General features: G+C 49.1%; 1 protein-coding gene across 3 annotated transcripts; it reads right to left on the bottom strand.

The window, feature by feature from the left end:
- Positions 1–9,179: 9,179 nt before the first annotated feature.
- On the bottom strand, positions 9,180–79,126 carry PLEKHG2 (pleckstrin homology and RhoGEF domain containing G2). 3 transcript variants are annotated; one of them, XM_028741848.2, is made up of 19 exons: positions 79,034–79,126; positions 78,411–78,563; positions 55,592–55,665; positions 54,445–54,872; positions 46,357–46,457; positions 39,748–39,814; positions 36,604–36,650; positions 35,028–35,178; positions 33,432–33,563; positions 30,815–30,997; positions 27,745–27,837; positions 26,808–26,894; positions 24,342–24,375; positions 23,327–23,428; positions 23,059–23,160; positions 21,773–21,789; positions 20,166–20,429; positions 17,242–18,667; positions 9,180–12,249 (listed from the first exon to the last, which is right to left on the bottom strand). In XM_028741848.2, exons 3-19 carry the CDS (start codon positions 55,638–55,640, stop codon positions 10,196–10,198), a joined length of 5,337 nt encoding a protein of 1,778 aa, XP_028597681.2. In that variant the 5' UTR covers positions 55,641–55,665; positions 78,411–78,563; positions 79,034–79,126; the 3' UTR covers positions 9,180–10,195. The 3 variants fall into 3 exon arrangements, with proteins under 3 accessions (XP_028597681.2, XP_077788536.1, XP_077788537.1); XM_077932410.1 differs by lacking the exon at positions 79,034–79,126 and having other exon boundaries at positions 78,411–78,916; XM_077932411.1 differs by lacking the exon at positions 79,034–79,126 and having other exon boundaries at positions 9,181–12,249; positions 54,445–54,869; positions 78,411–78,915.
- Positions 79,127–113,718: the final 34,592 nt, after the last annotated feature.

Genomic DNA, 113,718 nt, shown 5'->3' with positions numbered 1-113,718 from the left:
TGCAAAAGGATTCCGGGTGCTTTTGGCTATTGTGTGTGTGTGTGTGTGTGTGTGTGTGTGTGGTGGATCAGGAAAGGAGGGGCTGCAATGGAGATCATGTTCCATGCTCAGCCAAGCACAATGTTCTGGCTTCTGTCGAATTATCAAAATGCTCTCCAAGTTTGCAGCGTCATTTAATACGGAGCGGGGGGAACCTCCACCCTCTTTGACCAGCACTTTGATAAACGACTGCAAGCTCTCTCAGGCCTGATCTCTTTCCCCAATGGAGCAATTCGTGGAATCATGTTTCCCATCCGGCCAGCCCTTTTGCACAAATCTGAGCAGGAAACACTCAGAATGAGAAAGGGAATTTTGGCAGGATGGTCATTTTTCAAATGCTGCCTTCTTACCCAGCCATGGCACGCTGACCTTGAACCACCTTGCCAGGCCCTGCTGAAGGGGGAGTGAAGTTCAGTTTTTAAAGAGCCTTTTTGGGGGGTGGGGGAGGAGACACATGTGAGCGATTTGTGACAAATTCAAATTTTGCTTATGTTGGAGAGCGGTGTTTGTGCGCGGACACGGAGCACTTTGGGTTTTCTGTAACTTACTGTATTTTCCTGTGTATAAGACGCCCCCATGTATAAGATGCCCCCTCTTTTTGGGGACTCCAAATTGAGAAAATGGGGGGATATTGTCCAGACTTCTTGAGCTTTTTTGGGGGGAAGGCAGTTGCCGAAAATAGCTCACCCGCAGGACTGCAATAGCCAATTACGTGTGCAACACAAAGCCGCAAATCCAATGCACGACCGCCAATAGCAAGCGCCAATTGCCCACCATGGCCCCACCCCTATGGGCAGTTCAACCCGCCCCTATGGGGGTGGGTCCGCACCAGGTTCTGGAGAGGATTGCTCTGCCACTGGCTGGACTAGATGGGGCCTCTGGCCTGATCCAGCAGACTTTTTATTGTGCACGTGCTTTTATAAATTTAATTGAATTTTCCCATGTTACACATTTTCCTATAAACATTACGTTGAACTCCCACCCCACGCACCTTCCATGGTGTTCCATCTATGCTGTTGTTTAAATGTTGCATATATATTTTTAAATTCTTAATCTCTAGGTTTAATCATCCTAAGTATTCATCTCAATATTTCGGAGCTGTTCATATTTCAAATCATGCTCATGTTTTCATAATACTGTTGTTGTTGTTATTCGTTTAGTCGTGTCCGACTCTTCGTGACCCCCTGGACCAGAGCACGCCAGGCACTCCTGTCTTCCACTGCCTCCCGCAGTTTGGTCAAACTCATGCTGGTAGCTTGGAGAACACTGTCCCACCATCTCGTCCTCTGTCATCCCCTTCTCCTTGTGCTCTCCATCTTTCCCAACATCAGGGTCTTTTCCAGGGAGTCTTCTCTTCTCCTGAGGTGGCCAAAGCATTGGAGCCTCAGCTTCAGGATCTGTCCTTCCAGTGAGCACTCAGGGCTGATTTCCTTCAGAATGGAGAGGTCGGATCTTCTTGCAGTCCATGGGACTCTCTAGAGTCTCCTCCAGTACTGTGATTCAAAAAATATGCTACGAAATACTTCCATTTAGCTTTTTGTTCATTACTTAGTTTGTTCTGGTTCTTAAGCAGAAAGTCATCTGGGATTCACTTGTAAAGGATGCCTGATTCTGTTGTCATGGCATTTTTGTGGGCACAAGGCCTCTGCCTTCTGGCTCAGCCTCCCTCTCTCTTCCTTATGCAACAGATGGACTAATGGCCCCTTCTCCCAGGTAGCACAGGAATGCAGGAACTGGTACCCAGAGAGACAGCTTCACCTACGGCAGCAGAAGCGCCCTGGACGTGTGTTCCAGGAAGCTACTGGGAGCTTTTGCTTGAGGATGGAAGTTTATAAATTGACACGTGGCAGGAAAAGAGCAGATACAGAAACGTTCCCCCCCCCCCCCGCCCTTCTCAAAACATCCAACGATGATGAGCGTTTGGAAGATTCAGGACAGAAAGAAGAAAATCCTTCTTCTTGCAACACACAGTTAAACTGTCGGTTCTAATCCACTGGGAGCAGTCAAATACAACATTCTTTGTTTTCCTAGAGTGGACATGCAAGCGGATGTTTGGTCCATCTGTTGAAACTTCCTGTTTCTCCTGGCTGGAGCATCCTTCCTTGCATGTGACTAGTGTGTGTGTGTGAACTTACCTGTCTGTGATGGCCTGGGATTCGGACTCGATGCTGAACCTGAGGGATCCCAGCCTGCACAGGATTCTCCGCCTCCAGAACCGGCTGAGCCGAGGCTGGGGCTTGAGCCTGAAGGGTCCTCACCTGTGCTGGGTCCTCAGGTGCAGGCACCAGCTGAGTCTGCTCTGGATCCTGAGGTGATGGAGGACCCATTGCCTGCAGGTGCTCCACTCTCAGCCCCGTCAGGGGAAGCTGAGGTTGCCTCTGGGTCCAGTAACCCTCCAGCCTCTCCTGAGCTGCAGAGGCTCAGGGCAGAGAGGCGGAGGGAACTAAGTTCCCACAGGAGGAGTGCTCGCCTCCAGGCCAGGAGAGGCGAGTCACCTGTGGACCGGGGCTGCCCTATGCCTCCGGGCAGATAAAAGCCGGCCAGCCCCAGTCCCAAGTTGCGGGAGCAACATTGTTGGTTGCTAGTTCCTGCCTGAACCCTGTCTTGCTATCCTGCTGGAGCTCCTGACCCGCCCTGGCTCCCTGCTTGCATGCCTGTTCCTGACTTCACCGGACTCCCTGCCCTGCACCCAGCTCCAGCTACTCATTGCACCTTTAACCATGGACTGGACTTGGACCTTGCCTCTCAGGTAACCCAAGGGACCAGCACACTGTCCAGGTAACAAAAGGATGAGTCACACAGCACTCTCTCTCTTTCACTTCCTTCTTCATTTGACCAGCTTCTAGCTAGGACTGCCCTGCTAGCTCCCAGCGAGCTGAAGCATTGGGACTATTCCCCCATATGGGGTAGATCCACATGTACATATTTGTAACTAAGTCTGCCTCCAGGAATCCAACTGTGAACTGATGTGAGTAAATTTCTTTTATAGACTTTGAATAAGATTGTGGCATTTTCCCTCTTTTAAGAGGGATTAAAGGGAACTTCAGGACGCGGGTGGCGCTGTGGATTAAACCACTGAGCCTAGGGCTTGCCAATCAGAAGGTCGGTGATTCAAATCTCTGCAACGGGGTGAGCTCCTGTTGCTCTGTCCCTGCTCCTGCCAACCTAGCAGTTTGAACGCACGTCAAAGTGCAAGTAGATAAATAGGTACCGCTCCTGCCGCATTCTGGATTAGTTATAGTTTCCGGGTCACCTGCAAAGGTAGCCCCACGTAATGTTCTTCTGTAGGAGATGGGTCATCGTGGAAGAGAAACCTCCCCCTTGGTTCCCTACGCACCTTCTCTGGGGAAAAGGCATCTGCAGCAGGAGTGGGGAACTGGGCAAATGCACAGAGGATAAGGCTACCAATGGCTTTGACATATAAAATGTTACCTGGCTCTGGACCTCATTCCTCAAGGACTGCCTCTCCTCATACAAACTGACCCACGCCCTGCGATCGTCGCCCGAGACCTTCTTCATGTGCCTCCCTCATGAGAGGTCCAGATGGTGGCAACACGAGAACGGGGCCTTTTCTGTGGTGGCTCCCCATTTATGGAATGCTCTCCCTACGGAGGCTCACATGGCCCCTTCATTTACATGTCTTTCTTTTTTTAACCAGACCTTTGGCTTTTAATTATCTATGGCCGTTTTGCACGGGTCCTAAGGTAGCTTTGAAGGTGTTTATTTGCTGGTTTTAATATATGCATGAGTTTGTTCTTTTGCCTAAAATACTGCAACTCTCTTTGAGTTGCCGTAGCAAAAAAAAAAGGAATGATAAATCTAATAAGTGATGGTGGTGGTGATTTCATTTCAGTGCCCAAGATAAAATCACTGCAAGGGCAAAACTTGCCCAAATGGAAAATAAAAACGAAAATAACATGAATAATTTTTCAAAAACACAAAGGAAAAGACCGGCTCCGGCTTTGTGGATAAAAAGTTTCCCGTTTATTTGCTCTGGTGACGCCACTCCTTTTCAAAAGAAACAGCTCCACGTCATATTATAAATTGATTTTATGTACACCCCACGAGGGGGAAAACAATGGGGAGGAAGACATCAATATATAAAAGGAGGAGGCCGGTGTTATCAATATTTATTTACAAGGGTGGGGAGATTTTAAAAAAACCAGTACCCATTCTGATGAGGTCGAAAGGAACATCCCTCTTGCTGTTAAATTAAACACACACACAACTGTGTCACTATAAATAGACATTTTTGTAAAACACGCGCGCACACACAAAATCTGTTAACCAACGGGGATTCTCTAGAAAAGGCAGCGTGCCCCTTGAATAAAAAAGTGCATACGTTCATTTTCTCGCAAGGTTTAAACTGAAGCAGCACAGAAACTTCTGGGCGGAAGGCAGCAAAAAAAAAAAAGTGAAGTGGTTTCACATCCGAAACGTTCGAAGAGCAAAAAACTGATTCTGGAGTCCTGGTCGCTCAGCCAATCGCCCGGTTGCTCCTCCGATCCACCGGATCACAAGACCGTTGCATGCCTCTGGCAGAAAATCCAGACTAGACCCCCACCCCCTTCATACTCAGACATCCACCCACCCACCCGGGTTCTAATGGGGGCACAAGGCAGCCACAACCCCATTTGTTTAAGTAAGGCTTGTGCAGGAGATCTTCCCACTAGACCAGTGGTTCCCAAAGTGGGGGTGGGGGGTGGGATTACCAGTGTGTGTGTGTGTGGCTCCAGGTAAAGGTATAGGGACCCCTGACCATTAGGTCCAGTCGTGGCCGACTCTGGGGTTGCGGTGCTCATCTCGCTTTATTGGCCGAGGGAGCCGGCATACAGCTTCCGGGTCATGTGGCCAGCAGGACTAAGCCGCTTCTGGCGAACCAGAGCAGCGCACGGAAACGCCGTTTGCCTTCCCGCCGGAGCGGTACCTATTTATCTACTTGCACTCTGACGTGCTTTCGAACTGCTAGGTTGGCAAGAGCAGGGACCGAGCAACGGGAGCTCACCCCGTCACGGGGATTCGAACTGCCAACCTTCCGATCGGCAAGTCCTAGGCTCTGTGGTTTAACCCAGAGTGCCACCCGCGTCCTTGTGTGAGGCTCTAAGAAGGTATAAATGACTCTCTGGCATCACTGGATCAGCTTCATCAACTGTGTCAAATTAATTAAGTGAAAGCATTCAAACTGGATTCTGAATAGGTGTGCCATTGATTGCTACTGTTTTGAATTTTATTGCACTATCTTCCTTAGTGCGCCGTGCAAACCGCTACTCTGAATAACGCTTTTTGCAGGGTTGGAGAGTAAAGGAACCCAGTGGGGCGGTGGATGGAAAAAGTTTGGGAACCACTGGGCTAGATTGTGCCCCGTGAATCAGATCCGGATCACACTCTTTTTGGGACCCCCATAATCCACAGGGTGCTGCTGCCATCATGCCTCACATGAACTCCACCCCGTTCTCCACCAAATTCTCTCTCTATCAAAAACATACCTGGCTTGAAACTCTTCCTGACTCCCCTTGCCAGGACGCCCTCCGTGCTCCCTCCTTCTCATTGGTCAGATAAAGGCCCCTTTCCTTCCCAGTCCCCAATTCTTCCTTCCCCAAATTAATGGGGTCAGGAGCTGTTGTATATTTCCCTTGGCGATTTCTAGTTACTGTATTTCTCTCTCTATAAGACGCACTTTCCCACTCCTAAAAAGGGGAAATGTGTGTGCGTCTTATGGAGCGAGTGCAGGCTGCGCAGCTATCCCAGAAGGCAGAATAGCAAAAGGGATTGTTGCTTTCACTGCACAGCGATCCCTCTTGCTCTCCTGGCTTCAGGGATAGCCACACAAAGCCTCTTGAGCAGAGCGGGGGCGCTCCTGCCTCTTCGCTCAAGAGGCGTTGCTTTCTTGTTGTCCTCTAAAAACTAGGTGCGTCTTATGGTCGGGTGCGTCTTATAGAGTGAAAAATACGGTAGCTCATCGTTCTCCAACCTGGGCTCCTTCAGAGGTCTCTGGGCATTGCTTCTTCGCTCAATGAACTATGGAACTCCCCGCTGCAGGATTCACCAAGTTGGATGGCTCTAAAGGAAGACCGGGTAAAAGCATGGAGGGCACAGAGAATGCTCCTGATGGCTACTCGACACCATGGCTATGCCCTGCCTCCAATGCTTCTGAAGGACTGTTCCCGGAAACCGCAGAGGGCTGTTGTGCTTGAATCCTGCTTGTGGATTTCCCAGTAAAGGCATCTGGTCAGCCCCTGTGAGAACAGGATGCTGGACTAGAAGGGCCATGGGCCTGATCCAGCGGCCAGGCTCTTTCTTGAGTTCCTAATGGAGCCCAGTAGTGATGTATGGAAGTGAGAGCTGGACCATAAAGAAGGCTCATTGCTGAAGAATGGATGCTTTTGAATTCTGGTGCTGGAGGAGACTCTTGAGAGTCCCATGGACTGCAAGAAGATCCAACCTCTCCATTCTGAAGGAAATCAGCCCTGAGTGCTCACTGGAAGGACAGATCCTGAAGCTGAGGCTCCAAGACTTTGGCCACCTCATGAGAAGAGAAGACTCCCTGGAAAAGACCCTGATGTTGGGAAAGATGGAGGGCACAAGGAGAAGGGGGCAACAGAGGACGAGATGGTGGGACAGTGTTCTTGAAGCTACAAACATGAGTTTGACCAAAGTGCGGGAGGCAGTGGAAGACAGGAGGGCCTGGCATGCTCTGGTCCAGGGGGGAACGAAGAGGCGGACACAACTAAACAACAACATTGGAGTCCCCAGGTCCAGAGGCAGTCTATCCTGATCGCTGGGTTTCTAGGGGTGTTTGGCCACTGCGAGGACTGGATGATGGACTGGACGGGGCACTGGCCTGATCCCACAGTGGTCTTCTGGTGTTCTTACATGGGGCGCATCTGAAGGGCATCAGGAAGTTTGGTCTACTTCCACCACAACTAGCTGGACTGGGGTCTGAGTCGATGGAGGCCCTAGGCTGCCTCTGGCACGAAGATACTTTGAGTCCTTGAAATTCCCCTGCTAGCGACTTCCACAATTGTGGGAGAAGAACACTGACACGCCATTCAGTTCCTAACAGAGGAAATCTCCTGCATGACAGGGCCAGATGGCACAGGAGATCATAGCGAAGGAGAACAAAAAGGACCATGAAAATTTAAGAAGTTGGGCGTTACGCTGGCAAGAGGAGCAACAGGCGCTCGTTCTAAAGAGGAACCCGTTTGAAAGTTTCTCAAAAACCAGGGGGACTTCTTGGAGAGTCAAGGAGGTGGGACCCCATCTTTGAAAGATTCTTGGAGGTTCTGTAAAACCACAACAGAAGCTCAGCTAGGCTGTGAGCCAGAAGAAATGAGGACATCTCAGAGGAGGCCAGCGTGGCTAACAAGCAGAGTCAAGGATGTTCTAAAAAGGCGCCAGGTCTTGGACAAAGGAGAACAAAACTGAGCAGAAGCTCTGTCTGGCACAGTGGATGTAAGTTGATGATACGGTTTGGATGGGGGAAATAATTTGTGGAGCATCTTGCTAAAACTGTTAAGAAACGTTTTTTGGAAATACACCAAAAGCAGGGAATTATCCAGGGAAATGGAAGGACCGTTGGATGACAACAGAGTGGAAGGTGTGCTAAAATAAAATAAGGGAGAGAGAGAGATTGCAGAGATGAATTCATTGCCGGGGGTTGCAATAGATGACCTTTGGAGGTCCCTTCCAACTCTACTGTTTTGTTATTCTATGAATGAATGACCTGCCTTTCTTTTCACAGTCAGTGGAAGATGTTGGGCAGATACCCACACCCATTCTTCTTCTTCCAGGGGGTGGGGTATGTCTGAAGAAATAACCAGAGAAGATCAGAGGTGATTATTGCAGGGCAAACGGAGAAACGAAAAATTCACAAGTCTGCACAGAATGGCAGTTCTTTGACCGAAAAGCGAACCTGCTGATCTCAACGAAAACGGACAGATTTGGCTGCTGAAATCAAGTCAGTAAAAGCCAACTCTTTGCTGGAGGATGGGAAAACAGGCAAGGTGATACCATTTTTTAATTTGTTTAAAAAAGGGTATTGGTGGGAGCAGGAGAGGGAGACAGATAATGATAACTCCATTAGCTTAACATTTGCCCTTAGAAAACTGGTGGAAAACCTTATTAAAGAGAGCATTGTTAAGGATATAGAAGGAAGGAAGGAAAGATCAGCATGGCTTCCGCAAAGGAAACTCCTTCTTTCACCATTTTTTGGGGAGTTCTTTGGCAGGGCCAACAAGTCTGTGGGGATGGAATGGTCTGTTGTGGTCGGAACGCACCGTATATTTGGGCTCCCCCAAAGCCCTGGATAAACAAAAGTTCAGGGTCATGATCCCGACTAAATGTTAGGAAGACCGTTCTGATGGTGAGAGCTATTCTCCTTCGTTGGAGGTTTTCAAACAGGGGTTGGGTGGCCATCTGTCAGGGATTCCTCCATTATTGCAAAGAAAGAAAGGCAAATCCTGTTTTATCAGGAGTCGGACTGCAAACGAAACTGGAGATGCTATACACTGACAGTTTACGGAAGTCCATGGCCAGGCACATTCGGAACGCTGTTCTGCTTGCCTCAGAAAATAAAAATAAATAAACCATGGCTGGCAAATGGTCAGAAGGGGCCAACCGAGGTATCGATTATGAAATTATGCAAGGTTGCAGAGGGACAGAGGAAGATTGTTGTCTCAGGACAACAGAACGGCAGATTACAGTTCCCAGGGAGAATCGTGGCCCCGGGAGGGAAATATAGAATCATAGAATCATAGAGTTGGAAGAGACCACAAGGGCCATGGAGTCCAACCCCCTGCCAAGCAGGAAACACCATCAGAGCACTCCTGACATATGGTTGTCAAGCCTCTGCTTAAAGACCTCCAAGGAAGGAGACTCCACCACACTCCTTGGCAGCCAATTCCACTGTCAAACAGCTCTTACTGTCAGGAAGTTCTTCCTAATGTTTAGGTGGAATCTTCTTTCTTGTAGTTTGGATCCATTGCTCCGTGTCCGCTTCTCTGGAGCAGCAGAAAACAACCTTTCTCCCTCCTCTATGTGACATCCTTTTATATATTTGAACATGGCTATCATATCACCCCTTAACCTCCTCTTCTCCAGGCTAAACATGCCCAGCTCCCTTAGCCGTTCCTCATAAGGCATCGTTTCCAGGCCTTGGACCATTTTGGTTGCCCTCCTCTGGACACGTTCCAGTTTGTCAGTGTCCTTCTTGAACTGTGGTGCCCAGAACTGGACACAGTACTCCAGGTGAGGTCTGACCAGAGCAGAATACAGTGGCACTATTACTTCCCTTGATCTAGATGCTATACTCCTCTTGATGCAGCCCAGAATTGCATTGGCTTTTTTAGCTGCCGCGTCACACTGTTGGCTCATGTCAAGTTTGTGGTCAACCAAGACTCCTAGATCCTTTTCACATGTACTGCTCTCAAGCCAGGTGTCCCCCATCTTGTATTTGTGCCTCTCATTTTTTTTGCCCAAGTGCAATACTTTACATTTCTCCCTGTTAAAGTTCATCTTGTTTGTTTTGGCCCAGTTCTCTAATCTGTCAAGGTCATTTTGAAGTGTGATCCTGTCAACGCTGGGCACCCATTGCAGACTAGGGCTCCCAGAATTCTGTGCGGGAGGGGAAAGCCATGACAGTTTAAAGGGGGCAGCATAGCGCTTTCAATGTACAAGGCAAATGCGGCTGTACAGTGGTTTAACAAATAATACGTCTTTACCGGGAGCTCTGGATCGCTTCTAAAACAAAAACCCACCAGAACCTGTCCTAAATCTGGGAGGGAGAAAGGCAGGGTAGTGGGGGCGAGAAACATGAGAAAATGCCCCCCCCCTCAAACAAATACATACACCTGAAACAGTGACCCCAAGTGTTTCGGCACCCAACTCACCATTCCTGCTGCTACCAATGAACTGAACTGACTCCAACCCAGGCGAATTATTCATTCCCAACAGAGTGAGGTTCAAGAGGTGAAGGAGGAGAAATCACCTTTCCCTGTGGCATTTGGGGGGGGGGGGGGGAGGGAGCTGCTTTGCCGATCTTTCGGACTGCACACCCACAACTCATCTCCCTTAAACTCTCCTGCCACCCCCGCCTTCTCACCCCCTCCCTGGCGCAGTGGTAGGGCTTGGTCCTAGCCCCCGGCAAGACCTGGAAAGTTCACGTTTTGGGCCCCCCCTCTAAGGCACTGCCGTTGACCTTCCTGACGCTCGGCTGGTCCGGGGTGGGCAGCAGTGGGTGGGTCAGGCTGACCTGGGCGTTGCTGAAGGAGGCGATCCTACCGCTGCCACCAATCTGGATATTCACCGTCGTCGAGTAACTGGCCCTCTGCTGGCTCTTCTCAGAGAGCTGCGCCAAGTCCGTGCTTATGGGGGAGTCCGATTCGGGGCAGCCCTCCCCCTCGAGGGGCCTCCTCTGGGAGCTCGGCCGGCACTCCCTGCCCACGTACTTCAGACACAGGCCTGGCACATTGGGCCACTTGATGCTGCCAATTTCATGGGATCCAGGGGAGCCTCTGGGCGGCAGAGTGGGCAACTGGTGGGGAGCCCCCTTGGCACACCTTAGCGGCGCCTGGTCCCCGTTTACGGCTGGGCTCTCGGCCAGCTCGCCACTGGGGAGGCTGTTTCCCCGCGGCCTCAAAGGAGGCAGCACGGCCGGTCCCGTGGCACAGTCCGGCACCAACGGCACCGGGGAGGCGATGTGGGCAGGCGGCTGCCCGGGAGGATGGGCACACAAGGGGGCAAAGCTGCAGGCCCGGGGCCCGCTTGGAGGCGGGGAGCAGACCCTGGGCTTTATGGGGCATGGCGACTGCACCCTGGAGTTGGGCTCGGAGGCGGAGGAGAAGGGGGCGCCGTTCTCGAAGGCCTGGGCTGCTGCGGACAAGGCTCGTCGGCGGGGAGGAGAGAGGGGGCCAAAACAGCGGGCCGGAGGCGCGTCTCTCGGAAACAAGGCCTCTGGCTTGCCCAGGTTGGCGTGGGCCCTGGGTGCCCCCTTGGGGAGCAGAGCCAAAGGGTTTGCCAGGGGTCTCGGGAGCGTTGGTGCAGAGGCGGGAGGCAGGAACGGCACCTGCATCTCCTCGTGAGGAGGGCCGCCGTTTTTCCGCGCCAGGCTCTGGCTGATGCAGGAGGCCGCGATGTACCTGGAAATGGCCGCCGCACTAGAGGAGAGGCACCTGCGGACCGGAGAGGCGGGGAGGAGCTTTGGGAGTGGGGCCGGCGCGCGCTGCTGTTGCGCGGAGACCGGAAGCTCTGTCGCCGCCTGGAAATCGGGCCGGGTCGGGGAAGGGGATTTTTGGACAGGGCAATTCTCCGTGCTGCGGGGCATCGGCGGCGGGGCCTCTGAGGAAGCCAGTGGGAGGAGCACCGTGGCCTTTGGGGTAGAATCCAGGGCCACAGTTCCATGGACGCCGGGCAGCGTTTTGAAGGATTCGTTGCTCGATGCTGCCAGCTCTGTACGGACTTTATCGTTCTCCTGGAAAGGTGCCGAGCCTTTTCCTGTTGAACTGCCAGCTGCCGACAGCTGCAGCCCAGAGCTTATATAGGAGGGGGGTCCTTCCTGGTTCTGGGGGGAGGCCTGCCCTGCTGGGGGAGCAGCTGGAGAACTGGGCAAACTGGGCTTCGGTTCCTCTACACAGCCTGGGAAGACAGAAGAGTTTCCGGTTTCCAGGTCAGTGAGTCTCTGGGAGTCGTGGGAACGGCTGGGCACCCCTTTTCCAACAGCACCCACCGGCTGCACCCCAGGCCCAGAAGATGACCGCGTTGCCTCTTCCATCTCCCCAGCCGGCTCTGACGCAGACGTGGTTTCCTCTGCGTTCGTGGCTCCAAGCGTGGTTCTCTCGGTTACGAATTTGGGGTGCAGAGGAGGCTCCCCCAATTTGCGTGCCTCTCTGGCAAGGGGATCCACAGCAGGGCTGGGCGACGGGGAGTGTCTGGGGCTTCCTGGTTCTCCTCCGCTTTGCTTGCCTTCTGGGAGCGCCTCCCGACTGGCAGGTGCCAAGGCATCAGACCCAATGCACGGAGGTTGGGGTGCGGGGCACAGAAGTCCCTGCCGTAGCGGACCCAGGAGTTCTGGGGAAAGGAGCGGGCAGGGCTTCTCAGCACGCAGCTCCAGGGCTGTCCCCCGGGTGGCGGCCGCAAGCAACGTGTTCTCCTGAACTCGGACCACGTGGTGCAGGGGCTCGTGGATGAGGACGTGGCCGTAGATTCGGGGCTCACCTGCAGAAGGAGAGAGAGGGAGAGGCAGGAGGCAGAGTGAAAAGACCGACTCCTCATTCAGGGGGAGAGGAAATCAACTAGGGTCGAAAGCTTGCATTGGCTTAATCCAGGGGTCAGCAAACTTTTTCAGCAGGGGGCCGGTCCACTGTCCCTTAGACCTTGTGGGGGGCCGGACTATATTTGGGGGGGAGCGAATGAACAAATTCCTGTGCCCCACAAATAACCCAGAGATGCATTTTAAATAAAAGCACACATTCTACTCATGTAAAAACACGCTGATTCCTGGACCATCCACGGGCCGGATTGAGAAGGCGATTGGGCTGGATCTGGCCCCCGGGCCTTAATTTGCCATGGCTTGATGCATAGATCAATCAACCCAAGAGAGGGTTGATTAATCTTTGGGGGGGGGGGTAGGTTTCTGATTGGAGATGGTGAGGGCTAAGGTCACCCTGGCCTGTTCGCTGAGGCAACTGTGGTCATCTTTTGGAAATGGTCTTTCCTCCTAAAACATGCATACCCTCCAACATTTCTCTGTTGGAAATAGGGACATCAATATTATTATTATTATTATTATTATTATTATTATTATTATTATTATTATTATTACCTTGCCCATCTGACTGGGTTGCCCTAGGCACTCTGGGTGGCTTCCAACATATATAAAAACATAATATAAATGTTTTTTAAAAATCCCTATACAGGGCTGCCTTCAGCTGCCTTCTAAAGGTTGTATAATTACTTATCTCCTTGGCTTGCGGGCTGTACAACTCCATACCCTCCAACATTTCTCCAGTGAAAATAGGGACGTCTTAAGGAAAAGCATGACATTCCGGGATCAAATCAGAAACCGGGATGGCTTTTGTAAATCCGGGACTGTCCCTGGAAAATACCTGGAGGGGTCTGCCTGTTTAAAAAGCGATTTTAGGTCCCGCATCCCTTCAAATTTTAGAGGTGTCCGAAACCCCTGCTTAGTTGCTGCTGCTCTTTTATGCTATTTCCTAAGGCACCAGCCATCGCACTCTCTGGAAGCTTCGCTGAGCTTCCTCTTGCCCTGAGATGCAACAGGGAATGTTTGTGATTTAAGAAAATCTTCGTCGTCCCCCCACTGGTTGCCGACTGCAAAATCTTGGAAGATGGACACAAAAGTCCAAGGGAGGTAAGAGACTCCAGCTGGCCTTGTTTTGCAGACATTTCTTGCACGGTGGGAGTGGAGAGGTCAGAAAAGGGGGGGGGGAGGAAGCCAAGCTCCCCACTGGCCAGCAGCATCAACCACCCGCCTCCCAGTTTCACAACACAACTCAGAATGGCCTCCTGCAAAAATCAGGGAGAACAAAAAAGATCGGGGAGGGGGGCTTTAGGGCAGTATAATACAGTGGCGTAGCGTGGGGGGTGCAGGGGGGGCCGGCCGCACCGGGCGCAACATCTGGGGTTAGGGCAAATCCACGGGTTAGGGGGCGCAAATCCACGGGTTAGGGGGCGCAAATTACTTGCCTTGCCCCGGGTGCTGACAACCCACGCTACGCCACTGGTATAATAGCAGGGGGGAAACCAAGGGCACAGTTTGCTTTTCAGATGGAAACCACCACACAACATCCCCCCCCAAAACTTTCCCTTGGATCCCAATCTCTGGGTCAGCTGGTTCTGGCACGGCTTGCCGTCTGATGCTGGGGCATGTCGACCCAGCGTGTGGCAGCCCACGAAAAGACAAATTCCATGCTAGGGATCATCAGGAAAGAGAAAGGATTTAGGGGTGGAAAAGGGGGAAAGCTGCAACTTCAAGGAAAGGGCTGCCTGGAGCATCTTCACTCCACGTGCACAAATCCAAGCCGTCTCCGTTTAGCCCCCTGGATCTTAATTACGGCTCTGCTTTAATTAGAACACGAAGTGCTTAATTGCATTATGTAACCAGCTGCGGTGCTCTCAAGACAAGTCCAGGGTCCGGGCGCCTGTTGAGCGCTGCATCTCGCAGCCAGGGGAAGGAGATCTCTTTAAGATGCTGCCCAGCACCAAAGACAAATCTGGGGAGCTTGGGACGAGGGGAGGTGCAGTTCAGACAGCTCCACGCAACACTGTCCCTGCACTGCAGCGGGTTGGACTAGATGACCCCCGGGACCCTTTCCCAATGATCTGAACGCCCCGGCTGCCCTTGCCATGGCTGAGATGAAAGGCAGGTGTGTCAACGGCAAACATCTGGACAACCTGAATGCCGCTCTGGGGAGCATCGGGCTTGGAGAGATGGCCTGCTATGTACTGAGTTGAATAGGATCCAAAATGCAGCAGTCTGATTGGTCCCAGAACAATAGGATTCAGAATGCAGCAGTCTGATTGGTCCTAGAACAATAGGAGCCAGAATGCAGCAGTCTGATTGGTCCCAGAACAATAGGATTCAGAATGCAGCAGTCTGATTGGTCCCAGAACAATAGGATTCAGAATGCAGCAGTCTGATTGGTCCTAGAACAATAGGATCCAGAATGCAGCAGTCTGATTGGTCCTAGAACAACAGGATTCAGAATGCAGCAGTCTGATTGGTCCTAGAACAACAGGATTCAGAATGCAGCAGTCTGATTGGTCCTAGAACAACAGGATTCAGAATGCAGCAGTCTGATTGGCCCAGAAAAGTAGGATTCAGAATGCAGCAGTCTGATTGGTCCTAGAACAGTAGGATTCAGAATGCAGCAGTCTGATTGGTCCTAGAACAACAGGATTCAGAATGCAGCAGTCTGATTGGCCCAGAAAAGTAGGATTCAGAATGCAGCAGTCTGATTGGTCCTAGAACAACAGGATTCAGAATGCAGCAGTCTGATTGGTCCTAGAACAGTAAGATTCAGAATGCAGCAGTCTGATTGGTCCTAGAACAGTAGGATTCAAAATGCAGCAGTTTGATAGGCCCAGAACAGTAGGATTCAGAATGCAGCAGTCTGATTGGTCCTAGAACAACAGGATTCAGAATGCAGCAGTCTGATTGGTCCTAGAACAGTAGGATTCAGAATGCAGCAGTCTGATTGGTCCTAGAACAGTAGGATTCAGAATGCAGCAGTTTGATAGGCCCAGAACAGTAGGATTCAGAATGCAGCAGTCTGATTGGTCCTAGAACAACAGGATTCAGAATGCAGCAGTCTGATTGGTCCTAGAACAGTAGGATTCAGAATGCAGCAGTCTGATTGGTCCTAGAACAACAGGATTCAGAATGCAGCAGGGGCTCAATTAGTGCCAGCACCTTCTGTCAAGAGCTTGGTGGGCAGCTAACGGATTGAGATTGAATCCTGACAAGACAGAAGGCCTGTTTTGGGGGGACAGGAGGCGGGCAGGTGTGGAGGACTCCCTGGTCCTGAATGGGGTCACTGTGCCCCTGAAGGACCAGGTGCGCAGCCTGGGAGTCATTTTGGACTCACAGCTGTCCATGGAGGCGCAGGTCAATTCTGTGTCCAGGGCAGCTGTTTACGAGCTCCATCTGGTACGCAGGATGAGACCCTACCTGCCCGCAGACTGTCTCACCAGAGTGGTACATGCTCTAGTTATCTCCCGCTTGGACTACTGCAATGCGCTCTATGTGGGGCTACCTTTGAAGGTGACCCGGAAACTACAACTAATCCAGAACGCGGCAGCTAGACTGGTGACTGGGAGCGGCCGCCGAGACCACATAACACCAGTCTAGAAAGATCTTCAATGGCTCCCAGTACATTTCCAAGCACAATTCAAAGTGTTGGCGCTGACCTTGAAAGCCCTAAACGGCCTCAAAGGCCCAGGATACCTGAACGAGCGTCTCCACCCCCATCGTTCTGCCCGGACACTGAGGTCCAGCTCCGAGGGCCTTCTGGCAGTTCCCTCATTGCGAGAAGCAAAGCTACAGGGAACCAGGCAGAGGGCCTTCTCGGTGGTGGCACCCGCCCTGTGGAACGCCCTCCCACCAGATGTCAAAGAAATAAACAACTACCAGACTTTTAGAAGATATCTGAAGGCAGCCCTGTTTAGGGAAGCTTTTAATGATTAATAGGTTATTGTATTTCAATATTTTGTTGGAAGCCGCCCAGAGTGGCTGGGGAAACCCAGCCAGATGGGTGGGGTATAAATAATAAATTATTATTATTATTATTATTATTATTATTATTATTATTATTATTGACACTCGGGGTCCCTTCCAACTCCACAATTCTATTATTATATTATTAACCTATCCTGGGGTCCCAGCACACTGGGTTCAAGACCTGTGCTCCACACAATAGTTTGAGCTCTGAGCTGTTTTTCCTTCCCATTAATATTTTTTAAAATGTGGCAATGAGTGTAGCTAAGCCTTCATCACCCTCGGAAGGACGAGAGGGAATAACAAAATATGAACGATGCTTAAGGCACAGGGAATAAATACCAAGAGCCCCTTATTCCCATCTCATCTCCCCTGTGGAAAATGACAAGAGGGGGACGGGGAGATTATAGGGAACTCCCCCCCCCCAACCCCCCCCAAATACACTACTAGATACTTTAGTGCAATTTTTTGGGGTGCAAATTTGCCTTGATGGGTCCACAATTTGCATTTTTAAAAAATTGTGGACCCATCAAGGCAGATTTGCACAAAATGCATACGCTAATCTAGAATATAAATGCCACAGAAGCCACCTCACATTCACCCCGCAGATAAATATGACCCAGATGACCCCCCCAAATTCCCCCAAACTCACCATGGACCCAGAAACACTGCTGCCTCATTCCTAGCAAAGTCCCCTTCCCACGCCCCCCTCCCTACACCTTGTGGATGAAAACAAGGAAGGCAGGTGGACAGCAGGGTCTTATCGGTGCTGGCCCCTCGCTTTGCTCAAAACCCCACCCAGAGGCAGGAAAAGCAGCCTGTGGACTTGTTCCAACACCCCGCACCCTGCGGATACACAGATATAACCCTGGTCCTGAGGAATGCTGGGAGAAAATGGCCACCTTTCCCCAGAATCCTCTGGAAGGGGGCAGGCTAGTTTCGGAAGCGCATGACACACGGGGTTCACTCACAGTGGGGGATGGTGGCTCCTTGCTTCCCCTCCTGCACCCTGGCCAGGCTCCTGCCGAGGGTCCTCCGGTGGTGGGGGGCCCGGGGCCTCTCCCGCCCCCGGCCCTGGGCTTTCAGGCGGCTGATTTTCTCGCTGTACATTTTGGCCAAGGCTTGCACCTTGCTGATGATGCGCTCCGAGTTCTCCAACAGACACGGCTCCCCGTTGCTCTCGTAGAGGTCCAGGGCGGGCAGGTAGCCCTGGGATCCATCGCCCGCAAAAGCCGCCTGCCTCTCCTTCGCCCCGGGACCGTGGGCTTCCTCCTCCGGGTCTCTGCTCGGTCCCGAGTGCGGTTCCTCCAAGTCCGAATCCTCCACGATGCACAAGGGTTCGGCGTAAACCGGCGTCTCCAGGGCGGAGGGCAACCCCCTGCCTGCTTCCTTGCCGCATTTCTTTAGGAGGTCCAGAGCGCTCCGCTCCTTCTCCTGCCAAGCTCTCCGGATCTCTGCACAGGATTTGAACTCGGGTCCTGTAGGCTCCTCCTCCAAGCCACACCCACTCCCAGAAACGTTATGGGTTCTCCCAGATAGACTCCGCCCCTTCTCAGAATCCTCACAGCAGGCCCGAGGCGATTGGGCCTCGCCGCCGGCGGAATCTTCAGAGCCGGCTGGCGATTGGCCACCGTCGGAGCGGCTCCTCCCCCTCTTGGAATGTCCGGGGCTCGCGGGCAGGTGGCTCCTCCCCTCGCCGGAATCCCATTGGCAGAAGGGCGGCTGGGTGTTACACGATTGGCTCCTGCTCCTGCTGGGACTCCCATGGCCGCCGGCGCCCGCTTGTGGGCGGAGCTTGCCCAGCTTGCCCCCGCCCACTTCTGTGTCCTGGGCATCGTTCTGCCGCAGGATGCTGTTGAAGCGAAGGACGGACTCGCGCACCACACCAGTGGGCACCGGAGGGGCGCCCTCCACCTTACTCGAACCCGGCACCTTGTTGACAGCCTCCGTCCCTTCGTAGTAGCTCTTGATTTTCTCAATCAGCAGCCAGTCGTCCTTCGTCAAGGTGGAGTCACGCGTGGCTCTGCCCTCCACCTGCAGGGAGCTTTGGGCGCATGGCGCCGGCTGATTCGATTGGCCGGGATCCTCAGGGGGCGGGCTTCTCGCACCCGCCGCCGCCTGCCCCACGCAGCCAGCACCGCCCCCATCTCCTGGCTTCCTGCAGGCGTCCTCTAAGTTCTCCAAGACGTGGAGAGGAGACGGACCGGCGGATTCCCCCCTTTGCTCCTCTTCCTCGGAGGAGTCGCAGGTGAAGGGATGACGAGGCATCGGAGGCAGCTGTTCCTGGACCGGGTCTCTCTGGGGGGCCTCTTCCCCCTCCGTTCCAAGCTCTTCCACCGCCTCCTCTTCTGCCTTCTCCTCCAGCTCCTCCAAAGGATCATTTCTCAGGAGCGGATCCTGCAAGAGAACGAGGTGGATGGTGATTACAGCCTGGGGAACTCCCTGCCACTCCAAACACGAGGCAAATGAGGGTGAGACCCCCACCAGCTGTTATCATCCCAAACGCATCACTGAGACTGGAGGCAAGTCTCCCTTCAGTAGAAGTACGGACTTGGCAAAAAACTCTTAACTTCAGGCTCCGCCGAAACTCAAATCCCCCCGGTTTACTATCCCTACTACTTCAAGACTCCCGTAGAAGTGCCTGGCTTAAAACCGTCTATCAAAAACTTCACTCTTGTGGCCTGTCTCCACAACACCTACTCACTATGGGCCCCACTAAAGCAAACAGTCTAATTGGTCAATGTCTAAAAGATATCGAGCATCACGACAACCTGGCCACTATAAGGAAATTCTGCCCTTGGTATGTCCATTTTCCACCTCTCCATTTTAATTCTCGGGCCCCATATCTGCACAAACTTCTTATCCCAAAATACAGACGTGCTTTTACACTTGCAAGACTGGATGTCTGTTCTGCCTGGACACTGAGGTCCAGCGCTGAGGACATTCTGGAGGCTCCCAGTCAAATATTAAAAACACAACACAGCATTAAACATTAAAAACTTCCCTAAGTAAGCATAACGGTATGCAATGAATGAAGTTTTGCAGGGTTAAAGAAAGAGAAAAAATGGTGTAAAAATTATAAAGATAGAGGTAATCTACATTAGACACAACAATTTAGAAAGAGTAAAAATTTTGAGGTCTTAGAACAAAAGAACTAAGTCAATATGTGTATATGTATTGGTAATGATTAGACTAGAACGATGATATGGTTTTATTTGTAGATGTGTGTTTTTGTTTTTTTGTCTTTTGTGTTCTTTTTTCTCTCGTGCTTTTTTCTCTTGTTTCTACTGTTTTCTTTTGGATTCGATCTTTGTAATTTTTGTTGTACAGTGGTGCCTCGCAAGACGAAATTAATTCGTTCCGCGAGTTTTGTCGTTTTGCGATTTTTTTCGTCTTGCGAAGCACAGTGTCGGGAAAGTTTTGGAAAAGCTTCAAAAATCACCAAAGTCTTCAAAAACCTCAAAAAAGGCTACCACACCGCGTTCTATGAGTTGCTCCTCGAAGTCAAGTCGCAACTGTATTAACGGTATTAAGAAAAAGGAAACAAACTTGCAAGACGTTTCCGTCTTGTGAAGCAAGCCCATAGGGAAAATCGTCTTGCGAAGCAGCTCAAAAAACAAAAAACCCTTTCGTCTTGCGAGTTTTCCGTCTTGTGAGGCATTTGTCTTGCGAGGTACCACTGTAATTTTGCATTGAAAATATTTTTTTTTAAAAAAAACTTCCCTAAATAGGGCTGCCTCCAGATGTCTTAATAATCAATAATTATGCATCTCCCCCCCCCCCAGCTTTGCACAGAATCCCCAACTCCTATTGGAACCACAGAGTGTAGAGTCAGAAGTTACCCCAAGGTCATCTAGCTCAACCCGCTTTCCCCCCTGAACCCCACGCCACTCACCTCCGCCCTCTCTTCTCCCAAAATTGGCCCGTCTTTTCCCGACTCGCCATCCAAGCCCCGTTGGCTGAGCAGTTCCAGGATTTCCTCTGTGATAGACAAATTTCCGGGGACTGGCTCTCCGGCCAGAGAGAACTCCGCCTCCCCTTCGTCCTGGTCCGACTCCTCAGCGTCCATCTCCGTCCTGCCGGACGTCACTGGGCAGGGGGCGCCGGGCGGCTCGAGGGGCTCGGCGGCCGGAAAGAGCTCTCCGTCGCTGTCAGCGTGCTGCAGAACAGGAATGCGGCATTACGGCTGAGCTGCGCGGCATCAACGTAATGCAAGGCAGCCAAAAAAAGAGGTCTCTGCCCCAAGGAGGTTACACACTTTGGCAGAGGGGCAGCGGGAGGGAAGCAGGGGACAGCAGAGGGGAACATGCAGTTGGTCCGTGGCGAGCATTTAGGGAACATGTAAGGGACGCGGGTGGCGCTGTGGGTTAAACCACAGAGCCTAGGACTTGCCGATCAGAAGGTCGGCGGTTCGAATCCCCGCAACGGGGTGAGCTCCCATTGCTCAGTCCCTGCTCCTGCCAACCTAGCAGTTTGAAAGCACACCAGTGCAAGTAGATAGGTACCACTCCGGCAGGAAGGTAAACGACGTTTCCGTGCGCTGCTCTGATTTCGCCAGAAGCGGCTTAGTCCTGCTGGCCACATGACCCGGAAGCTGCACACCGGCTCCCTCGGCCAGTAAAGCAAGATGAGCGCCGCAACCCCAGAGTTGGTCACGACTGGACCTAATGGTCAGGGGTCCCTTTACCTTTAAGGCCTAAGGAATGAGATCATTACCCCACTCTTACTTACCATCCCAGGCCGCCCATCTGAGGCCACATTGTTCTTTCTTTTATCAGATCAAAATGATCAGACAACAGCAAAGGTTGCTAGGTTTATCGAGGGTGCAATGAGATTAGGGGCCACTATCTGAACGATAATCTTGGCCATTTGAGTGCCCTTTTTACCCATTGCTGACTTTTTTTATTTGTATATATTTTATCTGTATATATTGCTTGTTTTATGTTGCTATGGCCGTTGGCTAATGCGAATAAAAGGTCCTTATGTTTCCCTCCCCTTATGGTTTTGACTTTTAAAATGAGGCTGCATTTTAAATTGCATTTTAACCTGTAATTTAAATTGGGTTTTCCCCTCCCATTATGTATTTCACTGTAATTTTACTGATGTTAGCCGCCCTGAGCCCGGCTCTGGCTCTGGCCGGGGAAGGCGGGGTATAAATAAAATTTATTATTATTATTATTATTATTATTATTATTATTATTATTAAGCAGAGTTGCTGTACTGCAACGCGAGGCGTAACGGCAGCAAAAACAGAGTGGTCCCTGCCCCAAAGAGGTTGCCCATTTTGACAAGACGGGCGGGAGGAGGAATGCAAGCACACGCAGTTAAGTCACATTTCACATTTTGGGAACCTAAGGAAAGCGTCCTGAGTTAGGCCAACATCCCATCTAGTCCAGCGTCCGGTTCTTGCAGCGGCCAACCGGACGCCTCTTTGGGGAAAGCAGAATTTGAGCGCAACAGAGATGCAGAGCGAGGAGGCATGCCTGGCAGAGAGCCACCTACCTTGATCTTGGCCACGTCTGAGAACGTCCGCAGCAGCGAACAGAGGAAAGGAAGAGGAGGAGGGAGGAGGAAGAAAAAAGAGAAGGAACCATCAGAGTCAGTGGCACAACAGCTGAATTTTGTTTAAAATGAAAAATGGGCAGGATCAATTCCAGAGGGGCAGCCGTGCTAGTCTGTTCCAACCAAAAAAAGGAAAAACCCCCAAAGTTTCCTAGTTAACCTGCCCAGTGGTGGTGCTCCCAGTAGCTAGAGCCCAGACCCACCAGTTAAAGACCTGTAAGAGAAACTTTCTTATAGAAACGGAAATCACAGAATCATAGGGCTGGAAGGGGATTTGATTTAAATCAAATTGATTTAAACCACAATTTAAATCACTAGTCAGTGATTTAAATAAATCACTAGTCAGTGATTTAAATAAATAAAAAAATTATTTTTTTTTACAGAAAGACTCATTCTTGCTGGTATAATCTTAGTATTTCCAACCAGAGGAAGGTTTCATTTTTGGAATCATAAATTTTCAGAGTCGTTTTTACAGTTATATCAAAAATTACCGATTTGGTTATACCATTAGAAATCCATAGACAGATAATTATGAAATTATGGTGAAGTTTAATAAGTTAACTTTTCTGCTGTGCTTTATTGGAAGGAGAAAAATAATCATTTCCTTAATAACAATTTATTTAACTAAAGCAATAGCATATGTATCCATATTTGGTAACTGATGCGGTTAAATGTTTGTTTGTTTGTTTTTTAAAATACTTAGAGTTTTAGCACACATGAAAAACTTAAAACAAATTCTGATTTCCTGACGAATAGCCTTTGGACTATAATGCAACTTAAATAGAAAGCTATCTTTAGAAAGAATTTTCCTCCGAATGCATTGTATATTAAAAATCTGATTTAAATTTTTAAAAATCTGATTTTAATTTTAAAAAATCCGAATTAAATAAAAAAACAATTTTTGATTTTTTTTAAAAAATTAATATTATTTTTTTAAAAAAACATAATTTTTATCCACCCTGCGTGAGGGTCATCTAGTCCAACCCCCTGCCATGCAGGGATCGAAACACACGGTTTCCCATCCAATCTGAAACCAGACTGGACCCTGCTTAGCTTTATTTATTGCTTTGTGCGGCTTGTTAAGAGCGCAACTTTTCTTGCGGCGCACTGCCCCCTAGTGCCGCTCTGGAGAATGCAGGGCGCCTTTTGCAAAAACTCCATCCTGCACAGAAATGGGAAATTCTCTGGAAAGAGAGAGAGAGAGAGACCTGTGTGCTTTCCCTCACCAGACTGCCTGCGGCCGCGGCGATAGGAGCCGCTCTTCTCCAGCTGCAAGATGGGGCAGCTCCGCCTCGCTCGTTCGGGGCTGTACATGAACTCTGGTGGGTCTGGGGGAAAAGGAAATGAAAGTTACGTCATGTCCAGAATTCACTCGCCTACTGAAGCTTGCCTGGTCTCCGTGGCAAAGGCACACGGCTGAGACACTGCACTTTAACTCTGTGTACTAAATCAGTGGTTCCACCCGACAATTCTATGATTCTCTGACTTCCTCACCCGATTGCCGCCGGTTTCGGCTGCACGCCACGGACTCGTCAACCCGCGTCGAAGGCAAGGTCTTCTTGGGAGCCCCTGGGCTGGAGAAGACCTCTGGGGAGCCTGCAGCAAATGAAAATAAAGAATGCAAATACCTTGGTTCTCAAACGCCGAAAACCCAGAAGTAAGCGTTCCAGTTTTTGAATGTTTTTCAGAAGCCAAACATCCATTGCGGCTGTCAGCTATTGTTTCCGGGGCGCCTGTACCAATCAGAAGCTGCGCCTTGGTTTCCGAACATTTCGAAAGTCAAACGGACTTCTGGAACGGATTAAGTTTGGCGCTTTTGTTTTCGCTATTTATTTTGCGGTTTTGTCTTTGGGGCTTTTTCGGTTAATTTATTTTTGTGGCTGTGTGGAAGCCATTTCACCTACTGATTGATTGATTGATTGATTGTGTGACTGCGGAAATGGATAAGAAAAATATCTATATAAACAATGACTATCATCAGTGCAGGTAAGAAAAAATAATTTTAATTTTTATCATCTACAATACTGTCTTATTTATTTTATAGTACAGTATATTGATTATTGCTTTCATTTTATGGGTCAATGGTCTCGTTAGATAGTAAAATTCATGTTAAATGGCTGTTTTCGGGGTTGTTTTTAAAAGGCTGGAATGGATTAATCCGTTCTGCATTACTTTCTTTGGGAAAGTGCGCCTTGGTTTTGGAACGCTTTGGTTTTGGAACGGACTAAGTTTGAGAACCAAAGTACCACTGTAACAAGGAGACAGGTGTCTTGGGTTTATGCAGAAGAGTCCATAGCTAAGAACCAATGGAAATGAAAAACCTCAAGAGCAGGCATCCCCAAACTCGGCCCTCCAGATGTTTTGGGACTACAACTCCCATCATCCCTAGCTAACAGGACCAGTGGTCAGGATGATGGGAACTGTAGTCCCAAAACAGCTGGAGGGCCGAGTTTGGGGATGCCTGCTCAAGAGTTTGGGAAGGAGGGGGAAAAGAGATTCAGGCACTTACCCTGGAAGCTGTTCTCTAACAGGACTTGCTTAGCCTGCAACAAAGAGCAAAAGGGAAAGAAGAGTCAGACGCGGTCAAGACAGAGTGGTGTAGAGGTCAGAACGTTGGGCCCAGGAGACCAGGGTTCAAATCCCCGTACTCGGCCATGAAGCTCACGGGGTGACCTTGTGTCAGGAGTGCACGCAGGAGCCAGGCCCAGTGACCACTAGGGCTTTGCAGGACTGGGGCCTTCCTAAGTTTGTTCTGGAGAGGCAAGACGCGGCCGCACAGGTGAGGCCGCTTGGTAACTTGTTGCACCTGGTGGCAAGAGCCGGGAAGGGATAGAAGGTCAGCATTTCCCTTCGGCTCTTTGCCACAGCAACACGCTTCCTGCCTTGGGCTTCTTGCTTCCTGATCCTCGGACCTCGGCTCCTTGACTCCCTGCTTCTCGACCCTCGGACCCCTGACTTCGTGACTCCTTGCTTCTCGACCCTCGGACCCTTGACTTTGTGACTCCTTCCTTCCTGATCCTCGGACCCTCGACTTCATGACTCCTTGCTTCTCGACCCTCGGACCCTTGACTTTGTGACTCCTTCCTTCCTGACCCTCGGACCCTTGACTTCTTGACTCCCTGCTTCTCGACCCTCGGACCCCTGACTTCGTGACTCCTTGCTTCTCAACCCTCAGACCCTTGACTTTGTGACTCCTTCCTTCCTGATCCTCGGACCCTCGACTTCATGACTCCTTGCTTCTCGACCCTCGGACCCCTGACTTCTGGACTCTCGTTCCTGCTCCCACCCCACCATCTTGCCCCCGGTCCCGACGTCCTCAGCCGGGACTTCGATCGCCCGTAGACCGGACCGTGACACCTTGGGCCAGTCGCTGCCTCTCAGCCTCACCTACCTCACTGGGTGGTTGTGGGGATTAAATGAGGAGGGGGAGAGAGAGCCGTGCACACCACCTGAAGCCCCAGGGAGAAAAAGGTGGGATGGGAATGCAATCCATCCACAAACAACCCACTCCTGGGGTGACACAAAACAGAAGACACTGCCTTATTCTGAACCATGCCGTTCGTCCAGCCATCTACCAGCTCCATCTGGTACGCAGGATGAGACCCTCCCTGCCCACAGACTGTCTTGCCAGAGTGGTGCATGCTCTGGTTATCTCCTGCTTGGACTACTGCAATGTGCTCTACGTGGGGCTACCTTTGAAGGTGACCCGGAAACTGCAATTAATCCAGAACGAGGCAGCTAGACTAGGGACTGGGAGCGACCACCGAGACCATATAACACTGGTCTTGAAAGACCTACATTGGCTCCCAGTACGTTTCCGAGCACAATTCAAAGTGTTGGTGCTGACCTTGAAAGCCCTAAACGGTCTCAGTCCAGGATACCTGAAGGAGCGTCTCCTCTCCACCTCCATCGTTCTGCCTGGACAATGAGGTCCAGCTCTGAGGGCCTTCTGGCGGTTCCCTCATTGCAAGAAGTGAAGCTACAGGGAACCAGGCAGAGGGCCTTCTCGGTAGTGGCACCCGCCCTGTGGAACACCATCCCATCAGATGTCAAGGAAATAAAGAACTATCTGACTTTTAGAAGACATCTGAAGGCAGCCCTGTTTAGGGAAGCTTTTAATATGGGCAGGTATGGAGGACTCCTGGTCCTGAATAGGGTAACTGTGCCCTGAACGACCAGGGGCGCCACCTAGGAGTCATTCTGGACTCATAGCTGTCCATGGAGACGCAGGTCCATTCTGTGTCCAGGGCAGCTGTCTCCCAGCTCCATCTGGTATGCAGGATGAGACCATCCCTGCCTGTCTCACCAGAGTGGTGCATGCTCTGGTTTTCTCCTGCTTGGACTACTGCAATGCGCTCTATGTGGGGCTACCTCTGAAGGTGACCCGGAAACTACGACTAATCCAGAATGAGGCAGCTAGACTGGGAGTGATATATTTTGTGATACAGCGGCATGTAAATATTTTTATAAACAAACTGATAAATATCGTGAATGCGCAGTGAAACAGATGGCTGGAGGGACCTCTAACTTGATATGATAGCCATGTTCAAATATATAAAAGGATGTCACATAGAGGAGGGAGAAAGGTTGTTTTCTGCTGCTCCAGAGAAGCGGACACGGAGCAATGGATCCAAACTACAAGAAAGAAGATTCCACCTAAACATTCGGAAGAACTTCCTGACAGTAAGAGCTGTTTGACAGTGGAATTTGCTGCCAAGGAGTGTGGTGGAGTCTCCTTCTTTGGAGGTCTTTAAGCAGAGGCTTGACAACCATATGTCAGGAGTGCTCTGATGGTGTTTCCTGCTTGGCTGGGGGTTGGACTCCATGGCCCTTGTGGTCTCTTCCAACTCTAGGATTCTATGATTCTAACTTCTCTTTCTCTCTCCCTGAGCTATATAGGTACCTCCACAAGGATTCCAGATTAACTCCCACCAGCAGGTAACACTGGCTGCAGCTACTCCTGGACTCCAGTTACCTTCTGAGGGATGGACGCTGGGTGATTCTCCACGATTAACCGCTTCAGATAATGGATCCAAAGACGTTTTTCTTCCTGGTTCCTCACCTGCGGTAGCAAAGGCCATAATTTGGGTGCATTTTCCTTTCCATTCTTTTCTTTTCTTTTCTGTCTATCTATCTATCTATCTATCTATCTATCTATCTATCTATCTATCTATCTATTGGTTTTCACATATTACATTACAATACAAATGTACCAAAGCCAACACCATTTCCTCCCCATACATTTACATTTATATTTCCTCAATCCATCATATTATTATTTTCTCCCTCTGCCCCCACTCAATTTCCTCCACATTATACAAGTTACACTAATCTTTGCATTTTACAGTCTTCTCAAGTCATCCAGATATTCTTATTCTCTTTCCTTACAAATTTTCCTTCCACCCAGTACTTCACATTTTAATCTGGGCACATTAGTGTTATCTTTTTCTGAGCAATATTTTGCCATATACTCATCAAAACATTTCTGCTCCTTTTTAAAAAATTTTGATTTGGCTGATTTCTTATTTATAGCAGTTAATTTTGCCAAAATCAAATATTCATTTAGTTTACAAATCCGTTCCTACTTTATGGGGTATAGTTTGTGACTTCCACCTAGCGGCAATCACTAGTCTAGCAGCTGTACTTGCATATAGGAAAATTCTTTTCTCCCCCCGTGGTATCTCTTCATCTATCAATCCAAGAAGATATGTCTCTGTTTCTTTGTTATTGATATTTTGGGTGCATTTTCCACAGCCAGGTATCTCAGGTGTATAAAAGGATGCCGAGAACTCCCCATGATGCACCTGGTGTGCAGCACTCACACACTTCTGCAAAGCCCTGCGCAATGTTTGGGGGCGTTTTTTGGGCTTTCATTTTGCCTTCGACTTTGAAGCCCCCCTCCTGGAGCTCACCTGTACCACGTGCTGCCGTTTGGGGATGGAGAGGTCGGAGATTTTGAAGCTCATGGGGTCCTTTGTGTTCTCCTGCAGGGCCAGGTTGCAGCACTGTAGAACCAGAGGCGAGAAAAGAAGAAAAACGGAATGGAAACGGTGGCATCTCGTCCAACCGTTTGGCATGAAGACAGCGACAACGTTTCTAGAGCAGGAAGGACGCTCTCTTGGAAGTACCCTTGCTGCCTTCAACCCAAATGCTCTTCCAGGACTGAGCTCTGAGATTAAAAATGAATCAACAGGCAGAGACTCTGCCTGAAGCATGGAAGTTGGAGGAGCATAAACAGTGCCTGATTAATGTATAAGCTAAACAAGCTCTAGTTCAGGGCCCCACTCTCTTGGGGGCCCCCCAAAAAATTAAAGGAAAAAAACCCTGGATGTACATTTCCAAAATAGAAGATAAAATCAAATAAAATAAAACCTACGTACAGCAACCGTGTTTTGTGTTGTGTAGGCTCCTGTGATGTAAGTCATGGGCCCCGCCTGCTCGCCTGATCCCTAAAATATCACCAATTTGCTCCTTTCTATATATGGGGTGCCTACAATCTGCATGGACTGGTTGCAGGGGAACATGCGCAAATGGCTTGAGATACTGATTAGGTCCATCAATTACCATATAGCATACAGTGCTACCTCTGGTTGCAAACGGGATCCGTTCCGGAGCCCCGTTCGCAACCTGAGCAGAACGCAACCCGCGTCTGTGCGTGCCCGGGTCACGATTCGCCGCTTCTGCACATGCACGCGACGTCATTTTGAACATCTGCACATGCGTGAGTGGCGAAACCCAGAACTAACCCTATTCGGTACTTCCAGGTTGCCGTGGGACGCAACCTGAAAAGATTTAACCCGAAGCATCTTTAACCCAAGATATGACTGTATAGGTAAAGGTAAAGGGTAAAGGGACCCCTGACCATTAGGTCCAGTCGTGGCTGACTCTGGGGTTGCAGCGCTCATCTCACTTTATTGGCCGAGGGAGCCGGCGTACAGCTTCTGGGTCATGTGGCCAGCAGGACTAAGCCGCTTCTGGAAAACCAGAGCAGCGCACGGAAACGCCGTTTACCTTCCCGCCGGAGTGGTACCTATTTATCTACTTGCACTTTGATGTGCTTTCAAACTGCTAGGTGGGCAGGAGCAGGGACCGAGCAATGGGAGCTCACCCCGTTGCAGGGATTTGAACCGCCAACCTTCTGATTGGCAAGTCCTAGGCTCCGTGGTTTAACCCACAGCGCCAACCGCGTCCCCTATGACTGTATATTCAACACAAAAAACAGGGACAATTTGTTGTTGACAAAGGGCAGCTGGACATAGAAAGGGCCTTCAGTAGCTTAGGGCCTCATCAAACCTAAATCCGGCCCTGGGCATAACTGATGACAGGGGAGTCAGCTGAGCTGCTGGACTGCACATTTGCCATTGCACTTGCAAAGCTGGGAGGAAACCAGTTCAGGAACATGCTGTGAGGTCTCTCTTCCCATTCTCTCTCTCTTCAGCCTCACGGAGCAGATTTTAAATTACACCTGCCCTCCGACCTTCAGAGCACTTTTCATCGTACTTCTGCCTCCAGCCTTCCATTCACGAAACACTCTCCTCGCTCTGCCCGCTCTCACAAGAATCCTGCTCGCACTTGGCGGATTGGAGGCTGTGTGAATGGCCTGCCCCGGGCCTGAGACAAGGACCTGAACCCAGAGCCCCTGTCCAGACCCAAGCCTGCCTTTTGAGCTCCGAGACCGGGGGTGGAGAATCGTGGCCTTCCAGATCTTGCTGGACTACAACTCCCATCATCCCTGACCACTGGCCACGCTGGCTGGAGCTGATTGGAATCCAAGAGGATCTAGAAGGCCACAAGTGTCCATGAGACAGGGCTTGTCCTTCCACAAGCCACGCTTGTTCTTCTACATGCTTGGTTATTTGGCCTTTAACAAGGCTTTCCACCACTTTCCCGGGGACAGGCATTAAGCTAATCGGCCTGAAATTCCCTGTATCTTTTTTAAAAAAATTATTTAATCATTTTTTCAATACAACCACAAAAACCACAACAAAAACCACAATAATACTAATAACCATTTAGTATTTAACCATTCAGATTTGAGTACTGGTATACCTGTAACTACACCTTTTTAACAATTATTTCCCCACCTCTCCTCCCCCCACTTCCCACCACTGTCCGCCTTATCGCTTAAGTATTCCTACCTGATTTCTTCATATTTTTCCATTCTTAATTTGCATCGATATGCAACTCGTTCGTATGTAGCTGGTCTGTCCATATTGTCAATCCAAGTGCCCAATGGAATCTTTTTGCGGCTCTTCCAATTCATCAAAACAAGTTTTTTTGCTTCTAATATGGCACGGCACATCCATTTTTTTTGACCCCTTGTAATCTCCCACGTTTCCGATATATAATTTAGAATTAAATTCAAATCCCCTAAATAACAATTTGTCTTTATTACTCTTGCTATATCCTCACCTCGCACCAAAATGATCTTATCATCGGGCAGTTAATCATCACATGTACTAAGATCGCATTTTTACTTCCACATCTCCAGCAGTTGTCTGCACTTGTTATTTTCTTAATTCCCTGGATCTTGTTCTTAAATGCTTTCCTCGGTATTCTGTGACTCTAAGGTAAAGGGTAAAGGGACCCCTGACCGACTCTGGGGTTGTGGCGCTCATCTTGCTTTATCGGTCAAGGGAGCCGGCGTACAGCTTCCAGGTCATGTGGCCAGCAGGACTAAGTCGCTTCTGGCGAACCAGAGCAGCACACGGAAACACCGTTTACCTTCCCGTCGGAGTGGTACCTATTTATCTACTTGCACTTTGACTTGCTTTCGAACTGGTAGGTTGGCAGGAGCAGGGACCGAGCAACGGGAGCTCACCCCGTCGCGGGGATTCGAACCGCCGACCTTCTGATCGGCAAGCCCTAGGCTCTGTGGTTTAACCCACAGTGCCACCTGTGTCCCCCTTCTGTGACTCTACGTGCCCCCAAAATCTGTGCCCCTCGTTCCTCCTCCCCACACCCTCCCCCAGCCCCTCTTACAAAGATGTGGCTCTTGTAGACGAAGGCTTCTCCACGGCGCTTGGCAATCAGGACCACCTTGCTGAGGAGGAAGAAGACCCTCTCCTTCCGTGCCCGCGGCACCCGGAACTGCCCCTCCAGGACCAGCTCCCCAAAAGCCCCCAACTCTGGGCCTGTCCAGCCAACCAGCTGCCTCTGGATCTCCTAGGGAAAGGGCAGAGGGATGGGGAGGGAGGGAAAACAGGAGACAGAGCTCAGCTCCCAAAGAGGAAAGAGAGGTACCGTATTTTTCGCTCTAAGACGCACCAGACCATAAGACGCACCTAGTTTTTTTCTTGTTTTCCTCCTCCCAAAATATTCTGAATCCCAGAAGCCAGAACAGCAAGAGGGATCGCTGCACAGTGAAAGAAGCAATCTCTCTCGCTGTTCTGGCTTCTGGGATAGCTGCACAGCCTGCATTCGCTCCATAAGACGCACACACATTTCCCCTTACTTTTTAGGAGGGAAAAAGTGAGTCTTATAGAGCAAAAAATACCGTACTAGCCGCAAATAAAAAATAAATAAATAAATAAATAAATAAATAATAATAATAATAATAATAATAATTTATACCCTGCCCATTGGCTCGGTTTCCCCAGCCACTCTGGGTGGCTTCCAACAGAACACTAAAATACAATGACCTATTATACATTTAAAAGCTTCCCTAAACAGGGCTGCCTTCAGATGTCTCCTAAAAGTCTGGTAGTTGTTTATTTCCTTGAGATTTGATGGGAGGGTGTTCCACAGGGCAGGTGCCACCACCGAGAAGGCCCTCTGCCTGGTTCCCTGTAACTTAGCTTCTCGCAGTGAGGGAACCGCCAGAAGGCCTTTGGAGCTGGACCTCTTAAGAGTACGGCCTGTTTAGAAATCAAGGCAGTTTTAAGTATGCCTAGTGGTTGGATCCAGTACCGAGTGACATTGGATGCCCCTATTTTGCAGGAGGGTTTCAGGTGAATTCTGGGACTTTGGGCTTGCAAAATTAAAGGGGGTTTAAAACGCTCTGGTGCCCCAGCACACATTCAAAAAATAATGTCTGCAAATAACAAGACCCTGAAGATTCTGGGCCCCAGGGAGATTAGACTGGCCTCAACCAGAGCCAGGGCCTTTTCGGTCATAGCCCCAATCTGGTGGAACGCTCTGTCACAAGAGACCAGGGCTCTGCGGGACTTGACATCCTTCCACAGGGCCTGCAAGACAGAGCTGTTCCGCCAGGCCTTTGGTCGGGGTTCAGTCTGATTCTTTTATTTCTGTATAAGAACAAGCATTAAAGAGGCCTTCTAGCCTGCACACAGGTCCTTATAATATCAGTGAAAACAGTTGGTCCTGGCAAGTATTAACTTTCGATTTTAACCTGAGGATTGTCATTTGTTCAGTTTCAACTTTAATTTTAATTTATTTGAATTAAATATTTGGGGTGCATTTTAATCAATTGATTGCTTGTTTTCATGCATACTGTATTATTTATATGCTGTTAGCCGCTCTTAGCCTGGCTCTGGCCAGGGAGGGTGGCGTACAAATAAAATTATTATTATTATTATTGAAAAGGAATAGGGAAATGCATTGCAAAGTAGAGAGTGTGTGTGTGTGTGTGTGTAAATGAATGCTCAATGGCAAGATGTGTCAAGAGCCCACAAGCAAATCAGGATGAATGCTCATTGTCTGCGCAAATGAATCAGAACAAATGATCAATTAAGGGAGGGACAAAGTCTAAGCGTGGTGCAAACTTCCTGCAAACAAATACTGAATCAGTAGATAGTCTGGGGGGTTTCATAAGCTCCATGGGGAAGGGGACTGGTCTGATTTGCCAATTATTATTATTATTATTATTATTATTATTATTATTATTATTATTATTATTATTTTACTATTTATACACAACTGGCTGGGTTTCCCCAGCCACTCTGAGTGGCTTACAGCATACAGTGGTACCTCCGGTTACGAACGGGATCCGTTCCGGAGGCCCGGCCGACTCCAAAAACTTTGTAACTGGAGTATACACTTCTGGGTTTGCCGCGTTCGCAACCCAAAGTTTACGTATCCAGAGGAATACGTAAGCAGAGGTACGACTGTATATCAAAACATAATAAAACATCAAACATTAAAAACTTTCCTATAATGCGACGTGTCATATGCATTTTCAGCAACGTATAATGGATTATTTCCTCCGACACGTTCAGGTTGCTGTAACGGAGGCAAGTACTGTATTTTTTGCTCTGTAAGACGCACCAAACCACAAGACACATCTAGATTTTGGAGGAAGAGAACAAGAAAAAATATATTCTAAATCTCAGAAGCCAGAACAGCAAGAGGGATCGCTGCGAGGCGAAAGCAGCAATCCCTCTTGCTGTTCTGGCTTCTGGGATAGGTGCGCAGCCTGCATTCGCTCTGTAAAACGCACACACATTTCCCCTTACTTTTTAGGAGGGAAAAAGTGAGTCTTATAGAGCAAAAAATACGGTACCTGCTGATGAATCTTCTCTGCTGTAGCACCCAGAGAGGCAAACATCTGGCTGGTCCCCTCTTGAGGACCTTTAGTTCTCAAATAATTCTGGTGTGCCCTCGGCACAATCAGCTCTTGAGTTTTCCCCTTCTTTAATACCTGCAGCCGGGTGGCGTGTTCCTGCTTGCGCTTCATATCGTTGATGTACCAAGCCACAGCCGTCATGGTGATGCTCGCCTCTTCCACGGCGTCGTAGCCGGGACTGCTCTTGTCGTAATGCTTTGCCAGTTCCTGGGAAGGGAAGGCAAAGTGTGCGTTGAGTGACGGAGGTGGTCAGGAGCGAGCCGGCAATAATAATAATTTATAATAATAATTTATTATTTACACCCCACCCATCTGGCTGGGTTTCCCCAGCCACTCTGGGCGGCTTCCAACAAAACACTAAAATACAATAACCTATTAAACATTAAAAGCTTCCCTAAACAGGGCTGCCTTCAGATGCCTTCTAAATGTCAGGTAGTTGTTTTTCTCCTTGATATCTGGTGGGAGGGCATTCCACAGGGCGGGTGCCACCACCGAGAAGGCCCTCTGCCTGGTTCCCTGTAACTTGGCTTCTCGCAATGAGGGAACCGCCAGAAGGCCCTCGGAGCTGGACCTCAGTGTCCGGGCAGAACGATGGGGGTGGAGACGCTCCTTCAGGTATACTGGACCGAGGCTGTTCAGGGCTTTAAAGGTCAGCACCAACACTTTGAATTGTGCTCGAAAACGTACTGGGAGCCAGTGTAGGTCTTTTAGGACCGGTGTTATGTGGTCTCGGTGGCCGCTCCCAGTCACCAGCCTAGTTGCCACATTCTGGATTAGTTGTAGTTTCCGCGTCACTTTCAAAGGTAGCCCCACATAGAGCGCATGTAGTGTAGAAGAATATCCAAATGCACACAACCATAGTGTGAGCTTATAATCCTCGACAGCTTCGCCCTTGTCTTTTTAATTATTCCAGTTTTATACTGCGATGCCAATGAAGGTATTTGATTGACAATGCGACAACGAGGTGCTGGACTAAACAGACCATTAGCCCGATATAGCAGGTTTCTTCTTATTGTCTTATGCAAAGCTGCGATCACAGTACAAGAGTCCAGGAGCTACGATTCCCAGAGTTGATCCCTCTTCGCAGAAAACTCTGGGAAACGTAGCCCTGCCTGGGAGGGGAACGGGGGGAATCTCTTAACAGCGCCCAGCGTCCTCAACAAACTGCAACTCCCAGAATTCTTTGGAGGGCAGCCATGGCACCCTAGTGCAGTGTTTCCCAACCGGTGTTCCGCGGCACATTAGTGTGCCGCGGAATGTTGCCTTGTGTTCCGTGGAAGGGAGGTGGGCGACTCGGGCGGCGGGGGGCGGGGCGGCGGCGGCGGGCGCGCGCGGGGCGGCGGGCGGGCTCCCTCCCGCATCCCATCACCGCTCGCTTCGGCCGGCCTACTGGAGCGAGCGGCGATGGGATGTGGGGGGGGGCTCGCTCGCCGCCGCCGCCCCGCCTCTCGCCGCCCGGGTCGCCCGCCTCCCTCCCACGGCACACCAGCCTACCTCCGTGTGCCTTTGCCCAAAAAAGGTTGGGAAACACTGCCCTAGTGCTTTAAATGTTTGGTGGGAATGTGGCTCTAAAGAGCCACTTCCAAACCTCCGCAGCCTTCCTCCTCCTCCTCTTCGCATTTCCCCAGTCTGCCCAGACCCTCGATAAGCCCACCAGGGCCCAATCCTGACCTGCAGCAGCAAATGGTATTTCAGGATCCGTTGGACGGGCTTCAAGAGATACGTCTCCAAGGGCAGCGAATGCGACAGTGTGGCTTGCCTCTCGCGGAAGAACTTGGCCAGGGAGTCGTTCTCCATGCATTCCCGAAGCACCGAGACCGAGCTATGGGAGGGCGAGAGATGGGGCGTGTGATTGTTTTCTTTTAATAATAATAATAATAATAATAATAATAAAAGGTAAAAGGTAAAGGTACCCCTGCCCGTACGGGCCAGTCTTGCCAGACTCTAGGGTTGTGCGCCCATCTCACTTAAGAGGCCGGGGGCCAGCGCTGTCCGGAGACACTTCCGGGTCACGTGGCCAGCATGACTATGCGGCATCTGGCGAGCCAGCGCAGCACATGGAAACGCCGTTTACCTTCCCGCCGGTAAGCGGTCCCTATTTATCTACTTGCACCCGGGGGTGCTTTCGAACTGCTAGGTTGGCAGGCGCTGGGACCGAGCAGCGGGAGCGCACCCCGCTGCGGGGATTCGAACTGCCAACCTTTCGATCGGCAAGCCCTAGGCGCTGAGGCTTTTACCCACAGCGCCACCCGCGTCCCTGCAATAATAATAATAAAAACAAACAACTCTGAGGAGGTGGGAAGGAAGGGGACAAGTTGGCAGAAAGGGAAGAGGGCATCAAAGGAAGGCTGTTTCCTTGGGCGGATCTAGGATTTTGCTGAGCGGAAGTCATCTTGACTTTCAACAGCTTTCGCCAAAGTTTCTAGTCATCAGCAGGGAAGAAAAAACTGCTCCTGGACATTTCAAAGGTGCAGAGCTGCAGCCCGTTGTTGCATGCATTGAGTGTGAGCAGTTTGCAAGGTGATATTTGTGAGAATAGAAGAAAGTCACGTGTCCCTGGCTTTGGAGCTTATAATAATAATAATATAATAATAATATTTTTTTATTTATACCCCGCCCTTCCCAGTTCAAAAACCAGGCTCAGGGCGGCTAACAACAAATTTAAAACACTTAATTATAAAAAGCAGCATAAAATGCAGTATAAAAACATGAATAACAATAAAATTCAAAAATCTATTAGATAATCCCCAGGGCTAGCTGGCTGAATGGGTCCTACTTGGGCCAGCAAGGAGGCCAGGGGAGAATTAGCTGTGGGGTCTCAGAGCGGGTGATCTTCATAAAAGGGGAGGGGGAGGGAAGAGAAGGGAAATAAAAGATCAGGCTGAATTCAAATTAAAGGCCAGGCGGAATAGCTCTGTCTTACAAGCCCTGCGGAAGGAGGTTAAATCCTGCAGGGCCCTGGTCTCATGGGACAGAGCATTCCACCAGGTCAGAGCCACCACTGAGAAGGCCCTGGCCCTGGTGGAGGATAGACTTCCTTAGGGCCTGGGACCTCTAAACTGTGGTTATTCGTGGACCTTAAGGTCCTCTGCGGGGCAGACCAGGAGAGGCGGTCATGTAGATATGGTCCATACTAATGAAAAAAGCTGGTCAATAAGGAATGGAAACTGGCGGGAGAATATAAGATGAATGAGAAGCAGCAAATTCAGCGGAGCGAGAGTGATCTGAGAAAGAGAGGCTTACTTACTTGGGGTAGTTCATGCAGTACAAGGTGTAGATATCGAACTCTTCACTCTGCAAGAGTTAATTGAACCACGTTAGTGTGCACTGAGGTGCATAAGGCGTGTTACTTTTTTAACAGCCAGCAGGCGGCGCTATAACCTTACTGAACACTTGGGCTCTAGGGACTCTCTGCCTCTTTCCAATGCATTCTGCAACCATTCTGCAATCTGAGCTCCGGGAGAGAGCCAGCTTCAACAAGCCAGCTCCTATGCTCCTGAATTAAAGAGCGAAGGCCAAACGAAAAAGCCATTTATAACGGTGTGAGACCACAGAGGATAGGAGATGCAATTTTCTGACTGTCCTGGGCTGGAATGCTCAGCTCTCGGCTGGAAAACACTGCTATTTATTTGCTTTAAAAGCTTTCCCCACCACCTCCCCGCTACAAAGCCCAGAAAATAGCTTACAAATCCAATTGCGGCACTGTCAAATGCCAACCCCAGTCAAAACCAACTGGACCATCAATACTAATAATTTCAAAAAATCAAGAAGAAGAGCAGTGCAATCAATATATTTCTATATATAAAGAAGCAGAGAAAGCAGATTGATCTCAATAAAGTTACTTCATGGCTAGTAACCATTTATAGTCTTGACCTCTGTGAATTTGTTGACTCCCCAGAAAGGTTTTTTTTTACTTGACAGTCCTCACTTTGACTCCCCCCTTCTACTCCATTTTATCTAATCCGTGTTCGATGCTATTTAACATTACCTCCAGAATCTCGCTATTTCGTTAGAGGGGCTAAATCGCATGCTAGAAATTTAGGTCCGTGATAATAATAATAATAATAATAATAATAATAATAATAATAATAATTTATTATTTATACCCCGCCCATCTGGCTGGGCTTCCCCAGTCACTCTGGGCGGCTTCCAAAAAAATATTAAAATACTGTAATACAGCAAACATTAAAAGCTTCCCTAAACAGGGCTGCCTTCAGATGTCTTCTAAAAGTCTGGTAGTTGTCCTTCTCTTTGACATCTGGTGGGAGGGCGTTCCACAGAGCGGGTGCCACTACCGAGAAGGCCCTCTGCCTGGTTCCCTGTAACTTGGCTTCTCACAGTGAGGGAACTGCCAGAAGGCCCTCGGAGCTGGACCTCAATGTCTGGGAAGAACTATGGGGGTGGAGACGCTCCTTCAGGTACACTGGGACTTTGAGGCCGTTTAGGGCTTTAAAGGTCAGCACCAACACTTTGAATTGTGCTCAGAAATGTACTGGGAGCCAATGTAGGTCTTTCAAGACCGGTGTTATGTGGTCTCGGTGGTCGCTCCCAGTCACCAGTCTAGCTGCCGCATTCTGGATTAGTTGTAGTTTCCGGGTCACCTTCAAAGGAAGCCCCACGTAGAGCGCATGGCAGTAGTCCAAGCGGGAGATAACTAGAGCATGCACCACTCTGGCGAGACAGTCCGCAGTGGATTAAAGTGATCGCGGGCATTAAATCCACTTCAAAAACAACAGCAGAATTTTGCTGTTAGGAAAGTGACAGGGAATTGAACTAAAGGGTATAGGACAAGGATCGGCTGATGGGAAGACGTACAACCACTTGGGGAAAAAATGAGAACAAAGGCTCAGTAAAGAGTAGACATTGCCCGTCAGCGTAAGCTCCCTGCAAGCAAATCAGAATCCGTGCTCAATAAATCAATCATATGGAGCAGTCTTAATTTAGCAGCCCTCGCCAGAAGTTGGTCCTTCAGTTATCCTGGCTCTGGAGCATTTAATAATATTAATTAATAATTAGAATTTTATCATTTATACCCTGCCCATCTGACTGGCTGGGTTAAAACCAGCACTAGTCTGCAGGAACTAACTGGATCTTGAAATATTGGGGAACCATTACTCTCCATAAAAAGGTAAAGGTCAAGGGACCCCTAACCGTTAAGTCCAGTCGTGGCCAACTCTGGGGTTGCGGCGCTCATCTCACTTTATTGGCCGAGGGAGCTGGCGTACAGCTTCCGGGTCATGTGGCCAGCAGGACTAAGCCGCTTCCGGCAAACCAGAGCAGCGCACCAAAACACCGTTTCCCTTCCCGCCGGAGTGGTACCTATTTATCTACTTGCACTTTGGCATGCTTTCGAACTGCTAGGTTGGCAGGAGCAGGGACCGAGCAACGGGAGCTCACCCCGTCGCGGGGATTCGAACCGCCGACCTTCTGATTGGCAAGTCCTAGGCTCTGCGGTTTAACCCACAGCGCCACCCGCATCCCAATTACTCTCCATAGTTAGTCCCAATTAACAACCTGGCTAGGATTTACAACCTTGGCAATAATAATAATAATAATAATAATAATAATAATAATAATAATATATTATTTATACCCCAACCCATCTGGCTGAGCTTCCCCAACCACTCTGGGTGGCTCCCAATCAAATGTTAAAAACAGTACAGCATTAAATCTTAAAAACTTCCCTAAACAGGGCTGCCTTCAGATGTCTTTTAAAGATAGGATAGCTTCTTATTTCCTTGACATCTGGTGGGAGGGTGTTCCACAGGGCAGGTGCCACTACCGAGAAGGCCCTTTGTCTGGTTCCCTGTAACCTCACTTCTCACAATGAGGGAGCGTTGCAAGGGGGGTTGATCTAGATGACCTTTGGATGTCCTTCCTAGCGCCACGATTCTACGATTCTATGACATTCTGTGGGTTTTTTAATAAATGTTTTTATTGGTTTTACATATAATCACATTACGTAACATCGCACCCTCTTATTTTATCTCTTCGGCTCGACTGAGCCAAACGACTTCCCTGCCTCCCGTCTGGCGGTTTACAAAATTAAACTTTGCATCTTCACATTTCGCTTCGTTTCCTATCCTTGTTATACCATTACCTAAAATATTCTGTTACTCAACCTGAATAGGTAGCAATTTCATCTTACAGATCTTCAAAGAACCGTGCTAATGATGTTAAAGTGCTTACAGTTGCCTTTCAAATATAATATACGTTTGTTCCAGTCCTTTTGGAACGCTTAGTCTCGCTATGACATTCTGGACCCGTTGAAGCTTCTTGGACGCTTTTGCGAACACAGCTAAGGGCAGCCTGGACGCTTTTAAGAGGTCAGCTCGTTCCAAAGGAATTGCAGAGCGAAGAGGTTGTGAGCAGAAAGCGGCGAGACCCTTACCCTTTGAACAAAGCACTCTGCGACAGCCTCAGCGCTGGTGTTTCGCTCCATGTCTTCTAGTAGTTCGCTGCTCAAAGGGAGAGAAAACATAAATAAGCATAAATAAGGCTTCTCGCGACGCTTTCTCGCCCACCACCGGCCCTGCCCTGCCCGTCGAACAATACTGGGCTGTGGCAATACAGTGGTACCTTGGTTCTCAAACTCAATCCATTCCGCAAGTCAATTCCAAAACCAAAGCATTCCAAAACCAAGGCGCGCTTTCCCATAGAAAGTAAGGCGAAACGGATTAATCCGTTCCAGACTTTTGAAAACAACCCCTAAAACAGCAATGTAACATGGATTTTGCTATCTAACGAGACCATGGATCCATAAAATGAAAGCGATGAACAATGTACTGCAGTCACACAATCGATCAATCAGTAACCGAACTGGGTTCCACACAGTCACACAAAAAAGAGAGAAATATGTAAAGTAATGGATAGACAAAGCACATTGAGATTCATTGGAAGTCAGTTTTAAATTTCTTTTCTATAAATTTTATAATTGTGTTCAATACCAGGAGTATGTGGGATGCGGGTGGCGCTGTGGGTAAAAGCCTCAGAGCCTAGGACTTGCCGATCGAAAGGTCGGCGGTTCGAATCCCTGCGGCGGGGTGCGCTCCCATTGTTCGGTCCCAGCGCCTGCCAACCTAGCAGTTCGAAAGCACCCCCGGGTGCAAGTAGATAAATAGGGACCGCTTACTAGCGGGAAGGTAAACGGCGTTTCTGTATGCGGCTCTGGCTCGCCAGAGCAGCGATGTCACGCTGGCCACGTGACCCGGAAGTGTCTCCGGACAGCGCTGGCCCCCGGCCTCTTGAGTGAGATGGGCGCACAACCCCAGAGTCTGGCAAGACTGGCCTGTACGGGCAGGGGTACCTTTACCTTTACCTTACCAGGAGTATATATGATGATAATTATATTAATCTTATATCTTATAGTGTGGTGGTTTGATTTTTCTGTTATTTGTTTGTTTGGTTGTATGTTTGTTTACTTGTATGTACGTCTGTTTTTCATAAATGTATTTATTTTAAATTAATAAAGATATATATATATTTTTAAAGAGCCACAAAAACGCAAAATAAATAGCAAAAATAAGACAGACCTCAACATAACACTCAAAACGGAGCACGTTCGGCTTCAGAAAAAAGTTCACAAACCGGAACACTTACTTCCGGGTTCGCAGTGTTTGGGTTCCAAGTTGTTTGAGAACCGAGGCGTTTGAGAGCCAAGGGGCCACTGTGCTGGACTACCTTGCAGGGCTGTCCTTTTGGATCACCACTGCCCTCCCATGGGCAAAGCATTTTGTCCGCATACAGGCGGGTGCTTCGTGAACGTGAAATTATTGATCCTTTTTCATGGCGGAGGAAAGGTCACAGCGAGGTCTCCCTTGGCAGAACCGGCTGGGGTGGGGTGGAGACGCTCCTTCCTCTAAAGCAGTGTTCCCCAACCTTGGGGCTCCAGCTGTTTTTGGACTACAACTCCCATCATCCCTCGCTAGCAAGACCAGTGGTCAAGGATGATGGGAATTGTAGTCCAAAAACAGCTGGAGGCCCAAGGTTGGGGAACACTGCTCTAAAGGGTTAACCGGGGCCGCGTGATCCGAGCTTCCAACTTTCCCCACATCTTCCATCCGTACCCCCCACTGGGCTCCGCTTAAGCTCTTAAACAGAGCCAGATGGGAAAGCAGGTTGGTTGACGGAGAGGTTGGCAGGAGACCAGCTTTTGGGGGAAGCCAAAAAAACAGCAGGAGACGGAGCGCGAGAAGGGGAAAGAGGAAAGGAAATGGTGTGAGAAAGGGGAAAAAGGGGGAAGAACGTGGCTGTTGGCCAGCAGCCCCTGTTAGGGAACAATGTTTCCGTGTCTTCAACTTCCATCGTCGGTTGGGGTTTACAGAAACCTTGCTTTTCTGATGGTTTTTTTTTCCCAATATGGGGGAATCAGGGCATTGCAAATGTCCTCCGGGAACAGAAGGAAGGCGACGCGTCCATTTTTAGGCACAGGAAAACTGAGTCAGGGCTAGTTCAAGGTGGTGAGCGGGCAATCTCCTAGGGAGAGCAGAAACTGCTCACAGGGGACCAAGGGGGAAGTTTCTGCAAGCAGGAAGAGCTTGTTCCTTTTGTTGCCTCAGAGGGGTATGTAGACAGACAAGCCATAATTAATAATAATAATAATAATAACAATAATAATTGTATACCGCCCTTCGTCCCAAGATCACAGGTTGGTTCGCAACATAGAATCATCAAATGAGAACACAAAACACATAATAAAAACAAGATGAAGAACAGGAACAAAACCAATAACCCCTCAACCACAAACATGTTTAAAAGGACATCAAATGTTAATCGGCCAAAGGACTGGTGAAAGGGAGACATAAAAGGAGTTATGGGTTTGTAGCACTGACAGATGCTTCTGCAGTGCTTCTGGACTAAACTGATAAGTCTCAGATTCTAGCCTACTGGTAGCATTTCCATCTTCCCTCACCTGCAAGGATAAAGCCTCTATATGTGTGGGAGCTGGTAGCAGTTACTTGGTCGTGAAAGAAACACACTTTGTGCATGCCCAGAGGCGCTCTTTACTTGCTCCAAGTGTTTGCGGATGCGACAGGTTCTGGGACTGATCCAAATCCAACGGCTGGAGGTGGCCCAGTTGCAATGGAAAGACGCTTTGTGCATGGCCAGAGGCACACTTCACACGTCCCAGATCCTTTGCGCTCACAACAGGTTGTGGAGCTGGCCTAAATTAAACCCTCTCTAAGACCAAACAATGAGTAAACTGGGGCAGCTGGAGACAGACCAGAGAAGGCACAACACTAATTCACTGGGGAAGAAAACGCTGGCCAGACACAATCGGAAGTTCAGTATTTAACTTCCCTGCTGCTCCTGAAGGCTGGGATTTGGCCGATCCATGGAGTGGAAGAACTTTGGGACGCCTCTTTTGAAAAGGGAAGATCGAGTGCTTGTATCCTTCCTTCCTGAGGACAACGCTTCTCCATAAACTCACACGCTCCGGTCTTTTTCTGACCTCCATCTTCCCCATCGCCTCCAAAACACACACTTCCCCCCTCCTTCCAAACCGCTCTCCAGCACCCACAAGCCCGGCTCAAATTACCTTCTCAGCAAATTCCAAAGCTAAAAGCATTTCCGCCTTGAGAAACCCTCCTGTTCTTCTGGACCATGTTAATTGCTGCAAACACACACAGAGACAGAGACACAGATCCTGGCTTGCTTAGATCTGGGAAAAGGGAACTGCATGGCTAAATATCCACTGGAGGGATGCTACTGGCTTATAACGCTGGCATGAGTTCATCGCTGTCACCTCATTGCCTTGTGTTCTATGAGATGCTAATAATAATAATAATAATAATAATAATTTATTTCTAACCCCCACCTCCCAAATCTGGCTGTGTTTCCCCAGCCACTCTGGGCGGCTCCCAACAGAACATTAAAATCACGATAAAACATCAAACATCAAAAACTTTCCCTAAACAGGGCTGCCTTCAGATGTCTTCTGAAAGCTGTATAGTTCTTTATCTCCTTGACATCTGATGGGAGGGCGCTCCACAGGGCGGGCGCCACTACCGAGAAGGCCCTGTGCCTGGTTCCCTGTAACCTCGCTTCTCGCAGGAAGGGAACCGCCAGAAGGCCCTAGGAAGTGGACCCCGGTGTCCGGGGTGGACAATGGGGGTGGAGACGCTCCTTCAGATATACTGGACTGAGGCCGTTTATGGCTTTAGAGGTCAGACCCAACACCTTGAATTGTGCTCGGAAAAGTACTGGGGGCCAATGTAGGACTTTCAGGACCGGTGTTATGTGGTCTCGGTGGCCGCTCCCAGTCACCAGTCTGGCTGCCGCATTCTGGATTAGTTGTAGTTTCCGGGTCACCTTCAAAGGGAGCCCCACATTGCAATAGTCCAAGAGAGATAACCAGAGCATGCACCGCTCTGGCGAGACAGTCTGCGGGCAGAGAGGGTCTCATCCTGCGTACCAGATGGAGCTGGGAGACAGCTGCCCTGGGCACAGAATGGACCTGCGCCTCCATGGACAGCTGTGAGTCCAAAATGACTCCCAGATAGCGCATGTTTACTACTGGGCCCTTTCAAATCCGAAACAGGTTCGAGGGCTCATCACACACAAGTCAGATCCTGAAATGAGTGAGCTAAGGGTGCACAATTCCATTTGCGAGCAGAACCAAGTTACACAAAAATGTTGGTGACAGGAAAATAAGGAGTGATGAGGTGTTTGGAAAGTCCAGACTATGACCTGGGAGAGACCAGAAGAAGAAGAAGAAGAGGAGGAGTTTGGATTTGATATCCCGCCTTTCACTCCCTTTAAGGAGTCTCAAAGCGGCTAACATTCTCCTTTCCCTTCCTCCCCCACAACAAACACTCTGTGAGGTGAGTGGGGCTGAGAGACGTCAGAGAAGTGTGGCTGGCCCAAGGTCACCCAGCAGCTGCAGGTGGAGGAGCGGAGACGCGAACCCGGTTCCCCAGATTACGTGACTACCGCTCTTAACCACACAGGACTCATTTCCCAACTCAGTCCACCGAGACCACATAACACCAGTCTTGAAAGACCTACATTGGCTCCCAGTACGTTTCCGAGCACAATTCAAAGTGTTGGTGCTGACCTTTAAAGCCCTAAATGGCCTCGGTCCAGTATATCTGAAGGAGCGTCTCCACCCCCATCATTCTGCCCGGACACTGAGGTCCAGCGCTGAGGGCCTTCTGGCGGTTCCCTCATTGCGAGAAGCAAAGCTACAGGGAACCAGGCAGAGGGCCTTCTCGGTAGTGGCGCCCGCCATGTGGAACGCCCTCCCATCAGATGTCAAAGCGATAAACAACTACCTGACATTCAGAAGACATCTTAAGGCAGCCCTGTTCAGGGAAGTTTTTAATGTATGATATTTTAGTGTTTTTTGGTTTCTATGGAAGCCGCCCAGAGTGGCTGGGGAAACCCAGCCAGATGGGCGGGGTACAAATAATAAATTATTATTATTATCAGTCGTGAAAACTCACTGGGTGACCTTGTGCCAGTCATTGTCTCTCAGCCTGTCCTACATCACAGGGCTGTTGTGGGGTGTGTGTGTTTACATAACAATAAATACAGATTCCTCTTTCAGGATCACACGCAAGACCATATTCCTATACTCCACAGGTCACGCAGATTACTTAGGTCTGCAACGTTTGCTCAGTTAATTGGTAAGATTAGTCACATGTAAACGATGGGGAGAAATGTGTGACATAAATGCCATTATAATTCCATCAGCTGGTTATTGGTACCACCCAGGAAGCCCAATTCGTTTTATCGCTCATAGCCAAAGGCCTTCACAATGAACAACAGAGGGCAAAAAGCAAGGCATTCCTCTAAAATCACACAACATACCGTATTTTTCGTTCTATAAGACGCACCAGGCCATAAGACGCACCTAGTTTTTGGAGGAGGAAAACAAGAAGAAAAAATATTCTGAATCTCAGAAGCCAGAACAGCAAGAGGGATCGCTGTGCAGTGAAAGCAGCAATCCCTCTTGCTGTTCTGGCTTCTGGGATAGCTGCGCAGCCTGCATTCGCTCCATAAGATGCACACACATTTCCCCTTACTTTTTAGGAGGGAAAAAGTGAGTCTTACAGAGCAAAAAATACGGTGTTTATAAACCTACAAACCTAGACAGCGTCTTAAAAAGCAGAGATATCAACTTGCCAACAAAGGTCCGTATAGTTCAAGAAGCCTGGCGTGCTCTGGTCCAGGGGGCCACGAAGAGGCGGACACAACTAAACGACTAAACAACAACAACAAGTCTATAAAAGTCTACAGCATAAAAGTTTAATATTGCAATGCATCAGCAGAACTGAGGTGAAGCCCCTGAGCTGCCAGAGCAAATCTGGCTACCAGATGTCCAATTTGTAGCTCTTTATTGGCCAAGAGTTTGAGAACCAAGGAACCACTGTATCTGGACTACCTTGCAGGGCTATCACTTACTGGGGGAATCGATCTGAGAACCAATAAAGAACAGGAAATACAGTGGTACCTCGGGTTAAGTACTTAATTCTTTCTGGAGGTCCGTTCTTAACCTGAAACTGTTCTTAACCTGAAGCACCACTTTAGCTAATGGGGCCTCCTGCTGCTGCCGCGCCGCCAGAGCACGATTTCTGTTCTCATCCTGAAGCAAAGTTCTTAATCCGAGGTACTGTTTCTGGGTTAGCAGAGTTTGTAACCTGAAGCGTATGTAACCCGAGGTACCACTGTAATAATAAAAAATTCTCCGGGCACTGTCTATAAAGGGCAGATCAACAAACGAGGCATGATGTCTTCAACCTGATTATATAAATAAATTCATTTCCATACTCCATAAATGCATATGAGCTATTGCAAGAGCTATTTCCCCTCTAAACATGCCGAGGGCATCCGTTGAAATCTAAGTTCAACAATGGCCCCACATAATTGTATAAATCGGAAGGTCTGTGGTAATAAGAATGGGTCACATGGGGCAATTCCCTGCCATTTGGAAAGCTTGTTCTGCTGACGCCGAACCCTCCCTTCCTTCTCCAGGTGCCAGGAAGCCCTGCTGACTCACCTGTTGAACTCATAGATGTCTTCAATGTTGCAAAACAAGGCGCTGACTTGTTCTGGTTTGAGTGGCAGCTGTCCACAGTCGATGATGCAGCCCAAGTAGTCCTGAGGGAAGGGAGGATGGAGAAAAGAAGGAATCAGCGGCAGGGATACCTCGTGACTATCGCAAACGCACCACCAGGGCAGCATGGCTTAGCCTTTGCTAAGCAGGTGCTTAGAACTACAACTCCCAAATGCCATCTCCAACTCCTTGAAAGGAAGCTTTTAATGTTTAGGGAAGCTTTTAATGCTTCACAAACCACTGTATTTTAATATTGAAATATACTCGGAGTCGAGAGTGGATTTCATGCTCTTCATTCAGCTCATAGTGGTGAGGAGGAATGGAAGTTCCCCCAAAATGTCTGCTTTATATACATTATTTACACAATGGGCCCCCCATGATTGGCTAATTCCAGGATTCTCCTGTAGGCTAATCAGGTTGCAGATTCACTTCCACATGGAGCTGGATTGGGTGGCTCCTGTGGACCAATCAGACTGCTGCATTCTGGATCCTATTGTTCTAGGACCAATCAGACTGCTGCAGTCTGAATCCTATTGTTCTAGGACCAATCAGACTGCTGCATTCTGGATCCTATTGTTCTAGGACCAATCAGACTGCTGCATTCTGGACCCTATTGTTCTAGGACCAATCAGACTGCTGCATTCTGAATCCTATTGTTCTAGGACCAATCAGACTGCTGCATTCTAAATCCTATTGTTCTAGGACCAATCAGACTGCTGCATTCTGGATCCTATTGTTCTAGGACCAATCAGACTGCTGCATTCTGGATCCTATTGTTCTAGGACCAACCAGACTGCTGCATTCTGGATCCTATTCAACTCTACATAACAAATATTTTGTTGGAAGTCGCCCAGAGTAGCTGGGGAAACCCAGCCAGATGGGCGGGGTATAAATAATAAATTGTTGTTTTTGTTGTTGTTGTTGTTATATCATCGGCGTCTCCGAAAAATTTGACACATCACTTGGGAAGACAGGCGAACTAATACCAGTGTTCTGGAATAAGCAAAGATCACGAGTGTCGAAGCAATGATTCTTCAACATCAACTTCATTGGACTGGTCATGTTGTGCGGATGCCTGATGATCGTCTTCCAAAGCAACTACTCTATTCCAAACTTAAAAATGGAAAGCGTAATGCTGGTGGTCAACAAAAGAGGTTTAAAGACCGTCTCAAGGCAAATCTAAAAAAATGTAGCATAAACACCGACAACTGGGAAACACTGGCCTGCGAGCGCTCCAGTTGGAGAACAGCCTTGACCAAAGGTGTCCTGGGCTTTGAAGACACTCGAACTCAGGACCAATGGAGAAACGTGCTAAGAGGAAGGCATGCTTGGCAAATCCACACCGTGATTAACTCCCACCCGGAAACCTATGTCCCCACTGTGGAAGGACGTGTGGATCCAGAATTGGCCTCCACAGTCACTTACAGACTTATTGTTAAAACTGTGTTTATGGAAGACAATCTTACTCGGCTATGAGGGATCACCAAAGGAGGAGGAGGAGGAGGAGGAGGAGGAGGAGGAGGAGGAGAAGAAGAAGAAGAAGAAGAAGAAGAAGAAGAAGAAGAAGAAGAAGAAGAAGAAGAAGAAGAAGAAATAATAATGTGTCCTTGGCACAAAGACTCTGTCCTTTCCCATAAGGGACCCTCACGTCGTCCCATCTCTGCAGAGACGGAAACAGCCAATGTTTAGACGCCGCAGCCGCTCTCTGTTTGTCCCCAACTGCCAAGAGGCCTGGGAGAAGATGCTGGAAGAAGCGTCTCTTGGACCAGCCGCCCAGAAGAGAAAGGTGATGATGATGATAATACAGTGTCACCTCTGGTTGAGAATGGGATCCGTTCCGGAGGCCCGTTCGCAACATGAAAAGAGCGCACCCCGCAGCGGCGTGTTTGCACACACGCAGGTTGCAATTTGGCGCTTCTGTGCATGTGTGTGATGTCATTTTGTGCTTCTGAACATGCGCGAGTGGCAAAACCTGGAATTAACCCTTTCCGGTACTTCCGGGTTGCCGCGGGACGCAACCTGAAAAAACGTAACATGAAGCAAACATAACATGAGGCATGACTGTAATCATTTTAATATTTATACCCATCTGGTTGATGCTGTTGCGTGGAGCAGAGGCGGCCCCGAGCCGTTCAGGCGGCTTTCTGAGGAAGTGAGTAACACTGCAGGAGAGGTCCCAGGAGCACCGATGGCCCTCTCTTCCTCTGTGGATTTGCCCAATCCTCTTTTACAGCTATCCAAGTTGGAGGTCAACATGGCCTCTTGTGACAGTGAGTTCCATAGTTCAACTACAATGGTACCTTGGTTCTCAAACACCTTGGTTCTAAAAAGCTTTGGTCCTCAAACTTCCGAAAACCTCTGTAAGTGTTCCGGTTTTCAAACATTTTTTGGAAGCTGAACATCTGATGCGGCTGTCGGCTGCACCAATCAGAAGCTGTGCCTTGGTTTCCCAACATTTCAAACAGACTTCTGGAACGGATTAAGTTTGGTGCTTTTGTTTTGGCTATTTATTTTGTGTTTTTGTTTTTGAGGCTTTTTCGGTTCATTTGTTTTTGTGACTGTGTAGAACCTAGTTCAGCTACTGATTGATTAATTGTGTGACTGCGGAAATGGATAAAAGCCCCTCATCCAAACAATTTTTATCACCTACAATATTGTCTTATTTATTTTATAGTAAGATTGCTTTCATTTTATGGATCAATGGTCTCGTTAGATAGTAAAATTCATGTTCAATGGCTGTTTTAGGGGTTGTTTTTAAAAGTGTCTGGAACGGATTAATCCGCTTTGCATTACTTTCTATGGGCCTCGGTTTTCGAAAGCTTTGGTTTTAGAACAGACTTGTGGAATGGATTAAGTATGAGAACCAAGGTACCACTGTATGTTTTTTGTGAAAAAGGACTTTCTTTCATCAGTCCCAAATCTTCCAGCCTTCACCTTCATTGGACACCCACCAGTTCTGGCGCTATGAGAGAGAAGGAGAAGACTTTCCTCTGCTCCCTTTCTCCACGCTGCACATCGTTTTTATAAATATTACTCGTTCCACCAGTTACTCGCCTTTCCTCTAAACTAAGAGGTCCCTGAGAAAAGCAATGACAAACCTAGACAGCATCTTAAAAAGCAGAGACATCACCTTGCCAACAAAGGTCCATATAGTAAAAGCTATGGTTTTCCCAGTAGTGATGTATGGAAGTGAGAGCTGGATCATAAAGAAGGCTGATCGCCGAAGAATGGATGCTTTTGAATTCTGGTGCTGGAGGAGACTCTTGAGAGTCCCATGGACTGCAAGAAGATCAAACCTCTCCATTCTGAAGGAAATCAGCCCTGAGTGCTCACTGGAAGGACAGATCCTGAAGCTGAGGCTCCAAGACTTTGGCCACCTCAGGAGAAGAGAAGACTCCCTGGAAAAGACCCTGATGTTGGGAAAGATGGAGGGCCCAAGGAGAAGGGGACGACAGAGGACGAGATGGTGGGACAGTGTTCTCGAAGCTACAAACATGAGTTTGACCAAACTGCGGGAGGCAGTGGAAGACAGGAGAGCCTGGCATGCTCTGGTCCAGGGGGTCACGAAGAATCGGACACGACTAAACGACTGAACAACAACAACAACAAGAGGTCCCGAACGTGGCAACCTTTCCTGGTAATAGCAGTCGCTCCGTGTCACTTGCAAACGGGCCAAAGAGCCATTGGGATTTCAGAGAGACGATGCGCAGACAATGAGAGAGGGACGGCCGGGCGAGTCTTAATTTAGGGGCACGCAAGAAGCCGTCTCCGCAGCCAGACAGACCCCAGTTGGCTTCCCTCTCCTCTTTCAGTGGTCCCAGGAGAGGCCAGAGAATTCCAGAAATTCCAGCAGTAAAGCAAAGCAGAGGCTGGAGGAAGAGGCTCGACAGGAGATGGCAAATGGGCTCGCCTCCAGCAGTTGCTTCCACCCTGGAGGGGCTGCGGAGTCAACGCCTGATGGCAAATCCAGGGCTCAAAGAAGACCTTCTGGAGGAAGACAAGGACCCGTCTAGCTCAGCATCCTCTTATCCCAGATGCCGGAGGGAAAGCGGCAAGCAGGATCTGAGCACAAAGGCCCCTGTGACCTCCAGGAATTGGCATTCAGAAACACTGCTTGGCTGCTGCAGCTGGCAGCCGTTGACAGGCTGCTCCCCCATGAATTTGCCCAATCCTCTTTTAAAGCCATCTATTTTGTTATATTGCCTGTTGTCTTTTTCCATGGCAGGGATACTGGAGTGGCTTCCTGGTTCCTGCTCCAGGTGGATCACGTCTGTAATCCGAGGTACCACCATACAGCCAAATGCCTCCGAGAAGCCCACCTCGCAAGGCGCCGAGAAAAGAGCTCTCTCTTGCTGTTTCCAGGAACAGGTAAGGAGAAGAACACAGTGGTTCAAAAACTCTGCAAAACTGGATCAGGAAACACCTGGCCGTTCGCTTTCTCACACATTACAGCGAAGAACCGCCCTGTTAATTTATGTCATTGAGGTCGGCCGAGAAGCAAATGCTGAATTTTAAACGCCGCCGTGGAGGTGTGCCAGGAAGGCGCAAGTTAACTCCTGCAAAAGCAGAATGCAAACAGGCAGGGAAAGGGAGGAACGAACGGCTTCCTTAAGACGGTGGATCTCCAAAGAAATAACCTGCCTGGGCTTCCCCAGATTACTGAATATGTGGACGGGCAACACGAAACCTTCTCGCTGCAAAGAGCTTTCGGCGTGGGTGTTAGATGCAGCCAGGATTTCAACAGCCCAGCAACGAGAAACCGGAAAAAGTCTGCACTGGGCTGTGTGGTGTAAGAGTTTACGGTCTTTGGCCACTGTGGGGGAAATTACGCATCAACTACATGTTTCCGGGGAGGATCCAGATGCTTATTATGTCATTTGGTGGAATTATATTTCCTATGCTTTGGATTTGTTGTTGTTGTTGTTGTTTAGTCGTTTAGTCGTGTCCGACTCTTCGTGACCCCCTGGACCAGAGCACGCCAGGCACTCCTGTCTTCCACTGCCTCCCACAGTTTGGTCAGAATCATGCTGGCAGCTTCGAGAACACTGTCCCACCATCTCGTCCTCTGTCTTCCCCTTCTCCTTGTGCCCTCCATCTTTCCCAACATCAGGGTCTTTTCCAGGGAGTCTTCTCTTCTCATGAGGTGGCCAAAGCATTGGAGCCTCAGCTTCAGGATCTGTCCTTCCAGTGAGCACTCAGGGCTGATTTCCTTAAGAATGGATGCATTTGATCTTCTTGCAGTCCATAGGACTCTCAAGAGTCTCCTCCAGCACCAGAATTCAAAAGCATCAATTCTTCGGTGATCAGCCTTTTTTATGGTCCAGCTCTCACTTCCATACATCACTACTGGGAAAACCAGAGCTTTTACTATACGGACCTTTGTTGGCAAGGTGATGTCTCTGCTTTTTAAGATGCTGTCTAGGTTTGTCATCGCTTTTCTCCCAAGAAGCAGGCGTCTTTTAATTTTGTGGCTGCTGTCACTATCTGCAGTGATCATGGAGCCCAAGAAAGTAAAATCTCTCACTGCCTCCATTTCTTTGGATTTAAGATGCGCCAAACCCACGACACACGCCAGCTCAGGAAAAAGGGAGGCTTGGCTTGACATTGGCGCATCACCCTGTCTTTCTCTTACGATTTATAATAATATTATTTATTATTTATACCCTGCCCATCCGGCTGGGTTTCCCCAGCCACTCTGGGTGGCTTGCAGCACATATAAAAACATAATACAGTGGACACTCGGGTTGCGAACGTGATCCGTGCGGGAAGCACACTCGCAACCCACAGCGTGGCATGTGCGCATGCGTGGGTCATGATGCGGCGCTTCTGCGCAAAGTGTGATTTAGCGTTTCTGCACATGCACAAGCGCCGAAACCCGGAAGTAACCAATTCCGGTACTTCCGGGTTTGGCGCGGTGCGCAACCCGAAATCACACAATCCAAAGCGTCTGTAACCCGAGGTATGACTGTAAAACATTGAGCATTAAACAAAAACACTTCCCCATACAGGGCTGCCTTCAGATGTCTTCTAAAGGTTGCGTAGTTACTCATTTCCTTGGCTCGCGGAGTCGCATAACTCCACACCCTCCAACATTTCTCCCATGAAAATAGGAACACCTTAAGTGGGACATTCCTGGATCAAATCAGAAACCGGGACGGATTCCGTAAATTTGGGGCTGTCCCTGGAAATTAGGGGCGCTTGGAGGGTCTGGGGTTTGTGTGTTTTTCGTGCAATTTACATTTCCTTAGCTGCGCCTCACACTAAACTCAGAACAAGAACATGGGAACTTCCCAGCACAGGGGCTGCCTTCAGATGTCTTCTGAAACTCATATAGTTCTTTATTTCTTTGACTTCTGAAGGTAGGGCGCCACCTCTGCCTGGCTGCCTGTAACTTCACTTCTCGCAGCGAGAGCGACAACAATTTTATTATTTACTATTGCTTGTTTGCTTTTTGCATGGTGCGACATAATACTCTGTTCCCTCACTTTGGGGTTAAGAACATAGGAAGAGGTTTGCCGGATCAGGCCAAAGGAGGCTCATCTCTTGATATGACCCGCGGAGGACCTCAAGGTCCATAAATAGCAACACCGTAGAGGTCCCTGGCCCTAAGGAAGTTAGATTAGCCTCAACCAGAGCCAGGGCCTTTTCAGTGATGGCTCCAGCCTGCTGGAACGCTCTGTCTCATGAGACCAGGGCCCTGCGGGATCTGATTTCTTTCTGCAGGGTCTGTGAGACAGAGTTGTTCCGCCTGGCCTTTGGCTTGGAATCAACTTGATCCCCTCCCCCTCTTTCCTTTTCCCTTTCTCCTTCTCCTATTTGGGGACTTCCCTGGCTTTTTTCTGGCCCACGTAGGACCAGTCTGGACAATTGGCCTTGGTGAAGACTTGACATTTTCATCCCCAAAAGTTTTTGATTTGAGTTTCTACTGAAATGAAGCTGCATTTTAATGTTGTATTTTAATCTTGTTTTTAAAGTTGTATTTCAATCAATTGTTTTTATATTTGGGTTAGCCGCCCTGAGCCCTTGGCTGGGGAGGGGGGGGGGTATAAATAAAACTAATTATTATTATTATTATTATTATTATTATTATTATTATTAGTCCAGCATTCTGTTCTCGCAGAGGCTGACCGGATGCCCATTATGGAAAACTTGCAAGCAGGATCTTGCCTGATCTAGCCCCTGATCACCCTCCCCTCCATAAATTCATCTATTCCCCTTTTAAAGCCATCTAGGTTGGCAATCATCACTGCCTCTTGTGGCAATGAGTTCCATAGTTTAACTCTGCGCTGCGTGAAGAAGAATCTTCCAGCATTCAGCTTCTAGTGTTATGAGAAAGGAGGGGAAGCCCAAATCTCTCTCCATTTTCTTCACGCTGTGCATCATTTCACATGCTTCTGTCACGCCGCCTCTTCCTCGCCTTTTCTCTAAACTAAAAAGCCCCAACCTTTCCTCACTGGGGAGTCGCTGCATCCCCTCGATCAGTTTGGCGGAACCTTCTCCAACTCCTTTTTGAGGAAAGGCGACCAGAACCGTACGCAATATTCCATCCACATGCTATGGAGTGTTCAAGGCTGGGTTCAAAAGTTCTCAGCCGTGAAGCCAAGCCTGACCATCTTTCAGCCTAAGCTACCTTATTTAATTTCGTTTACTAAATTGACACACCACCCTTCATCTGAGGAACACAGCATAGAAACACAAAAATACATAACATAATAACAAACAAAACAATACCCCCCTAGTTTAAAAACAACAACAACAACCATGGATTGCTTAACAGCCAAAGGCCTGGTTGAAGAGGATCATTTTCTGCCTGGCGCGTAAAGATAGATAATGAAGGTGTCAAGGGAGCTTCCCTAAGGAGAGCATTCTGCAAACGGGGAGCCACCACCGAAGAGGCCCTGTTTCACGTTGCCACCCTGCCTTGCAGGGCTGTTGCCAACAAGCCCCTGGGAGGGAAAGGCAGGGTCAAAATGCGAGGGGAGGCCAGGCACTCAGCCCTGTCTGCCCTTCCTTCCTTCCTTCTGTCCTTACCTCCACGATGCTCCTGAGGTCCCGGACGTAGGACTGCTCCGTCTCCACAATCTCCATCACCACCCGGTCCAGGTGAGACAGCTTCATCCGGCGCTCTCTGGCCCTGCCCGGACTCGGCGACCAACCCGGGCCAGCCTGGGCTTCCCCCGGCCTGTCCAGCAAGGCCACCGGCGTGAGGTCCAGGCTGATGTCGCTGCCGTTCTGGTGCTGGGGGTAAGTCGGGGGGCAGCCCCCCAGCCCCCCGCTGCTGCCGAAGGCACTCTGGCTGTCGGGCAGCGAGGCGGACGACGCCGAGGAGCTGAGGCTGACCGGGCGATCGCTGTCCGAGCACACTGTGTTGACCGAGGTGCAGCTGCCCAAGATGGGGTCGGACGCCATGCCGGAGCTGAGACCGCTCAGCGAGGAGACGGACGAGGGCCGGGGTGCTGCTGGGGGGGCCAGGAGGAAATGGAAAAGAGAGAAAGCAGCCGGGGTTGGAAATAAATAAAAAGTTGCACGCTCGGCCCCCTACCATAAAGGACGTCTGCCCAGCCCCATCTCTGGCCAGCCCCACGTGCAAAGGAGCTGTTCAACAGGAGTTCGGTCTTTTTTCCTAGCCCCCCACCTCACCACAAGTCTTCTGCATTCACCCTCTCCCTCCCTGGCTTTTCAAAAAATAGAAAACCTCCTCGCTCTCTTCAACATCCTTTTGTGGCTTTCTCTTCTCTCTCTCTCTCTCTCTCTCTCACCTTTTGAAGCTGTGGTTTGCTTCGCGAAGGATGCCGGGAGGAGAGGCAGTTGTGCAAAAGGGCCGCACACTTATTCTCCTCCACTTCCTCCCTCCCGCCCCCCCCCCCAAGTACCACAATCTTGCATCTAAAGCGTTCGCCGCTTGCAAAAAGCGTGCGGCTAGGGAGAGAGAGAGACGCACAGGCTCAAAAACCGACGAGTGGACTTTGGTTGGGATTTATTTTTCAAAAGCCTCAGGCTCTGGAAGGGGAATCCACGCGGGGCTGGGCTTGTTCAGAGACACAGATCTCCAATAAGGCAGCTTTTGCCAATCGGGAAAAGTTTGGGATGGAAGCAGCTCCCCTCGGCCCAGCTGCCCCATAGGCGGGGTGCTTTGGGGCTGCACAATCTCTGCTGGTGAGTGGGTTTGCGTACGCACCTGCCTGGCCGCCTCTCTTGGTGCTGCCCCTGCGGGCTCCCTCGGGCATGGTGAAGTGGTCTCCGGCGCCCGTCCTGTGAGGAAGGAAGGAAACTGTTAGAAAGGGTTCGGGGGAGCTTGCTGAAGGTCCTGCACCAGAAGTTTGATGCACTGCGAAAGCCCGACAGATCATCTCGCTCAGTACCCAGTTCTCGCAATGGAGAAATACATCCATGAAGCTGGGAATGATAGACTGCCTCTGGAACTGGAAGTTCCATTAGGGCGTAAGAAGGGCCTGGGTGCTGGATCCAGCCAAAGGCCCACCGAGCCCAACATTGGCTCCCAGTACGTTTCCGAGCACAATTCAAAGTGTTGGTGCTGATCTTTAAAGCCCTAAACGGCCTCAAAGGCCCAGTAAACCTGAAGGAGCATCACCACCTCCATCGTTCTGCCCGGACACTGAGGTCCATCTCCGAGGGCCTTCTGGCGGTTCCCTCGCTGCGAGAAGCCAAGTTACAGGGAACCAGGCAGAGGGCCTTCTCGGTAGTGGCACCCACCCTGTGGAACGCCCTCCCACCAGATGTCAAAGAGAACAACAAATACCAGACTTTTAGAAGACATCTGAAGGCAGCCCTGTTTAGGGAAGCTTTTAATGTTTGAGGCATTACTGTATTTTAATATTGTGTTGGAAGCTACCCAGAGTGGCTGGGGAAACCCAGCCAGACGGGCGGGGTATAAATAATAAATTATTATTATTATTATTATTATTATTATTATTATTATTATTATTACTACTACTACTACTACTACTACTATTATTCTGCTCTCGCAGTGACTACTACTACTACTACGACTACTACTATTATCCTGCTCTCGCAGTGACCAAATACACCTAAGAACCTAGGGCTATAGATAACAACAATAACTGCAATTGATTGAAATATTGAAGGTCGTCCGCGATAGCACCAGACTGAAACTCCGAGCCAATTTCACACCGAGGTTTTGCAGAGGAACCCAAACATCGAAACTGAGCCCCAACAACGTGACCCAGGAAATGGCGCATTGGCTCTCAGGAAACTCCGAACGAAACCGGAGTCCTGGTGGATGCAGATAGCATCCACGTTGAAAGTGACATCGGATTCTGTTTGCTGAAACCGCCACCGCTGTCCTTCGTGATTGGTGTGGGTGCCAACGAAGGAACCCAGAAGGATCACAGAGGCAACAGGACGGCAAAAATCTGCAAATGGCCTTAGACAGCTGCTGTGCTAAGGGGCAGGGGCCCCATTGGTGCAGGAAGCCAGGAAAGAGGGTGCTGAGAGCCAGGAATACAGACCCACCAACCATATAATGGTACAGAATAGTGGTGCAGTGGGGACAGGGTTATCCATGAGCAATAAAAAGCCAAAATACGAAGCTGTACATTCCGTCCGATAGTAAAAAGTAAATTATGGCAGATGGAAGAGGCAAGGCGAGGAAACCAGAATCTGTGGCCGCTGTCAGCTGCAAAGACTTCAGACCTTCCCTTTCCCTCTTTGCACTTTTAAATGGTGCGCAATCTTTCACAGGGAACTGCATGGAGTGGGAGTTTTTTGTGTGTCATCCTGATCTTACATTTTTAGCCTTCGAACTTGCTTTCTCCTTCATCACAATTTTAAAAAGGGCAGGCCGTTTACCATCTCCGCTCCCCAGAATGCCATTCTCAGCCAACACATTTCCTGTACTGTATATTTCTAGGGACGCCGCATGCTAGGGCTGGGTGATAAGGTAAAGGTAAAGGGACCCCTGACCATTAGGTCCAGTCGTGACCGACTCTGGGGTTGCGTGCTCATCTCGCTTTACTGGCTGAGGGAGCCAGCGTACAGCTTGCGGGTCATGTGGCCAGCATGACTAAGCCGCTTCTGGCGAACCAGAGCAGCGCACAGAAATGCCGTTTACCTTCCCGCCGGAGCGGTACCTATTTATCTACCTGCACTTGTAGGGCTGGGTGATAACCTGGTTTTCAACTTCGTGATATATCAGCAGCAAAGGTAAAGGACCCCTGGACGGTTAAGTCCAGTCAAAGGTGACAATGGGGTTGCGGCACTCACTTCGCTTTCAGGCCGAGGGAGCTGGCATTTGTCCGCAGACAGCTTTCTGGGTTATGTCGCCAGCAGGACTAAACCGCTTCTGGTGCACGGAGGACCGTGATGAGTGCCAGAGCGCATGGAAACGCCGTTTACCTTCCTGCCGGAGTGGTACCTATTTATCTACTTGCACTTTGACGTGCTTTCGAACTGCTAGATTGGCAGGAGCAGGGACCGAGCAACGGGAGCTCACCCCATTGTGGGGATTCGAACCGCCAACCTTCTGATCAGCAAGTCCTAGGCTCTGTGGTTTAACCCACAGCACCACCCGCGTCCCAGGGCTGGGTGATATAATATCCAAAATCGATACGAAGCTCGTATCATGATAATGGTTTCATTATTTGTGACCTGGCAATATATTGCAAAAAAAAATAAAAATGATGTGTATGTGTATGCTGCGCAAAAAATCACAATGTGAGGAAAACCGTGAAGCCAGCCCATGGCTCTCCATCCTTATTTTAGACACTGTCATTTATCCATATAGCACGATGTTTATTTCAAACATTGTGATCTATATGTATAGCACAATGTTTAGCTGCTGTGGCGCTGTGGCCTAAACCACTGAGCCTCTTGGGCTTGCCAATCAGAAGGTCGGCGGTTCGAATCCCCACTACGGGGTGAGCTCCCGTTGCTCGGTCCCTGCTCCTGCCCACCTAGCAGTTCAATAGCACGTCAGAGTGCAAGTAGATAAATACAGTGTACCTTGCAAGATGAATGCCTCGCAAGACGGAAAACTCGCAAGACGAAAGGGTTTTTTGTTTTTTGAGCTGCTTCGCAAGATGATTTTCCCTATGGGCTTGCTTCGCAAGACGGAAACGTCTTGCAAGTTTGTTTCCTTTTTCTTAACACCGTTAATACAGTTGCGACTTGACTTCGAGGAGCAACTCATAGAACGTGGTGTGGTAGCCTTTTTTGAGGTTTTCAAAGACTGGTGATTTTTGAAGCTTTTCCAAAACTTTCCCAACACCGTGCTTCGCAAGACGAAAAAAATCGCAAGATGACAAAACTCGCGGAACGAATTAATTTCGTCTTGCGAGGCACCACTGTAGGTACCACTCCGACAGGAAGGTAAACGGCGTTTCCATGCGCTCTGGCACTCATCACGGTCCTCCGTGCACCAGAAGCAGTTTAGTCCGGCTGTCCACATGACCCGGAAAACTGTCCACGGACAAATGCTGGCTCCCTCGCCCTGAAAGCGAGATGAGCACCGCAACCCCATAGTCGCCTTTGACTGGACTTAACCGTCCAGGGGTCCTTTACCTTTACCTTAGCTGCTGAAAACCAGATTATCGCCCAGCCCTACTGCGCACCCTGAACCTTTTCAGAACCGAATACCTTCTTTAGTCTCAACCTGCAATGGGGAAGGACTGTATAGGTCAGGGGCCAAGAACCTGGCTTGCATGCAGAAGGTCCCAGGTTCGAATCTCTGAGGGCATCTTCAGAGTGGGCTGCAAAAGACCCCTCCCTGGAGATGGTATTTAACACGTCAGATTTAATCAAATAAATGAGGGATATTTGGTGTTATGTTGGAGGGGACAGCCAGGAAACAGGGAATTATGTTCACATGTGGTGGGGGTGTAAATATGTACAATTTTTTTTGGACAAAGGGTGTTTAAGGAGATAACAGAAATCACGGGGTTAAAGCTGACCAAAAGTCCAGAAGTAGCACTATTATCAATTTACGATGGGGTGGGAGGTTCACAGGCTATAAAGGACTTGCTCACCAATTTATTGACAGCAACCACTACTATGCTATAAGGTCCACTATCCTGTAATATTCCATATGAGCCTGTTCTACTGATGAAGCCTAGGATGGCAAAACAAGGCTAATATTCCGGAAATCCTCGTCTTAGATTCTGTGGAAGGATTCTGTGGAACTGTAACAAACCTTTCATGTGGATGGTTTGGACTCTATGAACAGACAGGTGGAATAGACACTTTTACATGTACGGACCTTATGCATGAACTGACTAGATCAGTGGTTCTCCACCTGCGGGTCCCCAGATGTTGTTGGACTACAACTCCCATCATCCTGAGCTCTGGCCTTGCTAGCTAGGGGTGATGGGAGTTGTAGTCCAACAACATCTGGGGACCCACAGCTTGAGAAAGGCTGAGCTAGAGAATGAACTGATCCACTGGGTCTTCTGCTTTTTTTCGTTGAACTTTATGAGACTTCCGTTGAAATCTACAGTTTGATACAATGGACATGATACCTTATTTATTCAAAAGTACAGCCGGCTTTGTCTTGTGTGTTTACTGAGTACGTTTCACGTAACCAGAGGTTTGTCGCCGTTGTTTAGCTAAGGAAGTGGAAGGGAGCTGGCGGGATATAAAATGGAAGAACGGTACAAAGAGGTTTGGGATAGAGCAAGAAATTAAAATGTGCCCATTAAGGTAAGATGGGGAATATGTAGGAGAAACGATTTTGAAAAGATAGGAAGGATGTTCGCAGAATTTGTAGTGTTAAAACGGAAAGGGGTTAAACCAGTGCGAGAGGCGTCGAAATTTTGGGTCTGGCTGTATAATGCAGTTTCCTATTTTCCTAAGTTCCTATGAGGTCTGTGGGTGGTGGAGGCAGAAAAATCTCTCTCTCTGTGACTGGTGGTTCTTGGCTAAACCGGCAGCTCTCCTTGGACCGCCTCGCTCGCCCTCCCCACACAACAGCCTTTGTTCCAGCCTTGTCCCCTGGAAGTCTTGTAAAAACCCGTAGAGGGTTGGGTAAACTGAAGGGGGATGCGTCACTCCGTCCTGGAGAGGGCGAGAGCAAAAGGTCGCTCCGTCTGGGAAACAATGAATTCATTCAAGAGAGGCGGCAGGTCAGAGAGGAAAAAGCGGAGGCCTCCGACATCGCCCTCCTCCCCATTCCTCGCCCTCCCTGTCCCCAGGACCATATGAGAACATTTCACCATGCTGTGTGGGGAAGGGCAAGGGGGCAAAACATGGAGCCTGGGAGCAGAGATGGAAAGGAGAGGACCGGATGGAGGAGAAGGATGCAAGGACGCCACGCACATCACATCGCAAACCTCTCTCTCCATTCTGTCTGCCAAGACTTCAGAAGCTCAGGGCAGCCTCCTGGATGAGGCCAAAGGCTCATTGAGTCCAGCATCCTCCGTCTCACGGCGGCCAAACAGAGGCCTGTGGGAAACTCTCTGTTTCCAGCAACCCGGGATTCAAAAGCATCTCTGCCTCCGACCATAGCCATATAATAATAATAATAATTTATTATTTATACCCCGTCCATCTAGCTGAGTTTCCCCAGCCACTCTGGGCGGCTCCCAATCAAGTGTTAAAAACAATACAGCATTAAATATTAAAAACTTCCCTAAACAGGGCTGCCTTCAGGTGTCTTCTAAATGTCAGGTACGGTGGTTGTTTATCTCTTTGACATCTGCAGGAAGGGCGTTCCACAGGATGGGTGCCACCACCGAGAAGGCCCTCTGCCTGGTTCCCTGTAACCTCACTTCTCGCAGTGAGGGAACCGCCAGAAGGCCCTCGGTGCTGGACCTCAGTGTCCGGGCTGAACGATGGGGGTGAAGATGCTCCTTCAGGTATACAGGACTGAGGCCTTTTAGGGCTTTCAAGGTCAGCACCAACACTTTGAATTGTGCTCGGAAACATCCTGGGAGCCAATGTAGGTCTTTCAAGACCGGTGTTATGTGGTCTCGGCGGCTGCTCCCAGTCACCAGTCCAGCTGCCGCATTCTGGATTAATTGCAGTTTCCGCGTCACCTTCAAAGGTAGCCCCACGTAGAGCGCATTGCAGTAGTCCAAGCAGGAGATACTTTTCCATGTTTGCCCCAAGCTGGAAAGACAACATGATACCCACTAGGGCCGACTGGCAGATGAAATTACTGGATTACGCAGAAATGGCAAGATTACCAGGGAAAATCAGAAACCAGGAGGATCAAAACTTCAACAAAGAACGGGACAGATATATACAGTGGTACCTCGGGACACGGGTGGCGCTGTGGGTTAAACCACAGAGCCTAGCGCTTGCCAATCAGAAGGTCGGCGGTTTGAATCCCCGTGACGGGGTGAGCTCCCGTTGCTCGGTCCCTGCTCCTGCCAACCTAGCAGTTTGAAAGCATGTCAAAGTGCAAGTAGATAAATAGGTACCGCTCTGGCGGGAAGGTAAACGGTGTTTCCGTGCGCTGCTCTGGTTCGCCAGAAGCGGCTTAGTCATGCTGGCCACATGACCCGGAAGCTGTACGCTGGCTCCCTCGCCCAATAAAGCGAGATGAGCGCCGCAACCCCAGAGTCATCTGCGTGGACTTAACTATCAGGGGTCCCTTTACCTTTACCTTGGGTTACAGACACTTCATGTTACAGATGCTTCAGGTTACAGATTCCACTAACCCAGAAATAGTACCTCGGGCTAAGAACTTTGCTTCAGGATGAGAACAGAAATCGTGTGGCGGTAGCGGAAGGCCCCATTAGCTAAAGTTGTGCTTCAGGTTAAGAACAGTTTCAGGTTAAGAACGGAACTCCGTTACGAATTAAGTTCTTAACCAGAGGTACCACTGTACTGTATTTGAAAGACTACTGCAAACACATGAACTCTTTGGCAGGCTTTAAGTAACTCCTGCAACGATACATAGCCTTTGGATATAACCGAGGATGGTAAATTAGATGGACTTACAACATGCAGTTTAAACAAAAGCAATTTAAAGAAATAATGGAGGGGAGGAGGAAAGTCTTGGGATTCGGAAGAATCTTGTGCAAAATTATAATATTTGTAACAACGTTATCTATGTGAGTGAATTTGTAAAACTAAATAATTTTTTTAATAAAAAAATATAGCCCTCTCCATGAATTTGTGCACTCCTCTCCGTAAGCCATCGCTGTCTCCGGTGGCAATGAGTTCCATAGTTTAACTAGGAACACCTGCTTGCTTTTATCCACCCTGAATCTTCCAACATTCAGCTTTGTTCGATGTTCACACGTTCCAGTGTTACGTGAGAGGAAGAAAAACCACTCTCTATCACCCCCTTTTTTATATATAAACTTGTACCGTGTTGTCTCTAATTCACCTTTTTCCTGAACTAAAAAGTCCTGAGACATCACCTTGCCAACAAAGGTCCATATAGTTCAAGCTATGGTTTTCCCAGTAGTGATGTATGGAAGTGAGAGCTGGGCCATAAAGAAGGCTGGTCGCCAAAGAATGGATGCTTTTGAATTCTGGTGCTGGAGGAGACTCTGGAGAGTCCCATGGACTGCAAGAAGATCAAACCTCTCCATTCTGAAGGAAATCAGCCCTGAGTGCTCACTGGAAGGACAGATCCTGAAGCTGAGGCTCCAATACTTTGGCCATGAGAAGAGAAGACTCCCTGGAAAAGACCCTGATGCTGGGAAAGATGGAGGGCGCAAGGAGAAGTGGACGACAGAGGACGAGATGGTGGGACAGTGTTCTCGAAGCTACCAGCATGAGTTTGACCAAACTGCGGGAGGCAGTGGAAGACAGGAGTGCCTGGCGTGCTCTGGTCCAGCGGGTCACGAAGAGTCGGACACTGCTAAATGACTAAACAACAACAAAAAGTCCCGAACGCTGCAATCTTTCCTCGTTGGGGAGTTGCTCTATCCTCTTGGCTGTCTTGGGATCACAGGGCAGGACATTGTTCCAAACTAAGATGTGCTCTCCTAAGACAAAGTTCCCAGCCTGTGCGCACTCCTGTCTCAGCGACGTCTACGCTGGCTTGGTCATGTCTGCAGAACGGAAGATGTCAGGATCCCCAAGGAGGTTCTCTGCGGGGAGCTGGCTTCAGACACCACTGGCAGAACTCTGCGCTAGAAAAATGTCTGCAAACGTAACATGAAGGCTGCCGAAATCAATCCCGCAGTGTGGGAATCCCTTGCAGACGACCGCAGTGCCTGGAGACAGACAGACAGACAGGTTGTGCATCCAACAGCAGTGACCAGAGGAGGAATGACCGCTGGGAGGAGGGCGCAGAGAAGAAACACCATGTGCATCTGCAGCAGCACAACTGGACGCCTTCATCGGCCCCGGCTGCAATGAAACATGTCTCTCCCATATCGGTCTCTGCAGCCACAGCAGGAGCTGCAACCGTCCCAACAGCTTGACCTCACCCCCAAAGGTGCGCTGCTACGTTATCTCCTGACACAGATGCCAACAGTAAGAAGCTACATCCCAGCCACAGGGACACGGGTGGCACTGTGGTCTAAACCACTGAGCCTCTTGAGCTTGCTGATCAGAAGGTTGGAGGTTCAAATCCCTGCGACGGAGTGAGCTCCTGTTGCTCGGTCCCTGCTCCTGCCAACCTAGCAGTTCGAAAGCACACCAGTGCAAGTAGATAAATAGGTACCGCTCCAGCGGGAAGGTAAATGGCGTTTCCACACGCTCTGGTTTCCATCACTGTGTCCCGTTGCACCAGAAGTGGTTTAGTCCTGCTGGCCACATGACCTGGAAAGCTGTCTGTGGACAAACACCAGCTCCCTCGGCCTGAAAGTGAGATGAGCGCTGCAACCCCAGAGTCGCCTTTGACTGGACTTAACCGTCCAGGGGTCCTTTACCTTTACCTTGCCTTACATCCTAACCACACTCGTGTGTGTGTGTGTGTGTGTGTGTGTGTGTGTGTAAATATATAATTTTTATTAGTTTTTTAACTTATCATTTCCAACAATAATTAAACACACTTTTATATCTTATACAATTTTTTGACTTCCATCAATCACATCTGAAAATTTTCCAATCTATTCATTTAATATACATTTCTTACTTTCGCTATTACATGTAAATCTCATAACTAATATCTCTATTCTTTCTCTACTTTGCAATGCTTACAAAACCTATTGTAGTCCTCCTAGTGTAATTTGTTGATGACAGTTGCTCTTCAAATAATTCGTATATTTCTTCCAATCTTCTGTGAATCTCTGTTCCCGCAGGTTTCAAATCCTTCCTGTCATTTTATCTAATTCTGCATAGTCCATTAATTTTGTCGGCCATTCCTCTTTCGTCGGAATTTCTTCTTGCTTCCATTTCTGGGCTAACAATACTTACATCCCAGCCACACTCAAGCCAGTGGTTTCTGCAAAAACACTCTCACACATCTCTCCATCCAGAAGGCATTGCCATCGTTCAAGAAGAGGGTGGAAGAAGGTCCACGAGGGTTTTGCCTGGGAGAATTCTGCTGCCTAGGGGTCCACACAGAGACACTCGGGGGCCACGTTGCCACGTTCAGTAGCCCCTAGGCCTGCGGCTGCAGAGGTAGCGATGAGGCTGTCAGCCAAGGTGTGGGCTTGGTAAGAGAAGTTTGACAACTACCTTCTCCCTTCCACTGCCTCCGGGCGAGACGGGCCTGGAGGAACTTGGCAAGGAAGTCTGGCAGGGCTGCCAGCTGGTGACAGGCTGCCAGGAGCCAGGCCGGAGAGAAAGAAGAGAGTCCTTTGATCCACAAATGGGTTTTCATTTCCCCCCATTCATCTCCACCGGAGGAGAGCAGATCAACACCCAAAGCTGTAGGCTCCCTCTACACACACCCCCTCGGCTTCCTTCTTAGGGGCTACTCACTCCCGAGCTAAAGGGTGAAAAGCAGGAAGATCATTAGGAAAGAAACTGGAAATAAAACTGCCGGGATCATTATGCCATTATACAAATCTGCAGCGCAGCCACCTTGGAAGTACAGTGGTACCTCGGTTCTCAAACTGAATCCGTTCCGCAAGTGCGTTCCAAAACCAAAGCGTTCCAAAGCCAAGGTGTGCTTTCCCATAGGAAGTAATGCAAAGCAGATTAATGCGTTCCAGACTTTTAAAAACAACCCCTAAAACAGCCATTTCACATGAATTCTACTATCTAACGAGACCATGGATCCATAAAGTGAAAGCAATAATCAATGTAAAGGTAAAGGTAAAGGTACCCCTGACCATTAAGTCCAGTCGTGGCTGACTCTGGGGTTGCATCACTCATCTAGTAGGGGCATGGGCCTGATCCAGCGGCCAGGCTCTTTCTGGAGTTCCTAATGGAGCCCAGTAGTGATGTATGGAAGTGAGAGCTGGACCATAAAGAAGGCTGATCGCCGAAGAATGGATGCTTTTGAATTCTGGTGCTGGAGGAGACTCTTGAGAGTCCCATGGACTGCAAGAAGATCAAACCTCTCCATTCGGAAGGAAATCAGCCCTGAGTGCTCACTGGAAGGACAGATCCTGAAGCTGAGGCTCCAAGACTTTGGCCACCTCATGAGAAGAGAAGACTCCCTGGAAAAGACCCTGATGTTGGGAAAGATGGAGGGCCCAAGGAGAAGGGGACGACAGAGGACGAGATGGTGAGACACTGTTCTCGAAGCGACCAGCATGAGTTTGACCAAACTGCGAGAGGCAGTGGAAGACAGGAGTGCCTGGCGTGCTCTGGTCCAGGGGGTCACGAAGAGCCGGACACGACTAAACGACTAAACAACAACATTCAAATTCTGCTGATCATCTCCACAAATATTAAGTATCCAGGAGGTTCTCCATATGTTCTTATGCGTATCAATGACACTGTTCCCAATGAGGTCCTTTTTTCTGACAGGCGGATCCCATAAGTCCGTTTACACAGCTCCTTGGCTTGGCATGAAGTTCGTTCCCCTGACAATGGAATCTGATGAGATGCAATTACAAAATGCAAGGCCTCGTTTCTCCCAGGCAGCTGGGAGGAGGAGGAGGAGGAGGAAGAAGAAGAAGAAGATAGGGAAGGACATGGAGTGAAATGTCTAAAGAGCTGATGGTTTTTCTTTTCAAAACCCAATCTGGCGAACGCCGGCCAAATGCCGTATTCCGGAACGAAAGCGGCAGCAAGGCAGCTGGTCTCCTCCGATAAGCTTTGCCAAATCAACATTTCAGAACGAAGGCGCTTGATGGAGCGGCTGTCTCGGGATTCGAAGGAGCAAAGCGTTAAAATTCCCCCAGGGACTGGAAAGCACCAGAAAAAGGCATTTATGGAAAACTGAAGCGGCTGATTCTTGCATCCACACTGCCTCTCTCCCAAACAAGAGGTGGTGGTGTACACAGGGGTCAAGGGTTGTTGGTCCTCCAGGGATGACCTGAAGTCTCCAAGTTGGCCCTTCCAGGTCCCAGGCAGGGCCAGATTTAGGTCTGACAAGGCCCTAAGCTACTGAAGGCAATGGGGCCCTTTATATGTCCAGCTGTCCTTTGCCAACAACAAATTGTCACTGTTTTTTGTGTTGAATAGATGCTATATGGGAGACGCGGGTGGTGCTGTGGGTTAAACCACAGAGCCTAGGACTTGCTGATCAGAAGGTTGGCGGTTCAAATCCCTACGATGGGGTGAGCTCCCGTCTTTCGGTCTCTGCTCCTGCCAACCTAGCAGTTCAAAAGCACGTCAAAGTGCAAGTAGATAAATAGGTACTGCTCTGGCGGGAAGGTAAACGGCGTTTCCGTGCGCTGCTCTGGTTCACCAGAAGCGGCTTTGTCATGCTGGCCACATGACCCGGAAGCTGTACGCCGGCTCCCTTGGCCAGTAAAGCGAGATGAGCGCCGCAACCCCAGAGTCGGCCATGACTGGACCTAATGGTCAGGGGTCCCTTTACCTTTATGGTAATTGATGGACCTAATAGGTATCTCAAGCCATTTGCACATGTTTCCGTGCAACCAGTCCATGCAGAATGTCGGCACCCTATATATAGAAAGGAGCAAACCCGTGATATTTTAGGGAACAGGCTAGTGGGCGGGGCCCATGGCTTACACCACAGGAGCCTACACAACACAAAACACTATTACTGGATGTAGATTTTATTTTATTTGTTTTTTATCTTATATTTCGGAAATGTACATCCAGGTTTTTGTTCCTTTACATTTTTGGGGGGGCCCAAGAGAGTGGGGCCCTGAGCTATAGCTTGCTTAGCTTATATGTAAATCCGGCACTGACACCCAGTCTCTCGCAGCCACGGAAGCTGACCTCTGAACGGAGGCCGGTCGCCCGGGCACTGGTCCCGGGAGGGGGCCTTAAGAGCATGAGAACAGCCATCTGGGTCAGGATGATGCCCCAGCACCCTTTTCTCACCATGGCCGACCAGAAGCCAATTATAGCAAACCCTCAAGCGCAGGATCGGAGTGCAAGAGCCCTCTCCAACTTTTGATTTCCAGCAACAGGCATTCAGAAGCTTGCTTGCCACTGACTGGCCTGATCCAGCGGGTGCTCCTTAGGCTCTCACCTGGAAATTATTCCCCTGTTCCATCTTGCCTCCGGTTCCCCCACCCCAACAGCTGTCCTTTCATTGAATCGTCGAGTTGGAAGGGACCCCTGGGGTCATCTAGTCCAGCCCCCTGCAATGCAGGAATCCCAGCTAATGGCCATCCAAGCTCTGCTTAGAAACCTCCAAGGTGTGCTGGGCCCGGGGGTGAGCCGAGAAACGCGGTCCAGGACAAAAGCAGAAATCCATCTTATGCCTGCCATCTCCCTCCCCATCAGTTTGCATATTCCACATTGATCCCAAAACACACCTCTGAGCAGAATCATTTTTAATTTTTTTTCAGTTTCTGGCGTATGCAGGCAGCTGCCGTCTAACAAGCCAGAGACTTGCTCCGCCTCGCCCAGTGCTGCCTGCACAGACTGGCAGCAGCCCTGTGATAAGAATTTTAAGGTCTTAGATATATAATAAATTTTCATAAATGTAGCAACCAAGCGCGTACATAGATCAGCACAGGAAGACCAACCTGAAACCATTTTTGATTCCCAAACTGACCAAATGTTTTCTCTGCAAGGTCAAAGGAGAATGGAAAAGCCTCCCCATTGTCTTTTCCTTCACAAATCCTGTCTTAAGGGTATGTCTGTGTTTGAATAGGGTGAGCCTGTGGCTCAGGAACTAAGTATTTATCACTACAAAAGACTGGCCAGGCTCCCCAGGGTGTCCAATCAAGTGAGCATTAATAGGTAATCTGCCAGATAGGAGATAAACAACGCACTCAGATTTCTGCTGTAGACCACCCTTTCTGTGATGTAGGTATGATGTATCTGGGGGTGGTCTTGAACTCCAGGGCAGGCAATTTAAAATGTCTATATAAGGGCGGGCACACCTTTATTCTGGGTCCTCCTCCTTTCCTGCGGGTGAGGGGAGCACCCTGTTGCAACAGATCAATAAAGATCAGGCTTACGAGCTGCTTTGCTTCTCAATATTCTCTGGTTATTTTTCTCCAACCGATGGAGAACCTAGAAAGGACTCTACAAAGGCTCTTGTGTACCCCATAAGGGAAGAAGGACAGATTTCCATTTATTACAGCTCCCACCAGCTTTCCAGACGGGGAGTGTTTCTCCCAACCCCACCTGGCGATGCAGCTCAGAATTGACCCTGCGGCCTTTGGCACCAAGGCAGGTGCTCTTCCATGGAGCCAGAGGCGTAGCAAGGTCAGGTGTGTGCTGGGCCTGGGGGTAAGCCGTGAAACACGGTCCAGGTCTGGTCCAAAATCTGAAGGTTCTTCTGGGAGTCAGTTCGACAGGGCCAAGGTAGGACACGAGGCAGGAAACCAGGCAAGGACAGGGACAGGATCTCAGGCAGGATCTGGCATATAGCAATGTTGCTCCTGTAACCTGGGACAGGGTCCTACAGCCTTTTATCTCTGTCTTAGTAACGGCCGGTCCTGATCCCCTGGCGACTCACCTCCCTGTCTCGCCTGAAGGCGAGCACTCCTCCTGTGAGTACTCAGGTCTCTCCTTCTCTCAGACCTGAGTCTCTGCAGCTCAGGAGATGTCGGTGGGTTACTAGACCCAGAGGCCGCCTCAGCCTCCCCTGACCCAACTGGTAGTGGAGCAGCTGTAAGTGATGGCCCAGCTGGAGCCAAGGAGGTCATCCCCACATCTGGAGCCAGGGCAGGATCAGGCCCCTGACTCAGCCCAGCTGTTGCAGGGGAACCTGTGCAGACTGGGGCTCTTCAGGATCAGGCCCCAGACTTGGTTCAGATGACGCCTGAGGCAAAGGATCCGGTGCAGACTGGGACTCCTCTGGTTCCGAGTTCAAGTGTGAGTCCCAGGCCATCACACAAGGAAGGAGAGTCGACAACCTCGCGAACAGCGTTAGAAACTGAGATATGAAAGCTAGGAGCTATTGTTCCGCCTGGCCTTTGGTCTGGACTCGGTCTGACCCTTATGTTTCCCTCCCCTTATAATTATCATCATATATACTCCTGGTATTGAACACAATTATAAAATTTATAGAAAAGAAATTTAAAACTGACTTCCAGTTAATCTCACTGTACATTGTCTACCCGTTACTTTACAACGCACAGTTACATGTTTCTTATATAACTTCTTTTTACCTCCTTACAAACTTATCTTTATACAATACAGGGATCAGTCTAATTCCGCCAAGATGTTTTCTTTTATTCCATAGTTTTCTAAATATTCTTTAAAGACGGAATCTCCTTTCTTGTAACTTTGCAAACCACCACGTACGGAGACAACCTTTGTATTTCCCAAGGTTTAGGGAAGTTTTGATGTATTACGGTGTTTTAATCTTTTGTTGGAAGCCGCCCAGAGTGGCTGGGGCAGCCCAGCCAGATGGGAGGGGTATAAATAATAATAATAATAATAATAATAATAATAATAATAATAATTATTATTTAGACCAGAGAAACCGACAGCTCCTGTGCCGTAGGAAGTACAGCGGTACCTCTGGTTACGTACTTAATTCGTTCCGGAGGTCCGTTCTTAACCTGGAACTGTTCTTAACCTGAAGCACCACTTTAGCTAATGGGGACTCCTGCTGCCGCTGCGCAATTTCTGTTCTCATCCTGAAGCAAAGTTCTTAACCTGAAGCGCTATTTCTGGGTTAGCGGAGTCTGTAACCTGAAGCGTATGTAACCTGAAGCGTATGTAACCCGAGGTACCACTGTATTCTGGTGAGCAAGGCTGGACAAAGGGGGCAGGGCTTGGGCGAGCGGCTCCCCCTTTGACTCGGCCCCCATAAAACTTTTCCACCACTTCAGATCTTCCCCCCTTCCATTTCTCCATTTGGCCTCCGGGCAAGGGAGCACCACAGCAGCGAACATTTCTGTGGCTTCGGTTCTCTAAACAGGAGCGCTGGGGAGGGCGAAGGCTCCTTTGCCAGACAGGAGGGGTGACATCAAGTCTCCGTTTCCACCCCCCGAGGTGCCAAGGGCCCCTGACCAAACAGGCAGGGCATTCTTATAGGTCTACTCTCATCATCTGGAGATGCCTTTGATTCTGCAATGCCCTTGGCTGGCTGTTCCCATTACAGTGGTACCTCGGGTTAAGTACTTAATTCGTTCCAGCTGTCCTTTGTCAACAACAAATGGTCACTGTTTTTTGTGTTGAATAGATGCTATATGGTAATTTATGGACCTAATAGGTATCTAAAACCAATCCATGCAGAATGTAGGCACCCTGTATATAGGTAAAGGTAAAGGGACCCCTGACCGTTAGGTCCAGTCGCGGACAACTCTGGGGTTTGCTATGCCTAATAATGTGTGGTTTGCTAGGCCTAATAAAGGACTGTTTCAGTGGTACCTCGGTTTACGAACTTAATCAGTTCCGGAAAACCATTCTTAAACCAAAACCATTCTTAAACGAAGCGCGCTTTCCCTAATGAGGCCTCCCACCACCAGTGCCCTTCCACCGTTCAGATTCCATTCTTAGACAGAGGTCAAGTTCATACACCGGGACACTACTTCCGGTTTTGCAGCGTTCGTAAACCAAATTGTCCGTAAGCAGGGCTGTTCTTGAACCGAGGTACCCCTGTCCTGGGCTAAAACTGGGGAGATCAAGGTACCCCATTGTTCTTGGGCCAGTTATAGCCTACTTCAGAGGGTTGGCGTGAGGAAGAAACAGGATAGGGGAGAAAGACCATATAAGCCTTGAATTCATTCCAAGAGAAGGCTGGATGTAAATGGAAGAAATAAACCAATAAACAGGTCTCCTGGGGCCACAATAGGGAGAGCCCAAAGGCCCAGGAGACTTCCAGACCAGGGAATGTGGCTAGCTGCATTATAAGGGGTTGGACGATGACCCATTGTTGTTGTTATTGTTGTTTAGTCGTGTCCGCCTCTTCGTGACCCCTGGACCAGAGCACGCCAGGCACTCCTGTCTTCCACTGCCTCCCGCAGTTTGGTCAAACTCATGCTGGTAGCTTGGAGAACACTGTCCCACCATCTCACCTCTGCCGTCCCCTTCTCCTTGTGCCCTCCATCTTTCCCAACATCAGGGTCTTTTCCAGGGAGTCTTCTCTTCTCATGAGGTGGCCAAAGTCTTGGAGCCTCAGCTTCAGGATCTGTCCTTCCAGTGAGCACTCAGGGCTGATTTCCTTCAGAATGGAGAGGTTTGATCTTCTTGCAGTCCATGGGACTCTCAAGAGTCTCCTCCAGCACCAGAATTCAAAAGCATCAATTCGAGTCCTTTCCAATTCTAGGATTTGTTTGTTTTTAAGCTTACTTGAATTCCCCTGGAAAGGGTAAACTCACATGAAGGCTGGCATTTTGATGCCAAGTAGTCGCTGCATAGGGAGTGGGTGGCGCTGTGGTCTAACCACAGAGCCTAGGACTTGCCGATCAGAAGGTCAGCAGTTTGAATCCCCACGGCGGGGTGAGCTCCCGTTGCTCAGTCCCTGCTCCTGCCAACCTAGCAGTTCAAAAGCATGTCAAAGTGCAAGTAGATAAATAGGTACCACTCTGGCGGGAAGGTAAACGGCGTTTCCGTGCGCTGCTCTGGTTCGCCAAAAGTGGCTTAGTCATGCTGGCCACATGACCCAGAAGCTGTACGCCAGCTCCCTTGGCTAGTAAAGCGAGATGAGTGCCACAACCCCAGAGTCAGTCACGACTGGACCTAATGGTCAGGGGTCCTTTACCTTTTTTTTTTTTAGACACTGCAGAAGATTTCCATGCCTAAGGGTTTGCAATCTGACCATGAGCACCCACCTGGAGCCCTGCTCGGATGCCAACTCTGGGTCCTATCCTGGCTGCTGCATCCTTATGTGCAGGAATGTATGACTCTGCCTGAGCCAGACCCATTCAGTGCAGTCAATACCCAGAACCAGAAACGTTACTAAAGAAGCTATTGCTTATTTCCCAAAATTAATGTGGTTGAATTTTTTTTAAGACACCAATGTGGTTATCTTGCCAAAAGAATCGGATCTTGGCAGCATACATAGGAACTCAATGGAAAACAACCACCGATCTTACATTGAACGCTTGGGTACCACTCACTCTGGAACTTAGGTATAATGGAGCAATTATAATTTGAGATTTCGACAGGGACTATTTGGCATTCCTTCATGACATCGTTTTCAAGACATGGCTGGCAAATCTGGAAAGATCCTTGATAATCTGGCAACGTTGATCGTCTTTGCTGTCTTAACCCACATGCAACTGGACTCATTCTGCGTGCCTCCTTTATAGTTTTGCTCGTCACCTTTTAATTTTTGTTTGCCACGGACCGGCGGCTGTTCCCAAACCACCTTCTCCCCCCATCCAATCTCCAAAATAACAGCGGCGGCTGTGCCCCACTGCCATCTCCTCTGCCAGCCCTCTCCACGGCTGCCGTGAAGTTTCTGGGGAAGCAGGGAGCAGAAAGCAACATATATCGTTCATGCCATCACTGCTGAAACGAAAGGAAAGGCTTTGCGGAGAAACCCAAGAAATTCCATTTCCTTCCGAGTCGTAGCGGAGGCAGATTGACCTGATATGAACCTGGCCCTTTTCGGAACACACAGAAAACCCTCAGGGCAAGGCAGGATACAAGGAGCCAAGTCTTGTCTTAGGCCAACCACATCCATACAGAGCGGCAGTGTGGTGTAGCAGTTAGTGTCTCAGACTAGGACCTGGGATAGGTCAGGGTTCAAATCCTGCCCGCCCAGCTATGAAGCTCGTTTGGTATGACCTTGCTGGAGGCTGCCCCTTAGCCTAACCCACTTCGCAGGGTTGTTGTGGTGTTGATATGAGGACTGGGATCTGTGTTCGAATCTCCAGTTGCTGCCTCTCAACCCCACCAACCTACCTACCTCACGCAGTTGTTCTGAGAATAAAATGAGGAGGGGGAGAGCCACAGTCCTTGGGAGGAAAAGGTGGGATACAAATGCAAATGATAATACAGTAGTACCTCGGGTTACATATGCTTCAGGTTACAGACTCTGCTAACCCAGAAATATTACCTCGGGTTAAGAACTTTGCTTCAGGATGAGAACAGAAATTGTGCAGCGGCAGCAGGAGTCCCCATTAGCTAAAGTGGTGCTTCAGGTTAAGAACAGTTTCAGGTTAAGAACGGACCTCCAGAACAAATTAAGTACTTAACCTGAGGTACCACTGTATTGTCAAGAATGTCCAGAGCAGAAGCTGAACCGGACCGCGATCGCAGAGTCCATTTTGTGCATGTGCAGAGTGCGTTTTCTCCCGCCGCGAAGTAACTGCTGCTGGTTGCAGCTGGCTGAGTGGGTGAATTTGAATTCCAAGCCCAGAGCTCTAGTTGTTACAACACACTGGCTCTCGATCCTTTCAGCTCCTTGCAATGCCTTCCCAGCACCTAAATAAAGGTAAAGGGACCCCTGACCATTAGGTCCAGTCGTGACCAACTCGAGTTGCGGCGCTCATCTTGCTTTATTGGCCGAGGGAGCCGGAGTACAGCTTCCGGGTCATGTGGCCAGCAGGACTAAGCCGCTTCTGGTGAACCAGAGCAGCGCACAGAAACGCCGTTTACCTTCCCGCCGGAGTGGTACCTATTTATCTACTTGCACTTTGATGTGCTTTTGAAGTGCTAGGTTAGCAGGAGCAGGGACCGAGCAACGGGAGCTCACCCTGTTGCAGGGGTTCAAACCGCCAACCTTCTGATCGGCAAGTCCTAGGCTCTGTGGTTTAATCCACAGTGCTATTCCCAGCACCTAAAGCCCCCCCCCAAAAAACAACTCCAGAGGCTTTGCACACCTTTTACAACCCATTTTCTCTCTGCGCTGCACACCTCCTTCCTTGGCTGCAGAAATGTCTTCCTCTCCTCTTTCATGTCCAAATCTTCCCCTCCAAACCCAATCCTATAAAATTCAATGCTTTTCCAATGCAGGACCCCTACCCCATTCCGCCAGAAAGAGCGCCTGACCGTTGGCCAGCCCCCTGTTCGCAATTTGCTCCTCCATATCCCACACACCCGCTACACAAAAACTGACACATGACTCCCTTTCTCCCTCCATTGAAAAACCGAGCATTGCATTCCACGCCCAGCTCCTGGAACAGATATCCCCCCCCCCTTTCTTTTCCCCACTCTCCCAACTGAAGACATCCCTGCTCTCTGCATTCAGCTGAAGAACGGATCCCAGACACGCATTTTAGGGTGCTGGATCTCGCAACCCCGACACTCGCTCGCCCGCACTGTTAAAAGCACAACAAGGGCCCAGCAAGCCTCACGGATCCGCAGGGACTTTCCTAGGAAGGATTCCTGGAGGGTGAGCCGAGCAAAGCCTCCCACTTCCTGTAGGAAGCCCAAGAACAACACCAACCCCTCAAAAAAAATAATTACGCAATGTGCACCTAAACTCTGCCCATGCACAAAGTTCAAAATGTGAGAAGGGTTGTTGATGCGGCGCTTGGTGGTTTGGCACACCGGGCTTCGCCAACCTGGCAGGCACCCTCCAGATATTTTTGACTACAACTCCCATCAGCCACAATCAGGGCTGATGGGAGTTGTAGTCCCAAACATCTGGAAGAGGCCCGGTTGACGAAACCTGGTGTGTGTGTGTGTGTGTGTGTGTGTGTGAGAGAGAGAGAGAGAGAGAGAGAGAGAGAGAGATCACACTTGTTCCTTTTGGTCTGGTCTTTCTTTAACCCTGATTCTCAGGATTTCAGAGTTGTAAGGGACCCCCAAAGGTCATCCATTCCAACCCCGTGGCAACACAGGAATCACAGCTGAAGACTCCCCCAGAGATGGCCATCTAGGCTCTGTTTGAAGACCTCCAAGGAAGGAGAGTCCACCAGAGAAGGTGGGGCGTGTGGAGGGCATCACTTTGCACTAATCCTCCCCCCCCCTTGAAGTAAACAGCGGTTTACTCCAAAGTAACTGCCCTATGGGAAACGGAGAGCCGTGTGACCCAGCAGAATCCACAGCCGGTGAAGGGTGGTAGCTCAATGGTAGAGCCGGCACCTTCCACGAAGAAGGTCCTGAGTTCAAATCCTGGGAAAACTCCTGCTGGAAACCCTAGAGAGCTGCTGCCAGTCTGTGCAGGTAATACACAGCTGGATGGGCCAAGGGCCTGACTCTGTACAAAGCAGCTTCCAGAAAGGGTTGGAGCTCCATGGCAGAGTGTCTGCTTTGCATGCAGAAAGGTCCCAGGTTCTAGTCTCAACAGCTGTGACTCCTCCATTGCAGGGGGTTGGACTAGATGACCCCTGGGGTCCCGTCCAAGTGTAAAATCCCACCATCTCCAAAGGGAGGCTGGGAGAGACTACCTGCCTGAAAATCTGGAGAACCGTGGCTGCCAGTCAGTGCTGCCCGTATGGAGTTAGAATGGACCAACGAACTGTCCGACTCATTCTGACGCAGGTTCTTCTGTTCCTAACTGGTACCCAAGATAAAAATGGTGCTCTTTTATTCTGGATTAATGCTCCCAGGGTGTGGAGTGTGAAAGATGGGTGCTTTGGTTCCATAGGTAAAGGTAAAGGGACCCCTGACCGTTAGGTCCAGTCGTGGCCGACTCTGGGGTTGCGCCACTCATCTCGCTTTACTGGCTGAGGGAGCCGGCGTCCAGCTTCCGGATCATGTGGCCAGCATTCCTAAGCTGCTTCTGGCGAACCAGAGCAGCGCATGGAAACACCGTTTACCTTCCCGCCAGAGCAGTACCTATTTATCTACTTGCACTTTGACGTGCTTTTGAACTGCTAGGTTGGCAGGAGAAGGAACCGAGCAATGGGAGCTCACCCGTTGCGGGGATTCGAACCGCCAACCTTCTGATCGGCAAGTCCTAGGCTCTGTGGTTTAACCCACAGCGCCACCCACGTCCCTTTGGTTCCGTAGAGACAAGCATAAAACATGCATCAGAGACCCACCCTGCAACTGGGCATTTTGAGCGCAAAAATAAGCCTTTTTCCACCACTGTTGATGGAGAGATCAGATGGACAGTTCCACTGCCCAGCCCTTACTTGAAACTAACGAGCTTCAATTAGTTCAACTGAGTTTCCTTGTGGGAAAGATGCTCAGTGTTGCAGCATCAGGGTGGAGCATAGGAGTCATTGAAGCAGAAGGCGACCCAACCCAAAGAGTGGCGACGGCAGCAGCGGTTCTTGCAAAAGAACAGCAACTGGAATCAGGTGAGGAACACAGAACTGTAAGTTTGGGAGGGACCCTCCAGCGGTCATCTAGCCCAACCCGCTGCAAGGCAGGAATCTCAGCTAAAGAATCCCTGACGACCATCCAACCTCTGTTTAAAAACCACCAGCGAAAGAGAATCCACCACCTTCCGAGGACGTACGTTCGAGTGCCAGCGGCTCCTGCCCTCAAAAAGTCGTTCCTAAAGTTTAGCCGGAATCTCGAAATTTGAACCCACCGCCTCAGGTCCTCCCTTCTGGAGCAGCAAGAAAAGCAAACCTGCCCTCCAAAACCCCTTGCTTGGGCGCCTTAATCCCACAACCTGCTTTTCGGTGCCAAAGCTCCGCCCTGGGGAAACGGCAAGGGTGCCTCTGAACATGCGCAGAGCGCCCAACTCCTGCCAGCGTTTGGGCTGATGAGAGCCAGGCCCCCAGAAATGCGTGACCAAAGTTTATGAGAGGAGAGGGGAGCGTGACTTCGCGGCGCAGCGGAGGGGAGGATTCCTGGCACCAGAACTTTAAAAGGCCATGCTGGGGATTAAAGAGGCCTGCCCCACAGAAGCCTGTGTGCCGGGGAGGAGGCGCCGTTCCTGCGAGGCAGTGTCCCTCAGTTCAAAGGCAGGCCAGTTATTCATCACATTTACGCCCAGCGTGTTTTACAATCCTGCCTTGCATTCTTCCCGGGACGCCAGTGCCCCACCGCGCCCCATGTCAGGAGATGGAGGAAACCAGGCTCAAGACCACGTGACGCCTAACCAGCTGCGTGCCTCATAGAGCATGTGCAGAGAGTCGTTTATTTATTGAGTTGCTGCATTTATACCCTTCCAAGGAGCTCGAAGCGGCGGCGTTATCCCCACCCTCGGCAAAACCCCACAACAATCCTGCGAGGTAGGCTGAGAGGCAGGGAGTTCCAGGGCCAAGGGAGGGATTTGAACTCTGGTCTCCTAGGTCCTGCTCTAACCACTGCACCACCCTGCCTCTCTCAACCACACCTGAAAGCAAGCCTCTGTTTAACCATATGAAACCTCAAAAACTCCCAGCACAAAGCTCTTTTGTGTTGGAATTTTTTGAGGGGTTTTTTTTTAACAAAAAGAAATTTTGGGGGACGGGGTAAGGGAGAGATAAAGAGGTCCACCTTAAATCTACCTGGAAGGTACACAGTCTTTGGCCTGAAAATGCTTTTAATCCACACTAAGCCGCACTGGCTATTACTAAGTGCGCCTGTGAGCAAAAAGCACTCTGGACATGCTCTTGAAAACCCCCTTTGTATTCCAACATTCGCTTCTCTGCCAGGATCAAAAAAACCCAAACCTTCCAGCAGAGCCAATGGGAGCAAGCTCCCCAGGAAACTCAAGGGGGCTTACTTCCGAGTAAGACATCCATGCATGCATTATAGATCCCCCACACACACACACACAAACACACCCCGGACATTTTTGGGGATCCGCTGTTTCCAAAGCGCATCGACGCGCGACTCACCCTTCCAGATTGTGCCGGAGCCGGAGTCTTCGCGTCTCCCGGTTCTCAGTTCCCAGTCCAAACCATCAACGCTGCCTCTGCCATGCTGGGGATACTGGCCGAGCCCCGCCGGGCGTGGGAAGGAAGGGAAACGCTTCTGGCTCTCAGATCCAGCTTGTAGAAAGAATAATAATTAAAAAAAACGCCTTCCTTTGACTGCACACACTCGGAGAGGTCTTTCTCGCTTTCTCTCTCTTTCTTTCTCCCCCGCCTCTAGAGCTTTTGGGGAGAGGGGGGTGGGGGCTAAGCCAGACCACCCCCCCAAGCCTCCTCTTCCAGGTTCCCCACCCCTCCTTTTCTTGCAGATTTCTGGGGGTTTGGGAGATTTCTGGAGAGAGACAAATATAGCCACCTCTCCTCTCTTTTTTTTGGAGACCAGGCGCGCAACAGATCCCAGCTGGAGAAACTGGGAGATGGGGGGGAGGGAGAAAGGAAGGGGGAGGGGAGAGGGGGTGGAGGGAAGGAGGTGGGGGGAGAGGAGAATAAGCAAATGAAGGGAGGGGGAGATGTTGCACGGAGGGGGGGGTGGCGAGGGGAGAGGAGGAGGGAAGAAAAAGCCGAGCAAGAAATTCTCTCACACTCACTTCTCCTGGAGAGTTTCCTGTGCGCAGACAGATGCGAGAGGGAGGGCGGGCTTTTAACTCCTCGCTCTCCAGACTGGCAAAGCTGCTACGTTTTCCTGGTCAAAGACAAAGACCAAAAAAAGAGGTCCCTGGTCGAGTTTTTTTGTTCCAACACGTGGAAGCTGAACCTTGAACATCCAAACGCGCGATGCATCCCCCCGGCGCGTAATTCCTTACCAAAATGATAATAGCAATGTTTGCTGGTGGTGCTGCTGTAAGTTTGGCTAGAATTGGCACAGAGGCTTCTCGCCCACAAGTAATTCTCTGGGGCCGCAGCTTTGGAAGAAGCGCGGCGAGAGTTTTTCTGAGCATGCACAAAGTGCATTTAAAACTCGTTGGCCGGTGGAATTGTCAGCTTGGCTGGAATTGGCACAGAGGCTTTCCCCCTGCTACGCCACCCATACTTAATTTTCTGGTGCCACAGCTGAGCCCCGGGGCTTTGGAAGAAGGATGGCGAGGGTTTCCTTGGGCATGCACAAAGTGCATTTAAAACTCGTTGGCTGTTGTCAGATGGTAGCCGTGTTGGTCTGGCGCAGTGGAAATAAACATCTGGTATCTGAAGAAGTGTGCATGCACACGAAAGCTTATACGCAGAACAAACTTAGTTGGTCTCTAAGGTGCTACTGGACAATTTTTTAATTTATTCTGTTGGCTGGTGGTACTGTAAGCTTGGCTGGAATTGGCTTGGAGGGTTTTCACCACCATTGCCACGATTGTTTTCCCGGTGCCACCTGGAACTTGTGAAGAAACATGAGAGTTTCTCTGAGCATGTACAAAGTGGTTTTTTAAAATAATAATAATAAAGTTTGCTGGTGGCGCTTTAAATCCGGCTAGAACTTGCACAGAGGCTTCCCGCCACAATTATCATTCTGGTGTCGCAGCTGAGCCTTGTGAAGAGACATGGCAAAGGTTTCTCTGAGCAGCCACAAAGTGCATGTTCCCCAAAACACAAACCCAAAACACCTTCCTTGTTGAGAAAATGCCAGAGCTTACCCCACATGCTTGGCATTCAAGGCCAATGTCCCTGAGTCAGAAAAGGCTTCCCACACCCTTTTGCTTGGAAAATAAACAGTGACTAGACTACAGACTCTGGTAGCTGCAAAGACATTCCTATGGATGACTGATTCCTATGGATGACTGGTAGCTGCTGGTGAAGAGCGAAACACGCTTTATTTCTCAGCCTCTGGTCTCCAGATGTTGTTGGACTACAAATCCCATCACCCCCAGCTAGCAGGACCAGTGGTCAGGGATGATGGGAGTTGTAGTCCCACAACATCTGGCAGCCCAAGGCTGAGAAAGACTCCCCTGCAATATGGGAAAGCGGGGAGGAGACGTCTAGTTCAAACAAACCGAAAACATTCCTCAGATGCGAGGAACTTAACATTACGCATATAAATCTGCAAATACATTCCAAAGGTCTATTTTTAGGTTTCCGATAGGCCGCACGCACCAGTGGGGACGTTGGACGAAATTATGTCAATTTCGTTTTCTATCGGTTTCCAGTTTTCCCAGCCTTAAATTCGTTTCCACATCAGCTTGAAATTTTGCTTTTGAGCCTTGCAAAAAAACAAAACAAAAAAAACCACCGGCATTTTTAGCGTGGATTCTCCCCGAACAGAAACATTTTCATCTGCAATTTCTGCAGCCCATCCTGTGGATTCACTTTTACTCAGAGTAGACCCATTGAAATGAATGGAACTAAGTCAGGCATTGTTTTCTCAGTGGGATTTGCCTGGAGAGTGTATTGGAACCTCTTTTGTTGACCACCAGCATTACGCTTTCCCTTTTTAAGTTGGGAATAGAGGAGTTGCTTTGGAAGACGATCATCAGGCATCCGCCCGACATGACCAGTCCAACAAAGTTGATGTTGAAGAATCATTGCTCCAACACTGGTGATCTTTGTGAACTATTCCAAACTTGCTGGTGGTCAACAAAAGAGGTTTAAAGACTGTCTCAAGGGATTTTTTTTTTTAAATGTAGTATAAACACTGACAATTGGGAAACACTGGCCTGCGAGCGCTCCAGTCGGAGAACAGCCTTGACCAAAGGTGTCGTGGGCTTTGAAGACACTCGAACTCAGGATGCAAGGGAGAAACGTGCTAAGAGGAAGGCACGCTTGGCAAATCCACACCGGGATCAACTCCCGCCCGGAAACCAATGTCCCCACTGTGGAAGGACGTGTGGATCCAGAATCGGCCTCCACAGTCACTTACAGACTCATTGTTAAAACCATGTTTATGGAAGACAATCTTACTCGGCTACGAGGGATCGCCACAGAAGAAGAAGACTCCCAGGTGACTGGATGAAGACTGTGCAGCCTGCCACTACAATCCTAAGCCTTTTTGCTCAGAACTAAGTCACACTGAGGGACGCGGGTGGCACTGTGGGTAAAAGCCTCAGTGCCTAGGGCTTGCCGATCGAAAGGTCGGCGGTTCGAATCCCCGCTGCGGGGTGCGCTCCCGTTGCTCGGTCCCAGCGCCTGCCAACCTAGCAGTTCGAAAGCACCCCTGGGTGCAAGTAGATAAATAGGGACCGCTTACTAGCGGGAAGGTAAACGGCGTTTCCGTGTGCGGCTCTGGCTCACCAGAGCAGCGATGTCACGCTGGCCACGTGACCCGGAAGTGTCTCCGGACAGCGCTGGCCCTCGGCCTCTTGAGTGAGATGGGCGCACAACCCTAGAGTCTGGCAAGACTGGCCCGTACGGGCAGGGGTACCTTTACCTTTAAGTCACACTGAGTTCAAAAGGATTTACCCTCTGGTATGTTTCTGATCAGATCCTGAAGCTGCGGCTCCAAGACTTTGGCCACCTCATGAGAAGAGAAGACTCCTTGGAGAAGACCCTGATGTTGGGAAAGTTGGAGGGCACAAGGAGAAGGGGAGGACAGAGGACGAGATGGTGGGACAGTGTTCTTGAAGCTACCAGCATGAGTTTGACCAAACTGCGGGAGGCAGTGGAAGACAGGAGTGCCTGGCGTGCTCTGGTCCAGGGGGCCACGAAGAGGCGGACACGACTAAACGACAACAACATGTTCCTGATCACTCTCACAGTTTCCATTATTATTATTATTATTATTATTATTATTATTATTATTATTATTATTATTATTATTTTATCCCCCTTTTCCCTGACTGGGACTCCAGGCACCTTACAGCTACAATTTCATTTCATCCCATTTATCTTTTGAAGGCGTCCCACACCTCACACATTTTTCTTTCCAACACTCCTGCGAGGTAGGCTGGGCAGAGAGGTTGCAATTGGTTCAAGGCAAGCAATGTCGATGTGCGCAGGACGTCTGTGGGTGCAGCGAGAGCAAACATGGGAGAAGCTTCTTGATGCTCCTGTTTCAGAAGTTACAGAAGTCCATTCCAAAACCAGAACGTTCCAAAACCAAGGCACACTTTCCCATAGAAAGTAATGCAAAACGGATTAATCTGTTCCAGACACTTTTAAAAACAACCCCCCAAACAGCAATTTAACATGAACTTTACTATCTAATGAGACCATTGATCCATAAAATGAAAGCAATAAACAATGTACAGCAGTCGCACAATCAATCAATCAATCAATCAATCAGTAGCTGAACCGGGTTCCGCACAGTCACAAAAACAAACAAAAAAGAGCCGCAGAAACAAAAATGCAAAATAAATAGCAAAAACATACAGACACTCAAAACGGAAGTGTGGCGCTCACACCGGACACGTAACACTCAAATCGGAAGCATGACATTCAAATCGGAAGTGTAACACTCAAATCGGAAGCGTAACACTCAAATCGGAAGCACGACACTCAAAACGGAGCACGTTCATCTTCTGAAAAAAGTTTGCAAACCGGAACACTTACTTCCGGGTTTGCAGCGTTTGGGTTCCAAGTTGTTTGAGTACCAAGGCGTTTGAGAACCAAGGGACCACTGTATAGCCTTTTCCTCCGCCAGCCCATTGTGTTTTAATTGTAAGCCCTGGGATCTTAGGATGACGGGCGGGCGATTAATAGTGACAACCACGATAATAAATTCCGCATTTTAAACAGCATTCATAATGGAGGGAATGGCTTCCTCCCAGGACGGTGTTTTCATGTCTCAACCAAGGCCATGCCAGAACTTGCCTGTGCTCAGGAGACGAGGTACGTAGGTATCCCAAAACGCATCTCTTTTCCCTGTTTCAGTTTCAAACCTCAAGATGTTGGCATGGGGGCTTTCATTGCCATTTGCATCGACACTTGGCTGATGCCAACTCTCTGGAGAAACCAGATGGGACCTCTCTCCCGTTCCAGGAGGGAAGCAGGTTGCGACCAACAGGACTTCCAAGGGAAGTTTTTAAAAATATCTAATGTTTTATTAAGTTTTTATCTATGTTGGAAGCTGCCCAGAGTGGCTGGGGCAAGCCGGTCAGATGGGTGGGGTGCCAATAATAAAATGGTTACTATTATTATGATTATTATGGAATAGGACGTCCCTGTTTTCATCAGATAAATGTTGGAGTGCACAGGCAAAACAGAGTAAAAGGACCCAGGACGAGAGGGTGGGGGCAGTAGAGTCCAGTGGTCAGAGCAGTTGTGCAGAGAGAAAGATGGCAACACAGCAGCTTCCTTAAGGCCTTGAAATATACTCTGAGTCGAGAGTGGATTTCATGCTCTTTATTCAGCTCATAGTGGTGAGGAGGGAATGAAAGTCCCCACAAAGTATCAGCTTTATATACATTATTTACACAATAGGCCCCACGTGATTGGCTAATTCTGGGATTCTCCTCTAGGCCAATCAGGTTGTGGGTTCACTTCCACCTGGAGCTGGATTGGGTGGCTCCTGTGGACCAATCAGACTGCTGCATTCTGGATCCTATTCAACTCAGTACATAACAGGCCTCTTTCAGGACAGGTGCAGGTTGTTGGATCTGGGCCTAAGCACCATACATTTAAAGCAGTGTTTCCCAACCGGTGTTCCGCGGCACAGTAGTGTGCCGCGAGACCTTGCCTGGTGTGCCGTGGGAGGGAGGCGGGCGAGTCGGGTGGTGAGAGGCGGGGCGGCGGCGGCGAGGATCCGCGTCGAGCCGGGGGCGGCTCCGCGGTGGTGGTGCCGAGGTTTCTCTCTCCATTCTCCCCTCACACACACACACAGGAAATAACACAGGATCAGCTGACAGGACCCGGCCAATGGGGCGGCAGCGGGGCAGCGCGCGCAAAAGGGAGGAGCGCGAGACAGCGGACGAGGAGGAGGCCGGCATGTCCGGGCAGCAGCAGCAACAACAGCAGCAGCAACTCCCGGCGACAGCTCCTCAAGCCCCGGGCAACCCTACTCCCTCACCGGCCTCGGCCGCCCTCCTGCTCCACCCGCCGCCGCCTCCCCTGCCGCCGCCGGCCACCTCGGCCCCGCCGCCGCCCCCTCCTCCGCCCGCTATCGCCGCCACCACCACAACAGCCGCCACCGCCTCAGCTGGGCCCATGCCTGCCGGGAGCGGCGGCGGCAGCAGCAGCAGCAGCGCCCCGGCGCCCTTCCCTCACGGCGGCGACCCGGCCCTGAACGAGCAGGAGAAGGAGCTCAAGCGGCGCCTCAAGCGGCTCTACCCGGCCGTGGACGAGCAGGAGGAGGAGTTGGAGGAGTCCCTCAGTCCCTCGCTTTGCTGCCTCCTCCCCCTCCCCACCCCCAAAGCTTGGAGGTTCCCCGGCAAGGGGGAGGGGAAAAAATTGAAACTTACACTTTCGTGCGTCCCTCCCGGCATGACGCTGCGCGCTGACGTCACAGGGCTGTAATGGTGGTGTGCCTCGAGATTTTTTTCATCAATCAAGTGTGCCTTTGCCCAAAAAAGGTTGGGAAACACTGATTTAAAGCAGCGTTCTTCCACCTTGGGTCTCCAAATGTTGTTAGACTACAACTCCCATGGTCCATGACCATTGCCTAAGCTGCCTGGGGATTATGGGAGTTGTAGTCCAACAAACATTTGGGGACACAAGATTATTTTTTATTTTATTTCGTGAAATTTATGTACAGTGGTACCTCGGGTTACATACGCTTCAGGTTACACACTCCACTAAGCCAGAAATGGTGCTTCAGGTTAAGAACTTTGCTTCAGGATAAGAACAGAAATCGTGCTCTGGCGGCATGGCAGCAGCGGGAGGCCCCGTTAGCTAAAGTGGTGCTTCAGGTTAAGAACAGTTTCAGGTTAAGTACGGACCTCCAGAACGAATTAAGTACAGTGGTGCCTCGCAAGACGAAAAGAATCCGTTCCGCGATTCTCTTCGTCTAGCGGTTTTTTCGTCTTGCGAAGCAACCCTATTAGCGGCTTAGCGGATTAGCGCTATTAGCGGTTTAGCGGCTTAGCGGCTATTAAAGGCTTAGCGGCTTAGAAAAGGGGGGGCGGGGGGGAAATCGCAAGACTAGCAAGACGTTTCGTCTTGCGAAGCAAGCCCATAGGGAAATTCGTCTTGCGAAGCAACTCAAAAACGGAAAACCCTTTCGTCTAGCGGGTTTTCCGTCTTGCGAGGCATTCGTCTTGCAGGACACCACTGTACTTAACCCGAGGTACCACTTTACATCGCTTGAGTGTAAAACACACACACACCTTTAAAGCTGTTGAAGGACACTGGTTTAAATCACACCGAAAAATCAACCCCCCTGCACCAAACCAAGATTCCTGGGAACCGTAGCGGACCCCCGCCATTCCCTCCACACCCTTAGCAAACTATAGTTTCCAGGATTGCTTTTGTGCTTTCATTGTGCTCCAGATGCACGGTGAGTTAGAGTCCACCGTTCCCGAGAGCCAAAGCAAAGTTTGGCCAGCGATGACTCTGGCACGTACCCCCAAGGCCTCTGCAAGGCGACGGATGAGACAGGCCTCCGCGGCAGCAGGAGAAGTAAATAGGATCCAGATGGACGAGGGAATGTGCGGCTCGCTCGCTTGCCCGCACACGCAAGCATTGCGTGGGAGAAAAGCGAGATCGCTCATAAACGGAGGCAAGGCAAGCAAAAGAGAAGGGAGGCAGAGAACAGAGACAAGGACTCAGGAAGGAAGAAGGAAAACAGCCCTTTCTTATTCTATATTATTAGCATTCCTATCTCACCTCCTTCTTAAAAAGCAGAGACATCACCTTGCCAACAAAGATCCATATAGTTCAAGCTCTGGTTTTCCCAGTGGTGATGTATGGAAGTGAGAGCTGGACCACATAGAAGGCTGATCGCCGGAGAATGGATGCTTTTGAATTGTGCTGGAGGAGACTAAAAGGCCTCGGTCCTGTATACCTGAAGGAGCGTCTCCACCCCCATCGTTCAGCCCGGACATTGAGGTCCAACTCCGAGGGCCTTCTGGCTGTTCCCTCACTGCGAGAAGCCAAGTCACAGGGAACCAGGCAGAGGGCCTTCTTGGTAGTGGCACCCACCCTGTGGAATGCCCTCCCAGCAGATGTCAAAGAGAAAAATAACTACCAAACTTTTAGAAGACATCTGAAGGCAGCCCTGTTTAGGGAAGCTTTTAATGTTTAATAGGTTATTGTATTTTAGTGTTTTGTTGGAAGCCGCCCAGAGTGGCTGGGGAAACCCAGCCAGATGGGTGGGGTATAAATAATAAATTATTATTATTACTACTACTACTAATCTTGAGCAGGGGTAGGCAACCTAAGGCCCAGGGGCCAAATCTGGCCCAATTGCCTTCTCAATCCAGCCTGCGGACGGTCTGGTTACCAGTGTGTTTTTACATGAGTAGAATGTGTGCTTTTATTTAAAATGCATCTCTGGGTTATTTGTGGAGTCTGCTTGGTGTTTTTACATGAGTAGAATGTGTGCTTTTATTTAAAATGCATCTCTGGGTTATTTGTGGGGCATAGGAATTAATTCATTTCCCCCCAAAAAATATAGTGCAGCCCACAACATGGTCTAAGGGACAGTGGACCGGCCCACAGCTGAAAAAGGTTGCTGACCCCTGCTCTGGAGAGTCCCATGGACTGCAAGAAGATCAAACCGATCCATTCTGAAGGAAATCAGCCCTGAGTGCTCACTGGAAGGACAGATCGTCCAACCCCCCATGCAAGGCAGAAAAATGCCGCTGTCCAAGTGAATCCATTATCGCTGCTCGTTAATCTGTTTTATATCCTCCAACATTTCTCTGATGAAAATAGGGACATCCTATTCAATGTTGGAAGCTGCCCAGAGTGGCTAGGGCAATCCTGCCTGATGGGTGGAGTATTATTATTATTATTTTTATTATTATTATTATTTTAAATTTGGACCCCGCACATCTGATTGGGTTGCCCCAGCCACTCTTGGCAGCTTCCAACATATTTAAAAACTGAACAAAACATTAAACTTTTTTAAAAAATAAAACTTCAATCTACTGGGCTGCCTTTCAGATGTCTTCTAAAGTTTGCATAGTTACACATCTCCTTGGCTCAGGGGTCGTATAGCTCCGTAACCGCCAACATTGCTCCGATGAAAATAAGGACGTCCTTAGGAAAAGTGGGACATTCTGGGATCAAGTCAGAAACTGGAACGGCTTCTGCAAATTTGGGACCGTCCCTGGAAAATAGGGATACTGCTACGGTTTCAACAGATGCCCTCCGCAGACTTAGAGGGGAATTTTTTTTGCAGAGGCTCATATGGCATGGAAATGTATTTCTGCATGTAATCAGGCTGAGGACATCATGCGCTGTTTGTTGGTTTGCCCTTTATATGCGGTGCCCAGAGAAAAGAATTCTTATCTTTCCTAGTTCTCAGATCGATCTTCACAGGAAGCGATAGCTGGAACTCTTCGCTGATAAATAGCTGCAGATTGGACATCTGGTAGCCAAATTTGCTCCGGTAGATAAGAAGCTTCGTGCCAGTTATGATAAATGCATTGTAATTTTACATTTTTAATAGAACCACAGACTTGGAAAAGACTCTGAAGGTCATCTATTCCAACCCCCTGTAACGCAGAAAAATGCAACTGCAACCTTTTTTCTTTCTCAAATCTTTTCTTTATTAATTTTCTCCCCCCCCCAATTGGTCGCTAATTTTAAACAAATTAAATTAAAACAAATTAGCATAATCGAACCTGCAACCTTGGCACTGTAAGCACCATGCTCTAGCCAACTGAGTGATCCAGCTGTGAACGTTTATGCTCTAAATGCTGCAGACTTTTATAGACTTGCGTTGTGTGGTTTTGGATGAATGCCTTGGGTTTTTTGCCCTCTGTTGTTCATCGTGAAGGCCTTTGGCTATAGGTAATAAATGGCCAAGTGGAAGCTCTAACCGCTATGCCACATTGTCTCCCCGCTTAATTTTTAAAAACCTTCATACTAAGTAACGGATTGCAGTTAAAAGAGCAATATGTTGAGCCTTTGATAATCTACTAGAGGCAGTGCTGTATAGTGGTTAGAGTGTCAGGGTCAGACCTGGGAAGGACCAAGGTTCAAATCGCCACTCGGCCACGGAGCTCACTGGGGGCAGCTTTTGGGTCTAGCGCCACTGTCCGTCTCAGCCTGGCCTACCTTTCAGGGTTGTTGCGGGGATTAAACAAGGAGAACCGTGCAGGCCACACTGAGCCTCCTGGAGAAAAAACACAAATATATGTGTAATAAATAACTAGAGAGGGGCACCATTTTGAGTAAAACCGCACCTCCTCTTCAGTTTGTGAAAGGGTTCTTTGTTTGCTATTCCATAGTTCCTTAAACTTTGAAAAAAATGCTGTTAGGTTGCTGGGAATATTTGCACGGATTTCGATGATAATGGTAACTGAGAAGACTCAGGAGGCTATAAATGTGCCAGGCTGCCAGATGCCACAGGACTCTTGGGTTGGTGTGTGTGAGTTTGCCCTGCGGCCTTCCAGAGCAGTGTCGGATTTATGTATAAGCCAAACAAGCTACAGGGCGCCACTCTCTTGGGGGCCCCCAGAAAATTTAAAGGGGGAAAAAACTGGATGTACATTTCCAAAATATAAGATAAAAAAACAAATAAAACAGAACCTACATACAGCAGCCATGTTTTGTGTTGTGTAGTGAAATATACTCAGAGTCGAGAGTGGAATTCATGCTCTTTATTCAGCTCATAGTGGTGAGGAGGAATGGAAGTTCCCCCAGAATGTCTGCTTTATATACATTATTCACACAATGGGCCCCATGTGATTGGCTAATTGCGGGATTCTCCTGTAGGCCAATCAGGTTGCAGATTCACTTCCACCTGGAGCTGGATTGGGTGGCTCCTGTGGACCAATCAGACTGCTGTGCTCTGGACCCTATTCTTCTAGGACCAATCAGACTGCTGCATTCTGAATCCTATTGTTCTAGGACAAATCAGACTGCTGCCTTTTGGATCCTATTCAACTCAGTACATAGCATGTAGGCTCCTGTGATATAAGGAATGGGCCCCGCCTGCTAGCCCGCTCCCTAAAATATCACTGGTTTGCTCCTTTTTATATATAGGGTGCCGGCATTCTGCATGGACTGGTTGCATGGCAATATGTGCAAATGGCTTGAGATACCTATGAGGTCCACAAATTACCATAAATACTATATATTCAACACAAAAAGCAGCAACAATTTGTTGTGGACAAAGGACAGCTGGACATAGAAAGGGCCCCATTACCTTCAGGAGCTTAAGGCTGGATCAACCTAAATCCAGCCCAGATCACTCTTTAAATGTACGGTGTGAACACGGCTAGAATTTAACCCACTGGTCCAGGCACCTGCTCCTCATTCTGCAGGTAGCATCCTAAGCCCTCTCTCAGCTCCCTTTGGAAAATTGTGTTGTTGTTTAGTCGTTTAGTCGTGTCATGGACCAGAGCACACCAGGCCCTCCTGTCTTCCACTGCCTCCCGCAGTTTGGTCAAACTCATGTTTGTAGCTTCGAGAACACTGTCCCACCATCTCGTCCTCTGTCGTCCCCTTCTCCTTGTGCCCTCCATCTTTCCCAACATCAGGGTCTTTTCCAGGGAGTCTTCTCTTCTCATGAGGTGGCCAAAGTACTGGAGCCTCAGCTTCAGGATCTGTCCTTCCAGTGAGCACTCAGGGATGATTTCCTTCAGAATGGAGAGGTTTGATCTTCTTGCAGTCCATGGGACTCTCAAGAGTCTCCTCCAGCACCAGAATTCAAAAGCATCCATTCTCCAGCGATCAGCCTTCTTTATGGTCCAGCTCTCACTTCCATACATCACTACTGGGAAAACCATAGCTTGAACTATACAGACCTTTGTCGGCAAGGCAGTGATCCATGAAGGGGATCGGAAAATGAGTAGGAGGCAAAGAGAGGCAGGGAATTAGGGGAGGGAGTGGTAATGAACACAGAGGTGGGAACTGCCGTCAGGTGCAACCTAAATATCGTGTAACTCTTTACCCAAGCTGTCAGTCAAGGCTGCCTCGCACGGGCCCCCTAGTCCTCCCCCAGGAAATGTTGCCACCTGCAATTCAGTAGACAAAGCTCATTTTCCTTCCACATTTTGACATAGCCATACCGATGTGGCAATTCTTGTTGCGTTTCCACAGGCAGCCGAAGATGCTGACTCACTGCATCCCAGGGTTGGGTGTGTGGGGTGTGACCAGGGTTGATTGGCGCACCTTGCCACACTGGACTACTCTACAGGGCTGTTGTACTGCGAGTGCATCCCTCAGGGAGTCTCCTAGCAACTCTCAGCACCCTGAACAAACTATATTGAGGTTGAATCCTGACAAGACAGAAGTCCTGCTCTTGGGGGACAGGAAGCGGGCAGGTGTGGAGGACTCCCCTGTCCTGAATGGGGTAACTGTGCCCCTGAAGGACCAGGTGCGCAGCCTGGGAGTCATTTTGGACTCACAGCTGTCCATGGAGGCACAGGTCAGTTCTGTGTCCAGGGCAGATGTCTACCAACTCCATCTGGTACGCAGGATGAGACCCTCCCTGCCCGCAGACTGTCTGGCCAGAGTGGTGCATGCTCTGGTTATCTCCCGCTTGGACTACTGCCATGCGCTCTACTTGGGGCTACCTTTGAAGGTGACCCAAAACTACAACTAATCCAGAATGCGGCAGCTAGACTGGTGACTGGGAGCGGCCGCCGAGACCACATAACACCGGTCTTGAAAGACCTACATTTGCTCCCAGTACGTTTTCAAGCACAATTCGAAGTGTTGGTGCTGACCTTGAAAACCCTCAATGGCCTTGGTCCAGTATGTCTGAAGGAGCATCTCCACCCCCATCATTCTGCCCGGACACTGAGGTCCAGTGCTGAGGGCCTTCTGGCGGTTCCCTCGCTGCAAGAAGCCAAGTTACAGGGAACCAGGCAGAGGGCCTTTTTGGTGGTGGTGCCTGCCCTGTAGTGGCACCCTCCCATCAGATGTCAAAGAGATAAACAGCTACCAGACTTTTAGAAGACATCTGAAGGCAGCCCTGTTTAGGGAAGCTTTTAATGTTTGATGCATTACGGTGTTTTAATATTTTGTTGGAAGCCGCCCAGAGTGGCTGGGGAAGCCCAGCCAGATGGGCGGGGTATAAATAATAAATTATTATTATTATTATTATTATTATTATTATTATTATTATTATCACGTATATTTCTCTGGATTTTTGGGGGGCGGGGGGAGAATGGGGCCATGTAAAGTGGCACAGTGCTGCTTTAAACGCCTTGTGCAGATGGGTCCTAGGAGCCTGGCATCACAGCCTCTGCTTTCTCAGACGGCTTCCCGGCTGGCACTGCCTCTCTCCAGAGAAGCACAAAGGCCCGATTCATGGCTCCAAACACCTTTTCCAAGACAAGAGGAAAAGGAGAAGGCTCTCTCTCTCTCTCTCTCTCTCTCTCTCTCTCTCTCTCCCTCTCCCTCTCCCTCTCTCTCTCTGACCCACAATTGTTGCCAGTCAACACAGGCTTGCGACTGAGTCCCTTTGGCCAGCTTAGGGGAGGAAGGAGGGTATAGTGGTTAGAGTAGAAGACGCTTCCAGCCATGGCTACTAGCCAGGATGGCTGTTCTCTGCCCCCACTGTCAGAAGCACCGTGCTTCTGAGTACCGGTTGCTTTAAAAAATATTTATAATTTATTGAGCTTATTATAGGAAAGGAAAGGAAAGAAGAAAGAAAAAGAAAAAGAAAGAATAGAAAAAAGGGGAACTCATAAAAACGTTTTGGTAAGCAGAGGAAAACAGCAGTAACAAAATAACCATAAAATATAATTAAGGATACAAAAGTATACAGTTTATATGTAGATGGATAAACTGTTTTCTCAAGTGTGTATATATATATATATATATATATATATATATATATATATATTATTATTATTATTTTTCAAAAATTTTTTATTGGTTTTCACATTTATCACATAAAAAAGAAACAAGAAAAAAGAAAAACATTACAAAACAAAACAAAACACAAAAACAAAGAAGAAGACATAAAAAAGAATTATTACTTCCAATTCCTAATTTCATTACATTGATAACTGGCTTCCTCAAATCCCCCTTAACTGGATTTCATTACATCACCTGTTTAGCAATTCTCCAAATTCATATTTCTAATAGTATTTAACTTCTTTCATTTACTAACCTTTTCCCCTTTATTAATATTCTAATCCTTAATATTTATTAACAACATATTCTTATTCTACCCCTAAGCCAGGACGGGTGCCACCACCGAGAAGGCCCTCTGCCTGGTTCCCTGTAGCTTTGCTTCTCGCAGTGAGGGAACTGCCAGAAGGCCCTTGGAGCTGGACCTCAGTGTCCGGGCTGGACAGTGGGCGTGGAGACGCTCCTTCAGGTATTCTGGGCCAAGGCCGTTTAGGGCTTGAAAGGTCAACACCAACACTTTGAATTTTGCTTGGAAACGTCCTGGGAGCCAATGCAAGTCTTTCAAGACCGGTGTTATATGGTCTCGGCGGCCGCTCCCAGTCACCAGTCTAGCTGCCGCATTCTGGATTAGTTGTAGTTTCTGGGTCACCTTCAAAGGTCGCCCCACATAGAGCGCATTGCAGTAGTCCAAGCGGGAGATAACCAGAGCATGCACCACTCTGGTGCGATATTGCTCAGGCAGGGAGGGTCTCAGCCTGCGTACCAGATGGAGGTGGTGGACAGCTGCCTGGACACAGAACTGACCTGCGCCTGCATGGAAAGCCATGAGTCCAAAATGACTCCCAGGCTGCGCACCTGGTCCTTCAGGGGCACAGTTGCCCCATTCAGGACCAGGGAGTCCTCCACACCTGCCTGCCCCCTGTCCCCCAAGAACTCTAGTTCTATCTTGTCAGATAGCAACAAGAGGCTTGGATTCACGATAACTTTATTCACTGGTAGGCGTCAGACCCCCCAGGCAGAGAACCAAAGACTGAGCTTGCGCAAAATTGACACTGCCAAGATATTTATGATCCATTTGGGAACAACTAACCAATTGGCAGGAGCAACCCCTCCTTTATTGTCTTCAGGCCTTGGGGAGGCTGAGCCTCACATATCAGAGGCCTACATCTACACTTCCGGTTGTCCCTCTGCTTTCCTCCAGGGAAGCCCGCTCTGTACTGCTGAATTAGAGCAAACGTCAATTGGGTTTTCTCCAGATTGACGTTTGTTCCGCTGTAGTGCTAAAGAGCGGGTGGTCTGGGGGAAAGGCAAAAGCCATGGTCTCTAGGCAGCAGACAAGCAGGATGAGCCCCATAAGTAGATCAGAAAGGATACTCAGTGATAACTGGGCACAGTCTAATTTTTCGTGGAAGCTTTGTGCAAGCAAATCATGGCAAAAGTTAAGAGGGATTCAAGAGTGGAGTCATAGTCCCACTCTATTCTGGCCTGGTTAGAAAACACCTGGAGTCCTGTGTCCAGTTCTGGGCTCCAGAATTTAAGAAGGATATTGACAAGCTGGAACGTGTGCAGAGGAGGGCGACCAAGATGATTGAGGGTCTGGAATCCATGCCATATGAGGAACGGTTGAGGGAATTGGGTATGCTTAGCTCACCTCCTGGCAAATCGAAGGGGAAGAAATGGAGGCAGTGAGAGATTTTAGTTTCTTGGGCTCCATGATCACTGCAGATGGTGACAGCAGCCACGAAATTAAAAGACGCCTGCTTCTTGGGAGAAAAGCAATGACAAACCTGGACAGCATCTTAAAAAGCAGAGACATCACCTTGCCAACAAAGGTCCGTATAGTAAAAGCTCTGGTTTTCCCAGTAGTGATGTATGGAAGTGAGAGCTGGACCATAAAGAAGGCTGATCGCCGAAGAATTGATGCTTTTGAATTCTGGTGCTGGAGGAGACTCTGGAGGGTCCCATGGACTGCAAGAAGATCAAATCTCTCCATTCTGAAGGAAATCAGCCCTGAGTGCTCACTGGAAGGACAGATCCTGAAGCTGAGGCTCCAAGACTTTGGCCACCTCAGGAGAAGAGAAGACTCCCTGGAAAAGACCCTGATGTTGGGAAAGATGGAGGGCACAAGGAGAAGGGGACGACAGAGGACGAGATGGTGGGACAGTGTTCTCGAAGCGACCAGCATGAGTTTGACCAAACTGCGGGAGGCAGTGGAAGACAGGAGTGCCTGGCGTGCTCTGGTCCAGGGGGTCACGAAGAGTCGGACACGACTAAACGACTAAACAACAAAGCTTGGAAAATAGGAGATTGAGAGGAGAGATGATAACCATCTTCTAATATCTGAAGGGCTGTCACATGGACTAGGGAGCAAGCTTGTTTTCTCCTGCTCTGGAGGGCAGGACTCGAACCCATGGCTTCAAGTTACAAGGAAGGAGGTTCTGACTAAGTATCAGAATGTTCTGACACCAAGAGCTGTTCAACAGAGGAACGTACTCGCTCGGGAACCTTTCGGACTCTCCTACCTCAGAGGTTTTTAAGCAGTAGTTGGAGGGCCATCTGCCATGGATACTTTAGCTGAGAGATTCCTGCATTTCAGGGGGTTGGTCTAGATGACCCCAGGGGTCCCTTCCAACTCTACAATTCTATGATTCTATGAAAGCTCAATAGGCAATGGGAGGAGCCCCAGTCCTCGACAGCAGACCACTGCAGGAAACATCTAATTGCATGAATAATGCTCTGATTGCCTGAATAATAATAATAATAATAATAATAATTTTTTATTTATACCCCACCCTCCCCAGCCAAGGGCGAGCTCAGAGCGGCTTACAAGCAATAATAAAAACAAGATGAATGTTTACAACTTAAAAACAAAAATAAAATACAACATTAAAATAATGGAACATTAAAATATTAAAATGTAGCCTCATTGCAGGAGGAGAAGGAAAAGAAAAAAGAAAGAGAGGGAGGGAGGGAGGGAGGGAATCAAATTGGCTCCAAACCAAAGGCCAGGCGGAACAGCTCTGTCTTGCAGGCCCTGCGGAAAAATGTCAAGTCCCGCAGGGCCCCAGTCTCTTGGGACAGAGTGTTCCACCAAGCCGGGGCCAGTACTGAAAAGGCCCTGGCTCTGGTTGAAGCCAATCTAACTTCCTTAGGGCCCGGGACCACTAGGGTGTTGCTATTTATGGACCTTGAGGCTCTCCGCGGGGCATACCAGGAGAGGCGGTCCCGCAGGTACGAGGGTCCTAGGCCGTGAAGGGCTTGAAAGGTCAAAACCAGCACCTTAAATCTGACCCTGTACTCCACCGGGAGCCAGTGCAACTGGAAAAGCACTGGGTGAATATGCTCCCATGGCAGAGACCCCGTGAGGAGCCTCCCTGCAGCATTCTGCACCCGCTGGAGTTTCTGGGACAGCTTCAAGGGCAGCCCCGTGTAGAGCGAATTACAGTAGTCAAGCCTGGAGGTGACCGTCGCGTGGATCACTGTGGCCAGGGCGGGGCGGGAAAGGTAAGGGACCAACTGCTTAATGCCAGCGCTTATTTGCTTGATGTGCAGGCAGAGGCTGGAGGAGATATATCTATGTATAAATATAGAAATACCAGGCTATGCTCCTGCTTGGTCCACTCGCCACCCACATTAGCCCCCGAAAACGTCCCCTTCCGTCTCCCCCGAGCAACTACTAAAATAAGAACAGCCTGCTGGATCAGGCCAAGGGCCCATCTATAAGAACTTGTGGACTATGGAAACTGTTTTTCCTGGGGGGACGGACTATCCAGAATGCTCCTTTATTATTTGGTGGGGTTTTATTTCCTAGGCTTCAGACTCAGATGCTCAACATTCACTATCCTTACCTTTCCCGCCCCGCCCTGGCCACAGTGATCCATGCAACAGTCACCTCCAGGCTTGACTACTGTAATCCGCTCTACGCGGGGCTGCCCTTGAAGCTGTCCCAGAAACTTCAGCGGGTGCAGAATGCTGCAGCGAGGCTCCTCACGGGGTCTCTGCCATGGGAGCATATTCACCCAGTGCTTTTCCAGTTGCACTGGCTCCTGGTGGAGTACAGGGTCAGGTTCAAGGTGCTGGTTTTAACCTTTAAAGCCCTATACGGCCTAGGACCCTCGTAGCTACGGGACCGCCTCTCCTGGTATGTCCCACGGAGGACCTTAAGGTCCATAAATAGCAACATCCTCGAGGTCCCGGGCCCTCAGGAAGTCAGATTAGCCTCAACCAGAGCCAGGGCCTTCTCAGTGATGGCACCGGCTTGGTGGAACACTCTATCTCATGAGACCAGGGCCCTGCAGGATCTGATTTCTTTCCGCAGGGCCCGTAAGACAGAGCTGTTCCGCCTGGCATTTGGCTTGGAATCAACTTGATCCCCTTCCCCTCTTCTCTTTTCGCTTCCTCCTTCTGTGATGGAACTCTTGTTTGGGGACTTCACTGACTTTTTCTGGCCCACGTAGGACCAGTCTGGATAGTTGGCCTTGGTGGAGATTTGACGTTTTCAACCCCAAAAAGTTTTGATTTGAGTTTCCACTGAAATGAGGCTGCATTTTAATGTTGTATTTTAATCTTAATCAATTGTTTTATATCTGGTGTCAGCTGCTCTGAGCCTGGGCTTGGCTGGAGAGGGCGGGATATAAACAAAATTTATTATTTATTATTATCCACGCCACCTCAGGAAATAGGGATGTCTCACAGCGGCCAACCAGCTGCCTGCAGGAAACCAGCAAGCATGACCCGAGTGCGAAAGCTGATTCCCCTCCTGCGGCTTGCAGCGAGTGGTGCTCAGAAGTATCGCACAGCCATTGTGGCTAGTACAAATCAATAGCCCAGAGGGATAGTGCAATCAGTAGAGCAGGAGACTCTTCATATCAGGTCATGGGTTCGAATCCCACGTTGGGCAAAAGATTATTGCATTGCAGGGGGTTGGACTAGATGACCCCCTTGGTCCCTTCCAACTCTACAAATCTGCCATTCTTTGAGTTTGCATGATTCCCTTTCAAAGCCACCTAAACTGCGACCATCGCTGCCTCCTGTGGGAGGGAGTTCCAGAGATTAACTCAGCGCCGCGTGAAGAAGGACTTTCTGTTCTGTGTCCTGAACCTTCCAACATCTGGGCTAGCTTACAGCATGAGACTCTTAAGAGGCAGCAACGGTTTTGAATCCGAGTTGCTGGAAGCCACAGGAGGGGAGACAGCTATTGTGGCCGGATCCTGCTTAGGGGCTTCCCAGTATGGACTCTGGTTGGCCACTGGGAGAACAGGAGGCTGGACCAGTTGGGCCACTGTCCTGAAGCAGCAGGCCCCTTCTTATGTTCTAATCCTGCAGCGGAGGCTGCGTGACGACAGCCTTACATTTTTATGTATATAGGAAGATATTATGCTTTCGCTGTAAAAACATGTTCCTTTTGATGCTGAGCCGCGCCGTGGATTTCGTGGCATTAAGGACTCGTAAATGTCTTACGCAGGCCCGTCTCCTGCAAAAAAGGGTCGTTGCGGGAGGGAGGACACATCGTGAGGACGGGCAGCCGGCTGGGCGCGGAGAATCAAAACCAGAACGATCGCAGGAGCTTCAGCTGGGCGTTTGATGTGGAAATGTCTCAAAATAACTCTACGCCACGTGATCCTCCCATTGTCTCCAGCCAGACTTGCGCAGGAGAGGTTCCCGGTGGGAAACGGCAACATAATCCCAATGATTGACCCACATGTGCTACTAGGGGCTGCATTCTGCACACATACCCCTCCCGGTTTGCCGCAGCGACTGGTCCCAAGAACCGGGGTGTCACCTGAACGCCTGTATCAGCCCACACCTTGCGAGGGGCTTCACGCGATGGGTTTTTGTGCCAAGGCAGGACCCCTTGAGCTGCTCAGGATTAAGAACAGAACGAGGAAGGGGGAGCGAAATCCCCGCCGGTGGGTCGGCGACCTCAAAAACTAGACCCTGCTGTCTCGTACACTCATCTTTTTTTCTGCTTCTCTGTGAAGTCATTCCTCAGGAATGTGCTGGGGCCAGTTTTCTTTCTTTCTTTCTCTCTCTTTTTTTTCAAAGTAATTATTCTCTTGAAAGAAAACACGTGTTCGCTAAATGCTCAGAAGCCAAAAGGGAGGGGGAAAGAAGTAGCAGGAGATTGGGGAAGGGCGGGAGGGAAGAACAGGCAGGGCTCCCCTTAGAATCACGGCTTCCTTTCAATTTGCTCCTTCTTCAGCCTTGATGATCCTAGAATTGAAGAGTTATAGGGTGGCGCTGTGGGTTAAACCACTGAGCCTGGGACTTGCCGATCAGGAGGTCGGTGGTTCGAATCCCCGCGACGGAGTGAGCTCCCGTTGCTCAGTCCCTGCTCCTGCCAACCTAGCAGTGCGAAAGCACGTCAAAGTGCAAGTAGATAAATAGGTACCGCTCCGGCGGGAAGGCAAACGGCGTTTCCGTGCGCTGCTCTGGTTCGCCAGAAGTGGCTTAGTCCTGCTGGCCACATGACCCGGAAGCTGTACGCCGGCTCCCTCGGCCAATAAAGCGAGATGAGCGCCGCAACCCCAGAGTCGGCCACGACTGGACCTAATGGTCAGGGGTCCCCTTTACCTTTAAGGGAACCCCGAAGGTCATCTAGTCCATGCAGCAGTCACAGCTCAAGGGGACCCCGACGGACAGCCGTCCAACCTCTCTTTGAACACCTCCAGTTTTATCATATGCAGTGGAATTGTAAGCTAGCAAAAGGATTTTGGGAAATGATATATAATGAGTTGAAAAAAATGTTTAAAATAACCTTTGCTTTAAAAAAACCCCGAAGCCTTCCTTTTAGGAATTTTAGGTGCTGAAATCCCAAGCGACCGCCTCTCCTGATATGCCCTGTGGAGGACTTTAAGGTCTACAAATGACAACATTTTGGAGGTCCCAGGTCAGAAGGTGGTTAGATTGGTCTCAACTAGGGCCAGGGCCTTTTCAGTACTGGCCCCGACTTGGTGGAACGCTCTGTCCCAAGAGACTAGGGCCCTGCGGGACTTGACATCTTTCCGTAGGGCCTGCAAGATGGAGCTGTTCCGCCTGGCCTTTGGTTTGGACTCAGTCTGACCCTTATGTCTTCCCTCCCCTTACGGTTTTGATCTATGGGCTACTTTTACAATGAGGCTGCATTCGAACCCATGGCTTCAAGTTGCAAGAAAGGAGATTCGGACTAAAAATTCGGAAAAACTCTGGTGGACTCTCCTTCCTCGGAGGTTTCTAAGCAGAGCTTGAGTGGCCATCTGTCATGGGTGCTTTAGTTGAGATTCCAGCATTGCAGCGGGTTGGACTAGATGACCCCAGGGTTCCCCTCCAACTATTTTATGATTCTGTGTTAATACACTGCCATAACAGAAACTAATTCTGGAAATTCAAGCTGATACTCAGCTTTCCAATTTGTGGAAGGCCTGTGAACTTTGTACCATCTCTGATTTCACTCCTGTCTCCCAAATCAGATATGGCTAATGTTAATTTTTTGCAGAGGGATTTGTTCCTCATCAGATTGCTCCTCCCTGTTTTTATTTATTTATTTTTAATAAAAGCTTTTCTACTTGATAAATTTCAACATTTTATTCCCCACTGGAACCACTCAGGTTCACGCGCTGAAGGCCACATCACAACAAACGGAAGCGTCGCTGACGAAACTTACAATCTCCTCTTGGGAGAACTGTTACAAGGGGACATAATGAAATTCAGTTAGGGGGGATTCGAGGAAGTCACGTAATAATGGAATTTAAAATGAATATAAGAAAGAATATGTGTTTTTGTTTTTATTTTTCTTGTAGTATTGTAGTGTATGTTTCATTTTGCATGTTTTATTTGTATGTAAAATATACAAAAAATTGTATTTTATATGTAAAAAATCAATATTTTTTTGGGGGGGGGGAGGGAAAAAAAAGATACTTACAATCTCTTGTTTTAAAACGGAATCTCTTTCGGAAGTTCCAATATGGGACTCTTTCAACCACTGTTCCCCGCTTGTTGAAAATAAATAAATGGGAAGGATTGTGGGGTTTTGTGCCTGTTTCAGCTTAGACCACCACCCAGAGCCTGGTCCATTTTTAGGCTTGTGATAGGAATTTTGAGGTCTTAGATATATGGCAATGTTCATAACCGCACGTACATAGATCAGCACAGGAAGACCAGCCTGAAGCCGTTTTGATTCCTAAACTGAGCAAATATTTTCTCTGCAAGGTCAAAGTGGAAAAGCCTCCCCATTCTCTTTTCCTTCACAAATCCTGTCTTAAGGGTATGTCTGTGTTTGAATAGGGTGTGGGCCTGTGACCTGGCCCAGGAACTAAGTATTTATCATTACAAAAGACTGGCCAGGCTCCCCAGGGTATCCAATCAAGTGAGCATTAACAGGTAATGTGCCAGACAGGAGAAAAACAATGCACTCAGATTTCTGTTGTAGACCGCCTCTTCAGTGATGTAGGTGTGATGTATCTGAGGGGTGGTCTTAGGTTACACCCCTTCTGTGATGTATGTATGATGTTTCTGGGGGTGGTCTTGATCTACAGGGTGGCAATTTCAAAAGTCTTTATAAGGCCTTGTACACCATTTTTCTGTGTCCCTCCTCTCTCCTGCAAGTGAGGGGAGCACCCTGTTGCATCAGTTCAATAAAGGCCAAGCCTACAGGCTGCTGTTTTGCTCCAAGTAATCCTGGTTGGTGTCTTTGTTTTTGTCCAAGGGAGCCCTCGGATTTTTCCGTTAACAGGCTTAAAAAAGAAAAGAAAAGGCCGGGAAACGAGACTCTTTCCAAACATCGCATATTTTCACGAGCCTCGGAGAAAAGAGTCGAGGTTTTTCGGCGCTTCCTGCAAGCTCTGAGAACTTTGGAATCTGACTTGCCATCTCTTTTTTCCTTTTGACCAAAGTTAGAAAAGGTTTTTCTTCCCACCCCACAGCTCCCGCCCCACAACCAATATTCCATCCACCAGGATTTCGGCTAAATCCCCCAAAAGCATGCTTTGCCTTTTAAAGGCAGGGCTGGGAGAAGGCAACCCACGGTCAGATTACTCACTCTCTGCCCTAGTGTCATGGGAACCAAAATCTCAGCCGCTGTCTCTCCCTGCCCCCCCCCCCCCCGGTCCCTTTGGGGGTTCACACAAGTGCAGCGACGGAGCAGGCCCAGGCCTGGCCAGGAAACCTGTACCAATTGTTCCAAAAGGTGTGGTGCAATAAAGGATGAAGGTGCTTCTGAGATCGTGCAGAGCGCTTTCTCTCCAGCTGTGGAGGGTCATGACTCGGGGCTAACGCGAGGTTTTTTTGGGATTCAGTTTTGACGGAAATGATAAATACTACGAAAGAAGTTTCTGTTGGATGCCTGAAATTAACATGACTGCATGTTTTCTCTTCTTTTCTTTCAACTCAATTCTGTTGGAAGTTTCCAACATATAATACCATGAAAACCAAACGCAGATCATATCCAAATGCAAAATAAGGGAAAGGAGAAGAAAAGAGAGAGGAGAAGAAACGAAGAAAAAAACAAACACACGGAAGCAAAACACAGCTGGTTGGGTGGTTGGAGGATGGATGGCGGCTAACAGAGTGAGGTTGAATCCTGACAAGACAGAAGGACTGTTTTTGGGAGACAGGAGGCGGGCAGGTGTGGAGGATTCCCTGGTCCTGAATGGGGTAACTGTGCCCTTGAAGGATCAGGTGCGCAGCCTGGGAGTCATTCTGGACTCACAGCTGTCCATGGAGGCGCAGGTCAATTCTGTGTCCAGGGCAGCTGTTTACCAGCTCCATCTGGTACGCAGGATGAGACTCTCCCTGCCCACGGACTGCCTCGCCAGAGCGGTGCATGTTCTAGTTATCTCCTGCTTGGACTACTGCAATGTGCTCTACGTGGGGCTACCTTCGAAGGTGACCTGGAAACTGCAATTAATCCAGAATGCAGCAGCCAGACTGGTGACTGGGAGCGGCCGCCAACACCACATAACACCAGTCTTGAAAGACCTACATTGGCTCCCAGTACGTTTCCGAGCACAATTCAAAGTGTTGGTGCTGACCTTTAAAGCCCTAAACGGCCTCGGTCCAGTAGACCTGAAGGAGCGTCTCCAACCCCAACGTTCAGCCGGGACACTGAGGTCCAGCTCCGAGGGCCTTCTGGCGGTTCCCTCCCTGCGAGAAGCCAAGTTACAGGGAACCAGGCAGAGGGCCTTCTCAGTGGTGGCACCCGCCCTGTGGAACGCCCTCCCACCAGATATCAAAGAGAACAACTACTACCAGACTTTTAGAAGACATCTGAAGGCAGCCCTGTTTAGGGAAGCTTTTAATGTTTGATGTATTACTGTATTTTAATATTTGGTTGGAAGCCGCCCAGAGTGGCTGGGGAAGCCCAGCCAGATGGGCGGGGTATAAATAAATAAATAATATTAATATTAATATTAATATTAATTATTATTATTATTATTATTATTATTATTATTATTATTATTATTTTATATTCTATCAACCTCCTATTTTAATCTTCGATTCACAGAGATCTTCCCAGCTCCCACCTGGGATAGCTCCCATCTTCCTCAGTCTCACACCCTGAGGAAAAAAAAACACTCTATTCTGTCTCTGACACAGGTCTCTTCCTCCATTCCATCTGAATGTTTATGTGATGTATAGTTGAAAGAATTTAGGTCTTTTATATGATCTTGGCAGCTTGGATGGTAATTTCAACTAAATGGGAAACAGAAGAAAAGGCCAAGCAGCAAAGGGATGTTTTAGTCGAGATTCCTGCATTGAAGGGGGTTGGTCTGGATGACCTTTGGGGTCCCTTGCAACTCTGTGATTATATGATCCAGACAGGTGTTCTCTGGCCCAGCCCTACCTAGAGATGCCAGGATTCGAACCTGGAACCTTTGGCACGCAAAGCAGAATCTCCAACACTGAGCTGTGGCCGCTGCCTCAAGGCACCTGATGGCAGGGCCGGTCCTGGCTCTGATCCTTATCTTGGCATCCATGTATGGCTTGCTTTCACACCGGTGATCCTCGCATTGCAGCAGGTTGGGCTGGATGACCGCTGGCTATCCCTTTGTTGTTGTTGTTGTTTAGTCGTTTAGTCGTGTCCGCCTCTTCGTGACCCCCTGGACCAGAATACGCCAGGCACTCCTGCCTTCCACTGCCTCCCACAACTTGGTCAGACTCCTGTTTGCAGCTTCAAGAACACTGTCCCACCATCTCGTCCTCTGCCGTCCCCTTCTCCTTGTGCCCTCCATCTTTCCCAACATCAGGGTCTTTTCCAGGGAGTCTTCTCTTCTCATGAGGTGGCCAAAGTCTTGGAGCCTCAGCTTCAGGATCTGTCCTTCCAGTGAGCACTCAGGGCTGATTTCCTTCAGAATGGAGAGCTCTGATCTTCTTGCAGTCCATGGGACTCTCAAGAGTCTCCTCCAGCACCAGAATTCAAAAGCATCCATTCTTCGGCAATCAGCCTCCTTTATGGTCCAGCTCTCACTTCCATACATCACTACAGTTCTATAATTCTATGAAATGCTGCAGACCCGTTGAGATAAAAGTAATCCTCCATTTCCGTCTCTGCAACTTTCCTCGCATTCCTGCCAGAGGGGCCAACGTCTTCCTCCAAATCCCCTTTTGCGGAGTGTGGCAAGGCAGGCTTGCAGCAGCCGCTCACCGCAGCAGGGGATGTGGAGATCCAGACCAAATGGTCCAAACAGTCCGTCTTTTTAAAAAAATAATATTTTATTAATTTTCCAAAAATAAAAACAACAGTACATCTTCATAATAAAACATAAAAAAGAAAAAAAGTTGAATTCCCCGTAGTCCCTTCCCTGCTTCCATTGCTTACCATCATACCACATGTCCATTTTGAATTGAAAAATCATTGAAATTACTTATTGTCCATTCGTAATGTCATTACAAGTATTTCTAAAATCCTGCTAATGTAAACTTGTGTACATTGCTTCTGTATATATGCAATAAAGCCCTTCCAATCTTTTTTGAATTCATTCTCGTCTCTTCCTCTTAGTTTCAATGTCAATTGCCACCTGCCCAGATTTTAACTTGTCTGAATTAATTTTAAGATGTATTTTAATTAATGGATGTCTGTTTTTATGCATATTGTGTTGTTTTTATGATGTTAGCCGCTCTGAACCTGGCCTCAGCCGGGGAGGGCAGGATGCAAATAAATAATAATAATAATAATAATAATAATAATAATAATAATAATAATAATAATTACTAATGTTGCCATTTCAGCATATTCCATTAATTTCACTTGCTAATCTTCTTTATCTGGGACACCTTCTTCTTTCCAATGTCGTGCTAATAGTATTCATATGGCTGTTGTTGCATACTTAAATAAATCTTTTTGCGATCTTGGTATATCCACTCCTGTAATACCTAATAGGAATGCTTCCGGTTTTTTAAAAACAAAAGGTATTTTAAACATCTTCTTCATTTCATTATAAATCATTCCCCAATACTTCTTAACAGTTTTGCAATCACACCACATATGAAAAAAATGTCCCTTCTGCTGATTTACATTTCCAACACTTACTTCCTTTATTTCTGCACATTTTTGCTACATTTTACTGGAGTTAGAGAACAGTCCATCTAAACCATGGGTAGGCAACCTAAGGCCCGGGGGCCAGATCCGGCCCCCGGACGGTCCAGGAATCAGTGTGTTTTCACATGAGTAGAATGTGTCCTTTTATTTAAAATGCATCTCTGGGTTATTTGTGGGGCATAGGAATTCATTCATTCCCCCCCCCCAAAAAAAAATATAGTCCGGCCCCCCACAAGGTCTGAGGGGCAGTGGACTGGCCCCCTGCTGAAAAAGTTTGCTGACCCCTGGGCCACCACAGAGCAGAGAGCAAGCCTGTCCCTGGCTTGACTTCTTTCGGAATTCGTAAGTGCAAAATTGGGAATTTCAAGTGCACAAATGCAGCTGGGCACTGGAAGAAAACGGCACAACTTTGGGGCACCTAGTTCACTGCGTCCGGGCTTCATGCTCCGTCACGGGGTGGGGAAGAGAGCAGGCGGGGGCGTGGCGTGCATCCTGGGGGGCATGGCACCCAGCACGGGAGGTGGGCAGCTGCGATGGCACCCCCCCAGGATCGTGGTGCTGGGGGCAGCACGCTCCACCCGCCCCCTCTTCCTCTGCCAGCCCCTCCGGGACAGGGGAGGATGGTCCATTAAGGCAAATAGGGCCTCACCAAACTCATCTGATACCAGTGCTGCAATGGGTCACTGCAACTGGCTGTTAACCAGAAGGCTGGTGGTTCGAGCCCACCGAGGGGCAGCCGTGGGGAGGAATCCTGTATCACATGGGGGTGGGTCTAGATCAGTGTTTTTCAACCACTGTTCCGCGGCACACTAGTGTGCCGCGAGATGTTGCCTGGTGTGCCGTGGGAAAAATTGAAAAATTCGAAAGATTTAAAAATAAAGTATTTTATAATTTTTCACATTTCTGTTTACTTACTATTTCATAATAAAGTAATTATAAAATACTTTCTTTGTGTTTATTTGATTCCTATTCAAGAGAATTACTTTATATATAGTCAATATAGGCACAGAGTTAATTTTTTTAACATTTTCTAATGGTGGTGTGCTGCATGATTTTCTTTCATGAAACAAGTGTGCCTTTGCCCAAAAAAGGTTGAAAAACACTGGTCTAGATGAACGTCGGCATCCCTTCCAACTCCACAATTCTGTAGTTCATTGATTCCAGGGGTTGGTGTTATGTTGTTGTTGTTGTTGTTGTTGTTCAGTCGTTTAGTCGTGTCCGATTCTTCATGACCCCATGGACCAGAGCACGCCAGGCACTCCTGTCTTCCACTGCCTCCCGCAGTTTGGTCAAACTCATGTTCATAGCTTCAAGAACACCATCCAACCATCTCATCCTCTGTCGTCCCCTTCTCCTTGTGCCCTCCATCTTTCCCAACATCAGGGTCTTTTCCAGGGAGTCTTCCCTGGAATAAATAAATTTATTATTATTATTATTCTCTTCTCATGAGGTGGCCAAAGTCTTGGAGCCTCAGCTTCAGGACCTGTCCTTCCAGTGAGCACTCAGGGCTGATTTCCTTCAGAATGGAGAGGTTGGATCTTCCTGCAGTCCATGGGACTCTCAAGAGTCTCCTCCAGCACCAGAATTCAAAAGCATCCATTCTTTGGCGATCAGCCTTCTTTATGGTCCAGCTCTCACTTCCATACATCACTACTGGGAAAACCATGGCTTTTACTAACACCAAACCATGGTTCCAGTTACAGATAGGTAGCTGTGTTGGTCTGCCATAGTCAAAACAAAAAAAAATTCCTTCCAGTAGCACCTTAAAGACCAACTAAGTTAGTTCTTGGTATGAGCTTTCATGTGCATGCACACTTCTTCAGATACACATGTGTGCATGCATACGAAAGCTCATACCAAGAACTAACTTAGTTGGTCTTTAAGGTGCTACTGGAAGGAATTTTTTTTGTTTTGACCAAACCATGGTGTTATGTACTGAGTTGAATAGGATCCAAAATGCAGCAGTCTGATTGGTCCTAGAACAATGCAGCAGTCTGATTGGCCCGCAGGAGCCAATCAATCCAGCTCCAGGTGGAAGTGAATCCGCAACCTGATTGGCCTACAGGAGAATCCCGGAATTAGCCAATCACGTGCAGCCCATTGTGTAAATAATGTATATAAAGCAGATATTTTAGGGGAACTTTCATTCCTCCTCACCACTATGAGCTGAATAAAGAACAAGAAATCCACTCTCGACTCCGAGTATATGTCAGTCGGCAAGGTTTTACCTGCCTGGGCCGGTCAAGTCCCGCAGAGATCTCTCCATGGGCCGGAACACGTGCGTGAATGTATTGTGACATGATGTAACATATATTATTATTTTCGCTTTTTCTTCTGGATGGCTCTTTTGTTTGTTACCTCTTTTTAATCGCAATAAAGCATTAAAAAAACCCTTGACGGCCTGTCTCCAAGCCCTAGTGGACATCTGTAAAGGATTCCCATGGGATAGGGGTTGATATTGCCACGGGTCGGGCATAATATCCATCTTTCAGATTGGGAAAGGTTATAGAAAACTGATCTGAAACTCTTAGCATGCTGTACACTGAAAGAAAATTAAAATGATGTGCTGGTGGTATTTGACTCCCAATAAGTTAGCAAAAATGTATAAGACAGGTACAAAAATCCGCTGGAAATTTAAGAAAAAGAAGGCAGCTTTTATCATATGTGGTGGTCTTGTAAGGTAATACAAGCATTCCACGAAATGATATATAATGTTTGGGGGGGGGGGAATGTTTAAATAAACTTTTATAAAAATAAAATAAACCCAGAGGCTTTTCTGTTAGGAATTGTAGGTCCTGATATTCTAAGGGAGCAGAAACGACTTTTTATGTATGTGACGACAGCTGCACGGGTGCTATTAATCCAGAAATGGAAGGAAGATAAAATCTCTATCAGAGAAGAATGGCAAATTAAACTGTTGGACTATGCCGAAATGGCAAAATTGACCAGAAACCTCAAGAAGCAAGAGGACCAAAATTTCAACAAAGAATGGGGGGAAATTATAATTTATCTTGGAGACTGTGATAGGAATTTTATGGTCTTAAATATATGGTAATGTTCATAAGTGTACCAACCAAGCACATACATAGATCAGCACAGGAAGGCCAACCTGGAACCATTTTGATTCCTAAACTGACCAAATCTTTTCTCTGCAAGGTCAAAATAGAAAAGCCTCCCCATTGTCTTTTCCTTCACAAATCCTGTCTTAAGGGTATGTCTGTGTTTTGAATAGGGTGTGAGCCTGTGACCTGGCCCAGGAACTAAGTATTTATCATTACAAAAGACTGGCCAGGCTCCCCAGGGTATCCAGTCAAGTGAGCATTAACAGGTAACCTGCCAGGCAGGAGATAAACAACGCACTCAGATTTCTGTTGTAGACCGCCTCTTCTGTGATGTAGGTATGATGTATCTGGGGGGTGGTCTTGGGTTACACACCTTCTGTGATGTATGTATGATGTTTCTGGGGGGTGGTCTTGATCTACAGGGTGGGAATTTCAAAAGTCTTTATAAGGCCTTGCATGCCATTTTTCTAGGTCCTGCAGGTGAGGGGAGCACCCTGTTGCAACAGATCAATAAAGGCCAAGCCTACAGGCTGCTGTTTTGCTCCAAGTAATCCTGGTTGGTGTCTTTGTATTTTGTCCAAGGGAGCCCTCGGATTTTTCCGTTAACAAGACCACTGCAAGCAGATGAAAACATCAGCAGGATTGCAATAACACAAGTACTATGGGGACAATGATGTTATATAAAATGTAGGTGATTGGGAAAGATGCAGTAGAAAGGTTTAATAATAGGACCCACAGAGGTGGGGAGTCCAAAGATTTTGGAGGAATCTATTAATTGCTGATGTGTATGGTTGTATTAGGGACACGGGTGGCGCTGTGGGTAAAAGCCTCAGCGCCTAGGGCTTGCCGATCGAAAGGTCAGCGGTTCGAATCCCCGCGGCAGGGTGCGCTCCCGCTGCTCGGTCCCTGCGCCTGCCAACCTAGCAGTTCGAAAGCACTCCCGGGTGCAAGTAGATAAATAGGGACTGCTTACTAGCGGGAAGGTAAACGGCGTTTCCGTGTGCGGCTCTGGCTCGCCAGAGCAGCGATGTCACGCTGGCCACGTGACCCGGAAGTGTCTCCGGACAGCGCTGGCCCCAGGCCTCTTGAGTGAGATGGGCGCACAACCCTAGAGTCTGTCAAGACTGGCCCGTACGGGCAGGGGTACCTTTACCTTTTATGGTTGTATTGTTATAATTCTATATTAGTAAAATCAAATGAAAAATTATTTTTTTTAAAAAACGGTATCGCCACAGACCACGTTTCCAGACATTTTTGTAGCGCAGTTAAACTACGGAACTCTTCGCCACAGTAGGCAGCGACGGTCGCCGACTTGAATGGCTCAAACAGAGGATTAGACAAATTCATGGAGGTTGAGACTGACAGTGGCTACTGGTATAATGGGTACCTGGTTGGCCACTGTGACAACAGGATGCTGGTGAAATAAAAAAATTAAGTTCTTTTATATATATAATAAATGTTCATAAATGTACCAACCAAGCGTATACATAGATGTGTGGACCACATGTCTGGTGCAGCACAGGAGGACCGCCCTGAAACCATTTTTGCTTCCCAAACTGACCGGACGTTTTCTCTGCAAGGTCAAAGGAAAATGGAAAAGCCTCCCCATTGTTTTTTCCTTCACAAATCCTGCCTTAAGGGCATGTCTGTCTGTGTTTGAATAGGGTGAGCTTGTGACCAGGCTCAGGAACTAAGTACCATATTTGTCATTGCAAAAGACTGGCTCCCCAGGGTATCCAGTCAAGTGAGCATTAATAGGTGACCTGCCAGACAGGAGGTAAACAAGGCACTCAGATTTCTGTTGTAGACCGCCTCTTCTATGATGTATGTATGATGTTTCTGGGGGTGGTCTTGAACTCCAGGGCGGGCAATTTAAAATGTCTATATAAGGACCTTTGTTCTAGGTCCTCCTCCTTTCCTGCATGTGAGGGGAGCACCCTGTTGTAACAGTTCAATAAAGATCAAGCTTACTAGCTGCTTTGCTTCTCAATATTCTCTGGTTGGCCTCTGTTCTTTTCTCTAACTGATGGAGAACCTACAAAGGACTCTATAAGGGCTCTTGTGTCCCCCATAAGGGAATAAGGGCAGATTTTTGTTTATTATAACTGGACTTGATGGGGTCTCTGGCCTGATCCTGCAGGCTTTTCTTAGTTTCTTAATAAAACGATCGGTTCTGCAATGCAGTGTAATGTAATAAGGGTGTGGAATGGGAGCCGATGACGCAACACGACACACTTTTCAAGAGAATGAAAGAACTTCGAGCAACGACTGAGAGTTGCAGGAACTGGAAGGGCCAGCTCTTTCCAAACTCACGTGGCCAAGAAAACTCCCCCATTTTCTGGTTTTCATTTCTTCCTGGCATTAAGCACACCTTTACCTGTTTGTTCCAGTGACTTCCCCCTAAATCTGGGTCAAATCTGAGCTTGAGAAAAACTGGAGAAAGGGACAGAGCAAAGGTCCGGCTTGCAGCCGGCCTCGCCATGTCCAATTTTGGTATGGAAAAAAAAGGCAGTTTACAGGATCCAAAAGAGCTTCGAGAAGCTGATAAATAAAGGAATTATTTCGGTCTCAGACTTGGCTCGGAGAGACTGACTGGAATAACCAAGAGGCCTGGGAACAGAGTGGGTGCATCCGGCAGGGGGGTCAGTTAGATCTTTGGAGTTTGCTCAGCCGGTCGGGTCTGCCTAGAGGGCACCTCAGAGGTCCTCCAGTCTGACCCCGTGCAATGGCAGGCTGAGGAACGTGTCAGAAATGCCGCCACTAGGTCAGGCCAAAGTGAATTTGGCTATTTTGGAGGAGGAGCGTTAGGCCCAGTGGGCAAATGTGGCCCCCAACCCCTCTCTCTGGCCCTTGAACTCTCTCCAGGCCACACCCCTCTCTCCAGGCCACACCCCTTCCAGAGCCACACCCCTCTCCCTAGGCCACACCCCTTCCAGAGCCACACTCCTATCCCTAGGCCACACCCCTTCCAGATCAACACCCCTCTCCCCGGGCCACACCCCTTCCAGAGCCACACTCCTATCCCTAGGACACACCCCTTCCAGAGCAACACCCCTCTCCCAGGCCACACCCTCTCCCCGGGCCACACCCTTCCAGAGCCACACCCCTCTCCCCTGGCCACACCCCTTCCAGAGCCACACCCCTCTCCCTAGGCCACACCCCTTCCAGAGCCACACTCCTATCCCTAGGCCACACCCCTTCCAGAGCCACACTCCTATCCCTAGGACACACCCCTTCCAGAGCCACACTCCTCTCCCAGGCCACACCCTCTCCCAGGCCACACCCCTTCCAGAGCCACACCCCTCTCCCCTGGCCACACCCCTTCCAGAGCCACACTCCTATCCCTAGGACACACCCCTTCCAGAGCCACACTCCTCTCCCAGGCCACACCCTCTCCCAGGCCACACCCCTTCCAGAGCCACACCCCTCTCCCCTGGCCACACCCCTTCCAGAGCCACACTCCTATCCCTAGGCCACAGACCTTCCAGAGCCACACCCCTCTCCAGGCCACACCCCTCTCCCAGGCCACACCCTCTCCCTGGGCCACACCCCTTCCAGAGCCACACTCCTATCCCTAGGCCACAGACCTTCCAGAGCCACACCCCTCTCCAGGCCACACCCCTCTCCCAGGCCACACCCTCTCCCTGGGCCACACCCCTTCCAGAGCCACACTCCTATCCCTAGGCCACACCCCTTCCAGAGCCACACCCCTCTCCCGAGCCACACCCTTCAGCCCCTCTCCTCCTCATTCTCCTTGCATGTTTTGACCCGGCTGGGATGTCTCCTTGAACCCAGATAAATGCCTCTTGCTTAGAAGTTGGATAGAGAGGGAGAGGCAGCGACTGGCCACCAACTCCGCCTAATGATTCTGAGCAGAGATTTCCCCCAGTCTGCATTGGTTTCAGATGTTTGGAGGTGCTCTTATTGATGCATTGTTTACCCGTTGCCCTGGGATCCTTTGGGAGGTCGGGTGGGATAATAATGCAATAAATAAGAAATGAAAACATGATTATTTTCAGCTGCTTTTTTCCGAGTTCAAGCCTTTATTTCATGAGCTTAAGCTGGAGAACAGTTTTAGAACGTCTTGGCTTTTTTTAGCCGCTGGAATCTGCGCCGCAGTTTAAGCCAGCCGGTGCATTTTGAGACTTCTGTATTGCTGCCACCAAAATACAGTGGCACCTTGGTTTTCAAATGCCTTGATACTCAAACAAGTTGGAACTCAAACGCTGTAACCCAGAAGCAAGTGTTCTGGTTTGCGAATTTTTTTGCAACGAGAAGGGGATGGCAGAGGACGAGATGGCTGGACAGTGTTCTTGAAGCTACAAACATGAGTCTGACCAAACTGCGGGAGGCAGTGGAAGACAGGAGTGCCTGGCGTGCTCTGGTCCAGGGGGTCACGAAGAGGCGGACACCACTAAACGACCCAACAACAACAACAACAAAAAGCTTAGTGGTGGACGCCTGGCGGCCCACAGAATTTGGCACCCAGGTGCCCTGCACCCCTTGCACCCCCAGGTAAAGACAGCCCCGACTGGATGTACATTTCCAAAATATAAGATAAAAAAACAAATGAAATAAAACCTACATACCCGCCTGCTAGCCTGCTCCCTAAAAGATCACTGGTTTGCTCCTTTCTATATATAGGGTGCCTACATTCTGCATGGACTGGTTGCACGGCAACATGTGCAAATGGCTAGAGATACCTCTTAGGTCCATAAATTACCATATAGCATACAGTCATACCTTGGGTTGAAGTTGCTTCAGGTTGAGCATTTTCAGGTTGCGCTCCGCGGCGACTTGTTTCGCCGCTTGTGCATTCGCTCAAAATGACGTTACGCACATGTGCAGAAGTGGCAAATCGTGACCCGCGCACGCCCAGATGCGGGTTGCATTTGCTTCAGGATGTGCACGGGACTCCGGAACGGATCCTGTTTGCATCCAGAGGTACCACTGTATATTCAACACCAAAAACAGTGACAATTTGTTGTTGACAAAGGACAGCTGGACGTATAGAGAGCCCCATTACCTTCAGTAGCTTAAAGGTAAAGGGACCCCTGCCCATTAGGTCCAGTTGTGACCGACTCTGGGGTTGCAGCACTCATCTCGCTTTATTGGCCAATGGAGCCGGCATACAGCTTCCGGGTCATGTGGCCAGCAGGACTAAGCCGCTTCTGGAGAACCAGAGCAGCGCACGGAAATGCCGTTTACCTTCCCGCCGGAGTGGTACCTATTTATCTACTTACACTTTGTGCTTTTGAACTGCTAGGTTGGCAGGAGCAGGGACCGAGCAACAGGAGCTCACCCCATCGCGGGGATTCGAACTGCTTAGGGCCTCATGAAACCTCAATCCGGCCACAGAAAATCTTCTTCGCATGCAAGAGGTCCAAGCGATCAATCTCTACCTCATCTCCAGGGAAAGTCCAGGTGGCGTTGACCGTGGGAAAAAGTGATTTCCTTTATTCTGTCATTTTAGGCAGACTCATCATCACTGAACTGACAGCTCGAATTTCAAGTTGGGCTGAATTCAAAGGCTTCTTCATTTTTCATTCTCTTCCTGCTCTCCCAGGCAGGTAAATATCTCCTTGACCTAAAACTTTGCCTTTGGACTGATGATGGTGACTGCAAACATTTAATCCGAAGGACTGGCGTGACCTCTAGCGGAGAAGGAAGAAAACTACATCCGACCACCACATGGTGCGGGTTTTGAGCAGATGTATAACTCAGATTTGCTTTAATGGCTTTGGGCCCTTCTCTCCAAGAAACTGTGGATGAGGCTAAGGATCTCCCTCAGACATTTCTTTGACCCCTGGCCAAACTACAAATCCCAGGAGTCTTTGGGGGAAGCCAGGGGACGAAACCATGGTTT

Source organism: Podarcis muralis, chromosome 7 (assembly GCF_964188315.1).
Source record: "Podarcis muralis chromosome 7, rPodMur119.hap1.1, whole genome shotgun sequence".
Lineage (NCBI taxonomy): Eukaryota > Metazoa > Chordata > Lepidosauria > Squamata > Lacertidae > Podarcis > Podarcis muralis.
The sequence above is the reverse complement of the archived record's forward strand: the minus strand, read 5'-3'. Positions and strand labels throughout refer to the sequence as shown.

Coding starts and splice junctions, on each gene's coding strand:
- PLEKHG2 (XM_028741848.2), bottom strand. CDS start 55,640: ATGCCCGAGGGAGCCCGCAGGGGCAGCACCAAGAGAGGCGGCCAGGCA. Junction 35,179..36,603: donor TACTGCATGAACTACCCCAA/GTAAGTAAGCCT, acceptor GCCCTCCCATAG/CTCGGTCTCGGTGCTTCGGG. Junction 33,564..35,027: donor AATACCATTTGCTGCTGCAG/GTCAGGATTGGG, acceptor TTCCCTTCCCAG/GAACTGGCAAAGCATTACGA.